The following is a 144,179-nucleotide window of genomic DNA, read 5'->3' on the forward strand; positions in this document are numbered from 1 at the left end:
AAATATTAACTTCGAAAATCTCTTTTAATATGGATCATAAGCAAACAAAATTAATTTTTATTAACACTGAGTTGGTGTTTTAAATTTGCGAGATTGATTCAGGGCTTTCAAACATAACTTTATTACTTTCCTCTCTCTCTTGCTCGACAAAGATTACAATATGTTTTGTTTGTTTACATTGAATTGAAAAAAAATAATAATTCAAAGTAATGCATTGCAATCAAGCATAGTGTTACTGAAATTATCATCACGAGCTAAGAGAATATATCCTTTTTAGTGTGATTAAGGTGTTATTTCATAACTCAATTCAACACTTAATTATAAACGGATTGAGCGTTTATCCCTTTTGAAAATACAACTTAACTATTGCTGAAAAAGATAAATGTCACTTAAAATAAAATAACATTTTAAGTGACACGAACTCAACACTGAAAATTAAAAAAATAATAATATTTTTTAATAATTTATTACAGTACTACTTCAAAACTTAAAATTTTCAGTAAATAATTTTCATTATTCTCAAACATCACCTCGTAGACTTTTATTTTTATTTTTTTTTGAAACTAAGAGGACATTTTATTAACAATTGCATAGCATTTATGTATGGGTTTAGTTTGGCCTTTACCCATACCAATCAACGCAATGAGATAGTGATACCTGGTTGGGCTTTGTGTCTGGTTTGAAATATTGGGTAAATCCAGATTAGTAGGTCTGAGTTGTTTTTAAGCCCGTGCTGGTTGAGATTGAAGTTGGGTTTACCCATCTTACCTACTGCTAGGCTTGTAACTGGATCGGGTCAAACATTGTCCAAATACAATATATATAAATATATATATATATTGAGAAGTATTTATTTTTTTATTGATTTTATAAATACGATGAGACTGCTTATTTGACTTTTTTTTTTAAATAAATTTATGAAATATAAAAAACAAAAGAAATAAACAGTTAAAATAATTTTAGAAATTAAAAATTTAGGGGACATGATATATAATTTTTCATATATACTAAAAAAAATTACAAATTAACTATATATATTCTATAAAGATCAGGGGCATGTAACCCCTAGCCTTTATTGGCTCTGCCGTGTGTGATTTGATAATTTATTAGGATAGTGATTTTTAGTTAAATGTTGACAAATGGCCACGGTAAACAATAATTACAAAAAATAGAAAAGATGACGGAGGAGATAATATATAGACCAAAAACAAAAACAAAATCAAAATTAGGTCCTTTATTATTTGTTAGTGAGATAAAATAATAAGGTGGTAAAGGGAAAATAGGGAGGGAATAAGAAAATAAAATAATGATAAAAATTGACAATATGTATATAATAGCATTTGAGAAATATATTTTGTAAATATCATATATTATATCACGTAGGATTAGATTGATTAGAATCAATATTTGATTTGTTTAGTTAACAATTATTAAATATAGATAGTTAATGAGTTATCAAATTAAATATATTTTATTTCAAATACAAGTTAACATGCCAAACTTGGGTCGAAATCCAATCATTCGCTAAAAAAATAAGAAAAAAATGCATACAAAGCAATAAGAAAAAGATCATAAATTGTATATTACAAAATACAGATTATTAAGTAAATATAATTATTATTTTGTTATCTTAATGCTAAAGATTTAATTGCCGATAGGAAAATGTTGTTTGGTCGATTGTTTCAACCAAATACTTAATTGAACAAACCCTAGTCGTGAAATATAATAGATGGATACATTCAAGATAGCTTTGACTTCTCAATTCGAAATAATCTTATATGATGTGATGAGTTTTATAAACTTTTTACATACATTCAACATAGACAAGGGCGGAGTCGGTATATGCCTATTTATATATATATATACCCAGACACACATAGACATTAGTATATTATGCCTTCCTAAATATCCAAAATTCCCTTAAATTTTTTTTTTCCCCCTCATTTACTCTTTTAAATTTCTTTAATTTCCTTTTTAAAAAAGCCAAATTTTCCTTATTCATTATTGCCCTAATTTGTTTATTTCAAAGTCCTATCATTTTTCTTTCCCTTTTTATTCATATTTGCGTTTTTCCTTTCATTTCTTAAAATTCTCTATTTTTTTTTTTGTTCACTATAAATTTAATTCCTAACTCCGTCCCTTAACATAAGTAATAACAAAATTATATTTTTTCATCCATTACCCCTAGTTTTTGCCTCATAGCCAACATCAATATTCCTGAAACCTCAACTATCGTTTTCTAAACCCCCACCCTTTTCTGCAAACGGAAGGCAAGGCTTTCATGAGTTCCTTGAAAATGGACACATGAAGCCAAGACTCATTATTACAGAAATGCCAATTTTTCATTTTCAAAATCATATACGCGACATCGAATAAAACTAAAATACAGTACATTTTAAATCTTATCCTATCTAAACTTATTTTTATTATTCCAATAGTAATTATTTTTTAATCAATACGAAATAATAACGTTTTGAGAATCAGAAATTGATATCAAATATCGAGTGAAATATGAAAATTTGGGCTTCCAACCCTCAAAAAATTAATTTTAAAATTGTAAAAAATAAATAAATATAGGGCGCTTTACTTTAATTGTTGTAATTAACCCCTTATAAACTGGAGAAAGTATTATTATATTTTAATGGTACGGACAATAGATAAATTAACCAAATAAATGATGATAAACCCAAAATGATATTGGTAAAACAGTATGCATTTCATCGTTATTATCATCCTGACTTACTTTAATATTGAGTTTACCACATAAATTAATAACAATGTTATTTATTATCATCATATAAATTTACTTAATTTTTCAGTTAGACATTTATTAATGACCTAATTTCTTTTGGTCACTCCAATCATCTCTACTTGTGACACGAGGAGCGTTAATTTTCATAGTCAACAATAACTCAGAACTGGAAGAAAACTAAGACAAACTGCAACAAAATCAAGGTTATGATTGGCTAGTTTTAAATGCATTAATTATCTAGCTTCTATTTTTATAGAATTCTACAAATATTACTTTTTTAGATAAAATACGTTTTTAAATTATGTAGCCTTTCTTCTTCTCTTCTCTTTTAATCGATCCACGAGAGATGTGTGCGCGTGTGTATATATAATAATCCATATATATACAAGATAGATTATGAGACTTTTAAAAAATACAAAATTAGTTATATATATATATATACACAAATATATTTCTTTTTACAACTATCCTTGGTGAATGAGTTATTATTATTATTTTTTTCCTTTTTTTTATAAAAAAAATCCATTTATACAAGGATAATTTAAAAATAAAAACAAAAAAGAAACATATATATAGGAAAAAACATAAAAAGGAAATAATTCATTCCCTCAAGGATAGTTGTAGGAAGAAATATATAATCGATCTTGTATTATTCTTTTCTTGCTCTTTTTTTAACCATTCTTTTGGGAAATTTTTTTTGGTTTTTTTTCGAAATCCATTCACATAACATTAGTTATTTTAGTATATATATATATATATATGCACATATCTCATATGGATCGAGTAAAAAAGGAGAGAAGAATAAAAGTTAAATAATTTAAAAAGACATTTTTGTCCAAAAAATTAATGTCAATAAAATATTATAAAAATAAAAATTCAAATAATTAATGCATTTAAAACTAAATAATTATAACAAATGTCCCCTTCACAGTGGTTTGCCGACTGCCATTAACACTACCCTAGGACATTTTAATTCATAAACCTTACAAAACCAAACAATCCACCCCAAATGAAAGAAAATGACAGTTTTGTCCTTCAAGATATCAGGGTGGCTAATCGTGCTTAATCACTGGTTAAACTGTTTATTGCCAAAGCCACTCCGTCCTTGCCCAAACAGCTCAGCCCTAAGTAGTAAAATTTATTTGACCAGATTACCCCTCCACCAATTAAAGTGACGAATTCATAGCGCATGACAGCTATAAACCTCATAAAACTACGCCTATACAAACAGCTAATACGCACACAAGCGAAATTTAAGAATTCTACATCTCAACAAAATACTCTATTATTCCTCTCTTTCTCTTTCTAAATACACTCTTCTTCTCTCTCTACTCTCTCTCTCTCAGTTTATTCGATTGTTCAAATGTGGCAAGAGTTCTTGAAGAGTTTCAGATAAATCAGGTTATATGTATAGATAGATGCACTGACATATATATACAAATATCGATGTCGTCGAGCTTTAGCCCCTCTCGGAGCCCCGTGAGTTCGAGGGTTCACTTGAGTGGTGCCTCGAGGTTGAGATCTTCGTCCCTGAAGAAGCCTCCGGAGCCTCTCCGCCGTGCTGTCGCCGATTGTCTCTCGTCGTCCTCGTCTTCATCTCTCCATGGAAACCCTTCTCATGCTGCTTCCGAAGCCTCACGGACTCTTCGGGTCAGCAATCTCACCATTATCGTACTCGATTCTTTTCGTCTTCAGATCTCGTTGCTATTGCTTGTTACATGTGTGATGATTTTGGAATTTAGGGTTTACTGTAGTTTGGCGGTTTGCATTAATTGTACATATCTCTTTATATCAATATACAAAGAAGAATCATACATGCACATAACACGCCTACTGTTTCTGAGGTGGGTTGGGTTTGGGAGTTATAGTGTGAGATTAGGATCTTTCTTTGAAAATTGTCTGGCAAATTTGTTGTTGGTTTGCACGTTCTTCTGGATTTTAGTTGGTTACTCTATGATTTAGTGGCTTTGTTTAGTTTGAGTGTAAATGTTGTTGTTTTGCTAATTTGGGCACTTTGGTTGATAGTGTGTGACCCATTTTCATGTTTGTTGCTTTTAGTCAGTTGGTTACTCTTCCATATGAGTTATGATTTTGTTATGGTAAGTTAGTATTATTATCCGTGCTATGAAATTGTTGCCAATATTGGCAATTCTTGAACAATTGAACTTGAATTTACAGCTTCATTTCACTTTTATATTTTGGTTTGGTTAAGTGTTGTAAACAGTGTTTTCATTTTGTTTTTGATATATGTTTAGAAAAGCAAACTCATTCAGAAACCAGATTGATTCGGTGAACCAAATAATGAATCAACCAAAGTTGAACGGCAGAGTCAATTGTGAAATAAATATAATAATTTACAAATTCAGTAATAACGGGAAAGATGGAAAAACAATTTGTTAAATTTTCTATGCAATATTTTTCTTTTCAAAGACATTTAGAATAACATAACATCAAAACAATAGGTAAAATCGATTTAACCATTCCAGTTAACATATAAAGGATGAATAAACAAGTTGTTATAGTCTAATCTACCTAAATTTAAAATAAATATTTTTGAACTATCTATGAAGCCAAGGTATCATCAATTCAAAACAACAAGTTCTATTAGAATGGTGAAATACTTGGAAGTGAAAGGGAAGAGCTGATGCAAATGTTTCTAATAGAAGCAGAACTTGTTCCTTACCGAAGATTGAAAGTCATGACGTCTTACAAGTCAATGAGAAGTGCTTTTTCCATTGCAAAGGCCATGTCACTACCAAAGCCTTTATCTATATCTATGGAAACTGCATCAAATTAGCAAGCCTATAAATAAGTTTTTGAAACTTGCAAAAGGCTAAGAAATATATATGGCTAAGAGATTGATACTTAAAAAACCCTCACGTTTAACTTAACCACCTCTTTCACAATAACAAATGTAAAAAAAAAAAAAAAAAATTACAAGATTGTCATATAAAATCACACAAATCAACTTCAGAACAACAAGAATCAAAGCATAACGAATTAAAATGTCACGATACTCCAACTTGAAAAGAGGATCCACAATCCATAATATTATATGACACGTTCCTCTAAATTGAAAAAAAGAAGGAAGAAGAAGACAAAAACAACAATCCAACAGTCGGTATCACAAGAACATTTTAATCTTCAATTCTGTCTAGGTAGGCCTTAAGTTGACCAATCATTCCCATTACTTTATTGTTTTCATTGCCATCTCTTCTATCATAATCATTGAAAACATAAGCCTCAATTGACATTGCAAAAAATCCTTCAACACCTTATCTTCGTAATCATCTTTAAAATCCATAACAAAAAGAGATGGTGATTCGATGTTTGGTCCATGTTCTTATGCCTCTCCAACTTCATTGGCGTTGATTTCCCATGGAAGACCATATGGCGCTCCAAGGCTCCACTTAAAGTGGCATTCGTTGTATGGACTGCCGTATGGGGCAAGATTTTGACGCTTGACAACTTGAGGAAGAGAGGCAATACTATTGTTAATTGGCATTGCCTTTGCAAACGAGATGGTGAGTCTGTGGATCATATCCTCCTGCATTGTCCCGTTGTGTACGACTGTTGGAACCTTATCTTTGGCTTATTTGGTATGTTTTGGGTAATGCCTCGATGTTCTAAGGGTTTGATTAACAGGTGAAGGGGATGCCGCGTGAGAAGCAGCGCACGCGACTATTGGAGGACAGCTCCACATTGCGTCTGGTGGTGCATTTGGAAGGAGAGGAATAACAAAATGCTCAAAGGAAATGAGTCGTCCATGGCGACGTTGAAACTTCATATTATTCGCTCTATTTTTAGTTAAGTGAAGAGGAGCTCTTGTTCCTCTTCCGATGACTTAGTTGATCTTTTGGACTCTTTGGGTCCTCAGGTCCCGGTTTTGCTTTTGTATAAGGGATGCGTGCCCGTTTTGAGTGCTTTTTTTAATCGATTATTACTTATAAAAAAAAAAAAAAAAAAAAAAAAAATTCCATAACAAAATAAGTAACTAGCATTCAAAACTGATATTCCATAATAAAGTAAGTTCTTGACCACCATCCGCGGATTTGATTCCCATCGAAAGAGGTTGACAACAAGTTCTTTCCAACTTGACTATTGTCTCTTTGTTACAACGTTATGTTTATGAATAATTAGAGAGTTAAGGCAAGCGAGATTTTGCACCACGCCTTTTTGCCACTCTTTTGAGTTTTACGATGGTAATTCTCCCACCTTTAATCACCTAATAAAGCAGAACTAAGATCCATTCACATAAATAAAAATAGGTAAATATTAATTATGGAATATCTGTAATGTCAACGTCAAATAATTGACACGATCCCATGGAAAGACATTATGATCACTTGTGGAAAACAATATCTCCTTAAATTGCTTATTGAAAAGTTTTTTTTGCAGCTTTTTGGTAAAAGACCTGCTAATGTGAGGGATCCTACCTAGCCATTAAGATCTTTATGTTTGGTTTTGTGGATCGAATTCGGTGTGCAAGTAGTGTTTTGTCAGAAGTGAATAGTTTCAAGTTATTTGGAACTAGTTCAACTTTTGTCAAAACCAGTTGGACATGATTGTAACCCCAATTGAACCAGTTTAAGTTTTTCTTGAACCAGCTAGACGGGGAAGTCAGAACATTGCTCTTTTAGAGTTGAAGACTGATATGGTAACTCCTTGTAGGCAAGTTGGGGAATACTTGTTCAACAAGGAATTGGTTTTGAAGACTCTAAGCTGGGTTGAGAGGTGTAGAGAGAGAGACAAGATGTAAGGGGTTTAAGGGTGAGTGTTGTGAGGAGAGAGGAGAGTATATCCTGAGTGTAGAGATGTAGTCTCAAAAGAGATGATGAGTGAGTGGGTGGGGTTTTGACCTATGATTGTATATATTTTTCCTTGATTCATTATAGTGATACCTTTATCTCCATGGACGTAGCCCTAGAATTGGGTGAACCATTTAAATATTGTGTTGTGCGTGGATGTGTAGGATTGTTATCTCCATATATGCTTGTGTGATTGACGTGATGATGATGCTTTCGCTGTATGTAATGAAGGAGGGATTTAACTCTCAACAACAGTCGATCATTGAGTGGGTTGGAGGAAATTAATATCCCCAACACTTTGTCCTTTATTTCTTTGTTGAACATTTGAACAAAATGATTATTGATTCATTTTCTTATAAGCAGAAAAATTGGGATGGTTATTGATTATTGGGATTCATAAGTTATAATCTCATCTGAACGAACTGTATAGGTGGCAAAAAGATATAGGAACACTGAACTTAAGATAAGGCCTTGTGTCACCGCTAGGACACCCTACCCACTATCCAAACACCTGAAAAGTACCGAATGGAAAGTATGTGTTGGTTGTGATGTGAGTCCAATGGACCAGTTGGAAAGCACACACACCTGTGATGTAAGATTCTTGTAAATAACACAATAAAAACAATAACTTGTGGGATCAAAGGAAGCTGATCATGAAGGATAAATATTTTTTATTTCTTTGCTTGAAAGAATTTTGTCCATGGAAAAAGATTGAATGGAGTTGGGTGGTAAAGTTGTGGAACTTAATGCTTTGTTTGGTAGGAAGGAAGGAAGAGGGGTGGAGGGAAGACGGGAAGGAACAAATTTCCTTCGTTCGGAATAAAAGAGGTAAGGAGAGAAACGATAATAGGATGGATTAGTCATCCTTCCTCCTTCACAAATTTTCATCCCTCCAAATATGGATGGAAGAGAGGAGGGAAGACATGTGGAGCTATTATAAAAGTTTTAAATTACAATACCATCCTTCATAAATATTAGATAAACCCTATAAACAAAGTAAGTGATGGGTATTATCGTAAAAACAATTTAAAACTCTCTCTTCTCCTCTCCTACCGAACAAACTAAAGTTGTAGCTTCGTCTCCTCTCTTCCACCCAACCAAACAAAAGAAGGGAAGAACACAATCTATTCCCTAGGATGTCTCATCCACCCCTTTTTCTCTCCCTTCAATCCAATTGTCTTCCTTCCTACCAAACGAAACAAAAGAGAGTTCTCTTTGAAGAAACAATAAAAGCTATATCCGAAGGGGATCTGCAAACTTTGTAAGAACATGAAAGATTGAGTGTTTCTTATCACATCCTCCCCTTCCTTAGAAGTATTTACGGGTTTTCAACGGAAAGCACTGGTCGGGCAGATTGATGATGCCACCTAAGCTGCATAGAAGCATAGGAAAGCTCCATGGGTATTTCCATCCAGATGCAGGTAGTCCACCAATTACGTTTATTCTAATCCTAAATCTGACAAAGATTTTCTTTCTAAAGATATCAAATTTAGATGCTTTGCCTGCGTGCCTCCATATCTTATGAGTCATGACATAAATTACACTGTGACGTATCCTTTTTTTTTTTTTTTGATAAGTAAAATGTATTAAAAGGCGTTCAAAAGGGGAACGCGTCCCAAGCTATACAAAAATAAAGCGGAACCTATGATCTCAAAGAGCCCAAAAGGTCCACAATATCCTCAATAGAGGAAAAATCTCTCCCCCAACCCCAACAAAAAAGAGTACAAATAATAGAAAATTTCAACACCCAATGGAGGACTCCTTCCCATAAAAAAATCTTCTATTCCGCTCTTTCCAAATGCTCCACCAAACACAAAAAGGGGTTACCCTCCAGAAGACTCTCGCCTGAGCCCCAACCCATTGGCCCCTCCAAATATCCAGCAGTTCCTGAGAAGTCCGAGGCATGACCCAATGAATACCAAACAGACCAAAAATGAGACTTCCACAATCATGAGCCACAGGACAATGCAGCAGCAGGTGATCTACTGACTCCCCATTCAACTTACAAAGACAGCACCGATTAACAATAACATGTCTTCGCTTCCTCAAGTTGTTCAAAGTCAAAATCTTACTCCAAGCTGCAGTCCACACAAAAAAGGCCACCCTAAGAGGCGCCTTGGACAACCACACCGTCTTCCACGGGAAGGTAACGCCATGAAAACCAGAGAGGCACACAAAAAAAGACCGGACCTGGAACATCCCCTTTGACGTATCCTTGATGCATTAATCCAATAGGCTTTCTGATAAATAACTGTTTGAAATAACTTTTTGAGCCTGAATGGCTTCATAGTATATTGGGTCCTGTAGAACTCATCCAATTTCTTATATTTGAATTATTAGTGTTTCGGAGGCCTATTCCATTCGAAATTTTACATCTGGAAGAATTGAATATCCCCATTCTTTCCAACAAGGTGTTGGTTCATCATGCTAATTCCCCCACCTTCAACAGAAATTGAACGGTTTAGAAGTTAAAAAATTTCTTTTTCATTTGGGGTGCATCAAGGTTTTCCTCTGTGGATCATCTGTTTCTTGTTGGATGAACACATTTTGAATAGCAATCCTACAACAATTGACAACGAACTGTGGAAACACATTATTACAATTTTGAACCCATAGAAGAAAATGAATTAAGGTGTGCAAATTCAAATCTTTAATGTAGACACATAAATGACGCAAGATTACGAAGCAAGTTAGTGACTTACTAATGACAGTAACTTTTTTTTCTTTTTTTTTTTTTTTTTTTTTTTGTTTAACATGCATAGCGCACGCCTATATGCAGAGAAGCCACTAAAGATCTGGAAAGTTCCCTTAATAGTGAAGCTCCCAATCAAGTTAATTCTACCCAAATCGAAACCTCATAGCAAATTTTTTCAACAAAATGAGAAACACAGAGAGGCCCAATACGAATATTAAACATGAAGGAACTTTCAACTGTTCCTGTGCTACTTTAATATTAGTTGGGTGCCCAAACTCCAAATAAAAACAAACAAGTCTTTTTCATTTTTTCCCCAGTAAAGATAAAGTAAAAATTCAATGTTCATTGAGATTGAAGGATTCAAACCCTTAAAATTTCAAGAATAAATTTAGAGTAAGTCATCAAATGAGTGAATAAGATTCCAAGACACCAAGACTGATACAAAGAAATGTAGGCGTAAGAGTAGTATAGCACAGGAGAGGAGCGACTGTTAGAGAAGCTAACCTGTAGTGCTGCTTGTCATGAGCAGTTTAGGGCCTGTTTGGTTCAGTTTTCTGGGGACAATTTTCTTATTTTCAGTTCTCTGAAAACAAGAAACTGTTTTCAGAAAGCTGAACTAAACAGGTCCTTAGTATTTTGGTGATTGGTTGTTGCTGAGTGAAAGACATAAAGAAAGAGTAGTATGAGAAATAGAAAGAAGAAAGAGTAAGGCTCCGTTTGTTTAGACGTAAAATATATTTTTATTTTTATTTTGTAGGTGTTTGGCAAAGGTCTATGTCGAGATTGAAGTCAAGTCCATAGGGCGGGGCATGTAAATAACTTGCCGAAAATTAATGGATAAGTTATTCTTGTTAAATTTTAATATATTTTTTTCTTCGTAAATACTTTACGACAACCAAACACCAAAAATAAAAAAATATTTTTTGAAAAATATTTTACGTCCAAACAAACGGAGCCTAAGAATCTGGGAAAGATTGGCAAACAGAGAACAGAAAGAAAGATAAAGTGCAAGTGAAATTAACCACTTCAGATCGTCCATGTAATACTGCCGTTCACTGTCAAAGTGTCAAGCAAATATAGAACACAACATGAAGGGAAGAGGCTTTGCTGTAGGAGATTTTGGGACTGGTAGCGGGACTCATGATTGTTGCCCTAGATTTTGTACTATAATACACACACATATATACTTGGTAAAACAGTCTCTTGTTTTTACGGGTTACTTGTTTAGCCGCTGGTGCAAACGATTTAAGAAAAGAATGGTTATTTTTGAGAGAGGAACAATGCAGTTGGTCAGCCCGGCCTGTATTTGAAATTGGTTCTCGATTCTAGAGGCTGAACAGCTTTGTCCACTCCTATTTTTAATTTGAGTTGGTGACTCAGCAGCATGCTTTTGACAATTGTGTTTATGCTTTCAATCTGAATACGTCTTGATTCGATGGTGTCTTATGCTTGATACTTCGAACTTTCATAGTCAGCATAAAAAAGACGCATTTATTGGTAATGAAGCTTGCTTGCCACGTATCCCTATTAAAGTCAAATGTCATGGCACTGTTGAGGTGGCTTCCTCATATTTATTTGATTGTAAGATATGCTTGTAGAATTTTGCATGCTCCAAACTACTATTGGTATGTTCAATTTGTGTATTAAATGTTATATAACTTTATATCTGAATTGCAGGACTATCTGGCAGGATATACAACAACTGACATGGCTTACAGTGTGATTTTAGAACACACACTTGCAGAGAGGGAGCGGAGGTATGTGAAGCTTATATTTGCTAATGATGTGTCCTCAATGGTTACTGTTTGAAGACCTTAATTTACTGGATACACTGCTGTAGCTACATCTCTCATTTCATTGATAAGCGTGCTTTGCTGTTGCCTTAATTATTCTTTTGTATATTGAAATCTTTATTATGAGTTATTAATTCTTTTCCCGTAGTTGTGTTATTTGTGTAGCTTATCTACTTATCTGGTATAAGGCTTAGTATGCCTGAGTTAAACTTGGATTTATGATACATGTGAGATGCTACGAGCCTACTCAGTTTAAATAAGAATAATATCATCCACAGAGACTACATGTAATACAACTTCAGTAAGAGTGTCCATAGAGAATCAAAATTACCAGATCCAAATTTCAGTGATCATACTAAATTATACCACAATTTAATATTATGTCCCCCAGCCCCTAGTGTCATTTACCAAAATTTTAAGGTTTTGATAGAAAAGATTTCTCTCATTGATTCATTGGTAAATTGAAGTAATTGTCATGAATAGAAACTTGAGTTGTTTATTTTCTTAGGATCGATATTTTTTCTTTGTTGGGAATGATAAGAAACATATCAACCATGACAGTTATACATAAAATATTCTCGTATCCTATCTTATAGAGGTCAATATTTTACAGCCGTGTCGACATAATGATTAATTCTCTCTGAATGTGAATAAATCTACCGGCTATAATGTACTAACGATTTATATCTCATGTACATGAGTTTCTATCATTGCACATAAATCATACAAAATGTAACCCATGTGTCCAATCCTTCTGATGAATTAATTAATACAAGATTAACACACATAGAATGTTATAATTGACAGCAATTCTAAATATTATTTATTAAAATGTCAAATAAAAAATGGCTTTAAGCTTGCAATTTCAACACACCCAATATAGAAGTGTACTTTTTACTTTTTCCCCCTGAAATGTGTTTGTATATATGCAATTATAGATGAATAAAATATATATTCAAATCGAGTTGGTTTCTGTTGAATTTCCATGATTAGAGCTATTTAGCTGTAGATATAAATAATAAAATGATGCATGTATATATATGAATTTAAAACAATATAAATATATATATGAATTGTCTGTCATGTTATTTATGTTATTACTAACATCTTTGTGACAAACAAGTCGAGAGTTATATTGTTTGGACATAAACTTTGGACTAAATTAATATAATATATTTTCATTCTATATCAAGTTATCAACCGATTGTTTGAATAAAGTCTAAATATTTGGAAATTGGAATCCTTGTTACGCTTTTCCTCACAATTATTATAATAAAAAAGTTGTCTTTTGATGTTCAAGGCTTGCTAGACATGTGTCCCTTAGTGTCTAAGAAGTATCAGATATGTGAGCAGGGTATTTGATAATTATTGGATGTGTTCCAAATAAAAAAATTGTGTTCAAACTATGGATATGTTTAAGGAGGTATTAGATCTGTGTTCCTGAGTATCCGAGGAGTATCGGTGTTCAATACAAATATGATACCGATACATCCGTTTTGTAGAAGTATCTATGCCTTATAGATTTAACCCTTTCGAGCCCACCCATTTTTAACCCGACTCAGTCCCACATAAAGCCACTTAATTGCCTGACTTACATCTACTATATTTAACTTTGTACCAAGTCTGTTAAGTATGATGCTATGAAGAGAGAAGGTTAAAAGCTACTCCAAAGATTATTAAATTAGTGAATTAATTCTTATTTTTGTCTTAGCAATAAATATATGTTATTTTCTTTTTGTGGATGTGAACTTTTTGTTGTTACTTACTAATTAATTTTCTATTTATCTTTTTATGTATACCAATATTTGTTGTGATACATGTATATATATATATATATATTTTGCAACTGATGCATATTTCTTTATATTTTGTTTTGCACCAGTCCAGCAGTAGTTGCAAGGTGTGTGGCACTTTTGAAACGGTACCTTCTGCGGTAGGTCTTCCTTGTTGGTTTGTCTTTTATCCTCGATGTATTTGAAATTGCAAAAACAGCTGAGTTCTTGCCCCAAATTTGATGAATCAGCCAACTATTATGTTTTAGGGTGCTCATTTTTATTAGTTTGCAGCTTGCGCTATCAATCATTTCTCGTTTGTCTAAAAGGACTTAACATTATTTCTAGAAGTCCAATTTCTTTCAATTGGTTTCAGTTGTTGATGCCCTAGTGTAAAGAGCCATTAGATGATAGAGATTATTCTTCTGTTATAGTTTGTGCTAGTTGGTTGGTGTTGAGCAGTACTGCACTGATCTTAGGTATATGATAACTTGATCAACTCTATTTTTTGCAAGAATTAATATAATTGAACATTTAATATTGTCAGGTTTTGCGTACTTGACATTTTTCCTCTTATTTGTTTGAATGACAGCTGTACATCCCGGGGAAATAAAATAGAATGACAATAATGCACTGACTATGAGTAAAAGCAGCTGGGTTTCTTGCATTATAATAGACTTCCGCATAGGGGTTTGATGATATTTATACACATAAGGTAGGTATATTAGGTTATAGATTCCATTTGAGACGGGGTTAGGGTGATAATGTCCTCTCTAGTTGTCGTCATGGGTGGCTTTTGGGGCATTTTTCTGTTGATTTCTTGAAAGACTGGAATATTTTCACTGTCTTCAAGTGACAGTGTCAATCATTGACTCGGGGGGCACAAGAAGACTGCTAGATTTCAGCATATTGGATCAATACGAGGCTTAGACAATGAATTGTTACTTGTAAGGCTCAAAATTTTGAAAAGTATGAAAAAATAAGAAAAAACTAAAAGGATCCATAGAATAAGTAGATTACATTATCAATATATATATATATATATATATATATATATATAATTGTCTAAAGAACGCATCAAGAAATTGCTCCTACAGCGCATGATGATTTGGAGAGGATATGGAGTTAGGAGAACAGTTACGGATGTGTGACAGACTGGCAGTTTTTTTCTCAGGCATTTGGGCAATTAGGGGGAAGAGCAGAATAAGTTGTTTGGAGGGCGAAGTCTGCCATTTAGGATCTCAAGAAGAAGAAGAATTATAGGGACATCTTATTATTTTGTAGAGTTTTGGGGGGAAACTAGAGTATAGTGTTTTATAATTTCTTGGTAAATGTTTCATTTATAAATTATTTCATCCTCTCTTTTGGATGGTGCATTTTAACTTGCATTTATACTACATGGACTCCTAAAAGGTAAGTGAAGTACCTTGTCGGTTTCACAATACTTTGGTATACAATATTCAGACATGCATATCAAATATGTTTTTCACCACTTTGTTACGGCATGCACCTGCAAAGCATATTGAATAATTTAATCTGATTATATTATTGCATCAAAACAAGTGTATTTTGGGATTTGACACATATGATACTTGGATATATACTTGCATCCCACCCAAGTACTCGTGTCCATGTAACATAGTTGGACACCGAATCAAGTAGACTTGGAGATATTGGCTTGCCATTTATCTAGAAAGTACCAGCACTTCACCTGGGGGTGCCGTGGCGGTTTCGGAAACTCGGACACATGTCTGACACGGCTAGAAGTGTCCTGAAATTTAAATATTTTATTTTTTTATTGGACATGACTAGGACACGTGATTGAGAACGAGTTATGATTTCATGGTCATGAGATTGACGCATTTTGAAGACTTTCAAGCACGGCAGGGTGGTTTTGTAATTATTTTTCTTTAGAAGAATGGGATTCAATGCAATTTAAAATATATAGTGGGTTGAAGAGAAAATTAATATAAATTTTAGGAAAAAAAAAAAAAAACATTTAATTCTTAGCTCCAAATTGGTGATTTCATTCATGGTTGTATGGATAAAATGAATAAAAATTATTATTATTATTTTATGTATAAAAATATGTTGTATTGTTGCTCTATCTGTTTCATATATTACACACGCACACAAACTTCACCAATCGAGTGTTCCTCTTATGAGTCCACACGCGCTTTTAATTGTTGCAGATATAAGCCCAGTGTGGAGACATTACAACAGATCGATCGTTTTTGTATGAACACAATTTCTGATTGTAATATTAGCCCAAACCGAAGATTGTCACCATGGTCACAATCTCCAAGTCCACAATCTGGAGCATCAACAACATCTACAACATCTACAAATAAAACATCTACAAATAAATCTCCTTTGCCTGTATCAAGTTTTGAATCTGGGGCACTTGTGAAGTCATTAAATTATGTTCGTTCTCTAGTTGCTCAGCATATGCCAAGACGGTTATTCCAACCAGCAGCGTTTGCCGCAGCTCCCCCTGCATCAAGGCAATCACTTCCGACGTTGTCATGTTTGTTGAGCAGATCCTTCAATTCCCAGTTGAGCCCTGCAAATGGTAAAGAATCTTCAGATAAGAAGGAGGCATCTGCTTTACCTGTTTCAAACTCACCAATTGCTGAAAAAGTTGATGGAATGGACGATCTTGATTTCATAGCACTTGATGTTCTGAAATGGCGCTGGTGTGGGGACCAATCATCATCATTGGCTTCGACTGAAGGGTATTGATTTTTTTATGTTCCTTAAACGTGTTTGGTAATTATTACAGTTTGAAATTTGATTTGGCTATTTACCCTCGTTTATTGTATTGCTTAAAAATTCAAACATGCAGTGATTGCGGTTTGAATCCCCAAAATGTGAGCACACATAATTTTCTCGAAGTGGGTGCAGCAGCTCTTCTTGTAGGGGACGTGGAAGCTAAAATAAAGGGCCAACCTTGGAGAAAATTTGGGACTGCTGATATGCCTTATCTTGATCAACTGTTGCAGCCTTCATTGCTTACAACTGTCACCAATTCTGCCTCTGCTCGTGCCCACTTGAGAGCAATTACAGCATCTAAGCGCACTAAGCCAGGCCCTCAGCATATTTGGCAAGTTCTTAGTTCTTACTCAATTAATTGCTTGAATATCATTTTGTTATTTCTTTCCAGTTACTACCGCTATTGTTCTCCTCGATTGAATATTCATTCACTTCTCATATGAAATATGTCCAAACAAACAAGAGAAATTCTACTTCTTCAATGAATATCTGTAACCCATAATTTTTGGGTTAAAAGTTGCAGTTTCTGTCTTGATTTAAAAGGGATTGGGCTGGGTAAAACAGTAAGTTGTATGGTCTCTCTAATATCGCTAGGGTCCATGTAGAGCCGCCCACACACAGATCTTCGCCGGTTGACTTAGCTTGAGCCTGCTGCCTTCGTGCACCTCCCAATGAACTACATTGCATGCTAATCAACAGAGTGATCTCTTTCCTTTAGGTCTGATCCTTTGTTTTCACACTCGCTCTCTTTCTCACGCTATTGCTCTGTACCATGTTGAGGCATTTCACTTTTTGGGATCGTTTGGCACCTCGATGTCAACTCATCACATCCTGGGATTGAATCTTTTAAAGCCGTGCTCTCCTCCCCGTTCTTGAGAAGGTCAAATGTGGGCAAAAAAAAAGGAGAAATAAGAAAATGTAGAAAATAAACCATAAAAGTCGCATTATAGTGGAAGTTTCAGCTGTAAGATCAATGGGGTCTTACCATTAAAGGTGTGCAAACTTTCTTTACTAGTTACAAAATGGTCAGATTTTGGAGACCGTCTTTTGTCATTCTCTCAAAACTGTTTTTGGTTTTCAAAGTACTTGAAATCTGTTTTAAGAGAACTGAATCAAGTAGGAGCTTAATGCGTGTTCGTTCATATAAGCAGATTTTAACTTTTTACTTGGATGACTAACTTGCATATTTGGATTCAATGCATTCCAAACAAGAATGAACTACTTGTTAGAACACAATGAATAATATTTGACAATACCGGTCACCAAACACCTAGTTCTATTTAAATCCCAAATTACCATTATGCTATCTCCTTTTTTTGATAAGTAAATTTTCAGTAAAAACGCTTAAAAGGGGAGCATTCCCAAAGAACAACTACAACAAAGAATACAAATCTGTATTCTCAAACTATCCACAAAATCTACAAAATTCTCTATCAATTCACAAACCCCCTTGTACCCCAGAAAAAGAAAACTCAGAATATATGCTTTATCACCCATATGGGAGCATCCACACCATCGAAGGACCTCCTATTTCTTTCACACCACAAGCCCCACCAAATACAAAAAGGAGCTGTTTTCCATGCATCTCAAACTCGTCTTCCCAGTATACATTCCTTTAAGACTTGACTCTCAAGCATGCCCATTAGAGAACCCGTCAAAACCCATTGTACCCCAAAGACAGAAAAAAGCATAGTCCAAACATTCTTAGCCACTGGGCATTGCAAAAGAAGGTGCCTCATTGACTCCTCAATCCTCTTGCACATGCAACACTAGTTGATCACAATTTACCGCCTCTTCCTCAAATTCTTGTGTTAAAACATAAAACCCTCCCCAAAGCTGCTGTATGTCCTAAAAAGGCCACCTTGAGAGAGTTTTGTTCTGTGGACCGCTTTCCACAAGAAAGTTGCCGATCGATAACCCTGCAACACCTTATAAAAAGTTCTGACCACAAAATCTCCATGCCCGGAGCTGACCCAGCTCCATTCAACATCACCCTCCCTATCCACATTCTGGTTATATAGTAACGAAAGAAGCTATAATATCCTCCATTTCCCAGTATCTGCCTCCCTAACTGCACATCCAGTGTCAACGGTTGACCACCATGTTTGCTTGCTTAGTGCAATCATGAATAGTCTCAGAAATAAGCATGCAAGGGGCCTAAATCCACACCAAACATCCACCCAAAATCAGATGTGTCTCCGACGTCTCACCTTGGACCGAACACGTTCAGAAAATTCATTCCAACCCTTACAATTATTTTTCCAAAAGCCCCCTCCTCCTGCTGGGGGTATTCACTTCCTTGGAGCACCACCCGCCTCTTTCCTCTCCAACTTTTCTCTGTACAAGTCTCGTTCACAATCTGTTACTCTTCACCCCATATCTCCAAAGACATTTCTACATCAAAGGCTTGGTCAAACAAGTAAAATTTCTTTACAGCCAATCCTTCAATTTGGAATTGAAGAGGTCTACAAAGCTCCTCCAAACTCGCCAAATGGAATTTGAATTCATCTCCTATTCCTCCCCACAGGAAGTTTCTTTGCAGTCTCTCAATCTTCTTTACTATATGGGAGGGAATGTGGAAGAGATAGACAGAAAGTATGTTGGAAGGTATGAGAGGGTACTCTTGATTAGGGTGAGGTGTCCTTCCTTAAAAAAGATATTGCTTTTTCCACCCAGGCCCCTGCTAGCTAATTTTTTTAACCTCTCCACCACTGGTTTGCAGTAGATAACACCCTGTCCGAACGGTAAAGCCAAATACGACATGTGGAAGGCTTCAATACCACAACCACAAATGCTGGCTAGAGTGTGGATATGTTGTCTACCTCTCCAACCGGAGCAATCTCACTCTTTCTAATATCCCGGACTTCCTTGAAGCTGTGTAACAAACTTTGAAGCATGCCTGGATCATGTTGGAATGATGCCATATTTCTAGAATAGAAGCTAATGGAATATCTAAATATAATATTCTTTTCTGCAGTGAAAAATATAAACGAGGCATTTTTAATTTTATTCTATGAAGAAAACATTTGCATTGTGGCTGATTGTGTTCCAGAAGGACATGCTGAATTTGAGCTGCTTACGGTTTGGACTAGAAAACTGTAAACTTAGATCCTACCCTGACTTGAAGCTTGGATGCAACTGGTTTGTGTGATCACTAGGTCTGGTATTTAGGTGCTACTCTACCGTCGTCTAATTGTTGTACATGGTCTATCGAACTCTAAACCTCTGATATATTTTCTTCTTTCCCATTTTTTCCTTCTTTTTTTTTTTTTTTTTTTTTTTGGGCTTTTAAGCATGAACTTCTACTTAATCTCTGTCTCTCTGGGTGGAGAGCTGATTGGTAGAGGGCTGATTAACTTATGGAAGTACAGATCATTATACTAATTCTTAAACAGGGCATGAAACCTTACTTCCATTGAAATTTCTGCACTGGGAAGCGGATAATGGCTGCTGCACCGAAGCAATGTTTTGGATGTTTTAGATTGGTGAAATGTTTGCTTAAAAGAATTGATCTGCGAATTTTGTTAATTACTGTGCTGATAATCACTGGTTTCTTATTTCAGGAAAGATTCTCCTGTGAGCACCTTCCGGCCACGCCCTCGACCACTTTTCCAGTATCGTCATTACAGGTACGACGCAATGAGAATTTCTCCAATTGCTATCTTCTTGATGTGAATAATATATAGTTTTCCCAAATGTTGGTATATTATTCATAGTTAAATAATGGAGTACCAAGAACCTTTTCATCATTAATTACATAACTATGTGGTTCTATTTGATGGTAATGTTCTGATGCTGTTTTGGCATTACTATTCCCTAGATTACAAAAATTTATTCTTCCAATTGGTTGGATTTCTTGGAGCGGCTATATTCTATTATTCTCCCCTTGTGGTATCTCTAATTTTATGTCAGGATTGTGAAATTGTTTTTAGACCTCATCATTATATTCCCAATGACTGCTTCAAAATGGTTATTTGGTTATTGACTTATTGCTGTGATTTTCCAACTCTGTTATCCTATATCCACACTCAGGTATCATGGGTTTTTGTTTGTTATACTTCTCTAAATAATTTTAGTTGTGGTTTTCTGTTTGCTTATGGCCCTAACTGCCTCGGCATGCATTTCTGTTCTAATTGATCAGCAGAGCGGGGCAGCTCAGTTGATTATGTTCATTTTATGAGTATCGTCTATTTTGTTTATATTCATGAAGAGAAAATTAAGATTTACAGTTTTTATGGCTCTCTCTCTCTCTCTCTCTCTATATATATATATATATACATATCTCACGGAATGTGTTAATCTGTGACAGTGAGCAACAACCTTTGCGATTGAATCCTGCTGAGGTACGTGAGGTTATTGCTGCAGTTTGCTCAGAAACTCCTCCTTCAAATGCTAATCTCATGACAGTCTCGTCTAAGTTAAGTAACAACAGTGGAAAACCTTCGATGGACGTTGCTGTGAGCGTTCTGATCAAACTTGTTATTGACATGTATGGTTCAATAAATTTGTTCCCCATTTTATTTCATTCCATTCTTTAATGGATTTATTTATTATTTTTTATTTTTAAAAAATTAAATCTCCTGTTTCGTCTGTGTGTGAGAGTGCGCATGTGCGTTTGTACATTTGTGCCTATCACTGCTTAGTAACGGAAAGACGTCTCCCATAAAACCTGTTTGTGCATATTTAAAATTCGGATCATGGATATAGTATCCAGAGGCTAGATGGTGTTTTCAATCTTGAAAAATGAGTTCTTGATGTTACTGAAATTCTGGCTTCCTGTGTTTTTAACCTAGATATTCTCCTAGGGAACGAAAAAGGAAAGCACTTGCTATTCTGTTTTCTCCGAATTTGTTATTGGTGCTGCACCAGTGGTGCATAGATCACATATCATGTCTCCCCAATCTATCAACACTGGTTGTTTGAGTGATAAGATAACTTCCTTCCATTTGTTTTAAATCCTACCATAATCTTTTAACAACCATTAGATGTGCTGTGAATGATATTCAACTTTTCTCTATTATATATATCAATCAACTTTCACTCTTATTGCTAACTTTCTAGACGTTAATTATCAAGCCAAAAAAAGAAGAAGAAAGATTGGTGTTTCTTTTGGGATATATCTAGAGTCAACATTGATGGCTATGATTTTTGAATTTTAACATAATGATTAAGACAACAAATTGACCTAACATTATGTTTAATGAGCTAATAGGTGCCGCTTTAGATTGAGCAATACTCAAACATGCAAAGGGGTACAGTCATTATTTTACTATCTTGTTGATTTAATTTGGTCATCCAACTTCGTCCTCTCTCTCTCTCTCTTTAATGTTTCCTTTTTTATTTTTATGTGTTAAAGGTTTCCTATTGATTATGGTAGGTCATTGCAAAATAATGTTTTGTAGGTATGTTTTGGATTCTGGGACCGCTGCTCCTCTCACACTGTCCATGCTTGAGGTGCTGCATCAATTACATATTTGATTCTTGTGATGATGATGTGGTTAAAACTTCTTATGTTAGATGCAACCTTTTACAGGAAATGCTTAGTTCTTCAAGTTCGGTTTCAAAGGCTCGTGCTTTTGACTTAATCTTAAATCTTGGGGTTCATGCTCATCTATTGGAGCCGGTTATACTTGATGATAGTTCTGCAATTGAAGAAGATTATTTTCCAGAATCTTACTTTGACAATGAAGCACAAGTTGCAAAACAAGGAAAGAGAAAGACAGATAATTTTAAGAAGATGGACAATTCCATGGCTATCAATAATTTTGAGGCCTGGATTATAGGCATTCTATATGAGATCCTTCTTCATCTTGTTCAGGTAAAATTGATCCGTCATTCTGTAGCATTATTGGATTTACAGAATCAATCCTATTTATATATATATATTCCTCCCTTAGAAAGGTTCAACTAAAGCAATATTTATAATGTTGTTTTGTTACGGAATGAAATGTATTTCCTAAATTAATTAAATAAAAAAGCAACATAATATGTACCATAAAGTGTATTTTTTAAAGTATAACATGAAGAAAAGTTTGTGTTATTTTATTAACGGAAAGCTTCAGAAGAAGGAAGCTCTATACTTCGAGGTTTTTAAGGAAGCAGTGGGTTGTGATTTGGGAACCGCGTTCCTGTGCTTCCTTTTTTTTTCTTTTTTCAACATTATAATGTTGCTTTTGGTATTTTGAAATAGAGCTTCAAAGATCGTTATAGGCTTCTTTTATTAAGGCTGACAATAATTGTCGAGATCAAATCATTGGACCTAACAAATAGTCAACGCCCCCCCCCCCCCCCCCCCCCCCCCCCCACATTTAGTATATTTTAATTCATGGTATTAGGCTTTCTAGGGGTTGGAGCCCATTAGTTGTAGATAGAATTCCAGGAGCAATTTCTTTTAAGAGTATACAAGGATGGAAATAACATTGACTAAAAAAAAAAAGATGCACAGAATGTATTTCTTGTTTGAGTTAAAACATTGATGATGCCTGTGGGAGCTTGTATATCTAAGCGTAGGTCTTTTTATTGATGTTGATTTCATTTCCCACAAGGTGTAAATGAGTTTGATGAACCTCTCTTGAAGGAAGAGTTCTTTTCAGTAACGGGAACTTTAACTGGACGAAATTTTTAGCCCTAAGCAGATTCACTAGTATGCTTTACTATTAATGTGCAGGCATTATTTAGAAGTTTGTAACTTATCATAAAATAATATATATATATATATAGAACTTTGTAATGGTTATGGAAGCAGAATTCTACTGTAAGGCGGATGTGGGGTCAAGGTTGAATACTGCTTTTCTTTGAACTTTAACTTGACCTGCTCATTGTGCTCGAATTATTATAGTTATCTTTTTATTTATTTTTGGGGTTCCCACCCTCCCCTATCCGTTCGTACTTTAAACGACTTTGTTTCAGTACCAAAATTACCATTGCGCATCCGTTCTTAAAATCTACTTCTACTACTATATATTTGAAAAGCAATATATATGTTACTGTCCAGCCAAACAAAAATGGGAAATCGGTGTTGTACTTGGTAATTTATTCTTAAGCAATTGTAAAGTTAAAGTGGTAAAAGCATGTTTTATCACTTTAATTGGCTTTATACAAGTTTGACAGCACGTTTTGTGATTACATATTATCCTTCCTTGATTTTCGCTTTTCTTTATTTTTTAGTATAAACAACCATTTACTCTAAAAGCTTAAGTTGTTAGGGAAGGTGTAACTTTAACATTTGAATCCTTCAACATGCCCCTCAAGTGCAGCCTTCTTTTGGTCCAAAACCTGTTTCAATTTTAAGTGACAGCGAGGTTTGAACACAGGATCTTGCCTGCTCAGATACCATGTTGAAATTGGAATTTAGGAATTAGGGCTTGAGAAGGAAACAAATGCAGAGAGAGAAATTGGGATCTTGCATATTATTTCTTCTCTATCTTGGCATGATGGTATAATGGGAGTGGCTACATAGCAACAGAATTATTACCTTGTGCTGTTGCTATGGTATAATGTTCAACAAATTTTTTAGTTGAAAACTCAAATGCTTTTGTGGATTAGGTTCCTCCAACAATACTATTATTATCATTTTGAATTAATGCTCCGTTTTCTACGAAGGAAGAAAATTGGATGGAAGGGAGAGAAGAAGGGGTGGATGAGACATCCCTAGGGAAGAGAGTGTCCTTCCCCCTTTTGTTTGGTTGGATAACTTGGATGGAAGGGAAGGAGATAACACTTTACTTTGTTTGTTAGGAGAGAAGGGAAGAGAGAGTTATAATTGGTTTTTACCATTATACCAATCATTATCTTTAGTTCTCCTTTGGACCTTTATTATGTAATATGTACGGTTCGTTTCACTGTAATTGGTTCATGCATGCTAACTTTAATTTTATTTTTCTTTATTTCAAAGAAAAAAAGTAGAATCATATTTCTTCATGAAAAAAAAAAAGTAAAAAAAATGTAGCTCGCTCACTAATTTGGATATCTAATAATTATGAGGGATAAAACATAGATTTATTTTATAATTATGAAGTTTGATTTATTTTATAATTATGAAATGTAGTATTGTAATCTGAAAATTTTAAAATAGGAGGGATTTACTCATCCATTTTCTTTTCTCTTCCGTCCTAGTCTCTTCTCTACCTTCCCATCTTTCCTCCATTCCTCTTCCTACCTTCCTACCAAACAAACCGTAAATGATGGATTCCGGTATAGGGTATATTAGAATTTGAGTTTTGGCCTGCGAATGCACTCACCATTTTATTGATTTTGACATTATTATTCTAAGGAATTGCCCGCTTGCTTGATTTGATTTTGAGTATTGGCTTGTGAATGTAGATACATGCTCATGCACATCACATATAAAGGATATAATCAATGGAAAATGGAGCTTTCATTGTTTCATTCTGAACTACTGTTTCTAAGAGTTGATCTGTCGGTTAATACTGATGGAAAGATTTTCTGATCTTGTACTAAAATGACATATTAAAGAAGTTGAAATCCTGGTTAGAATTTTGGACTACTTTTCCAACTTATTATTCTTTAAACCTGACCTTTTGCATTTTATGCGTTTGGTGGTTGCTTTTGGCCTGGAACCTGCATTCTTACACGTGATGGCTTAAGCTTTTCTCACCACAGCAAGTAATGGCTGTTGACCGGGCCCTATAACATTTGATAATAGGTTCCACTAAGTTCCTTTGGTATAATGTCAATCAATCTCTTTCTAGATTTTGTTCGTTCTCTAATTTTATTTTAGCCTTTAAATTGGTTGTGACTTGTCAGATATTACTCTTGTTCATTGATTAGCGTCCTCTATATACTTTATGCGTCGTGTTCTAATCCTTTACAATTGCATTGTACCTCAGATAGAAGAGAAGGAAGAATCCATCTGGGCTTCTGCCCTAAGCTGCTTACTTTATTTTGTCTCTGATAGAGGCAAAATTTCCAGGATCAGATTAAAAGGTCTTGACATAAGGGTAAATTCTTTTTTCATCTCTGCTGTTATATGGATGTAATTTTCTGTGCAGATACATGTTTGTATGCTCTTTGTTACTCGAGAGTTTAGGACTTTTATGAATCATTAAAAATGTTGTTTGGATGGGAAATTTATGGATACATTAGATTTTGCTCTTGATGTGTGTTCGAAACTGATCTGTATCGTGTAGAGAATCAAATGTGTCAGCATAGCTTTCATAATATTTAATGCCATTACTGGCCCACCTTTGTCCTAGTGGCTTTGGGTCTTAATTTCGAAGTCCTAGGTCAAGGTTTCAAGACTGGTAGAGAGGGAGGAAAATTTTCTTAGTATTAGAACTTGCTTGCATGGATTTTCCTCCTTGGTGTTACGAAATGTTTTTAGGTGAATCTGAGCTACATGAAATGGCTTGAGTTTCAATTTGAACTTTTTCAATTAACCTGATCCAAGCTTGCGCAGTGTTGGCTTGGTCATTTCGGTCAATTTATAGTATTTGGTTGACTTCACTTCATTGATGATTACTTTGCTAGTTTATTGTGTTTTGGTCCATTGATGAACTCCGCATAAAGGGTAGAAAGGAAAGAGAAACACTAAACCAAATGTACTTCTTTTGAGTCCTGGCATTTGCATCTCTATGAGATTTGGTAGCTAAAAGTATTATATCGTTGTAACTCATCTTTTTTTGTGAAAGTAATGAGAAACGAAAACGGTTTCCAATAAAATGATATGCACAGTTTTGTGTTCATATATCTTTCATGGTCATGTATTATCTTCTAATACTTATGCACTGTGCTTTAGTGTTTGCTTAGCCAATAATTTTTTTCTTTTTGTGGTTAAGTGCTCAATCATTAAATTTAAAGTGGATGTTTATAATAAAGTTCTTCATTCTCCTCTATTTCATTCAATATGCTCTATGTCATTTTTTCTTTTACTTTTGAGTAAATCTTATTTACTCTTCTTCCAAATGCAGGTTATTAAGGTGCTTATGGAGATCAGCAGGAGGAATTCTTGGGCAGAACTTGTTCACAGCAATCTTATTTGCATGTTAACAAACATGTTTTATCAAGTTCCTGATGAGGCTCTTCCAAGTGCCCCAAGTTTTCTTGCTGAGCAGGTTGATTTGCTTGGAGGAATCGAGTTTATTTTCATTGAGGTATATTCTATTCATTTCTCATGGAAGTCAAGAGTCTCTGGTTGATGGAGAATCAAATAACTTGGTTATAGGAATCTATATATTTATTTCCGCAGTAATAAGCAACACTATTTGCTATCCATGACGGAACGGTGCAATTAGCTATATATCTAATTTGTATGGTAGGGGGATTTGCTTAAACTTTATTATTCATGGCACATGCAATGAGAAATCGATCTCATTGTTTATATAAAAGTTTAATATAGATGCTTCTTATTAATGTATCATGTAACTGTCAAGTTTCTTATTTTGCATACTCATTTTTGTTTAGTTTGTTGGGTTAACTGTTGATAGTCTGATTACAGATTGGTAAAGTGTGTGTAATTTCCCCATTTATGGTGCTGCAACTGTTAAGTTCCAAATGTGTTCTGTTTCATTGCCATTTTGTTTCTGACGTGACATTGCCTTATTAAAGGACCATCCACGCAACTGAAAAAGTAGGAAGATTTTTCCTATTGATTCTTCTTTAATTTAATCTTTTTGCCTTTTTTTTCTTCTGTCATGTAATTTTAATGCTATACTATTGCATCTCCGGATGTTTAATATTGTCGCTTATACTATTTATCAAATTGAAAATTTCTAAAATGTTGACTTCCCTTTGTTGGATGAAATTAGTAAATGTTTTTTCCTGGCTGAAAGTTACATTGATTTCTCTATTATTGAAGTTCTGATGTCATATATATATTTTTCTTTTAAACTCGTCATTTTATATGCAAAAATCAATTTATTTTCTGTTGCTAGAATCTTCGAAGACAGTTCAAGTTTCCCAAATAATGATTTTGCAATGCAGTTAGTGCTCTCAAACTCAAGGGAGGAGAGGAGAAACCTATATCTGGTGCTTTTTGACTATGTTCTGCATCAAGTAAATGAGAGGTGCTTAGCTGCAGGTGTCTCTGAATATAGTGACGATGAGATTCAACCCATTGCTACCCTGCTTACTCTTGCAGATGCACCTGAAGCTTTTTATATTTCTGTTAAGCTTGGTGTGGAAGGAATTGGGGAGATTTTGAGAAGATCAATTTCTGATCAATTGTCTAAATATCCTAACAGTGATCGACTAAATATGGTAATGCTTTATTTTTTGTTCATGTGCTTGTTGGTGTATGTTATAATTCTTGTAGCTTGGGTTGATAGATTTGGGAGACTGAGAGAATAAATTTTGCCATCGACTACTGATTATCTAATCAAATAGTGAAAGATAAAGTATTATAACACATTTTATGTGATTGTGAGCTCAAGAAGAGTCTTGTTTCTATATTCACTGCAGATGAGTCTGTTCTGTTAGTTCGCTGGGAGAAAGTTAATTTTATGGGCTCTTTGAGAGTTTAGAGGCCCCATTTGGCCTTGTGTAGCTCTCTTGGGATGCGATTCCCTTTTGATCGCTTTCTAATACATTCTTATTTATCAAATAAAAAAAAGGAGAGTTCCAAGCTGTTATTCATAACTATTTAGTGTCCGGGATTGCAATTGAAGGGTGTATACTTCTTCCTATTTTTCTTGTCAATGAATTTAGTCAAGTCTGAAACAACCATCTTCAGGAATACTTAGTTTAATGAATTTAGATTTCAATTTCGAGAGAATAGATCAATGATATTGATTCTTGTGAATAGGGAAAACTGCAGAGCTGAAAATAATAGACGTTACACTTGTCTTCTTTGGATATATGATGCCCTGGTGTCCATTCTGGTTATTTTGTTGATCAAGTTTGTGTTGCTAAGTTTGACCTGGCTTAAAAACTTTCCTGTTCTACTCAGAAATGCTTAACAGATGACAGCATATTCTGGAAAAGGGTTAACAATTTAAAATATGGAATTATTTACATCTGAGAGCATATTTTTTTGTTGTTTAGTGTCTCTTCCCTATGAAGTAGAAACATAATGGTCCTTCACTGGTGCTTGATCTTTGAATTATGTATTACTAATATTCTTATATTATATATAGATTTGGTTTATTTCTGTTAAACTATTTTATTTATAGTTCCCTCCAAATAGGTGTGTGCCACTTTGAGCAGAGAGCACAAAGTAATAAAAGGAAAAATAATAGTTTGCTTTTCACCGGTTGTACATCTGCATCTTTGTGCTTGGAGCAATGTGGCCATGACAAACTGATCTTTTGCGTTTACTAAAGAATATCAAATGCTCATCATTCATAGTGGCAGACACCTGTTTTTTTTGTAAGTAATATTACTAGGATTTTATTGGTTTCATTTTTATAGGATAGGGGCCAATGCCTGGCTTGGTTTGTTTAATTTAGGCCTGAGCTAGGTCATTGTTGTGCCTCTTATCTTCAGTGCTTTGTCCAGTGCTCTCATGCCACTTGACCACCTTTACTATATCGATAAATGCATTTCTTGTTACATTAGTTTCCAAAAATTTCTATTATGTTATACAATTTTTCTTATCAAAAAAATATATATATATTCTATTATGTTATAGATATTTTTTATATTTTAGAAACCCATGAAGCTTTTGTTTGTGATAGATTCAATGAGATGCAGGCTATTTGGATTAATCTACCTTGTTTTGCACTCAGGGTGCTATTGAATGTCATTGTTCAAATCTGAATCCAATCCATTGGTTGTGTAATTGGATCAAATCTGACATAAGTTGGTTGAATTCAAGTCGGCGGCCCACTGGCCTATCTGTGGAAAACAACTATGGGATTTTAGTTTCATTATGTGATATTGCCATTTGTTTCCATTTTCATTTTGCTGATCTTTTGTGGTTTGTTTTCTCCACACATGAAAAGAGACTGGGAGAGAGAGTTGCTATTACATTTTACTTATTTATTCTGGCCTATTATGGAAAAAGAAAGAAAGAGAGGTTCTGTTCCATAGACTTGCATGCAATATATTTTGGAATTGAGTTGCATACAATTTTCTGTCTAAGTTGCTGAAGTCTGAAATTCATTTATGTTTGCAGCTCCTGGGGAAGATTACTGAGAAATTTGATAGAATTATAAGTTCGTTCACTCATTTAGACAAAGAGTTTGCGCATATGATACAGATAACAAAGTCGTACAAGTCCATGAAAAGCATTGAGGATGGAGTTATAGGAAACAGTGCTGGCCTGAAAGCAAAGCTCTCATGGGCTACTTTGCATTCTCTTCTTCATTCTGAAAGAACTGGGTGCCGTCAGAATGGATATGTATGGTTGGGTGATTTGCTTATAGCAGAAATTAGTGAGGAGAAGGATGCAAATATATGGTTAAATATCAGAAACTTATCGCAGAAAATTGCCCTTGCTGGTGTGAATGATTATTCAGTTGATTTAGATGTTCCTTTACCCATTTGGCTTATGTGTGGGCTTCTGAAGTCAAAAAATTGCACCATCAGATGGGGCTTCTTGTTTGTTTTAGAGAGGCTTCTTATGCGATGCAAATTTTTGTTAGACGAGAATGAACTTCAGGATTCAAGTGGCAGTGAAGCTGTTGGACATCTGCATGACCAGAGTCGTCTTGAGAAAGCAAATGCAGTGATAGACATTATGAGTAGTGCTTTGTCCTTAATGGCTCAGATAAATGAAACAGACCGTATTAATATTTTGAAGGTATTTCTTCTTCAAGACCTTGATGCCATTGGAATAAGGCCATGGTGTTTGCACTAGGGATTAACATGTCACTAGCAAGAAAACATGACTTCACATTGTTTTTGTTTGTTTTGATGACCTTGATGTTTATCTTTTGTATCTTTTTGATATTTAGGGAACATATATGGTGAATCATTTCCTTGGACTGACAAACAAATTGATGTTTAGGGAACATATATGGTGAACCATTTTCTTTGACTGACAAACAAATTGATGTTTAGGGAACATATCCTTGTTCTGTGTTAGTAGGTGATAGACCTAATCTTGTGATATATGTTCTCCAAGTTCTGCTTTTAAATTTTTTTTCCCCCACTTGTAGTGACCTCTTCAACGAATGACCGAGGCTATGGCCTTAAATAGAGCCGAATGGAAGCATAGGATTCATGTAGCCGACCCCAAGTAATTGAGAAAAGGCTTGGTTGATGTTGTAGTGACCTCTTCAACAAAATAGAGACACTGGTTAGGTTATTCAACCAATCCATGTGAAATGGGTGGTGGAAGTGAGACATGATCAAAGATTTTATGTATACACGTGTCTCCAAAATGGGCACTCTTTTATTTTCTGAATTTTAGTTTCAGGAAACTCAAATTAGTGGATGAGTTTTATAATTGTTTCTTTCCTAACACTAGCTTTAAAATTATTACAAGGTTCTCTTCAAGCACCCTAGTTCCATGGGAATGGCAAGCTTAAATGTAGAGTAGAGTCAGAACAAGGGGTGCATTAGTAGTTGAAAGAGAGCGTCTGAGCAGGTGAAAGACAAAGAAAAAGCAAGCGGTGTGCTTTATTATCTCTTCCCTCCCGGTGTCCCCATTAGTTGATAGAAGTCTTGCTGGTTAATTCCCCTCATTTTTATTTTTATTTATGTCTTATGTTGCCTTATGTACTCGGTCATCTGTTTTATCTAGTAGTGTGTATATTTATCAGCAGTTTTCACTGTGCTAATTCTCGAAGAACTGAGCGATCAATGTGTTGACTTTCTAGATGTAGCTGACAATAGGTTAACCATACTCCACACCGTCATGAATTTGACCCGCAGAAAATATTTATGAATGTTTGATTTGTATGAATTTACTGTGTTCTCCTTCCTCTTTTCCATTTCAATTAAAGATTTATTTAGAAAAACATAAAATGATTTTCATTGAAACCTTATTCGTCTGGGTAACATAATATATATATATATATATATATATATATATATATTTCCCTTAGTGACTAGTTTATTTATTTACGATTTTTTTTGGGGGAAGCGGGTGACTGGTCATTTCATATTGTAGAACTGTTCATATATTCTTCTCGATGAAGAAAGCTACTCTCATTGCATTTGTTAGGAAGCCTTTTCTGAACATTCCATATTTCTCTTACTCTTTTACCTTTTTTGCTATATCAAAACAGATGTGTGACATTCTATTTTCTCAATTATGCCTGAAAGTTCTCCCTGCAACTGCAATGCCATTCGGAGATGCAATACATGATGGTAAAGTTTTTAGGCACACAGATGGGATTAAAAAGTCTGATGCAGGAGATCATCTTGCTCTACAACACTATGGGGAGGAATCCATGGAAGATATTAAGAGTAAATTTGGCTACAGAAATGATAATCTATTCTCTGGGACAGCATCCATGGCAGCTTTACTTCTTCGTGGACAAGCCATTGTTCCCATGCAATTGGTTGGATGTGTTCCTGCTGCTTTGTTTTATTGGCCATTGATTCAACTTGCTGGTGCAGCAACAGACAATATTGCATTGGGTGTTTCTGTTGGGAGCAAAGGAAGGGGAAACCTACCTGGTGCCACCTCAGATATACGAGCTACCCTTCTCTTACTTTTAATTGGTAAATGCACTGCAGATCCTGCTGCTTTTCAAGAAGTTGGTGGAGAAGATTTCTTTAGGTAAATACTGCAATTTTATACTTTTTGAAGTCTTCCATTTATGCATAATTTGTCAAGCAACATAATACTTTTGGGTCTTTGTCAGAGAGTTGTTGGATGATACAGACTCAAGGGTGGCATATTACTCTTCGACTTTTCTTTTGAAGGCAAGAATGCTAAGTTTTCTACTACCAATGGTCAGAAATTATTTGCTTACTTAGATGCCAGCACATACTGATTTGGAGTTTGATTTTTCAGAGGATGATGACGGAAGAACCTGAAAGTTACCAGCGTATGCTTCAGAGTCTTGTATTCAGAGCTCAGCAGGTCTGATCCCGTTTGATGGTTTGAATGAAAACATATTTTGCATCTCGGATCATTGACAATTCTGAATAATTTTAATTTATAATATTTTTGTTATGATTAGTACACTGAAAAATAGTTTTCTAAGTTATATGAGTGAGGTGTCAAGACAAGAGGTGCATAAGTTACTGAATTCAACTTTCTGGGCAAAAGAGAAATAAACTTTCAGGGAATGGTGTCGAATTTCAATTTAGTTGTCTCATCTAAAGCATCAAGTGTTGTTTGATATACTTCCTCTGTCCTCAAATAAATATTCCTTTTGACTCCAACTTTGTAAGTTTTGAAATTCCAAAACCACCTTCTGAAATAAAGAATTTTGCTGCTAAGTTAGAAAAGATTTCATAACGTAATAATTTATAGAAGTTGAAATTTTGTACATTGACTTTTCAGAACATATTTTGGGATAGAGCTAGTATTTACCATTACAGGATAGTTAAACCTCATAATTTTCAATCCGGATTTTTCTTGTCAGTCGTCTAAGGTAGTGTCCATTCATATGGACATAGCATTCAGTTGCAAAGTTTCTGGTTCCTTGTAAACTAGGCTATGACTGGTGTTGTGATGTTGCTAGTGTCATCATGTCTGCCCTTTTGTGCCCATTATGAGCATTGCTATGATTGATTCATGCAGAAACTGGTGATTCTAATCTTTTTTTTTTCTCCCCCTGAATGTGATTCTAGGAATTAATCAACTGATTTGTTATTTATAAATCTTTATTATCTGATGGCCATGCCTGAAAGTTGAAATCTATTATTTGGAACCATTTTAAGGGATTTCCTTGTTCTAATTCAGTATGGCAGTTGCGCTCTAATTTTTGCTGGACTGTTTTCATTATCTGTGTAACCTATTAGAAGTTGGTACACAGATTGTTGGCCAACTTTTTACAGGCAAGGAGAGAATGGTACAGTGCCTCATTCCAGTTCTGGAAATTCAGCAATGGATTCTTTTTCACACATGTTGAGTTTTTTTTTTTTTTTAATTGTTATTATATCTCAAAATTTTGCTCTTATTGCTGTTTATTACTCCTGCTGTGCAGAGCAATAATGAAAAGCTATTGGAGAATCCATACCTTCAGATGCGAGGCATACTTCAACTGTTAAACGAATAATCTCGAAACTGGGCTGAATGTCTCAGTATTTTGGAAAGGTTTTTGTTTGAATGCAATATGGAGAAAATGATGTTCATCATTCTTGATTCTCACAATATTTCAGCACTGGCATTCCCTTACTGAAGTGTGAAACACGGTGGAAATGCTTGTTTTTGTAAGAATGCATCAAATGTTGCCTGATTTGCAGAAGTATTTCTACTGGCTAAAATTTCAAGCTCTGCGTAAGGTGAACTCAGATATTGGATTTTACTGGTTACTTGTTTGCGTAGCTCTATATATATTTAAAGAGCAGCCATTAAGAACTCCTGTGGAATTTTGCATTCAAAGCCGCATCAGTGTCCACTTCTCCTATCGTCACAAAATTGTACATTTACGTTAAAAAAAAAATCATCAAGGATTACTGTATGAATTTTGGTTCAGCTGAAGATATAACATTGGAGGCTTAATTAAAAATTCTCCAGAGCACAAGATGTTTGGGAATTCTATTGAGCAATTGATCAGAAATTGATTCGACTTCTATTTCGACATGATATTTCAGATCAGGGATTCGAACCATCTTCAGGTATCGTTATCCATTGCCTTTGTAATAGATTAGCTTTTGTGGGGGTGTGTGTGTGTATCGTGTTTTTTATTCAATTTCTAAATGTCTACTTCCTATTATTCTCCACATGTAATTTTAAAATGCACCAGGAGTTTATTTTGTTACCTTTTTTTTTTTTTTTTTTTTTTGTGCGCAATTAAGTACTCTTATACCTGAAGTGATATAATTTGAAAATTTTCACTCTAATTTTGTCATTTAATTTTGAAAATGTTGATTGCCTGTTAATGCTGTTATTTTGATGTTTGTAATTAAAGAATTTCCTTCTTTCATGTTGAAGCAGTTAATGGCGTACATTGATGGGGGGCAATAATATTGGAGGACTCTTTTGTACAGGATAAGATTTCCTCTTGGCCTCGGTCATTCCTGAGGGTTACTCCTTCCAGAGTTTGTTAATAAACAGAGGTTTGCCCCCTTGTCTGCAATGAAAGCAGATTCGGGATGCTGTATGTTTAGTGGATAGGTACCGAAGATGCTAATGGGTAGATTGGATCTACCAGTGTATTCAACTTCATTTTTTGGACATCGAAAGGTGGTGTCTGGTAATAGTGTCATTAGTGAAGTGTGCCCGGTATGTATTTTATCTTAGTTCGTTATTCATTTACTTTGTAAATGTTTGGCTTTTTGTCTAATTCTTCCCCATTTCAATGTATTGCGATTGTTGTAAAGTAGCTGTTGAGGAATTTTTCTGTGTCTAGTGTTCAGTCATTAATTTCTGAAAGCCAAAGTTTTGTATTTTTTTTTCCCCCGGAATAGAAGTTTTGTATCTTTAGCCTTTTCAATTGTTTCCGTTCCCCTTTTGACTGTGGAACATGATGAATATATATATATATATACTGGTTTTCAGCTCACTCTTTATACTCAAAAATTATTTTGGTTTTTGGCTCCATGGTTTAGAAACTGTACCCAGATGATTGGTTCATACCTCGTGTCAACAGGGATCACCTTTTGTCATACTCACCGATACGGATAAATATTTTCTTTTATATTCCATCCATATGCATTTCACACAATGTCACAATAATGTCTGTTGAAATCTTGGCTTCCAATCTTTTATTGGTTTAATTTTTTTTAACTATAACCAGGAAAACACTAGTTTAAATTCCTGAAAAGAATCCTACAGTTGGTTTTACCCCATGGCTTGAGCCCTGTTCTTTGATTCCACTGTATTCAGTAGTAGTGCTAAATAAACGGGATTCATGTTTAGAATTCTTGTTGGGGCCTCAAAACCATTTTATAAAAATGACAATCCTGTATATTTTACGATTTAAGGTTCCATTGAATGTATAAAAATCTGTGCAAGTCATTTTCCATAAAACTAACGTCCACAAGACAGGATAGGAGAATCTCGGGAAAATTTTGGTGTCTCTTGCTTTGGTTGATTTTGTCTTTGAGCGATCCATATGAGCTGCTGTTTTGTATTGTGTTTGCATGTATCATATTCGATTACATGTGTAAAAAAATTATATAAGAATTTTAGTTTGATTGCATAGCTATTTTTTTATGGTTGATGCCTATTGTCTCATTTGAGGGAACATCGTACTTAATAATAACATATTTTTTTAAAGTCCAAATTGGATACTTAAATTAACAGGAGGATTTTGAACCTAACCTAAAGAATCTTAGGTTCAATTTGCAAGCATTTTATATTCGATGGTTAAGGATGATTGCGGTATAGACAAGAAAAGTGAGTCCCATCCCACCAAAGAGGGTGAGCTGTGAACACCCTACATTACCCAAAATGAAAACAAGAATGACAATTCCTAAAAACAAAAGGATCTAAACTCCAATGAACTAACCAGCCAAATCAAATAAAAAACTGACATCCAAATAATTTCATTACCATGTTGGGATAAATATATAATATATATATACATATAGCGAGAGAGCCTCAACCTAAAGCACAAAAGCAGGTTAGCCCAGATGTGTAACTGACAGCACAATGTTAGCTGTAAATTCTGACCAATATCAGAAGCAAGGAACAACCAATTTTGATTCACTAGTATCCAACTCTTGCTAGAACATATAATAGTGTGTATAGTGAGTGACCAGCATACTCGCATATGAAACACAGAGCAAGCAAATTCCAGGTAACATCCTAAAAACTGTCCCAGAAATTCATAATTAGATAAGAATTTTAGTTTAATTGCATAGCTTCCAAATGATACTTCTCCAAATCAGCATCAAGATCTTTAGCAGATAGGTTCTCACCACGGCCTCCCCCTCGTCCACGACCCCTCCCAAATCCACGGCCGCCGCCACCACCACCACGATCCAATCCTCTACCTGAAACCCTTTCTTGTCTACTGTCCAATCACATTATTAAAACGAATGACAACAAAATGAATTCAAATGGATGCAAGGAAGTGGAAGTGGAAGAGGAAAAGGAAAAGGTAAATGAAAATAAAACAAGCAAACAATACCAAAGGACCTCTAACCCAATGGTATGATCTCTCCTCCCCAAAGGGGAAGGTTGAGAGTTGGAGTCCCACTAGGGACATATTGTAGAGAATTGGGGGTGCGTGTTTGCTTTAACTTCCAAAAAATATATTTAAAAAAAATTAAAGAAAATAAAACAAGCAAATAAGTGGTATTCCTTCACACAGTATACTAATTCATGCGTAAAATGTAAAGAGGGAATATATTTTATGCTATCTAAACACCTTCAAAGGGAAAAAGGCTGAAACCCTAGACATTTGCCTGGAAATTACACACATGATTCAGCGATTATTCAGCCCAAGCTTCATATTCAAAAAGTACACTCCATCTTCTAACAATCCAACTGCTCTACTCTTCCCTAATATTAGGCAATCTTACACTCAATTTGATGATTGGATAAACACGTGATAAATTGCTCCCAAGATTAACATTATATCAAAAAAATTTAAAAATCGATGGCCATTTAGTTTCCGCAAATAAATATGGAACTTATTGACATCATGTCAGCACGCAATGAAACAAGACAATTATTCTGGGAAGACTGAAAAGGTACATACCTTCTGAAAGTGACACCCGGATGATTTCCCAATATGCCATTTGTAGTCGGAGGCATAGCAGCAGGAGTAACAAGATTCACTCCGACCAACTCAATTTTCATTGGTTTCCCATCAAGCTGTACATTGTTGTATCTCTTGATAGCTGCTAAGGCATCTGACTGACGCAAAAAAACCACTTCCGCAGTTCCCTAACATAAACATTCTTTCTAAGCCACTAGTAGACACATATATTTCTTCAAAAAGACCTGAGTGTCTCAAAACCTGTCAAGATACCTTTGATCTTCCGCTCCTATCATAATGAATTGAGTGTCGTTTGAGGTCACCAACCTCTGAGAATAGCACCTGCAAATAGTTACATAAATGTTAATGTCTTGATTTGTGCAACATTCAATTCCTCCTATTAGATTTATGAATTATATAGATTAGCTGGTAGAATGCATGATAAAATACAAAATATCAGAGCTTACAACAGGAAAATAATTACAGATGTGAAAGTCATGTGAACGAGCAGCCATGGCAAAGTAAGAACATTTATAAATGATTGATAGAAATTTGTACCAATTAAATTAAGTATAAAAAGAGAACTTTTAAAGCCAGTTCGAAAACTTGTTTCCAGCAAAATCCAAGTAAAATCTTCATCATTTTTACTTATTGAATGTTTGACTAACAAGTTATGCTAACTTTGATTGATAATGCGACTAGCCTACCATTACCACTTATGCTGCCAGAACAACATGCAAACTACTATCAGTCTTTCACCACACTGACAACGGCCATTACACAACAACATTGCACCTCCAGAACCATGCATCACAATTATACCATCACCCACATTACGTGACTACCACCATTAGCCAATCTGCCATATCCACCTCTTCCACTAGAATTGCCACTGCCACCAACACCATGTTATATATATATATAGCATGTCTGCACTATCAGTGAGGCCTTCAATTGGTAAAAGAACAAATTCTGATTCTTTATTCTTTAACAATTACAATAACAAAAACAATACTAATAATCAGAGGATAAAAATAGGAACGGTTGTTATCAGGTTGAGCATCATCTTTGATTTTTAACATAACCACAACAACTGCTTATCAACAAACATGCGCATGCACACAAAGCAAAACCAGGCAACAAGTACTAAAACAACTGATGGGAATTTTTTTTGTATCCCATGGCTTAATAGGAAGTAGGAACATCGGCATAGATGCACAAATGCACAAATGATCTTTGTATCGCAAGCCACTATCCTACCATAAATACGTGAAGGATTTTTTATTTCCATCAAGAAATTTCCTCCAATTAGCGAGAACATACAAGTTCTTCATGCAATGGGCTACAAAACATGTCTTGCATCCCAAATAAACAATCATGGTTATTTCAACAATCAACAATCATCTATGGTTATATGTAACACCAAATAACAATCTATATCACAAAATTATATCAAAGAAGATAAATGATCATTCATGGTCAATTTCCATCAAAAATGATTTCGATGGAGTAAATGCACCTCAATTGAAACTAAAGTGGCATCTATAAATTTGTACTCCGTTTTATTTCCATGATGAACTCTTCGTAGATTGTGTAGAAGAACAAGCAAGAACGGGCCAATGCCCCCTTGATTTGAGAAGACCAAATCTTGAAGTTTGCTCTTCCAAGTTCCGACCCTCCAACTTCGGTTATATCTAGGATTTTAGACCCTCTCAAATAGGTCTATCATCATATTACTGGGGAAAAAATACTCCACGTACTGAGAGTTATTATCTCTCACCAACCATATTTGTGAAAAAAATTCATAATGGTGAATGTCATACAAGTTATAACCACTCAAATGTTAAGACACCCAATACGTATTGCAAATGCTAAGCACCCAATTTGGATTACTTCTTCTAGATCACACAGATTCCACCTCAACGATACTTCGTACACGCCAACTCCCATCCCACTAACTCTGATCATTCTTAATAAGCTAGCTAAAAATGTTATTTTTCTAAAAAATAAAACATTTCTAACTGCAGTATCAACAACCTTTACACGAGTCTATTAACCAAGCAAAGTGCATAACACAAGCAAAAAGGCAAGAAGGATGGTGGGAAATCGATTTTTGATAAGTAAAGCAAATCATAGTTCATATACTAAAAAGGTAAAAACAGTTAATTTTACACACACGCACACACAGAGGGGAACTAGATAAACAACTACAGCGTTCTAATTCCTCAACAAAATTTAACAATTTTAAAGTTTAAATTTTGTATTTTAATAATTTTTTTCATTAAAAATTACAAAAATTAATAATATATATAATACTTATAACAACGATATGATTACCTTAATATCCTCATTAGAAACCCCGTAATCTAAGTTGGATACATACAGCTTCGTCCCTGCCTCGGTGTTTGCCCCTCCAATCGTCAAGAATTCTTGCACTTGAGCCACCTACAATGCACATAAAATTGCCCCAAATGTCGATCAAATACACACACCATACACATAGTATATCCAAAGAATACACACACAAATATATATAGAGAGAGAAGGGTGAAGGGTAGTGGTAAAAAGAAATGATCAAGCTTGAAATGCACTAATTTCTACTAAAATCATAAGCCCTAACTCCATCTAGAAGTCCAGATCAAGAAGATGTGAAGATTAAAAGACTCAGTCACCTGTGGTGCGAAATACGGCGTCATTCTGGTCGAAGTACGGTTCGGGAGTCGACGAGCTGGACCTGGACCGGGACCGGAGCCTCTGACTCGGCCTCTTCCTCTGCCTCTACCCGTGAAATTACCAGAAGATTCTCCATTTTTCTTGTTGTTTCTGATGATATCATCGAGCGACATGTCCAGAGCTTCAGACATTTTTGGGCAAACACAGAGATTTGGAGATTAGGGTTTGTTTCTGAATTTGTGTGTGTGTTATGCGTTGAGATGAGAAGAGTAGAGGTTTTAGAAACCAGGAGTTTATTTTTCAACAAGGTCGGATGCGCTTATGGGATTTATGGGAGCACGTAAGTTTCGTCAAACTTGACTGGTGGCGTTCCACGTGGGACTGTGGGAGAATTTTGAAGTTGCCCCCATTAAAGCTTAAAATTACCAGACGACCAACCACTTTTAATAATGAGATAAATTACTCTCAGACCCCAAAAGTTTTCGAAATTACTCTCAGATTATAATTTTTGAAAAATCACCATCAGATTGCAATACTATATAACATGGAAACATCACCTTTGTTTGAGGATCTGTTGACAGTATACTATGCTGCATCTCATGCTGATTGCATGTCGGTGATCAACTTGAAAAGAAAAAAAATGCATGCCATATAAGTAAAAATATAATGTCTCTTATCACTACGTGTTGGTGTTCATTTAGTAAATTTTCCCATATCCTAAGCAATCCTCAAGCATTAAAGAATTTCTCGTGAAATCTATAGATTCTCTTTGTGTAATTATAAGTCACTTTGTTACACCATCCTAAAAATGGATTTGAAGTTCATTTGCACAGACATAATTCTCAAGATCAAACCCTAAATCCAATTTAGTTGCTTGATCTTTATATCAAAGATTGTTATGTAAACACACAATACGTAAATATTTACTAAAATTTCATTTAGGTTCGTTTGGATGCCCTGGTAAAATGCTAATAGCATATTTTCAATTTTTCCAATTTCTTCCCCTTTATATATTTTTTTAGTTGGTATTCACACATACATGTTTTCACTGAGACTCAAACCCCTCACCTCACTTTAGAAAGTAGAGGCTGAATACCGCTAGGCCACTGGCATGTGCCAATATCCATTCATACAATATATCTATGCTAATCGCACATATTTTGAACAGAGTGCACTGTAATAACAGAGTGCACTTTAACAGCTTACCAAGATAATACAAATTACATGCACAAATAGTTCAAACAAACCAGTACAAGAGAAGAGCAAATAAGAACTCCAGATTCTAGCAAATAAATTGATTCCAATCATTGAAGATCTGAAAGAAGTATGTCATAATTGTCATTTACAATATTTCCTTGCATGTCGCTGAACGTGATTTTCATTGTAATATATAAACTAAACAGAACTCGGAGGTTTAATTTTTCTCATTGTCAGATGAGATCATAAGGTTGACTATTGAGCATGAAAGAATAACAGAAGGAAAACAACATAGCCGAAATTCACCAAGGTTGATTAAATCTCCACTTTATGTAGAAGTTGGCTTGCTTGGTTTGTAATTATGGAAACAATTTTCTGTTATCGAAAAATTGAAAATAAAAAATTGAACAAAAAATTCTGTTTGATTCAGTTTTTCAAAAGTTGTTTTGCTCCGTTATAAAATGACTGTTTTTAAAGAATAGTCTTTTATAATTATCTGAAAATTATTCTCTGTTTTCTGAGTTTCTAAGAACTGTTTGCAGAGTTACAAACCAAGTTTGATTGGATTGGAGATGATTCATTCCTTAGCTGCAACAATTTCCAACGTTTCATCCATCTCGCTATAGTTGCTAAAAATACAAAATTTATAGATTTACATCACTAACTACATGTCAATCTCACTTATCAACAATAATATTTTTGTTAACTGCATTTTATCCCACTTATTAATGATTTTGAGAAGTTGTGCTTGAAAAATTAATGGTAAACCAACTAGGGGGGAAAAAAATGGTGAACTCAAAGTTTGGCTCGCGTGATGTTAAAGCCTTGTGCTTGTTTATTATAAAGAAAATGATATGATAAAAATAAATTATTTTTTTTAAAAAACGTGTTGCTTGAGTTTATGTCCAGCCGAAGAGCAACTAGATCAAAATTTTAATTTTGATAGAAATCTTAAGTTCATCGGATAACAATTTGTGTCAAAGCAAATTCGTTTATTTATTAATTATTATATTTATTATATAATTAAAGGAATAAGAAAATATAGTGCAACTATCATTTAGAGAGGAGATAATATTGGCAGCGACATAAAAATTTTAGAGAAAAAAGGAAAGAGTAATGATAAGCAATGCGAAAGAAAAATTCAAAAACTCCCCAATTTGATTTGGCTAAGCAACGTCAAAATTAAAACAAGAAATAGTCCTCTCTTTAAATGGTATAAATGAAAATGAAAAAAAGGAAAGGAAAAAAAATGGTGTTTCTCTTTTCCCTCACGTATAGGAAACTAAAAACTCTCCAAAATTAGAGGGAGAGAGCAAATGAAAATATTCACAAATTGGAAATTACATGTTCCCGTGTTCCATAAATTTAAATTTACAAATATACAAAATTACAAATACAAAATTATTTATACTCTATATAAACCAAATATTTAATGTTTTAAAATTTATATTAAGAAATTTTTAATCTATAATTTATTCATCCTATTAAAGTTCTACAAAATGTATTTGTCTTTTAGAGAAAAAGTGGGCCTAAAATAATTTTACAAAAGGTGACGTTTGAGGCGAAGTGTTGTTTATATATAATTTTAGAGAGTTTTTAGTTTTCAATTGTGGAAGAAAGAGAAAGCACCATGTTTTTTTTTTTTTTTAAATTCTAATGTGGCTTAGCCAAATCAGATTCGGGGAGTTTTTGTGCTTTCTCTTTTGTGTTGTAAATCATTACTCTAAATAAATAGAAAGAGTGATAAAAAGATATTTTAGAGAGAGAAACAAAAATTAGAGAGGGAATATCTGGCGAGATACTTTAGAGAGGATATATATATTTTTTGAGCCTTACTATTTAATTGACAAATAAAAATTTACTATTTTACTGAATCTGTGTGGCTGTCTATGTGTCAAATATAATGGACCTATTTTAAAATATAAAGTAATTAAGTATTTGGAAAGTTGCTTATCTTTCTATTTTTTTACAAATAAAAGTAAAAACTCCTATTAACACTCCTAGAATTTCATCTTAATATTCTTTGTTGTCAATTAAAATTTGAATCACCATGAAACTTTAATATATCTATTTACTCTATAAAAGTGTATTCTATTTGTATTTTTTATATACAATTTTTTTTAATAATAATATAAACGTGACTTTTCAAAAATGACTTCTTCTAAAAAAACGCCTTTTAATTACACTAACACCTCTTCAAAAAGTCACCTTTTAACTGCAAACACCTATGAATTCTAGTTGTATTTTTTATATACCACCTTTTTCTAATAATATTCTAAAAGTCACTAACTGCACTAACACATTTTCTAAAAGTCATCTTTTATTGCAAACACCTATGTAAATAGATATCTAATATTCATATTACCGTATATCTCACTCCTCTCTATTTCTTTCCATCTCTCTTTGAAAATAATTTATTCACAAAAAGTTTGTTAGCGGTTTCTTCTTCTACAAACAATTTCAACAGCTTTGAGAGGAAACTGTCTTTTGGTTCATTTACGTCAAATTACAACTCAAAACCCTATAATATATATATATATATTTTTTTAAAGGTATGTTTAAATTTGAATTGAAGAACAATTTATATATTTTATCTTTCTATTTAATCATATATATATATATAGGAGTTATTATATTTTATATGTTCTCCTAATAGTTCAGTTTTGGAATTTTTTTATTACGATGTGAAAGTAATATGCATGAATATTAAATTTGCTCTATTCAGATAAATTACATGGATAAAATATATGAAATAATGTATTTTATATGCAATATACGTCTGCAAGTGTATATATATAACTGACGTATATTTCTTTCTTTTTTTTTTTCCCAAAGAGTTCTTGTTTTAAACAATTTTAATTTACATCAGTCTTAAACTCTAGATTTTTAATTATATACCTTTTGAAAAAAAAAAAAAACACTTTCTGCAACGTAATTTCTAAAAGTCATCTACAGTTGAGACACCTATTGTGAAGAGTTTATGTTTTAAAAACTGTGTCATGTTATATAGTCTCAAGAAAAAAAAAAAAAAAAAAAAAAAAAAAAAACAAAACTTTCATGTTATGTTCTTCTCTGCAAAAACTTTTCATTGATATAATTAATTGATTAATTGTGTTTGGTATAGAATATAATATATAAAAAATTATTTTAACATAATGTTTTTTGAAGAGTTATCTCAAAGAGTTCTCATGACTGTTCTGAAAAGTTATCGTTTATTTTAATATTACATTTTTTTGTACAAATAGTTGTTTCTAAATTAAAATACATGTTCGGTGAGAATTCATTTTTTGTTTTCTTTCACAATAAACTATTTTCTTTAACATAATAAAATGTGTGTATGAATCCATCTCTATCTTATCATCTTTGTCAAAAAAAAAATTCTCTTTTTAATATTTAATAATTAGATAGAAAGATGATTAAAACCCTCATATAAATCATATTAATATTTTAATTTGAATTAACATCTATTCCGTAAATCTAAATTAATTTTTTGGTTTAAGAAAAAAATTAAAGTCAATTTTATTTTATTTTGAGATAAAATAATATATAAAATACCAATTATTTATCCAATATAGATTTTTCTTTATGTGTATTGCACGTGTTCATTTTCTAGTACATATATATATATATTAAATTACTTTTTATATATATACATAATCTAATAATAATATATAATATATATATACATATATTATTAGATTATGTATCTCTCATTATATATATAGAAGATTGTTATCTAACTCCTACAAATAAAAAGGAGGAGAGGAATTTAAAGAAAGAAAAATCCATGAAAACAAAGAAGGAAATGAGGAAATATGTAATGGCACCTATAGAAAATTGAAAAGATAAGGAAAAGGAAAGTGACATAATTTATGAAACCAAACAAGAGTAGTAATAATTTCTATTTAGGTCTGAAATTGTTCATTTTAGAATAATCATGTTATATTTTTATGTCAGTCGATTTTAAGTTGGAGTATTAAAATAAACAATTATATCATTTTCCTATATAATATATGTGGCGACACATAGAGAGTTTTCCTTGGTCCACATCCAAACAAACTCATTCAGTGTTTAAATATATACAAAATTAGTAGGATCATTGTTGTCACACAAAAAGGATACTTTTGATTTTTTTTTAAAAAACACCTGCTATTTGTCAACGAATCTATTTAATAAGGGACAAGTTGTTCAAAAGATAAATAATAGTTATATGCACTTTTTTTTTTTGGTTTGATAGCAAGTATTTCTTGCACATTTTTTATATTGTAAGAGAGTTATTTACTCTTAACCTTTAAAAAATTATATTAAGTGATTCATTTTGATTTTCAAAATCTCAGAAAAAACAATTTTAAGATTAAATATGAACTACTCATGAAAGACTGTATTGACAGCAGTGTATTGCAAAGACACTTGCTTTATGAAAAGCTAAAGAATTTGTTGCTTTGCTGCTGGAAAGGGTAAGTGGAAAAAAACTTTTATTTCTGCGTGATAAGTCACCGTCACAGCCCATGACGTGCCTATACGTGTTCTCCAGCTAGACAACGTGGCAGCACGTCATTGGTTTGTCACACTTTATCCTCGTGGTCACACTACGATCATCAACGCGTACGATTTAGAGAGAGAAAGTGACCAAATTCGAAAGGACTCGCAACAAAACACGCTCACCGAAAGTCTATCTTCACTTTACACATCTTCTGCATCGGAGCCCTAGATTTTCTCTCTCGCTCTCGTTACATCTCCTCCTGAAAACATGGTCAGTCTTCGCGCTTGCTTTTTCTCTCTCTCACTAGGATTAGGTTTTTATATCCGTTTATTTTGATTAATTTTGTTCCGTTTTCTGTCGATCTGTAGTTGATGCGGTTTTTTAGTTTTGATCCGTGAAATTTTGCGATTAATTCTTTCTTTTTGGTGGTGGAAATGGTTGTTTATGTGGATTTTGTCTGGTCGACGGATCTGATTCGGTTTTGGTGTGATCTTGGGGTTGTGGATGTTGATTTGATGTGTCTGATTGTATGTTGATACTTTGATCGTTTGATGTGGATTTAGGCGGATCTTTGTATTTTCAGTTCACATTTTGATATGGGTATTGACTTTGCCGTCTTAAACTAGATCACATATGGCCCGAATTAATTCGGGGCTTTAGATTTGAAATGGGATCATAGATTTTTTTAATGTTTGGACATATGGTTTTGGAATTTAGTTTTATGTAGAACTTAATTTTTGGAAACTAAAACTAGGATTTCTAAGTCAAATTCTAGATCAAACCTAATTGCCTTTTCTTTTATTGAATTTATCCTCAGCAGAATGAAATTCACTTGATTTACCTACACTTATTGATTCGACATAGATTCAAGATATTCCATTGAATTATTTAATTTTATTACCCACCGCCAAACAGGTTTAATTGTTCGTCTCTAAAAAAAATATATTTTCATTGGCAAAATTGAGCCTTGCTGTGCACGTTTTGTGAAAGTGGTATGGATATTGACCCATTTTGTTTTAATCACCCATCTCAAGCTGTGTTATGTTGCTTATCCTATTTTCCTTTCGCACCCGTGTTGGGCATGGGTGTGTGTATGGGTATGGGTACATGATATATCCGACACGAACTCAAATCAGACACCCATGATCCTTCCTGTGACATGGTATTGGTATGTGTACATGATATATCCGATATGATACGAACTCAAATCAGACACCCATGATCCTTCCTGTGACATGGTATTGGTATGTGTACATGATATATCCGATATGATACGAACTCAAATCAGACACCCATGATCCTTCCCATGATATCATTTTTTTATTTATTTTATTTATCCTTGACAAGAAACTCACACTTCCATTTGTCTCTAATGCGATTCGGACCTTCACCACTTTGGGAGATAGAAGAGATAGTATTAGGTTACAACCCTTGGTGGTTCACATGACATGACAACTACTCAAATTTAATATAGGAGATGAAGTTTCCTGTCTATGGAGATAGACAGAAACCCTTTTCTTTTACCACATCCCATCTAATTTGAATAATAATTTTGTGTATATATATTTATAAATAATGATTTAGTACATTTTTATAAAACAACATTTAGCATTGCACTAAAATAAAATATATACTGTAATTAAATGTGTAGTACATGTATACGTACCAGTATATGACTGTTGTTTACTTATCTTCGTATATTAAGATTGGGGATTCTAAGAGGTCCACACTTGGGGCCACACTAATTTATGATACACTTACCCGAGTTCGGGCAACAACCGTAACACAGATCTCAAGAGAGTTTGCCTTTTGCCGAAGCTGGGGGATCCAAGATTTTATAGCTCTAGAAATAGTTAATCATCATTGGCAGTGAAAGAGTTAGTAAAGTACAGTTCGGTTAAAAATAAAGAATGAATTGAGAGTGATTTGCTAATCCTTATCGGAAGAGGGTTTAGAAAAATGGCAAGTGTTATATGTTCAGTGAAGAATTATCTGGTGGAATTTGGAAATGTGTCGTTGTATAGTTGACGTTTTGTTATTTATTGGGTTTTCATTTTGGATAAATGGAGCTACATGTATATGAAAAAACTATTGGCGGTTCTAGTTGCATCTTATTATTAAGGTTGTGGTATCATATTATTTGGCTTTCCTACATGACACTTGTTGACATTTCATATAATATGTAGGTATCATATTATTTTACTTTTTCACATGACATTTGTTGACATTCTGTATAATATATAGGCAAACGCGGCATCAGGAATGGCTGTGCATGATGACTGTAAATTGAAGTTCTTGGAATTGAAGGCGAAAAGAACTTATCGGTTCATAATTTTCAAGATTGAAGAGAAGCAAAAGCAAGTTATTGTGGAAAAGCTTGGTGAACCTACTGAAAGTTATGAGGATTTTACTGCAAGTCTCCCCGCTGATGAGTGCCGATATGCTATCTATGACTTCGATTTCATGACACAGGAAAATGTCCCGAAGAGCAGGATTTTCTTTATTGCATGGTAATAGTCTTAAGTTACAAGGATACTGTGTTCAGTGAATATCTTTTTTGTCTTTTTGGTGATTCAATGCAATCATTTTTTATTTATTTGATTGTTATAAAGGTCCCCTGACACATCAAGAGTGAGAAGCAAGATGATTTATGCAAGCTCCAAGGACAGGTTCAAGAGAGAGCTAGATGGTATTCAGATAGAGTTGCAAGCAACTGATCCTACCGAGATGGGCATTGATGTCATTAAAAGCCGAGCTGCCTGAATTTGAATTACCGTTCGGCGTTCACGCAAAATGAAGTGTTCTCCCATCCAATCTGCATTGCTTATGATGAATGTTTATAGTTCATGGAACGTAGAAGTTGCTTAGATATGATATTGGCTTGTTGTTCAACTTTACTTTGTGTATTGTCTTCCTCAATATGTTTTTACCGATTTCAAGTATGCATTTTGCTGGTTGTTTATGGATTATGGGGTATTCCCTTTTGATGTTATATTGACAAACTTATATGCGATGGCTAGTGGGGATGGGTATTATTTTTCAGTTTGTTCCAATTTCTTGAATGGATGTTCCGCTGTTCCTATTTTCACATGTATTGCAGTATTACAAATTAATGTTCTTCGTTTTCTATGCTGACTTGCTGAAATTGTTGCATTGGTTACAGATTCCTGCATTATATGTTCTTGGTATTACAGTGTTGTCTATAGCTATTATTATAATTTCATTCACTAATATTATGTATTTTCTCGATGAATATTGTCTTAAACACAGCAGTGCAGAAAACTTTTGTCGTCCTAAGGAGCATTGCTATATAGTTTGAGGTTAGCCATCTGTTGTTGAACCTAAATTTACGAGTAGAACTCAAATTATTATTATTATTTATTGTTTTGGTGGATGGATATTCACACGCATTTCACAAATTGGGGCTCCACCTCCATTTTGAGGGAGGAGAGGTTATATCATTGGGTTAATGGTCTAGAACAGATTGGCACACTAAACATGATCAAAGTATGACTAATCACTGCATTTATATGTATCCAAATGTAGTTCTGGAAAACTTAGTAGTAATGGAAGTATACCTCTTTATATGTCCATAATTTGGAACGTCAGAAGTGGTCTGCAAAGAAATGCCAATTTAAATTGTTTCAAATGTGGTGTTTTGTATCTTCTGTAATGTATAATTTTTCCTTTATTGAGCATATAGAGAAAAAAATTGAATTTGGGTGGAAAATCTATTAACATGTGGTGATCTTGTTGTTTTACCAGACACCGCTGGGGACTTGTCAAGCAAAGAATTTTTAGTGTCTCTTATTGTTGCAATGTAGTGTTGGCATATTCGTAAGAGAAGGTTGTGTACCTGTATATTAGTAGGAAACATTTGGCAAACCTTTTGAAGTTAATTTGAACTTGACTATGAAGCACGCACCATTTATGACTGCAATGTTCAGAAGATTAAGGTATATCTGTTGAGGTAAATAGCATGATGGTAGCAAATAAAACTAATAGTGGAGAACAAAGCTTACTATGAACTAGATTGGAGGGATTTCCTTCCTTTCACATTTGATTTGGCTAGAGAGGATCTTTGTCCTTCTCAAATCTCAAAGAAATAAAATTTACAAGTTCACTACATATGTTGTACGGCATTGACTGATCAATCTAGACTCAGCCACATCATTATTATCTGAGAATTATTACAACTGAATTTGTTAGTGGTAGACTTTTACCGGATGATGACGTAGAATTATTACAACTAAATTTGCTAGTGGTAGACTTCTACCGGATGTTGACGTTATTGTGTTTAGACCACATGATTGAGGTTTGTGTTTGCGGAGTTCAAGAGAGAGATTTGGTTGACAAGGATCATCCCAGTCAAATCTCTCCTTGAACTTTTCAAACCTCAATCATGCAATCTAAATTGAGCTCCTAAGTTCGTATTAATTTTTCTTTAAGAAGAATGCGTTATCAATTTTGTTCTTACCTCAATTTCACATTTGAGGTACTACATTTAAAAAAAAAAAAAAAGGGAAATAGCTTGCCGGCGGGACTGGTTGCTCTGTCTACTTCAATTAGATAAAAACCAAAGCGACTACGTTCAGAGTTTGAGCCCAAAGAGATTAATGGTTGGTTGAATTTTTATTAAATATATAGAAAACAAAATAATATTAAAAACAAAAAAAGTTCATCCACAAAGAGAGAGAAACTTACCTCAAAAAAAGAAAAAAAGAAAAGGATATTGCTTCAGTCTTGCTTTATCAAGACAGGTTATGTTCCAATAAAAGGTTTACACCTCTTTTAAACTAAAAAAAAAAAAAACAAAACATAGCTTATACCTATTTTTTTTTTCCCTATCTGTGCTCCCATCTATGTATATCACTGGATCATCCACATCTTTCTTTTCTCCTAGCTCCAGCTGCCAATCATTCCAATATTTCCTATCTGACCTCTACTTTTTAGAATAATAAAAATTCTTTTAATTCAGAAATAGTTCTAGGCAGTTTTTTAGAATCATATATATATATAAAAAAAAGCAGAAATAGTTTTAAAATTACTCAACTTTGAATGTATCTTATTTTAATTCTAGTAACTATTTTAATTCTGTTACTAGAGAATAACTCATGAAAAATTGTCTTTTCCTACCTTTTTCTGTTATTTTTAATTTTCTTAAGATAGAAAACTATTCTTAAAAAATTGAACTAACCATTTTTATTTCTCCCTTTTTTACAATCTACCTCAACTGTTTTTTATGCATGCTATATATGAAAAATTACATGGCCCAACAAATATAATGTTATAACATGCATGTTTCAGGAAAATGAATCAATCTTTGGTAAGATCAAATTGAAATCGAAAGCCAATCTATTTTTTTTGGAATGATTGGCTATGAAGATACACAAATGGGAGCAAAAGAGGAAAAACATAGATTTATCGGGTTTAATTCTAAAAAAATAAATATAACCCATATTTTTATATTTTTTTTAAGTTTAAAAATGGTGTCAATCTCTTATTGGGACACGTGAGGGTGCGAGGCACAATCTGGCTCGGTAGGACTGAAGTTAAAAAAACAAAGAAAAAAAAAACATAAAAAAGGACGGACGGTCTAGAGATATAGAAATTAAACAGATATATATATATATATATATATATATATATATATATATATGCACACCTTAAAATGTTCCTTCAAGATATATGAGTGCAGACGAATTAACTTCAAATGCTAGCTCAATGGCATACGTTTTCAAATGCACTACTAAAAGTGTAGTGACTACGATCAACGTGTGACACGAACGAAGAGGTGCTGAACGATGATCAGCAGACATGCACTGCGCAGACCTTTCCATTCCATCTCAAGAACATGTCCTGAAACTCTTCCTTTGCCCTCCAACGGTCCAAAGAATTTTCCTCAACACTGCCTTCGTCTACTCACTTCGTGCAAGGACTTGCAATCTCTCCTTCGAATCCATGGCTGTTTAATAGTCTCAGGCCACAAACCAGACAGTTTTACAAGTACCCATCTCATAAATTTGTACTCTTCGTTTCAAAGATGCGACTTGGCTCGCTTTGTTTTCGATTCCACAACAAACCCAAGTGTGATTATATGGAACTCCATGATCAGAGCTTATACAAGGTCAAAAAAATTCAAAGAAGCTCTGGAAATGTACCATTACATGTTAGATAAATCTCTAGAACCAGACAAGTATACGTTCACTTTTGTACTGAAAGCTTGTACCGGGAATTTGGATTTGCAAAAGGGTGTTTCGATTCATCGTGAAATAGTTAATAAGGGACTGGAATGTGATGTGTTTATCGGGACTGGGCTTATTGATTTGTATTGTAAATTGGGTGACTTGGGTCGTGCAAGAGAGTTGTTTGATAGAATGCCTGAGAAGGATGTTGTGGCTTGGAATGCATTGATTGCGGGGTTGTCACAGAATTTGGATCCGCGGGAGGCATTTGGATTTTTTAGGAGTATGCAAATTGGTGGCGGCAATGTGGAGCCTAATTCGGTGAGCTTGTTGAATTTGTTCCCGGCAGTTTCTAAGTTATTAGATATCAAGTCTTGTAAATGCATTCACGGATATGTGTTCAGAAGGGATTTTCCGATTTCTGTTTCGAATGGGTTGATTGATATGTACTCTAAGTGTGGCCATGTTGATATTGCTCGCAGGATTTTTGAACGGATGGGGGCCCGAGATGATGTTTCATGGGGTACTATGATGGCGGGGTATGGCCACAATGGACATTTTTTTGAGGTTTTAGAATTATTTGATTACATGAAAAGAAAGAATCTGAATATGAATAAGGTATCGGTTGTAAGTGCTTTTCTGGCAGCTGCTGAGACGAGAGATTTGGAGAAGGGGAAGGAGATCCATGACTGTGCCATAAAACAAAGGATTGATTCAGATATTTTGGTGGCTACTCCTCTTATGACAATGTATGCCAAATGCGGAGAATTGGAGAAGGCTAAACAATTGTTTGAAAGACTAAATGGAAGAGATTTAGTTGCTTGGTCTGCCATAATTGCTGCTTTTGCCCAATCTGGGCATCCTGAAGAAGCACTCACTCTATTTCGACATATGCAGAATGAGAATTTGAAACCAAATGCTGTAACTCTAGTGAGTGTCCTTCCAGCCTGTGCAGAATTGTTGTCTGTGAAACTGGGAAAGAGCATTCACTGCTATGCTGTCAAAGCCAATATTGGTTTTGATGTTTCAACAGGAACTGCCCTAGTGTCAATGTATGCCAAATGTGAATTATTTACTCCGGCACTAAATATATTCAATAGGATGTCATGTAAAGATATTGTGACATGGAACGCTTTGATAACTGGATATGCTCAGATTGGTGACCCTTATCATGCAATGGAGATGTTTTGTCAACTAAAATTATATGGGGTACACCCAGACTCTGGAACAATGGTGGGTGTGGTGCCAGCTTGTACCCTCTTAAATGACCTAGACCTAGGAACCTGCATTCACGGGCAAATTATAAAGCATGGGTTTGAGTTGGACTGTCATGTGAATAATGCTCTAATTGACATGTACGCCAAATGTGGAAGCCTTCCCTCAGCCGAATTATTGTTCAACAAAACTCAGCTCCCTAAGGATGAGATATCCTGGAATGCAATGATTGCAGGGTACGTGCAGAATGGACATGCTAAAGAAGCTATTTCTGCATTCCACCAGATGAAATTAGAGACTTTTCATCCTAATTTAGTCACATTTGTGAACGTCCTTCCTGCGGTAGCATACTTGGCAGCCTTAAAAGAAGGTATGGCTATTCACGCCTACGTACTGCAAATGGGATTTCAGTCTAATACCCTTGTTGGAAACTGTCTCATCGACATGTATGCCAAATGTGGGCGCCTTGATTATTCAGTCAATATTTTTAATGAGATAGAAACTAAAGACACAGTTTCATGGAATGCTATGCTTACTGGTTATGCAGTTCATGGGCATGGGGATTGTGCTTTAGCACTTTTCTCACGTATGCAGGAGAGTCATGTTAAGGTTGATCTTGTGTCTTTTGTAAGTGTCTTGTCTGCTTGCAGACATTCAGGTTTGATAGAGGAAGGGAGGAAAATATTTAATTCCATGCGTGAAAAGCATTTTCTTGAACCAAACTTGGAACACTATGCTTGTATGGTGGATCTGTTAGGTCGAGCTGGTCTGTTTGACGAAACTTTGTTTTTAATTAAAACAATGCCTGTTGAACCTGATGCTGGAGTTTGGGGAGCCCTATTGGGTGCTTGTAGAATGCATTCTAATGTGGAGTTAGGAGAGGTAGCATTGAATCATCTTGCTAAACTGGAGCCTGGAAACCCAGCTCACTATGTGGTTTTATCGAACATATATGCTCAATCTGGTAGGTGGGGCGATGCAGGAAACACTAGACTGAAGATGAATGAGACTGGATTGACAAAAACTCCAGGATGTAGTTGGGTTGATTTAAAATCAAGGTTCGTGCATTTTGAGTAGGTGACCAGAGCCATCCACAATTCAAGAGCATGGGTTTACTGTGAAACAGTTTGCTTGAGAAGATGGAGAAAATGGGTTATGTTCCTGACAAGAGCTGCGCATCACAAAATGTGGAGGAAGAGGATTTAGAATTGTTTCTCTACAGTATAGTGAAATATTAGCCATAACTTATGCTCTTCTTAACAGAATCTGAGTCAACCATCCAGATAGTAAAGAATCTCCTTGTTTGTGTGGATTGCCACACTACTACAAAGTTTATTTTAAAAGATCACAGGCCGCAGGATCATTCTCAAGATGCCACTCATTTTCATCACTTTGAGGATGTTATCTGTTCATGCAAGGATTTCTGGTGACCTTTACGGCATTTCCGATGATGTCAATATATAACAATGACTGCAGCTTTTCCAATAATAATTTTCATGCATGGATATATTTTGCCCAACATTTACAGTCCTACTGGGTCAGATAAATGAACATAGTATTCAAACAGCCTGAATTAAGAACCAGAAGTAGGCTTGGAAGTATCCTACTAGTTTCCAACATTTTGGTGCTAGGGCACAGACAGCATGGACTGGACTCATGAAGCTACATGAGAAGTCAAGGCCCACATGGTTGCTGTAAAAGGCTGGATTATGTTCTCGAAGACCCGATAAGCTTTGTGCTGCCGCCAGCAATTAATCCAAAGAAATTCTGTATTGTCATCAAACCTGAAGGAATCTCATGGACTTGCAGTTCTGGTTGATAAGCTCTGATTATATTTTTTTCTAAAAAAATTCTGTTACTTCTTTTACTTTCTTTTTTGCCCCTTTCTTATATGTCCATATGTTGTGCTTGTAGGTTGGGAAGGGTTGCTCAAGAATGAGAAGGCTCAAATGGTAACACTTTAAGTTATGGTACTTGCTTGAAGCTGTAAGTACATGTAATCTAGTCAATCTTCTTATCTGACTTAAATTGTTGCCTTAAAAAAAAAAGTGGCTAAATCTGTTTTTGAATTGTTGAAAGATGATAAGTTTTGCAAATTCAACTTCACACACAGTCCACAATAAAAAATTTGTGACCTTTCTTCTCAACTTCCTAACATGCCAGTTCGTATAGAATAGATCTATAGCCACAAAGCATTTTTCATGCTCAGACTATTGTAGTTATTTCAAAGGGATCTTAGTAACACGTTCCTAAATGCCACTCCATGTATCTAGAAGGGGGGCCATTTAAGCATTATAGTCTATGTTCTAGGAATACATGGATTGACACCAATCTCCTTTTGTCATTGTTGTCATTTTTTGTAAGGGCTTTTTAACAGAATGGAGCAAGGGCCTGATACCGCTAGGCCATTGGCCCATTGGTATCAAGGTATCTCTTAAATGACATGTACGATGGATGTGTGATTATAATTAGGACAACTGTAGGCGTCTTTATGATTATTAAAAGATATGTATATAAAGAGAAAAAACAAAAGGAAAATTGAGTAAGGACAGCTGTCACCGCTGAGCCATAATTGCCTTCATCCTTGGATCTTGTTGTTTTACACACGTTGTTTTATAATTCAACACCAAGTTTACTGACCAAAAATATACAGATAAAAATAAATATCCTTGGTGATTGTTATGGACTTCTATTTTAAACAAGCACTTGCGCTGTATTTGCCGCTGGGAATAGGTTGTGAATTCTTTATGGTACTGTGTTTATTATTATTATTATTATTATTCCGTCTATTTGGTGTTTGATGCTTTTATAGCCTATTGTCAGCATCTCTTGCTTTGCAACAGGGCATATTTTATACCCCTTTATTGTTATTGTAAATGTTTTCGTTTGCAGCAAGTCTTCAACTCAAAATCATGCACCTAACAACAAGACATAATAATAAACCTTGGTGAATGTTATGTACTTTTGTTTGCCAATTGCTAAAAGCCTATACTGGCATTTCATTTGTTGTAAATGAAACATGAAAGGCTAGTTCAATTCGTATTGACTGAAGATGGAATACTGCATTTAGAATATTTTATTTGTTATTATCATATTAGTGAGTTACCATTTTGACTTGCCAACAAAAAAAAAAAAAAAAATAAATAAATAAAAAGAAGTTACCATTTTGAATAATTGCATTTTTATGGGAAGACCGAATATTTGGGTAATTTGCTTCCGTGTCGGCTAGTGATTGGTCGGGAGAGTGGCTTGTTACAAGTTAAAGAGGGAAGTACTCAAAGATAGCTTTGCTCAGCTCATAACCTATAATCCTGTGCAGCATGCAATAAATTATAATAGTCCTCTTTAGTAGTTTTTCTTCTATGTTATTCTCCTTTACACCAACAAGAACTGAAATATTTTACCTGATTGGTAATTAGATTTTTGTTTTCTTACTATTTTCCTAGATAAGGTAAATCTTTAATAAAAATCTAAAGACAAGAAATTCTAGAAATACCCTTTTGTAGATTTGATCACTACTCTTGTTTCAATTGTGGATTTCTTTTTTTTTCAACTTTTGGCAGATCTCAGCTGCATGAAAGAATTGTCAGGAACTACAGGAAAGGAAGCCTCTGCAGAGTCTTAAATGAATTGGAGATTAGATCAACCTCCTTTTGTGATCTTACAATATCTGAAGCTAGTTTGTATCTGTCAATATTGATCTTAGAAGAAATGGCAAATGATTTCTGATTCATTTTAGATACAAAAATGCAAGTAGTAATTTATATTTTAGTGTTCCTTAATCTTTTTAAAACCTGTCAAATAATAATTCCAACTTGTTAATTTCACTTCCATTTAAGAAATATAGTATTCTCATATAACAAAATGGTACGTAGTATATAATTAAAAACAATATTTTTATTATTATTACTTTTTGGTGACTAGGGAAGTGTTGTGCCTCCCTCCAGAATGGAGTGAAGGCCAAAATCTATTAATAATGTTCTCATTAAGATTCTCAACTTACCTGCCTCCATAACCTCGGTCTCTAATTATTAAGCTCCTAACTCTATGCCTTAGTGGACAAAGAATTGTTCTTGTAGGACTAGGAATAAAAACCTTTTTTGAGACAACATTGGCAACTGTATGTCCCTTACATGCCCTCGTTATTGTTAGGAACTCAAAACCTTGACCTTAATACAACATTGAATGTACACTCTATTAAGACTAATAACTGCTTCACAACATTCTTAAGTTGTGAATGCCAAGCAATGATAATCATCATATTAAATAGACTGAACAAAGAGTTCATCCATGTGCACGCTATGGGTGGACTGAAAAATGACAGCAACTACTGTCTCAAAATCATGGAGAGTCAAAGATACAGTGAAGTGAAAACCTTATTTAAGTGATCATTGTAGCATAAGATTTTTTGGCGTAGTGATTGTGACTTGTAACTCCTAAATTGAAAACGAGAAACAAATTCTGTGTATTGAGGTAAGATTCACTTTTCCTGTGGAAGCCTTGTGTATTGGGCTAGTCAGCACAAGATCCATAGACTTTTATTTATTTTTTTCAAAAATATTTATTTTAATTTTTTAATTTGGGTTTGGTTTGTTGATGCATATTATAGAAATAGTTATATTCTTATTCCAGAGGAGAGGAACTTTTTGCAAGTTACTGTGACTCCTGCTCTCTCATTAGTATTTGGCCTATTGGGCAATGTGAGAGGCGTGAGAGCGGGGATCGAAAGTGGGCTCATTGTGAAGGCATGTTGGTGGTTAATAAGGGCAACTTGGTAATTTCGGTCTCAAGCAGCCTGCCCACCAGAAATGGCACTCGAGTTTTTCATCTGTCACTTATCAAAGAACCTCATAAACCCTAACTCTTGTTTTCCGAGATCAGCTCTGTGGTATGCCATGAAATGATAAATATAATTTCCTTTTTATTTTTATTTTTATTTAATGCCATTCTGTTTAATTCGCTTTACAATTCGAAGCATTCTATACTTGTTATGAAAGAAAAAACTCTGTTTTTTGTGTTATTGTAGCTGAATGAATTCTTATAAATGTGTGTGTATATATATATATATATACATGTGCATGTGTATATGTTTCTTTATGTAGATATGTGTTTGTACACACACACACATATATATCAGTTATATGTCATTTCAGAATTTCTGACATTAAATTTTGACATCAAGTTTAATTGATATTTGTTACTTCGCCAGCATTGAGCGAATGTATGACACACTGAGACTTCTATAGATGGACAGTGGAAACATGACTGTTATCGGTTGAGCATTTGGGTACGATCCTTGACAGCTACTAACTGTGCAATCACTCTGCAATGCCATGAAATAAATACCACATTTGTGCAATACCACATTTGTGCTTTCTTTGAATGGTTTGCAAGCTTTTTATTTTTTATTTTTTATTATATATATATATATATATACATATACATATACATACACGTTTTTGGCATTGGTATGGATGTTAATTGGGGGAAAAAAACATATATTCAGCAATTGACGCAGTGGGTATGATACGGTATTTTACTTGAATGAAACATTCTTTTCATTTCAGTGATGCAAAATTTTAAAATTTGACAGTTTTTTATACCTTGCAATGTGATTGCTGCAGTGGTGGTGTTTTATGGTTTGAAAAGGCAATAGTTCTTAGTGATGAGCCTTTTCTACTTGTTGTGAATGATTGTTACAGAAATTGCTAGATCCCATATCTAATATAATTGGTACTTGTGGTTTTAGTAGTCTGGAGTGAGGAGGGATTTGCCTTTCTTCTGATACCCCAAGTGATTGCAATTTGGTTTCTTTTGGTTAATTGCTCAAGTGCTAAGAGTTATCTCATATTGTTGTCTGTTTAATATTTAAAAAATATGCAGTGTGTTTTTTTCTCTTGGATGTTTTATGACAAGGTGACTGAATTATATCTGCGAATACCAATTAAAAGCAACTTAAGATTTTAGATATTTATAATCTCTTATCTGACCTGAATGAAGTTCACCTTCATTTGTCTCTGTCTTCACATCTTCCTTTATTGTTAATGATTGCATGTCAAATTATGATGTTATATATCTGATACCTTTCTAAAATTTTGCTGCAGCCTTTTTAGTGAAGATGGTGAGGGTTAGTGTTTTGAATGATGCTCTTAAGAGCATGTACAATGCAGAGAAGCGGGGGAAGCATTAGGTTATGATTAGACCATCATCAAAAGTGATCATAAGTTTCTTTTAGTGATGCAGAAGCATGGTATGATCTCTTTAATCCTTACTTAAAATTATCCCACTTCTGCTTTTCTGTTGTTTTCCTTGTTTGCCCCTAAAAATTTCCATTCCTATTTATTTGTTTTATGTATCTTTGTGATTTTGCTCCATAGGATACATTGGAGAGTTTGAGTATGTTGAAGATCATAGGGCTGGGAAAGTCGTGGTTGAACTGAATGGAAGACTAAACAAATGTGGGCTAATCAGTTGTAGATTTGACGTGGGTGTCAAAAAGATCGAGGGATTGGCTGCAAGGTTGCTCCCTTCAAGACAGGTTAGCACATCAAACTCCTTGTTACTCTATTTCATGGAACCTGATTCAACAAGAAGAAGCCTTTTTCCCAACTACTTGGGGTTGGCTAACCTGCCAAGATAGTGATTATGAAGCGATATTAAGGATCATAGTTTTTAAAGACTCTAGGTGCACTAAGGCGCCATAGGTTTTCTAGAGTCTAAGCACAAGGCGTGAGCCTGAACAAGGTATAGCGTATGCATGATAATAATGCATATTATACACAAGTATATAAAAATAATTAAACTATGCAGAACAAGCTAATTATCAATCGAGTGTATTAGCTAAATAAACATACATATATCTTTCCAATTTGCATATAAGTTCAATTAAATCAATGTACAATAGGAGCAACTCAAGATATGCTACACAACTAACAAAACATTTCTTTAAAAGTGGGATTTTAAATATCAACTATGAGGATCTGGTAAATTAATGTGCATAAATCCCTTCATATGTTAACTAAATTAAATGTGATTACAAAAGTGAAACAATTAAAAACTATGATCATGTAGACATTAAGCATATATTATCATAAATATTTATAATCAAGCACTAAATGCAAGTAATCAACCATAAATTTACGAATTTTGTCAAATATTTCATTAGGTTGAACAAAATGATCCATTAAATATGATTGTGATAAATCATTAAATAAAAAGGAAATGATTTAACGGGTCATTAAATAAAAAAGAAAAGGATTTTGATAAATCGATAAAAAATAAAATGCGCACTTTTTAAAAAGTGCGAGATTAAGGGCTTTATGTGAGTCTTGACTGAATGGGCTTGGCTTATAATAGGTTGAGGCATTATACTTGAGCCTTGACGAGCCTGGGGCTTTTTTGGAGTTTAGGCACGCCTTTAACAACTATCGTTTTGATTTCTACAATATTAGTGACTAGAACCATTAGCTTAGTTTAAAGAATAACCTGATTTGTTCCTCAATGGGTTTCATTTTGTTGTATATTTTTGAATGTGTCTTTTGTGTTATTCTTCCTTTGTAGAGGATGAATGCGGCACCCTCTGATGAACTTGGTTGAAAACTTGCAGTTTGGATACATTGTGTTGACAACTTACGCTGGTATCATGGATCATGAAGAGGCTAGGAGAAAGAATGTTAGTGGTAAAGTGCTTGCTTTCTTTTACTAGACTGAGTTTGTCCAAGAATTTTTCTGATTTTTTTTTTTTTTTTCAGTGTACTTCAGAACTTTGTTTAGGCTGGGTTTGTCCAGAATGATTCTGATTATTTTTTTATATTTTATTTTTCTATGAGTTTGTTAACCCTGAGTTTGTCCAAGAATTATTCTTATTTATTTTTTTATTTTAATTTTTTTTATATGAGGAAGTTTACTCTGTTAACAATCGGGACTATTGATGTTTGATTTAATTTCTGGTTTGTTTTGAAAACGAGCAAAAGTTCTTTATTAATTTTGTCAAGCATTATCTATCAACTTTGTTTGCATTATTTGTTAGATCCATTTTTGATCCAACGCGTATTTTTCTCCTTTGACATTTATTGGTCATGATTTTGGGTTGTATATATCATCGATTGTCTAATGCATATTATGCATTACCATGCAATGCTACCATGGCTTTATAGAACTTTGCATCTAAATATCCTATATTTATATTCTACAAAATTTCATTCTATTATAGAATTCTCTACATTCTATAAATTTCTACAAACTCTACATTGTTTTAAATTCTCCATCCCTACTTATATTTCAACAAATATTATTTTAGAATATTAGAACTATATGTCTATGATGACTCCATAACAGAGCCTATAACATAGAGAATAAAGGGAAAACAAGTAGTACTGTAGTACTGAGAATGGGTGTAGATAAAAAATTAATTTGCTTGAAACAAACTTATATGGGAATTCAAATCTACTAGCTGGAAAATAATAAATAAATAAAATAAAATAAACTAAAATTGTCAGAATTAGTTGTTTAAATTGTTGCTCGTTTAATACAGACTTAAACGGTAAAGTTGCAAGTTGCCTTGACCTGGTTTGCCACCCAGTTTTAGACTCTTGATGGAGACACTGTGGACATCCCTGCACCACCACTCTTGTTGGTGACCAAAACCCAAGTATGAGTGATCATTGATGGTAATTTTATTTAATTTAATTTTTTCATTATATATATATTTTTTGGCGCAGCACTCAACCATACTAGTGAAATGAGTTTCCAAAACTGTAGTTATACTAGCAAACCTAAAAAAAATGTGACTAGAAACCAACCATTTAATTTTGACTTGATCTTGAGTTAGTGAATTTGAGAAACATCATTTTAAGGGATGATTTTACCAATGTTTAAATTGCTCAATTTGATTAGTACTCAAACAAATACATACAAGTTTTGATTCGAGTTCAACTCATATTGATCATTATTAGTGTCAAACAAACATATCCCAATTTGTTCATTTGTGTAATTTTATTACTCTATTGAGTTCGACTTGTATCTCAACTTGAGTTGGTCATGATTACTACTTAAAACAAACATGTCCCAAATTGTTCATTTGCTTAATTTTATTATTCTATTGAGTTTATATAATTTATTGAGCAAAGCAGCTTAGTGATTTAGTTAATTAAAATGCTCTTACTAATGAGAAATCAACTTAGAGATAAAATAATGTCACGAATTAACTCGGGAAGGTATGTTTCTAAATGGATAAATGTTCTTCACGATTTCAACGGATCACATCAATCTATAAACATTTTGATATTTAGAAAAATTGTAAAAATTTCCAATCTTTGGAAACTTTCCTTCTCCTATTGCTCGGAATACCTAGTAAAATTATACACTATTGTTCTTCCCCATTTTAGCGGATCACATCAATCTACAAATCCTAAATGAATATCCTAAATGAATTGGGGGTTTAGATGCTTTAGTTTGTTGGATGCAATTTATATATATATATGGTTGATTCACATCTTCTTACTTTATGTGTAATATATATATATATTTTGTGCACATACCAAAATATCTAATTTAAATCTTCTTTATAATATCTCAAGATTATATCTCTTAGGAATTTTCTAGAAAAATGCATCCCTCCTTAACACTCTTCTTTAATACACTTTTGAAACTCCCAGAATGTAGAGTATTTGAATTCTACTCTACACTTGTGTATTAATTTCTCGTATTTATATCTCATATATTTTTGTTCACATACTTTTCACATGCCAATTTTAAAAATATCTAGTTGGGCACCGATAATATCTCAATATTTTCTTTTAGGAATTTTCTAGAATAATGCATCACTCCTTAACACTCATGCAGGTCAATATCTGAAACTTGTAGGAATTTTCTTTTGTGTCTAGGCATTAGCGTGGATATGCTAGGGTGTGTTTAGTAACGTTTTTATTTTCTATTTTTGCAGTCTTAAGAAAGTAGAAACATGATTTTGCTTTCTTGAGTGAAAATGGAAAACAGAAATGATGTTTATTAACACTTGTTATTGTCACAAATTTAAAAACATAAAACAATAACTGTGTTTAGTAATATAATATATTTGTTACAAAATGTACATAATATTCTTTAAATTTTTTATTTTTTTCATGGCAAGAATTTTAGGAGTTATTGAGTAGAGAAGAGGGTGAGGGAGAGGGTAGATGACTTGAATACAAATTTTCGGACACAGGAAGCAGCCCAACTACTCAGGCATGACACTTGCTTCCATTAATATCAAAAAATCATAAATCTAAAAAATCTAAATATAAAATTAGATATACGAAGACAAAAACATTCCCACCAATTATGTATATAAATACATGTATATGCATGATATATACATTTCCAATTATGTATATAAATACATGTGTATGCATGATGTATACATTTATTATGTGATATATAATATATTTAGCATATGATAATTTATTATGAATAAAAAATATTAAATAATATATCTTATATGTAATAAAATATATATTGTGTTATAATATTGTAAATTAATTATAATTTAATATTTACATATAATATAATATAGATATGATATATAATAATATAAAATATCTACTGCTTAAAAATTTAATAACGTTATATTCTATATCAAAAATTATTTTGTCACAAAAAATAATTTACATTATTATTTAATATATTATATATTAAAATATATTTTTATCAAATAGAAAATAATATACAATATTTAATTTATTCTATATTAAAACATATATATTTTTATTAGCATTTAATGTGCAACTTAGTATATAACACAAATAATATGAATCTTATTTGAAATGAATAGTGCCTATGCAATAATATTAGTGAAAACGTTTCTGCGCTACAGTGCCGAAAATATAAAAAATATCATTTTGATGTTTTCTATTTTCTTCACAAAAATTGAAAACGTTTTCTGTTATAGCAAAACAAAAACATTTTATTGAACGCGATTTTTGTTTTCGTTTTACCTTTTTAGAGGTTGACTTATTGACAACAGAAAGCAAGAAACGTTTTTTGTTACTAAACGCAGCCTATTTTACATGTTTAGTTTAGGGGTATGTTAACATTGACAAAATAATTTTTTTTTTCAAATAGGCCGAAAATATAATAGTGTAATAATAGTGCATTAGAATAAGTGAATAAAAAATGAATAAGAAGAGAGAAGAAAAAAAAAAAGTTATTGCACATAAATTATGCATGAGTGCAAGAAAAATGAAATTTAAAGAAAAAATATGAGCGAATTTTGAAGGAAAAAATAGGTTTTAATTGCAGAAAGAGAATGCAAAAGTTTTTGAAGAAGACAAATTTTTTTTTTGAAGAATAAGAAGGAAAAAAAATAAAGAATTAAAGACGTTTTTAGAAATAAATAATTTTATGGGGGATAATTTATAAATTTTTTAGGAGTGTTTTATAAATATTTACAAATTATACGCATAAATTAAATTAAATTTAGTTGATTTAGGGGCAGAGGGGCCATTTTATTAATTTTAGGGGGGACATTTTATCAATTTTTACAAATTTATTTATGGAAAAAAAAAAAATCTAATGGGCCAGCATGGGGGAGGGAGCAGTTGCCCCCTCTAGGCACATGTTGGCTCCGCCCCTGCATGTGACAAATCTGTATTGACTTGTGGAGACCTATTCTCGATCCAAATTGATTCAATGATCAACACTAAGTGGTATTTTTATTTTTATTTTTTGACATTCACTTCAGCCAAATACAATCGTTTAGGACTTGTTTGGTATGCGTTTTGTTTTGTGTTTATGTTTTTGTTTTTATCGGTACTAACTGTAACAGTGAATAGTGAAAAAATGTGTTTGGTAAAAACTCTTTTGTTTTGTACAGTACCGAAACGTTTTGTGAATAGTGGCAAAAAATCGAAACACCAATTTGGTTTTTTATATACGTCCGTACTGTCACATTTTGTACTGTAGCAATGAACAATAATTATTTTTTTAACAAACATGCTTTAATGTTTTTGCTTCCAAAAATCTTTCAACAAATGAACGTTACTAAAGATGCTTCTGATTACAATTCAAAACACTCTACAAATATATATATATATATATATATATATATATATTTATTTATTTATTTATTTTGTTTCGGGTTAAAACAAAATGGCGTACCAAACAAGCTCTTATAATTCAATTTTTGCGCTTTTGAGTGTAGACAACAGAATTTTTCAAAATTAATATTTGTGGTTGTATTTTTTTTTTTTGTTCTGGTAACGTACATTGTTTTTCAGCCAAATTCTCGATTATAGCTCAATTTTGTGCTATAGAAAGAACACCGAATATTCCAAGATTATTATTAGTGGTTGTATTTTTTCTTTTGACAGAATTGCCACAATGCTCTTGAAGGGTTTATCCTCCACTTTTTTATGAATTTCAGAGATTATGTCAAATTAGAATGTTTTTTTTTTCGATTTCTTATATATATATATATATATATATATATATATATATATATATATATATTTTTTTTTTTTTGGTTACTGGTATAAACAGATATACTGCACAACAGATTTACAAAGACATTACAATAGTATTTCAATTTTCTTTGCAATTTGTGTTTGCCAATTGTTTTAGCATAATTTTCTATTTTAATGCTTTGGAGCAAATTGGAAGTGGTTATTGGGCAGTTCGTAACATGCACCGAGGCAACTTCAGCACCAAATTATGGGTGCCTCCTCTCTACAATTTTCTATATATAAGTTATTATATGGTATAATTTATTTAATTGTGCTTAAATTTATGTCCTTTAAATTCACAACATACTATATTCCATATAGCAAATGATGAAGACCATCAATTTTTTAATCTCTTAGGTAAGCATGGATATATAGAACGATACTACTGGATATTATATATGGTCGTCTTTGATTAATAAATACTTGATGAAATCTCATGTATGACGAAAACTATCAATTTTTTAATCTCTTGATGCTTAGGTAAGCATGGATATATAGTCGTCTTTGATTAATAAATACTTGATGAAATCTCATGTTCGGTTGCATGGAATTCACGACTATTTTAAATTATTATTTTTTCAATTACAATTATAAGACACCGGAACATCTATCTATATATATATATATATATATCTGGTGAGGACATATTATAGGAATTACTTTAAACCACTTTGTTACATTATATATAGATCACACCGTGCTTCTTCACATAAACCATGAGGAAACAAGCTTTGCAAAGAACAATCATCAGCAATATACAAAGTCATTAACCATCAATAACCAATTTTTGAGGATTTCCCTAATGAAATTATGAACAAGAATGAAAAAAAATGTTGTATTTAAACATAATGATCACAATTTCATGAAACACAAGACTCTAAATCTAATCATTAAAACAAAATATATGTATATATAAAGTATGAAAAAGTTGCAGCAATGCAGAGAACTGCAACAACTTTTTCTTCATACCCAAAACAATCATTAATATATATAAAGATACATTAATGCCAAAGGTTCTTGGTTGCCCTAATGGTGAAAGTGAAACACCATCATGACTTGACCCTCACGAGAAACCAAACTCTTCGACACCGATCCTTGTCGTCGTTGCCGCCACCATCGCCGCCGTTGGAGGCGTCGGAAGCCATCAGCTTCATTCAGGCCAAATCGAAGAATTATGTGTGTGAAAGTGTGTGATTGTAGTTAGAGATAGAGAGAGCACGGAATTGTTAGTGGCATTTTGTAGGATGGTGGGAGAGTATCTTCTCAGCATATGCTTTGGAACACAACTTTTTGATTTTCTCTTGCTTTCACTTTTATGTAAAATTGTATTATGTTAAAAGTGACACACTTGGCATTGGTGGAATCTACCTAAGACATGTCGTTGTAGTGCTCTCCTTGTTGTTTTATTGTACCAAAGATTCGGAATCGAATGTAAACTCAACAAATTACAATTCTTTAAAATATTATTGCTGAGCTCTCACTCGGTCATATTTGCACATTTATATAATCTCCTCTCTCAAAAGTGAGGTGAAGAGTTCCAACCTCATTGTGACCACATGTTACTATGTGAATGTGTGTGATTTTTTTTTATTTTATGTTGGTGATGTTGAGTATTTTTAGAGCACTCAATAATTCATTATTAGACACATGATGTATACTTCACTTAATTTGTGATGGTGATGTCGAATCTCTTAGAACACCTCCATTGGGCAAATGATGAATCTATTATACTTTATTTAGCTTGTGATTGATAACCTTGTCAAAATTAAGGACGACAAAATACTCGCCCCGTTTCAAATGGTTACGAGAGTAGTTAAATGGTTTTGGGGCAGGGATGGAAAAAAGGTCGTCTGTCCTGTTTCAAACGGTTACGAGAATAGTTAAATGGTTTTGGGGCAGGGATAGGAAAAGGTCGCCCGCCCCATTTATAATGATAAATTATAATTTTGTTTTTATACTTCATTTTATATTCAATAATATTAAGTATATATTCAAATAACTAAATATCATTTTGTATTATTTTTATTTGAGAACTTCCACAAACAATTTTCATTTTTTTGATATTGTTGTAATAATATTGAGTCTCAATTTTCAATTAAGAAGTTGAATCTTATTTTTATCCTGATAAGAGAAAGAGAATTATTATCATAGGGAAAATTTTGTTTAATTTTTTACTTTTGTTAGATTCGTAATACACTTATACAAAACCTGTCCCCGCCGCGCTCCCCTCCCATATTGTTTAATAAATGGTTTTGGACGAAAATAAAGGTAGCCATGCTAAATGGAAATGGGGATGGAGATGGCGTCCCTGTCCCAAATCGTCGTGTTGCCATCCTTGAATTGATGAGGAATGTAATCAAGTGATGAAAGTAAGTTTTTAATTGGTACCGTTTGTCACGTTATGTATCCTACAGCATTTGTTACAGAAAAATGATTTTTTACTTCTTCTTCTTCTTCATTTTTTTTTTTTTTTTTTGTAACTATAGTTGAATTGTAACAAGAATTATTTTATGAAAACCAATATAATGTAATAACGTATATATATTTTCAACAATCATGAAAGTCAAATAAATTTTGTTTCGAAATAAATTACACCACAATGAAAATATTATTTCCGCTTCATATGAAATAAAAAGTAAAAATAAAAATAATTGCTAAACGAAATATTATGCCTATTTTAAATAATATAAATTGAAATGTCAATTAAAATGTACCAATGAGGTGAGTGTTGTTCCTCATAGGTTTGGAAATACTCTAATTGTGTTTGGAGGAGTTTTAAAAAGAGTTTCTAAAACATGAATCTATCTTAAACAGTTAAACCTATCCCAAATATAAATAAAAAAATCTTTTTTATTTTTTATTTTAATGTTAAAATTTAATTTTCTTTTATGATGATGTGTCGAACTCATTCATGATCGTTATTTCATTACTTTATTTATAATTAATATTTCTTTTTTTTTTCAATATTACCTATGCATGTAAAGCCAAAGGACAATATGTGTCTCACAGTAAATTACAATGTTTTCTGAAGAGATCAGACTTAAGTTACATAAAACAAAAACGAGAGTGGGAGTGAATTCGAGAACAAGAGAGTGAAAAATGCAAAATTAAATCCCAAATAATGAAAACTTAAGTAAGAGTGCGCAAAGCATGAAAGCCAAAGTGCCTTCGAAATGTGAGAGCGACAGTTTTGACAAATGATTGTGTGACTTGTATCCAGATTCTATCATTGTGCAATAAAATAAAATAAAAAATTTATCAAGCATAAATAGCATTTTTTTCTTCTCCCAAGTCTCGACAATAAATAGATCGCTATTAAGACCTGCAATAAGTGCACCCCCACATCAGAGAAAAGAAGTAATCAATAGTGCGGCAATGTTATTGGGCATCGTCTGATCTCTCTCGTACCAACCATGTCGCCGATCACTCGCTAACCTGCGCAGGTGACACTCCCACTCTCTCGCTCTACATATGCATCTTTCTGGAACTAGTTGTCCATCTTCATCAATCTTATGTTTTGTATATATTTATGGATTTATGTAATGTTTATATTTTTTGCGCAGAGACCGATTGGTTTAGGTTTTTAGGGTTTACGTTTCTTCTATAATTGCGATGGCTGCTCCACCAGCGAGGGCTCGTGCGGATTACGATTACCTAATAAAGCTCCTCCTCATTGGCGACAGCGGTTAGATTACTGTTTTGTTCTGTTATTTCTCTTGTATTGAGTTTATATGTAGGTTTGAAATTGAAAAAATTCGCGATCTTTGAATCTTTTTTCCTTGATCCCTTTGATGTATGCATATGGTTATTTGGTCTGAAATAATTGGTTGTTGGAATCTGAGTTTGCAGTAAGTTTAGGGATTTTTTATTTTTATTTTTATTTTTTATGTCATAATGGGGTTCACATTATTGTTTTATACAACACGATTTAGCTCATATTTAATTTAAAGTTGTTGTTGTGATCGGCAATATGCATCAGTTTGCCACCTAATTCTTTTGTGTTGATTCAATTGTAGTCTAAATATACTCATTTAGATTCTAAAGAAATAGAGTGAAGGAACAAAGTTAGAAGAGAATGAAGAATAAGAAGAGAGATTGTGATAAAATAAGAAAAGGGGGAGAAAATAAAGGGAGGAAAGAAGAAGGGAGAAGAGCGAAGGGAGTAGAGAGCTAGAATAGAGATAGCAAATAGAGAAAAAGAGGGAGAGAGAAGGTGACAAAGAGAGAACAGACACTCAGAGCGTTAGGGATTGGAATTCGTGTTAATAATTGTGTTCGTCTCTTGTTGAGACAAGAACATTATGTTTTATGATCAATCGAGCGCAACCTGTTAATTGTTTGTGTTAAGAACCCTTGACATGAACACGTCCTGCTTATTAGACAGGTTACATGACACGACCAATAACTTATTTAATAAATGGGTCATTAATTAAACGGCTCAATTTAGGTTTAACAGGTTGAGTCCCCAAATTTGAAGACAACATGTTTATTTATGGATTAATCGTGTTGATGTGATTAATCGTCCTTCATCAAACTTTACCACCCCTAACATAGACAACAAAATAGAGATGGAAAAGAAGGGAGCAAGAAGACAATGGAGAAAGAAATAGGGAACAAAGATTTGAGAGAGAGAGAGAGAGTGGCCATGCCATGGAGGCCAAGGGGGAAAGAAAGAGCTACATAGTGGTCTTTCCCTCCTTTTGTTTGATTGTGTAGGAAGGAGTCATAGAAAGAAAGAAGGAAATGGTGTTTCATGATTTTATACTACTTTAAAAAATTAGGATAAAGTACACCAACACCACCTGAGTTTTGGCAAAAGGACACTCAGGTGAAAGTTACCTGTTTTTGGGACAATGACACCCCCTTGAAAAAATTCCATCCAAACAAGGTCTTAAATCATATGAAAAGACAAAATTGCCCCTTAATATTAAATTCAAATTTATTACAAAATATCATTACATGTCAAAATGGCACAATTGCCCCTCAAAATTTAGCACCACAAATTAGCGCCAAGTGGCGCTAGAGTAACAACCCGTAAATCTAATCTTCTAACCATTGAACCACACACCAGATACTGTCTGCCTCTCTCTCTCTCTCTGCGAATCTTTCATTTCTTCTCTTCTCTTCGTATCACCATCTCTGTTTGAAACCCTAGTCACCATGATCATTTTGAAACCCTAGTTCTGGAGGCTGATTTCGCGATCTCATCAAGACCAACCAGTATCTTTGTTCTGCTTTGGTCTCCACACATCTCGGGTTCTCTCTTAACACACTTTTCTCTTTATATATATATATATATAAATCTATATTAATCTATGCCTTTTTTCCTAAATTATATTAATCTATTCGTGTGTATATATATCTATATATCTTTATTCTGTTTTTGATTTTATTTGTAGGTTTGATGAAAAAATCTTCCATTGAAACCTTGATCTTTCTTGAAATCTTTTTGTTAATTTACAAAAAAAAATATGGGGTTTTTTTTTTTACAAAAATTTTGTTCTTGATTTCTTTACTAAAATGGTGTTTCCTTTACAAAAAAATATTGTAAAGAAAATATGGTGTTTTCTTTATGCGGTTTTTGGTTTTCTTTATTTTCTTTACTAAAATGGGGTTTTATAAATATGGGTTTTTTTTTTTTGGGTAACGAAATCTTTGTTCCTGTTTATTAAGTTGTTTCAGGGATGTATTTATATATAGTCTATACTCTTCATGTTTCAAGGGTCAAATGTTGGTACGCATAAATTTTATTCTCTAATTTATTAATCTGTTTTCCAATTTATTAATCTGTTTTAGGGATGTATATACCTTACCTTAAAATAAGTTGCGACAAACCCTTGATTGTGCAGATTATCAATAGTGGCTTCGCCTAATGTTTCATCATCTCTGCCCGTAACAAGGAATATACCTTGAATCCACTTTCAACTAGCTTGTTGAACAATTTTAGAACTGCAGGAATTGCTGTGCACCCTCCTCTCTATGCCCAAGCCTTATATATATATATATATATATATATATTTCATCTGTTTCAGAAGGGTAGTTTTGTCCAATTTATTAACTTGTAAAGTTAAAAAGGTCAACTAAATAGTCAAAGGGCAATTTGGTCAATTTTCCATGCTAGTTGGCTTCAAGGGGTGTATTTATCCACTTTTCAATCTTCAAGGGTGTCATTGTCCCAAAAACAGACAACTTCCATCTGAGTGTCCTTTTGGCAAACCTCAGGGGGTGTTAATGTACTTTACCCTAAAAATTAATGATGTTGTTTGAAGCTAATCCTTTCCTCCCATGTTTGAGAGGGAGGAATATGATGGTCCCAAAGTGAAGGGCCTTCCCTCATCTCTTCTACCCCCTTCCCCTTTTGCCCTTAGGAAACAATTGAAAGCCTATATATCTCCCTACCCTTTCTTTTCCCTCATTTCCTTTCTCCTATTTTCTTCCCTCCTATCAAGGAGACCATTAAAGTCTATTACTTATCAAGAAAACAAAAGGAGACCATTAAAGTCGGTTTTCTATTTCATGTAAAAGGTGGCTTCCTCTGGGGATTTTGTCATTATTACTTTATGTGAAACTTTTCTGAATCTCTGCCTCTTAAATTGTCATCGTAATGGTGCAGTGAATGATTTTACTTTATTTTCCGAGCATCATATTGGTAAATAGTTAATTATTTGTGCTGTTTAAATTAATGTTTGGTCAACGATTGTTTTGAAGGAAACCCAGTTCTTTTTCTTTATTTGTATTTTGCAAGAGCTATTTTTTATTTACTTATTATTATTATTATTTTTAAAGGTGGGGGGAATTGTTAGAAGTTGCCAGATTGTTTAGAATGAGCACCCAGGATAGCTGATGGTTTTACCTCCTTTGAGTTTCTAACCATTCTAATTGTGTGCCAATTGTCAAAGAAGTCCTTACAGTTCCTTTATTTACTATTTTCTCCAAGCTTTTCGTGCTGCTACCACTTCTCAGTGGTTCTTTTTATGACAGCTTCTATACTGTAATTATCAACATGTTACTTCTTACTGTACTTGAACTAGTGATTTTGATCTTTTGACATTCTTATTAGATATCTTTACAGGCGTGGGAAAGAGTTGCCTGCTTTTGCGGTTCTCAGATGGTTCCTTCACGACAAGTTTTATTACCACCATTGGGTTTGTATTCTTGGAAAACCCTGATTCTTTATATACTGGATCTTCTTGGCATAATTTTTTGAGGATCTGGATACCAAGAAGATTATCAAGATTAACCAATTACTGGGCCTGCCCAATGAAGTGCAAAAGTGAAGGATGATCAGATGATTATCAACTATTTGGTTTCATTTTATCTGTCCGCTGGTGAAAAACTTTATTTGGAGTGATGGATAAGTTTTTTAAAAAACAATGGTAATAGTCTCATCCATCCTGGTAATGCATTGATAGGCATTTAGAAGATCTTGTAGGTGAGGCCTGGTTGGTGGGTTCAAGAATTTGCCCTCTTATGCATAGACTCATGGACATGAAGTTTAAAGACATTGGAAGCTCATTTTAACATTTCTACCTTTTTCTTATCTTTTTATGATTTTACAGTAATTCTATTTTCCTGGCAGCATTGATTTCAAGATAAGAACCATTGAGCTTGACGGCAAACGGATTAAATTGCAAATTTGGGATACAGCTGGTCAGGAGCGGTTTCGGACTATCACAACAGGTATGTGGTTGGGCTTCTGCAAGTTGGCTCCTCATTTTGAAATACGAAGATAGCATGATGGATGATGCCCTGCTTAACTGCACTTGCAATTTTTGGCACAACACAGTGTGGTTCTGCATATTTCATTGTCCACCTAGGAGCTTTTACGAATTGTATTATTTGACCCTACCCTTTCACATATGAATCTCAAAATATAATACCAGTGAAAATTGTAATTCCCTCAAATGTTGAAGCAATGATACATTGTCTTATGTAATTTGGATCATATCACCAGGTTGATATTCAGCTGTGGAGTTGTTATCATCATTTGGTTCGTAGAGATATTTACTTGCTGGCTTATGGACTTATAGGTGTCTCATTTTTAGTTATTTGATCGCTATATTTTCCCTAAGCTGCATCTTGTATCGTCCTAGTTTTGGTCAGAAGCTTGCTATAAGTAGCTTATCTTTTTGCAGCATACTACCGAGGCGCCATGGGTATCTTGCTGGTATATGATGTGACAGACGAGTCATCTTTCAACAGTAACTGCTCATTTATCTTACCTTTGTCTTGAACTTTGGACTGCAATGCCTGTGTTTGATGGATTATAAAATTGTCAAATTCCATCCACTTTATCCCTCCTTTTGTATTTTTAGTGTACTTCTTGCATTCTTATATTGGCTATGGTCAATCAGTGGAACTGGTTTTTTATGATTCAGATCCTTAGTTCCATTGAGAAAGATTGCACAAGACCTTTCTTTGTTGGGTCAGAGCTTCACCCATCTCTACAGGACTTGCTTGCTACTATATATTTTACATTTCCTTCACTTCTTTCATTAAGCTTAGTTTATCTTTGTGTTCAGACATTAAGAATTGGATTCGCAACATTGAACAACATGCCTCCGATAATGTCAACAAGATACTGGTGGGTAACAAGGCTGACATGGATGAAAGTAAAAGGGTAAGTTGTTGACCAGGGATTCTTTTCATATTGCTTTATATCTTTTTGAATTGGGTTGTTTAGATTGCAGAGCATACGGTTGTGTTTTGTTGGATGACTTTCATAAATAAAATAAAAAATCATTTAATATTCCCCCCAAAAATAAATAAACAAATAAATTAATTAATTAAAATTTGAGAAAAAGGAAGAATCATGCTGAACTTTTTACATCCTCATTATCAATCTTCTGCCTCTGTGGGCGCATGTGGATGCATGTGTGCATAATTAGCTTGCATTTGCCATCTCCATAACCGGAAAAGATGATTTTTTTTTTCTTTCCTATTTCTAGGCTGTTCCTACCTCCAAGGGTCAAGCTTTGGCTGATGAGTATGGTATTAAGTTCTTTGAAACAGTGAGTAGAGATTTTTTTCCAATATTTGATCTCCTTCAAAATCTTGTCTCTCTATGTTCACTTTGGAAAATTATGTACCACAGAGTGCAAAGACAAATATGAACGTGGAGGAGGTCTTCTTTTCAATAGCGAGAGATATAAAGAAAAGGCTTGCAGAAACTGATTCCAAGGCTGAGGTGCGAGCTACAAATTTTATATCATCCCTTCTTTTTCTTTTTCAGAAAGGTGTAGGTCAACTAATGTGCGTTACACAAGAGAATCCTGCTTTACATTTCTCTTTTCAAATTTCAACGTATTCCTTTGGTTGGTGGTTGCAGCCTCAGACGATTACGATCAACAAACTAGATCAGGCGGCTAGCAGTAGTCAAGCACCCGCAAAATCTGCTTGCTGTGGTTAAGTAATGGGCATCAAAATATAAGGAGAGGGGAGGGTTCTGCAAGTGGCACTCTTGAGGGTGCAAAACTAATTGGTGGCGACAAAAAGGTCGTCCATGTATTTATTGCCTACATTTTTATTTTATATGACAGACTTCTAACTTTGATCTTTTGAGAGGTTGTTCTTTTGCTTGGTTTGTGGAATTTATTAGATGAGTATTCTTTCTATGATGTTTTTTGTTATTATTATTTATTTATTTTCTTTTCTTTTTGTAAAGTAAATTTGTATTGATCAATGTGTGTATATATAAGTGTAACCAGGGCATACCCTGGGGCCAAAGGCCACCCAAACAACCCATCTAATCTAGCACTGGGAGGATGGAGAAGCAAAGTCCAGCCGAACTCGGGAGCACGAAAAACACACACAATTGACGGCAGATGGAGAGCCAAATCACGAAGCAGCCACCGGAGAATCAAAACATGATGATACTTCCAGAGCAGAGCCAACCAAAACAAAGAAGACGCTAGAGGCATTGATCCCTTGTAGCTGTTTTAATGTAGAAAGATGAGTAGAAGTGTTGTTCTCATCTTGGAAGCAAACAGGTAAGGCCTCGTTTAAGCTTGAATCTGGGGTTGGGATTATTATATAGGAGTAATTCAGTTATGCATGATTTAATGAGGATTATAGAATCGTAGTATTATTCTGTGTGGGTAATTAAGGGTTGTAGTGTGATATCTAATTTACTGTTCAAAGCGGGAAGAAGCTGGGGTTAATGTCCCGTCAGGGGCAAAATGAATTGTTTTTTGCTAGGGTTAGAAGGAACAAATTGTATAGTTGATGCCTAATGGATATATTGAGCTAATGAGTTATAGAAATGCAACAACAATGAATAATGCAGTACTCGTCATAATGAGTTGGCATCTTGGCAAGTTTCAGCAGAACATCAGAAGTTCTAAACGACTCACTAAAATAAAAGGTAAAACCTAGCAAAACCATAGCTATTATCCAGCAACCACATCAATCATCTTGACCTTGCTTGAGTCCATCGTTTTCCTTTTTGTTTAAGTTTATTTCTTTTAATTTTATATTTTCATTTTTGTAAGATGTTTAAAATTTACCTCCATTTAGATGATAGATTTATAATTTTGCTGACTAAACTCTCAGCCCCTTTTATCCTTCTCATCTCTCTTGCACGTAAAGGGAGCCTGTATCATGTTAGAACTCTAAAAAAATCTCTCTCTAATCTCCACATCCGTTCTTGTTACCCCCACCTCCTTTTCAAAACCCTGATCTCCATCATCTTTATCCTTCATTCCAACTGCAAAATTTCTTGGACTAAATCCTAGGCGGGTCGAGCCATCGAATCTCATTCAGCCGTGAGTTTTCCGACGAAGAGACCTTGAAGATTGTCGATTCAAAGCATCGCCTCATTCTAAAATGGCAAAATATCCGACAGTGACCCAAACAACCCAACAAATCTAGGACGATATGTATATGTAAATTTTTTGTAAAGTAAATTTGTATCGGTCAAATATATATATATATATATATATATATATATATATTCACGTGTAACCAGGGGCCAAAGGCGGGATGGGAAAGCAAAGTCCAGCCAACTTAGGAGCACAAAAAACACACAATTGAGAAGCCATTAACATTGGAATGCTAGCAGAAAACAGTAAATACAACACCAATGATGTATAATGACACTCCTTTTCAAGGTTCAATTTTGTCATCACAGACAAAAACTCTACACGTAATATATGCAAGTAGTTAAAAAAGTACAAAGAAACACGGATTCTTTAAATCCTTACTTAAAAGTACAAAGAAACACGGATTCTTTAGATCTCTGCCTATGTAATAACTTCACATCTTTTAGATCGTTTGTAACGATCGTAGAAGTACGTTCCACTAACAATCTACACCGGACCAAAACACATAATCCCCTCCACAAGAAGGGATCCGGATTCCAATGCCTAGCACGTTCTGTTTGGGACATAGTCTTAAAGATGCATTATCTCACATAATTTCCAATGTGTGTAATCCCCGAGTGAAATTATCGTAGAATGAAGGTTCACAGTGGGAGAATGGAACAAGTCTAGGCTTTTAAGCATGCAAATGAGTTTTTGATGTTAGCTCCAGTCCCTCAGTTTTTGGATTGAATAAGAAGTTCCATATTCATACTGATTGATGCGCAGGAACAACTGCTTGACCACTCCATCTGCTTTGCAAGTAGACAGCCGACTTTCCGCTTGGGAATTATACAACCATGGAACCTTCTTTATCATAATTCAACCCACAACAAAGACCGAAGATCAAAGAGAGTTGTGCTGGTAGCAACATACCAAAAACAAGATGCGATAAGTTGATTCGACTATAAACAAGGTAGTGAGGATGAAATAATTGAACTGAAAGCACAGTCGGAGATTCTTCAAACTTGCTTAACCACTTTACATCGGTTAAGCAACAGCTTCGGATCGCTTATGCAACTTACTTAACATCGCATGTTTCGTCGCTGGTGAATTGCATTTCATAAACAATGTATTGTATTGCGTATGCAGCACAGGATGTCCTGCGCCACAAGAGTGATCTTAATTCCATCAAAATGGGACACACTGATGCTTTAGAGATAGGTCCAGAGAGAGTGTCACAAGGCTGGACAGAGCAGATTTTATCTCAGAAATACTAGACAGAAAAGGAAGAAAAAAAAAAAGGTTCAAATAGCAGGTCTAAGTCAAATTCATAGATGTATTTGAACAACGGAAACTCACAATTGACAATAATGAAGCAAGAAAACCATACTCACAATTACCCATTCTCACAATTGAACTATCCACAACAATCCAACCCATATGACATCTACATTTTGCAAAATCAAAAGGCAAACAATGGAGAAAGCATTCATATTCATAAACTAATAGCTTAAAATAATGAAGCAAGAAAACCTAGATTCTCAAGCACAACTCTGCCATAATAAAGAAAAAAGTTTGTAAGAACGGAAATATTCAATCCCATACATTAGAAAACAACGCGGCCTCTTCTAAACACCAAAGGCTCTCCACTTTGCGACATTGGTACAGTGACAATCACAACTTCAATACACTTTCTTCCTTTTTCTACACCCTTAAAACTAGTACACTTTCTCCTGGTGTATTCACCATCTGAGCCTCAGCTAGCCTGAAGGCAATGCACAATTTTTAAGTACAACCAGGTATATCAGGTAGGGAGGATGAAGTTACTGCATTGAAAGCACAATTGGAGATTCTTCAAACTAAGATCGCAATAAAAGAACAAACTCTGATGGACAAGATAAACACAGTCTGTTCAATTATAAACACAAAACACGTAAAGCAATATGCATCAAAACGGCATCGTCTTGATACACATGCAATAGCAGCAATACCTTACATCAAGGTGCAACACTAATCACATTGAGAGGCAACACATGCAACAACATTACTTTTGAACTCGACAAAGACAACACCATTATATCAAAAATACAATTTAATAGTATTGCATTTTCGATGTAATGGTATTGTGTATGTCGTGTTCTCAATGTAATGGTGTCATATCTCAATGTAAAGTGTTGCCTATGCATCAAGAGGGTGTCGTTTTAATGCAACGAAACAAGATGTTGTCAACGAGCCAAACTGCAACAAGCACCAAACGAACCTGGAGAGGGTCCATGTTCCAAACACAAAAGAGTCCATAATGCACCAAGAGCGAGCAAACCCTGATATACTGCAATTTTTCCTTCTTTTCCCAACAGAAGGCAAACTTTTCTTCACACATGATGCACTAATTTTTTTATTTTTACTTTTTTTTTTAATAGGTAATATTTTAAATGAAAAATATGGGGCGCATCCAAAGGAATACACAAGCAAATATAACATATTCACAAAGTCCACTTTATCCCCCATTGATTTACCACATAGTACACTAAAATAGAAGCAAAAAGTGGCAAAACCAGCTATTATCTACATCTTAATAGCAGCAACTTTCTACCCGACTCCGGCTCCAGCTCAGTCTTTACCTAATAAAGATACAAAGGTACTTATTAAGCTCACAATCAACAACTTCTAAGTGACCCGTTAATCATCTTGATTTACAGTCAATTATCCTAAATTTTGTAACAAAATTTGCTTCCATCTAACCTAACCACTCTCTCCATAATTTATTCCATCTTCTTCACACAAGCTTCTCCACATACAAAAACAATAATTTGAAAATTCAAATATTTTTTTAATTATGTTTTAATAACTCAACAAATATCATATATATGTATATATATATATTCCAAGTAATTCGATTGGATCATCAACTCGGCTTAAAGTTGATTTCTTTATAGGAGGTATTATCATTTAAAAGAAAGTCACCATTTTCTGAAGAAGGATGATTCATGAATGTTGGGACTCGAGCTCGCACCAGTCCTTCAAGGAGACGCTGTTACTTTCGATGAGGGTATCAAGAACATGAGCTTTGTATAACTTTTTGACACCTTTGTTGGATGCCTCCAGAGTAATATAGTAGAATCGGCCATTTTTGACCAGTTGAACCTTGGCGCTGACCACCCTTTCAAACACAAGTTTCAGATGCTGCACGCCACCGATGGTGAACGCTGCGAATTGGCCCAGGGCTTTGACGCGAGGATTTGTCTCAGCGTCTCCTAAATTCCCCAAACCGCTCCCTAGGGTTTCCACACAATGCTCTGGCAGAGTCGTCGCCGTCGTCTTTGTCGAGTCAACTGCTGAACACCCATTTATGATTGAAGTGTGTATGCTTCTTCTACGATGCTCGTCAGGACTTCCCTCCGCCGGAAGAGTGGTGGCGGTGGTGGAGGAAAAAGGCCAAGAAGGAATTCCATGATGCCTCATATGTGAGCCCAAAAAACCAAATTTCTTCGTATTGCATTGATTTCTGCCCAGACGACAACGGAGAGCCATGAGTAAGAAGAGGCTAAGTCCCTGCTTGCTAGGGTTTTGAAATCTGTTCAATCGGTTGAACAAATGATTTAATGATTTATAAACACTAAATAGCACAGTGGGACCCTGTTGCTTGGGCCCAATCTAGTGTAGACCCTACCACGCTGTGCTGACCAGGGTTTTATTTGATCTGGTCAATTCGTAAATCCGATTCAGACTGATTGAATTGGACTCTTACAAATCGATTCGATCCATCCGTTAACTACAGTTGATGATTTCGCACTTCATCTAAGTTAGCAAACAGGGCCTCGATACAGTCTGTCTTTATTACCGTCTCCGTCCAATACTAATTGCCTAATTTGAAAATTTTGACTCACAATTACATTTTATTTTTGAATCATTTGAAATCATTTTTAACCATATATATATATATTTTTTATATACTTATATATCACTTATATCTCATATTAAAAGTCTACTTTAATAACTTTGACTCACAAAAATTGTAAGTTAAATTTTTTTAAGAGGATAATAATTATGGGACGGAGTTAGGCCATCTGCACCAGTCTATCCGGATTTTAGCTTTTTAAAAACGCCACATCAGCAATTCCAAGAGCCACGTCAGTAATTTTCGCTCTCCAAAAACATGCACTTCATTAGGCTCTCCGAATTTTCGCTCTAAAAAAATAATAATAAATTAAAATTAAATTTTTTTTTTTTTTTTTTTTTGTTTAAACTTTACTTAAATGGTTATATTCGTAACGGTTATATTTTTAACGGCTATATTTTTCATCTTATATAATGAAACTCATTTGCTCATTTAAAAATCATCACTATATTCATCTCTCTCTATTGTAGCAAAATATCATTATCCATCTTTTTCAATTTCGAAATTCGAATGGCTTTGTCATCATAAGTTTTTCCTTTGGCAGACTCTAATTCTTCATCTTCCTCGTCATCCTCTTCGGAAGATGATTTTTTTGGGGCGTTGATTCAACAGGATCAAGACAAATTCTATGAGATTATGAATTCAGTGAGGCCAGAGATAGTTGAGCAAGTATTTCAAGTCCGTAAAAAGAAGCGGTACATTCATCGTGACCAAGAGGGAAGCCACTATCAACTAATGAAAGACTACTTCGACGAGAATTGCACATATCCAACGGAGTATTTTCACAGGCGATTCAGGATACAACGAGAACTTTTTTTTCGTATCCTTAATGATGTCAAAGCTTATGATGACTACTTTGTTCAAAAAAAGGATGCGACTGGTCGTCTGGGTTTGCCTTCTATACAAAAGATGACAACTGCTATTCGTATACTCGCATATGGTTGTGCAGCAGATCATTATGATGAGTATATTAAAATCAGCGAGAGCACTGCCATTAAATGCTTGAAGGCATTTTGTAATGCTATTGTTACTGTGTATGCAGAGGAGTATATGTGCCCACCCAACGAAGCCGACATAGCACGGCTGCTTGAAGAAGGGGAGCAGAGAGGATTTTTGGGTATGCTTGGTTTTATCGACTGTATGCACTGAAAGTGGAAGAATTGCCTAGTGGAGTGGTAAAGCACACATAGGGGACGATCTGACAAGAATACTCTCATATTGGAAGTAGTTGCCTCACAAGATTTGTGAATCTGGCATGCATTCTTCGGAATGCCGGGTTCACACAATGATATAAATGCGTTCGATCATTTCTCGGTATTCAACGACATCGTCAATGGCCAATTACCTCCGGTTAATTATGTAGTGAATGGACATCAGTACTATAGAATGTGGTATTACCTGTCTGATGGTATATACCTTAAGTGGACAACTTTGATGCAGACCATCCCGCACCCAACCACTACAAAAGAAAAATTATTTGCTCAGCAACAAGAGGCAGCAAGGAAAGATGTGGAACGGGCTTTTGGGGTATTGCAGATCAAGTGGGCAATAACATAAGGACCAGTGCTTTACTGGGAGAAAGATGACTTGTGCCTCATAATGAAAACGTGCATCATTTTTCACAATATGATCATTGAAGATGAGCGTCATGCAAATGTTGGAAGATGGACTCCGCCACCAGAGGATGCAATCCCGATTCCCACTTTAAGTTGATGCCCATCAGTTTTAGCGGCACACATATCCTCTCGCCAACTTCAGATTCGCAACAGAGAAACAAATACGCGGTTGAGGAATGATTTGATGGAAAATTTGTGGAACCGCTATGCTGATGAAGATGTTTAATTTATATTGCATTTTGTTTGTTTTTAAGATGTTATGACATTTTGTGTAGTAGAATTTTTATTATGTAATGGTTTTTTAAGATTAAAAATAATGAATTAGAATAAGAAAATAAGTATTAGAAAATTCTATGTGAATAAGTAGATGAATTTGTAATTTTAATTATTTCTTTTACAAAAAGTGTTAAAAAAAAGCTTTATTTATTTATTTTTGGCCCAAATAAATAAGGATTACAAAATAAGGATTAAAAATAATGAATTGGAATAAGAAAATAAGGATTATAATTTAAAGCAAAAAATAAATAAATAAATAAAGCAACAACAAATTTTAAGGAAAAAAAACAAAAGCTTTTTGAATTTATTTTTGGCCAAATAATTTTTTTTTTTTTTCGATAAATAGTGCCTAAACAATATATTTTTTATTTAATGAATTTTATTTAAATTTTTTTTTTTTTTTTTTCTAAAAGGAGTTAAAAATAACATATTTTTAGGTTTTTTTAAAAAAAATTCTGCCAAACAGTGCCTTAAGACAAAATAGTGACAGCCTAAAATAACTTATTTTTTTTAAGGCACTGTTTGGCGCACTCTACATAGGCTGGAGAATAAGACAAAATAGCGACAGCCCAAAATGGCGTTGTTTTGAAGCAAGAAAAAACAAAAAAAAAAAAATTCCAGCAATCGCGGGCCGGCTCGCTAAATATTGCGAGTCGGCCCACGATCACTAATGGGCCCTACCGCTTATAGCTAACCCGCTACAGCATCCACAGTCTATTCGCTCGCCCAAATTGGGCTTTGTAGAGCCCACTGCGGATAGCCTTAGTATTTGGTAAAATTAAAAGTGGTAAATTTGTATCTTCGATTGATATTATTAATGATACGAGATTATGCAATATTAAAAATACCATAAGGTGTATTCCCCACCCACTTATTATTACTTGTGCATGGAGTAATCCTTTTATCATCGGAGAAGAAAACGAAACCCTAGTAAATCCGCCTTTACATATCTTCTCATGGCTCTGCGGCTTCTACTTTGCAGGAATCAGTGGAAGACGAAGAATCCAGGCATTCTGTTGGGGTCAATCAACCAACGTCTCTGCCATTCTCCGCCCTCTTCTACTACCACCTCCACCACCGGAACCACATCAGGGCTTGAGAGAATTTTGACAGATATTTTTGGCCATGCTTCCTACAAACCACCAAAGAAACTCATGTACTTTAACGATCATCTAGGTCGTCCCGTGTCCATCCCGAACGCCCACAAAGATGATCATATGAAATTCCTCTCCCAATTCGCAGTGTTCATGATCAATGACACCAGAATAAGAGACAATTCAAAAAGACTCGAGTTTGTGCGAGTGGTTAGCGCCAAGCGTGGTGCCACTTACCAAATTAATCTAGAGGCAGCCTCAATTGATGATGGTGATGGGAGGGTCACAAAGTTCTACGAGGCAATGTCTGTCATCACAAATGTTTGCCTCAAGTTGCAGAGTTGGAGCGAGCTCCAGTCTCCTCCTACCACCACTCAATCCTCTTTGGACTAGCCAGTAGGTATTTCTTCTCCTTCTTATACTTCAATGTTTTTTTTTTTTTTGTTAGATGGGTGAGCTTTTATAAATAAATAGAGAAAAAAACTGAACAACAAAGACCACAAAGCAACACGATCTATTACAAGATCAAAATCAAAAAAGGGAAGAAGCCAAAGCCAACTGTCAAAACAATCAGACAAAATCAACTTGGTAACCTTAGGAACTTGAACTCAAAGCCAGGAATCAGCAGAGCCACTGACAGCACCCATAGACAATAAAAGGACGATACACAAAGTATCCACATTCAGTTGGGAGCTGGACTGTAAAAGAGCAAATGAATATGCTGCCAAAGAGTAACAACACAACCTTACTGAAGTAGTTGATGTAGATCCTCCATTGTGTCAATTCTTTAAAGTCTTCACTCCAACATAGCTTGATTGGGGCACCTCCTCAAGGTAAATGAAAATGCTGTCCTAGGGAAATCGCACAACCTTGCTGAAATAACTGTTGAAGATCCTCCATTGTGCCAATTCTCCTTAAGTCTTCACTCCTTAACTTGATTGAGGCAAGTCTTGTCTTAACACAATTTCTGATTGCTCTGATGAGGATGTGAGGAGGGGATGACTTGTTCCTGAATGCCCTTGAGTTCCTTTCCTGCCAAATGAAATAAATTGCAGCTGACAGAAGTAACTTGTGAGTGGTAAAGTCACCATGTTTCCAGAACTTTGAGCACCAATCAATCAGATCAGTCTAGCATCTTGGCAATATATAGAAACCTGCAACATTTTGAATGAAGTTCCAAATGGCACTGCTATATCTACATTTAAAGAAGAGATGGTCCAATGATTCCCAATCAGCCAAACACAGAAAGCATGCATTTGTTCTATGTTTATTTCTCATGGATTTTGAGTCCAATGTGTAGAGCCTATTCTTAATGGCCATCCAAACTATATGACCATGCTTTGGGATATGTTGCTTAAACCAAATAATGTGGTGCCATGCAAACAAGAAAGAAGGTGGAGTGAAGTATCCCATGGTGAGCTTGTGAGAGTAGTCTTGCTTATACTTCTATGTTGCTCTAAACTATATTCAAATTTTGAAGCACTCTTTCCCTTATTATCTATTTTTTTTTTCTTTCCAATTTTTAAATCCCTTTGTATTATTGATGCTAAATATAAAGAATGATTAGTTTGGCTAAATCTTTTGTTTTGAATTAATATCATTAAAAATGAAAAATGCACAATTAAGATCGATAATCGGAGTGATTAGAAAGAGATATGGTTAATTTTCAAATTGTGAGAGAGACTTTAGAAAGTGGGGGCAATTCATAATAATAAAATAAGGAAAATAGACTTTGATAGTATGAACATATACGATGCACACCTATAGATGCAGCAAGATTAACATGGGATGAATTTGTTAGAAATGATTGTAAGAAATAAAAGTGTAATAATGGAAATAGCTAGTAGGAGAAAAGAATAGCAAATAAAAATTGTCTGGCTGATTCTGTTATAAGGGATAAAGGTAAGGATAGTGAAGATGATGACCTTGACAAGTTTTCTTGGTTATGTGTTGTTATTTATTTTTTCTAAGTTCGCCCTAGTAATATTTAGGATCAATTTGGTCAATGAATGGATTTGATATTAATGGAGTTTAGTTTAAACAAAGATTGTTTATTGAAGTTGGATTTCGAAATTCAAAGGATAATTAGACTAGAGATGGAATATGCATATTTTATTGCAATCATTGCATGGATATAATCATTACTTGCTTGGATTTCAAATATAATTTTTTATTGCAATCAATTATTTTATTCCATATTGTCATTTGAAATTTGTACATCTAAGGCTCTTCAATAACTTGAACCTAAATAACCTATGCTATAATTAACTCAACTCAACAAAACAAAACCTTTTTCCCAACTATGTAGAGTCTACTACATGTATCTTATTTTTTCATCTCGTCTATTCAATCTTTATTGTGTCAATGTATCCTTTTGTTACTCTATCATACGCTCCATATTAGATCTCTAAGTACTCTAATATATGCTTTTTCTAAATCAATAAAAATGGTATGAGGATCTTTTTTCTTCTTTTTATATCTTTCCATTATTCTCCTCTACAAGTAAATGCCTTCCATGGTTGACCTCCCCAGCATGAATCCAAAATAACGTTCAATCACTCTCTAACAAAGTTTCGTATTATGATTAATTTATTTAATACCAACGATAATATTTCAACTTGGTATGTCTCCTTTATTTTTATATATTTGGTATTAAAATACTTGTACTCCACTCATCCGACACTTTTTGTTTTGGATAAATAATCCACTCGTTGGACATTCTCTTAATTATTATCTTATTAAAAACAATTTTGTTAGCCAAGACATGCCTACATTCCCTAAGCACTTCCAAACCTTTGGAATGAGATCTGATCCTAATGGTCTGCTTGGTAAGAAGGAAGGAAGTTGCGTGGAAGGAAGATTTTAATGAAGGAATAAACTTCCATCCATTTTTCTTTCTTCGTGCCTTCATTTTTCTTAATACATATTTAATCTCAAAACTTCCCAAATGATTTTCTTAAAATAATTTCTCGAGGTAACTTCTCCATCTTTCTAGGGTTTGGGGGCTGAAACTTTTAATCTCCTGTTTTTTGCATATTGAAATCTTTCGCTGGATCCTCACTGTGGACGTAGGCACAACTTGTGTCAAACTACGCTAAATCTTTACGTTCTTTGTGTGTGGCGCATCTACTTTTTCCTGTCATGTTTCGTGATTTGATCTTGGTTCGCTGTGTTTGTCATAACACTAGTTGCTAGGTTGTTTTGGAATACATAAACTGCAGTTGAGAACATTATTGCAATGCTTGTAGATGTGACTGTACCGAAGGCAGAGACACTGTCTCTTGCTTTAAGCCCTAGAGTGCCGGTGTATACAACCAGAAAGTTTAGAATTAAGTGCTACGGGATAGACTCTGGAATCCATGGAGACTGACGGCGATAATAATTGACGAGCCAAGGAGACTGATGGTGGTAAATTGTAGAGGGTAAAGGTAAGAGGTCGCAGAGACTACTTGGAAGTAAGCAGTGGAGGCTAACGTCCATAAGCCAGCGAGGTTGATGACGGGAAGCCATACTGGTTAACATTGGGATATAATGCTGATGTAAGTGGTGGGATAGATGTGTCATTATACAATAAAGATCAAACTGTTAAGTTACAGTGGGATAGGTGCGCATATAGGTGTTGGTGATAATCAATTGTGTATACAGAGATCTGGTTATATAAGTTGATGGGGAACTGTCCAACCCGTGCTGCATAACGAGTATAGGAGAACCTCGATAATACTCCTCATGCCTAGGTCCAAGACGAAGGCACTGTGTGCTTGAATTTCTTATCATTTCTAACTATTTAGATGTCGCTGTATTTTCTGCTTAAAGGTGGTTGTAACTTTATTGGGGTACTTGTGTTTTTTATGGCTGTTTTGCCTTTTCTATTGCTTTCAGCTGGTGTTTAGTTTATTATTGTTATACAATTTTTATTAATTGAACGCAAGTTGACTCACCAAAGAAAAAAATAAAGGAATAAAAATTAAAATCAATAACTTGGTGACCTTTTTGTGCTCTTGTTGCCAGTTGCTAAAGCCTAGTCTGTGCGATAATTATTTGCATTCATTTATTTAATAGAGAGATGAAGACTAGTTTTGTTTGTAATAATTATTTGCAATTATTTATCGTAATTGAGAGATGAATGCTAGTTCTGTTTGGATTGACAGAAAATTGAACCTTGAAAAGGAGTGAATCTATACAGCTCTACTATCTGCTGATTACAATAGGTTGGATATTTTTTAGGGTACCTTTTTTTTTTTTTTTTTTTGACAGGTAAAAAACTTAGAATTTATTGTTGCTTTGTATTCCAGCTGTTGAACCTTTATGATTTTTGTTGCCTTTAGCCTATCGAAAGCAACTCTCTTTTGTAGCAAGGCAGTATACCCCCTAATTGTTGTGCACGTTTTCATTTATATTTCAAGAAAAAGTTTACTCACCTTAAATACTATTACTTCTACTACTACTGAATCATTAAATAATAGTAGTAGTAGTAACAAAGATGATGATAATGGTGGTGTTGTCTTTTGTGCTATTATTTGCCAAATACCTTGCAATACATTTTTTTTGGTGACTAATTGTGCAATAATTCGTTGCATTCATTAGTTGTAATTGAAACATCACAAGGCTAGTGTTTGTATTGACAAATGATGGAATATTAAAAAGCACTGTATTTGTAAATATTTTATGATGCTTGAATTCATTGTTATTATAATATCAGTGAATTACAATTAATTTGAAGTAGTTGCATTTTATGGGAAGACTCGGTATGTTTTGGGTCTCACATAGAGTGGCTTTTTATAGGTTGGAGAGGAAGCTATTCAAAGATTTAGGCTTGCCGCTTGCTTAAAATATGCTCGAGTTATATATTAATGTGTTTTTTTAGTACATTTTATTTTCTGTACTTTCTTCACGCCTCTAATTGGTAATTAGAGTTTTGATATCTTCTATTTTCCTGAAGTGGGTCAGTTTTAAATGAAGTAATTTGCCGATGAAAAACTCCAGTAATATCCATTTTGGGAAATTTTTATGACTCATATTTCAGTTTTGGATTTTCTTCAACTATATGTTACGCGCTGATGAAAGAATTTTTTTGGAAATTAGAGCTAAGAAATCATAGCCAATTTAAGCTTACAGTGGAGATTTAATCGAACCTGGTGGATTTCGATTTCGGCTATGTTGTTTTCTTTCTGCTCAGGAGTCAAAACTTATGTTGTCATTTTGGCTTTTTGTATAATTTATTTATTACAATGAAAAGCAATACTGTAAATGACAGTAATGACCTACTTCTTCAAATCTTCAAGAATTGGAATCAATTCAACTGCTATAATCTGACTGCTTATTTGTTACTCTCAATTGGAGGTAGACTTGTGCTGCTTATTTGTTACTCTCAATGGAATAAAACTTGGCATAGAAGAAGGATTAGAAAAGTTTCTATCTTTTACTAATTTGTGCTTTCTGATCAAAGTGGCATACACCTACTTGGAGGAAACTGTAAATTAAATAGTTTAAGAGAAATAAACCACATCAAATTCGTGCCCTACACAAGCCTATTGAAAACCTGGTTCATTCACATCCACTTACAGAATGCATGCAAGTAATCACGGGTTTACTTGGTTTGTTAAACATAAAACAGTTCTCATATATATATATATATATATATATATATATATATATATATATATAACTCTTCTTTCATAGAATAGTTCTTAAAAATTGCCAACCAAACATATTTTTGTAAAGTTTTTTAATTTTCTGTTCTTAGAAAACAGAAAACTGAACAATGAGTAGACTCTACATTTTTACTCCATAGAGAGGAGACACTAAACAACTAAAAATTATGCTCCCACATGTAAATAATTTCATATTTTAAATCTTTTCAAGTATATGCAGTTATCCGTTGAGCCCATTTCTGAGTATCAAACTTGGCAACACAAACTTGATCAACAAAACAATCACACTAGACACACCGACCAAGTGCAACACCTATAAATTTGCAGCTCTGCAGTTTTTCCTATTCACAAAAATCAATGTCATTGATCTATTTCTATTCTCTCAAAGTGGACTTCTAAATTCATTAAACAAGAAAAATGGGGAAAAAGAAATTATACACCCTTCTATTGCAATCCTCAACACTAAATAGTTAGCTTGGAACTCTCTTCCCAATGAATATTTAGAACAGATTCGTGTGCAGTGAATATATATACAAAAAACGAGTTCTTGTGCTCACAAAGTCACATTCACATAAAAGGCGATACAATATTTGATTACATACTCAACGCAGCAGAATTTATTCTCTCAAAAGTCTCCCAAAATCTTTCAACCCAAGCTACAAGAATTATAGCATACACCAACAAGGCAACGAGCACATGAAGAACATTAATTAAAGAATTACCACATTTAAGTCGATCCCTGTTAGGATATTTAGACAATTGATTAGGAATTGATCTTCTCAAAATCTCCCCAATTCCTTCCACACCAAGCTTAACAGAAACATAAACAGCTTCAGGTGCATCGGCAAGAGTCAGCAAGGTGGTAATGGATTGAATCTCATCATCACTATATTCAGAGACACCTGCAGCTATGCACCTCTCGTTTACTTGGTAATGGATTGAATCTCACCATCACTATATTCAGACACCCGCAGCTATGCACCTCTCCTCATTGCATGAAATAGTCAAAAAGCACCAGATATAGGTTTCTCCTCCCCTCCCTCGAGTTTGAGAGCACTAACTGTATTGTAAAATCATTATTTGTGAAAATATAATGGTCTTGGAATAGTTCTAGCAACAGATAATAAATTGTTATTTGCATATAAAATGGCTATATTAAAAATGACATCAGAACTTCAAGAATACAGAAATCACAGAAACTTTCAGCCAGGAACAACATTTACTAATTTCATCCAACAAGGGAAAGTCAACATTTAGAAAATTTCAATATGATAAAGAGTATAAGTGACAATGTCAACAACAAGAGGTTTAATAGTATAGCATTAAAATTACATGACAGAAGAAAAGAAAAAAGATAACATTAAGGAAGAATAATTGGAAAAATCTTGTTACTTTTTCAGTTGGGTAGACGGTCCTTTAACATGGAAATTCCACCTTAGCATCATAAGGGCAATAAAACAGAACACATTTGGAACTCTTAACAACCATCTACTCCCCTCGCGTGTGCTCTTCTTTTGGTCCAACACGTGCTTTTCAATTTATTTAGATTTTCATTTTGTATATGTCGAATTTTGATATTCCAAACTTACCCCCAAAATTCTAAATCTTTAGCCCCCAATGTAATCTCTCTAGCCACTTGACACTCCATAATTCATCTTTAATCCTCTCTTTTCCTAAACTATACGATTCTCTTTCAGCTACTCTCTTTAATGAAGAATCACAATCTCTATCAAGATACAAAAAAAAATTCTTAAAAATAAAGCATCCTTGTCTACTGCTCTTTTATTGTATATGATACTTGAAAATCTTAAATATACACCTGTTAGGAAAAAGTGAAGACTCATATTGTAAAACATGCAATTTCCTTGTTTATTTGGTTCTATCTAATTATCAATTGTTTTTTTTATTTTTTATTTTGAGAGAACCTAACTGAAAATAGTTCAAGTTCCCAAAACAAAGACAAATTTCATTCATTAAGTTTTTAATTATTTCAAGCGAGAACTATCTAGGTTTGTAGAGTCCTAACTATTTTGACTTACTGAAAAATTCGTAATATTATTCACTAGAAGAGGGAATGAAGGATACAAAAGAAACACACTTGAATGTGTTTTATGTTGGAGTAGATGGTGGTCAATATATAGCTAATTGAACCTTTCCGTCATGGATATCAATAGCATTGCTTATTATTATGGTAAAAAATATATAGATTCCTAGAACCAAGTTATTCATTCTCCATCTGCCTTCCATTAATCAGGAATTTGATAAAAACATAACTTCACAAGAAATGAATATAATATACCTCACGAGAAATGAATATAATATACCTCGATGAAAATAATATCGATTCCTCCAATCAAATCAACCTGCGCTCAGCAAGAAAAATTGGGGCACTTGAAAGAGCCTCATCAGGAATTTGATAAAAACATATTTGTTAGCATGCAAATAAGTTTGTTGTGAACAAGTTCTGCCCAAGAATTCCTCCTGCTAATCTCTATAAGCTCCTTAATAACCTGCGCTTGGAAGAAGTGTAAATGGATCAACTCAAAAAAATAAATGACAGAATATTAAATGAAATACAGGACAATGAAGAACTTTGTTCTCAACATCCTCTCTAAAATTAATGATTGAACACTTAACCGCAAAAAAGAAAAAATTATTGGCTAAGCAGAAACTATGGCACTGTGCATAACTACTAGCAACGCGACATGACCATGAAAGATATATGAACAAAAAACTATGCATATCATTTTATTGGAAAATGTTCCCATCTCTCATTACTATCACAAAATATGAGTTACAGTAATATGATTTTAGCTACCATATCTTAAAGAGATGCAAATGCCAAGACTCAAAAGAAGTTGATTTGGTTTATTGTTTCTCTTTCCTTTCTACCCTTTATTGGGAGTTCATCAATGGAAACAGCCCAGCAAACTAGCAAAAGATATCATCACTGAAGTAAAAGTCAACCAAATACCATAAATTGACCGAGATGACCAAGCCAATACTGCGCAAGCTTGGGTTAATTGAAAAGGTTTGAATTGAAACTTAAGCCACTTCATGTAGCTCAGATTCATCTAAATTTTTTTTTGTAAGACCAAGCAAAAAAGCCATGCAAGCAATTTTCATTATTAAGAAACGGCATTTTTTAAAATGACGAAAGCTATGCTGATATCTATTTGGTTCTCTAAGTGATACCAATCAGTTTCCAATATACATCAAAAGCAAAAAAACAATATATCCATAAACTTCCCATCCAGACAACATTTTCAAGTATTCTCAAAAGTCCAAAACAAAAAGTTACAAAGAATATACAAAACTTGCATTTGCACAGAAAGTGACATACATATATAACAGCAAAAAAGAAAGAATTACTTACCTTTTACCGCCATTGCGGGTTCAAAACAAGAAAACAACCTCTCCACATGCGGAGTTAAGGTTGCGTTCATCTGACAAGGGCAGGAGCTTCGTGCACTGGGTTTTTGCCCTTTTTATCAAGACCTTTTAATCTGATCCTGGAAAATTTGCCTCTATCTGATCCTGATGGACTCTTCCTTCTCTTCTATCTGAGGTACAATACAATTATAAAAGGACTAGAACATGATGCATAAGGTATAAAAACAGGACACTAATCAATAAAGAAGAGTAATATCTTGTCCATGGAGAAACCACCCCAAAGATAAGCCACACCCAATTCACAGGCTAAAATAAAATTAAAGAAAGAAAAAAATCTAGAAATCAAGCACGGACACGGATACAATACGACACAGACACGGCGACACGGCAAATCTAAAAAAATTAGGACACGGATACGGCGAATAGTGTATATATATATATATATATATATATATATATATATATATATATCAGCATTAATAATTTTTAAAAAAAAACACTGATATGTTTAGGTTGGAATATATATATATATATATCACTGATATGTTAGTATATATATATATCAGCATCTTTAGGACACGGACACGGCGAATTGTGGCATCTTTAGGTTAGTATATATATATATTAGCATCTTTAGGGTAGTACAAAACAAAAAATAGAACATATCAGCATTAAATTTTTTTTTTTTTTTTTAAAAATTAACATATCAGCATTAAAAATTAAAAAAAAAAAAAAAAAATTCCAGAAAAGTGTGTCCGAGCCGTGTCCGAGCTGTCCGAGCCGTGTCTGAGCTGTCAGAGCCGTGTCCGTGCCGTGTCCGAACCGTGTCCGAAAATTTAAAAAAATAAAAAAATTCCAGACACGTTTTTTTGCGTGTCCGACACGTGTCCGTGTCCGACACGTGTCGGACATGGATTCTTCGCCCATTTTGAAGTGTCTGTGCTTCCTAGCTAGAAATAGATGGTCTTACGTTATTCCAAAGGAATTTAGTGCAACCTATTAACAATTGCTATAGTGCCCAGTCAAGGGCCTTTACCTCGTGCACCGAAAAAATCTTTAGGCTGTCAAGTGCAAGAACGCAGGTTCCAGGCCAAAAGCAGCCACCAAACACAAATAATGCCAAAGGTTAGGTCTAAAGAATAATAAGTTGGAAAAGTAGCTCGAAAAATTCTAACCACCAGGATTTCAACTTCTTTAACATGTCATTTTGGTACAGAATCAGAAAATATTTCATTAGTATTAACCAACAGGTGAACTCTCAGAAACAATAGTTCAGAATGAATGAAAGTTCCATTTTCCATTGATTTTTTTTTTTTTTTTTTTGGATAAGAAAAGTACCATTTTCCATTAATTATCATCCTTTATACATGATGTGTGAGCGTGTATCTACATTCACAAGCCAGCACACTCTCAAACAGTGGAATTTTTTAAAAATAATAAGAGGTCAAAATCAATGAAAAATCAAAATTGCCTACACCTGAATCCAACATTTAATTCAAAATGATCTACATGGTTAGCATAATAGTACTGTTGTAGGAACTCAATCCACAAAAGTATTCGAGTTTTCAAGTAAAAGAATTGCTGAGCATAATATATACCATAGCAACAGCACCAGATCATCAATTCTGTTGCTATGTAGGCACTCCCATTATATCTTTATGCCACAATCTTGACTACTGCTACCAGCAACGCAATGTACTTGCTATTATTATGTGCCATAACTATATTTGACAAATTCTAGAAAAACTAGAAATAAAGAAGTGGGAAAATTATGAAAGGACAATATTTAACTCACATAATGTGCTGTCAAATTTGTATAAAGCCATTGGATGTTGTGCTTTAAAAATGTATAATTTAACTTTATAAATGCTTAAAATTAAATTTCTGAGGCAAACGACATTGAATTTCTTTATTTTTTGTTCGGCTGAACAATAACATAGATATTGTTTCAAATATGTAGTAGTCAGAAGTAGACTTTGAAGAATGGGTGTATAATGGTAATTTGGTGCTGAAACAAAGTTATTCAAAGAACAAAGGATTTCATTCTCATTCTTAGAAATGATGGACAAAATTTACCATAAAAGGAGCTTTGGGAAAGCATCTCTCTAATCTATGTTACATCATATGTGAAAATTGACAGATTCAGGTGCTGTAGGCCTGTAATTACTTTATACCAAAACTCGTACATTTTGCCTTTTCCCACCCCCGCCCCCAAAACCCCAAAAACAAACAAATAAATAAATAGAGAACTTTAATAAATTGAGCACAATGAGCAGGTCAAGACATTGGATCTATGGAAAGGAATCAAGAAGAAATTTTTTTTTTTCAAAGAAACGCAGTATTGAAGCTTGACCCCACATCCACCATACAGTAGAATTCTGATTCCATATCCATTGTGGACTTCTAAATAATGCCTGTGCATAATAATGTGCATTACTTGTAAAGCATAATGGTGAATCTTTTTAGTACATAAAATCTTTGCCATGTTAAAATTCCCATTGCTGAAAAAAAAAAAACACAGAACTCTTCCTTCAAGAGAGGTCCATCAAACTCATCATTTACCCCTTTTGGGATATGAAATCAAGATGAATAAAAAGAGCTATGCTTAGATACACAAGCTCCCATAGGCATCAATCTATTAACTCAGATAAGAAACCTTTTAGTCACTGTTTCCTCTTTAAAGAAATTGCTCTGGACTTCTATCTACCACTAATCTTCTCAATTCTCCTTGCAGTCCAAACCCTAGAAAGCTTAAAATTATGAATTACAATCATTTTTTAAGATTGAAAACACTATATATCTAGCCATCGGAAAATATATCCATGATAGTCACCAAAATTTTGATATACACAAAACATGTTTTATATGAGACACTTACGAAGCAGTGATAGCCACAGGAAATTTAATTTAAAAAAAAAAATCCATTAAAGAATGGAATGAAATAATACGACAAACAAATTTATCGAAACATACATGTCAATAACAAGTTTAATCAGAACACTCACAGCCACGTCCATGGATGGTTTTCCACTATTGTTTCTTGACTTAGATGGGGCTTGCTCACTGAAACAAATTACGACATTAAGTAAGAGAAAGAGAGACACCATACAATGAAAGGCCAAAACCACAACTGACCAACAACTAAAATTATACGGAAGTATAACACTCAAAAAATACCAGAGGTGGAAAATCGCAGTAAACATTAAAATCCATTTCTACCAACAGCAATAAGTCAATAACCAAATCACCATTTCAACAATTTCATAATCCTGAGATAAAATTAAAGATACCACAAGGGGGAGAATAAAAGAATCTTTTCTCAAATAAATTTTCCAATCACCAATGCTCGTCTCTAGAAAGCATTGGAGCGCTTGATGAACAGAACAAATGGTACGATCACGAGCAGCAATAATCAATTGAACCCATAGAGAGAAGCTTAATTAATTAATTACCCAATATATATATATATATATATGGGTCATGATACTCAGGCCGATGCAGAATCATAGGCAGAATCCTAAGTGGCAGTCCACGCTGGCGATAGACGAACAAACCCTGTAACCAAACACACTCTTCGTCTTCGCATTCTCATATCTCAGACAACAAAACGCGGCTCACCAACTGGGAGGCCACGACAACAACGGCGACAACGAAGCTAGCTATCACAACAAGGCGAAGCTAGCACAGACAAATCGCGGCCGCAACAGCAAATCCAACTCACAACTCGGCGACGAGATTCTATTCCGGTGACAATGGTACACTGACAAGGCAGCGATCGTCGATTCTCTTTTCCGACAGTGATCGGGGACCGAGTGCAAAGAGGCTCAAAAGAGGGTGAAGCAGAACCACCCCAACAATACAAGAGGGTGAAATTAGTGCTCTGAACCCCTTCAGACTTGCTCGCCGCCGATCATGTCGCTTCCCGATCCGGCATCCTTTAGCTACTTTGATTGATAGCCCCCAAGTCCTTCTATGTTCTACGTCTCTATTGCTTCGGTCGTTGCTTTCAACTTCATCGTAAGCGCTTCCCCCATTCCTTGTCTTTCTTTCAGACTTGCTTGCCGCCGATCATGTTGTTTCCCGATTTGGTCATGGATGGAGTCACCGATAAACTTGCGTTTACTAACCTCGCCTAATTTGTCTCCTCTGCTCTTGGGGAAAACGAGACTTGCAAGCATCAATTACAACTAAACCGGCGACTCGCTACGAACACAGTCTCAACTCATCACTACAGACCACAGCAACAACACCGACCTGAAAGAAAAAAAAAAAAAAAAAAAATTCTAAGGATGAAGAAGCCAACACGACACCCTTTTCGTCACGGCGAAGTCAACAAACAATTTTTACAGGACCGATCGGTGCCGAAGATGAAGCTTATGTTCGCCGCCTTCGTCACTTCACCCGAATCGTCTGGCCGGATTTGTGTGGTGGTTAGTGAGATGTTAGATAGAGATAGAGAAAGAGATGGAGAGAGACAGGAGAAAGGAACGAAAGTACTAAATTGTCACGTGGACAACCACGTAGACTCTGCCTAACTAAAATTTTTTTGGGAAAATTACATATAAATGGAGTTAAAGTTTCATATTTACTTAGAAACTGAGTCAAAGTTCCATATTTCTCTAAAATAGATTGCTGAGGTGGCACATGGTTTTTTACTGTTTAGAAAATTGTGGTGCCTAAAATACCCTTCCATAACAAAAAAGTAGTACCTTCAGTTCAAAAAAGTAGTACCTTCAGTTCAAAAAAGTAGTACCTTCGAAGAAAAAGTAGTACCTTCGCGGGTGTTTAAAAAACATGGTACCTGGACACAAAAAAGTAGTACTTTCAGTTCAAAAAAGTAGTACCTTCGAAGAAAAAGTAGTACCTTCGCGGAAGGGTATTTTAGGCACCACAATTTCTAAACAGTAAAAAACCATGTGCCACCTCAGCAATCCATTTTAGAGAAATATGAAACTTTGACTCAGCCTCTAAGTAAATATGGAACTTTGACTCCATTTATATGTAATTTTTCCAATTTTTTTTTACTCAGGCAAATAAACAACAACAGCCTAATCAAAGACACAATCTTTGCCTGCAATAGCAAGAATATGAGCAGGAATAAAAATGAAAGCAGTATCCTTGATAATGTGCTAACGCAAAAGCTGGACAAGAGCACGGGCGACCTTATTACCATGCCTAAGTACATAGCTAAGTCAAGAATAAGAGAATCGCTGAAGTGCCACTCGAATATCAAATGATACTGACTGAATTTCAACCGGACCACAATCAGCGCCATCAACTGCTTGGACCACCAACAAAGAATCGTACTCGAACCAAAACTTATCAGAAGACAAATTTGAGGCCCAAAGCACCGCTTTACGCAAACGCAGAGCTTCAGCCATAGTAGCATTTGAAGCCGAAAAAGGAGAAAAAACCAACGCATCTAAAATACGTCCCCTAGAATTCCTGAAAATAGCACCACCACCCCCAATCTGAGAAACCGAATAAATGAAGTATCCACATTATATTTAATAATACCCTCTAGTGGAGGCAACCAATGAGAAAGGGAGGGATGGGGACACAAAATCGATCTAGGGCCGACCGGATAAGAAGTCAAATCAATGCCTATAGAACTGAAAGTCTCCTTAAACTCCTAGAAGGAGGAACAAGCAAACAAAACCACCCTTAGCGAATTAAAAAGCCTTCCATATAAAACAAAAGCATTCCGAGCCTTCCAGATACCCCAACAACAAAAAACCACCAAACCTAAAACATCCTGAACCTCATCCTTCGACCCCGACCTCTCTACTAATGTCATTCACCAAGTCATAAACAATTTAGGTTGGTCCACTGAAAAATCAAAACTTAAAGGCAATAATTTCCAAATCTGGATAGAATGAGGACAAAGGAAAAACATGTGTTCCAAGGATTCCTCCTCATCACCACACCGTGGGTACATAACATCGACAAACATTCCATGTAATCGAAGAAAGTGACGAACCGGTAGAGCAAGATGACAACATTTCCATAAAAAATGTTGTATCTTTGGTCGTAGTTTGCATTTCCATATGCTACGCCACATCAAGTGTTGTCGAGAAGTAAAAGATTCAGGAGCCTGAAATCTGGCTTCCGCCCCATGGTGCCCCAATCTAAAAGCCAGAAAATAAGCGGACTTTACCGAAAACTTACCATTAGGCTTGCCATCCCACCCCAATCTATCTTCTCTAGAAAAGAAACTGAAAAGGCAACTAAGAATAGTTTGAACAATAGGGGGCGGAAATAAAGATTGAATCAAATTGACATTCCAACGAGTCTGCTGAGAATCAAATAAATCCCCCACGAATTCAGGAAGCACCAACTGAGTAAGTCATATCAGCCTACCAGTCAAACCAGGTACCCATCGATCATTTCAAATATTAATAGAGAGACCATTTCCCATAATCCATTTAGATCCAGCAGTAATGAGAGATTACGTAGACCAAATACTGCGCCAAGCCCAAGAAGGATTTGATCCCAATTGCGCTTCTAAAAAGGAACAATTGTAGAAATATTTGGCTTTAAAGATCTTAAAAGCCATCCCATTTTGGTGGACCAAAAAATGCCAACCCTGCTTAGCTAACAAAGCATCATTATAGGCCTCAAAATTTAGAAACCCTAATCCCCCTTCTTCTTTAGCAGTACACAAAAGCTCCCATTTAACCCAATTGATAGAAGCAGAGGCACATTCTTTACCCCTCCAAAAATTACGAACATACTTCAGAATGAAATTGCAAAGGTTACGGGGCAGCTTAAAACAAGATATAACATATGTGGGCAAAACACTGAAAACTGATTTAATTAAAATTTCTTTACCTGCGGGAGATAAGAGCAGAGATTTTCAAGATGCTGAGTGAGTAACGACACGTTGGGAGATATAGTGAAATATATCCCACTTGGACCGACCAATAAGCGTAGGCATGCCCAAATATTTTGTACGCAAACCTTGGTCTTGAATGCCGAGCAACTGACACAAAGCAACACGATTCTCCAAACAAGTATTACGTGAAAAGAAAATAGAGGATTTAGAAAAGTTTATCTGTTGCCCAGATGCCCTTTCATACCTCTGCAATAGGTTCTTAAGAAAAACAATCTCAGTAGTAGAAGTTTGACAGAATACAATGGAATCATCCGCAAAGAATAATTGAGAAATTGATGGAGCTTGGGGACACACACGAATCCCAGATAAAACTCGATGCTGAAGGGCCACCTGCAACGAATGAGACAGAGCTTCTGCACACAGAATAAATAAATAGGGAAATAACGGATCCCCTTGGCGGGGATCGCGCGTGGGACGAAACAACCCCGCTGGTTTACCATTAATCATCACAGTATACGAAACTATTGAAATGCATGCCTTAATTAAAGTAATCCAATGAGCATGGAAACCCAATTTCTCAAGCATGCCTAACAGAAAAGGCCATTCAATTCGATCATAAGCCTTACTCATATCCAATTTCAATGCAAGGAACGATTGTTTACCTTTACGTTTATTTTTTAGGTAGTGGATAATCTCATGAGATATCAGAATATTATTTGTAATGTGATGGCCCGGAACGAATGCATTCTGAGATTCATTAGCAACAGAGGGAATAATTTCACGAAGCCTATTAGTAAGCACCTTAGCGATAATCCGATAAGCAACAGAACATAATGATATTGGTCTATAATGGGAAACATGGGTGGGGGATTCAATTTTAGGAATTAAAACGATATTAGTATGATTTAGACTAGATAAAAGATGACCCAAATGCATAAAACTACATATCGCAGCAATGAAATCCGCCTTAATAATGTGCCAATATCGTTGATAAAATAACGGAGTCATATCATCAGGACCCGGAGCTCTGCATGGCTGCATATCAAAAATAGCTCCACGAATTTCCTCCTCAAATGGCGGCAGAATTAAGCGATTATTCATATCAGGAGTAACTCGTGGTGGAATGGGCCGTAAGAAATGATCAATACCAATCTGCCTAACTAATTGGCCAAATGCTTCAGTTGAAATATCATTTTCCTATATATATATATATATATATATATATGAGAGAGGTTTTTATTTCTGCTCACACAAAATGGCACCACTTCACGCACTACTTTCAGCTCTCCAGACCTTTCTTTGTGTATATATTATATAACACAATATCCAACGGATTTGTAGGGACCACAACCATTATACATAATCGGGACCACCACTGTTATACCTACACAATTTTCTCATTCCTCATACAGGTATAAGCTTGCTCGCTCGCTCTCTATATGCACGCACAAGATACGCTTATAGCCTCTTATACACATGACGTACAACATTAGCTCCATTTATTCTCTATATAGTATGAACTTTTAAGCTTTTTCTCTTTACACGCAGTGAGGTAAGAGTTTACTTACTGTATATCTCTCACTCCTGGTGCTTTGTCTTGGCACATTTGCTCCCATGGCAACTGTAAGGAAGGTAAAATTTAATACCTAATACTCCTATTAGGCTTTGCTTTTTGCATGAAGAAAGATTCTCTAAACGATGTTTACTGTATATAATGCAGATGTTTACTCTTTGCAAGTCGACTTCAAAGACTTTAATAAGGGATCAACTTCTCTGCGACGTAATGGTTAATATTGTTCACACACATATATATACACACACACACACACACATACATTTCTTCTATATATATATATATATATATATATATATATATATAGACACACACATACTGACATACATCGCTTTTATATATAATATACGCATACATGATACATCCATGACATTTCTTAACCTACCTCGTTTCTATCTTTCAGAGTATATCCAATTGCGGATTGCATAGTACAATCAAGGTAAACTAGACAAATAGTCATTTTGATCTTATTTTTGTGTATATGCGTAGATTTGTATGTTTCGAGTTTACTGTAACATGATCTTGGTTTTTGATGTAATAATTATGTAAATATAGATCTAATTTTGTTTAAGTAGAGGTTTGGAAGTGTTCACCCAAATCCTCTAACATAAATTGCCTTTTTAATTATTTAATAAGGTCTGAGAAAGCTAACGTATGAGTACATTTTCCAATTGTGTGTGTGTTTTGATTTTAGCGTGCATATAGATATATGTACGAGTTTGTTTAAGCCCAAAGATTCATTGTCTTGGGCTCGGGCTAAACTATAGATTTGGGGAAATTAGGCAAGCGAAAAGGCCCAAGATGGTCGAACCAACAAAAACGGGGCTAGAATTAGCAATATTATAGAGTTGGGATATCAAAGACACAGAGATCTTCAACTATTTAGAAACTCAGGTGGAGAGGAAAGTGAAGAGTTGGATTAGAAACACTAGTGGAGAGGAAAGTGAAAAGTTGGAAAGGAAAGTAGAGGGGTTGTGCGATTTTGAGATTTAAATTCATTTAACATGCAACTTCGTTTTTATTTTTATTTTTTTTTATTTTTATTTTTTTAATTTTTATTTTTTTTTAAGGGAAGGTGGGTAATAACCCATCTTGGGCTTGGAGGAGTTCCATGGGGGCTAAATACTTATTGGAGGAAGGTTTGAAGGTGTGGTTGCATCAGGATATGGGATCAGGACATGTGGATCAGTGGTTTGAAGGTTAATTTAGTAGACATATCGGGGAGGCATTTTAGGTGGGTGAATCAATTGCTACACTTTGAATCTGGTTTTTGGAAAGATTCCATTGTAATGTTTCCAATTTTTTTTATTTTTTAGTTTTCCGGAATTTTGTTGATGCAAGGGTATTTTTTGTCTTTTCACATCTTGCGTACCGGATACCGTGGAGTGTGCCGGATGTGTTAAATAGTTGTTTGGGGGCATTTCATTGAGTTCAGGGCTCTTTGAAATGTAAGGGTTGCCATTTAAGCATTTTTTGATTTTTCGGACCGGAAGGTCCCGTGTGGGACCCGCTACCGGTATTGTTGTGTACGGGGATTTTAGTTGGGTTCATTTGCATCTCATGTATTTTATTTTATGTGTTTTATGTGGTATTTTACATGGTTGTGTACATATATATTTGTGTGGTGCATAAGAAAAGTCAAAAATTGAAAATGTTGGTGGTGGGATCCACCACTCACATACTTAGTGGCCTAGAGACCACACTTGGTCTCTCACTATCTCTTTCCCCATCTAGCTTTCTCCCACCCTTATATTTGCAATTTTTCTTTTATTTTGTCAAACAAACTTCAAGTCTTAATTCCTCCTTCATTGCATGGAATTTTTGGAAGCTGTTTGTGGCAATTCAAAGAACACGGCGAGATCTTCACTTCCATATAAGCAATTTCAGTTTTAGTGCACTCTAGGGATTCCGGTTTTAGGACCCATTTTGGGGGTTTTTCATTCTCCTTGAGGTTAGGGTTTCTAATCCATGCATTATTGTGCTTATATGAGTTATATTCTTATTACTTGTTGTTTGATATGCTAGATTGTGTTGATTTTGTTTTAAAATGGCTTAAATGAGTATATGAAGCATGTAACTATGTGTATTACTTGATTTGGATGGAAAGCATATTTAAGTGTTAGTTTTCTATGCTCATTATGTTGTTAACTTGCTAGAAATGTTATATATAGAGCATGTGAAATTTTCTTGTGTAGTTTAAGTTGAAATTGTTGAAGAGTGATGAATACATATGTATGACATGACACATTCATGCATAAGCATTGGGAAGAAAATGGGAATGATTTGTTTGAAATGAAAAGGGGAATCTTGGGAAGAAGTTTTGATTAAAGTATTTTTATGAAAACCTAGTCGCCGCGGAGTCACCAAAGGGCCGTGGTGTTAATAAAGCCTAGAGGGAATTAGGGAAATCACCTTAGCGTGGTTGAACTATCTGGGCCCCAAATGATGCCGCGGAGGTACCAAGGGTCAGGGACAGTAGCCAATCTTTCTCTCGTGTCGCTGCGGAGTCACCAACAGACGGGTTATATTAACAGTTTGAAAAGTGATGGATGGTTTTGAAAATGAGGAGCGACATAGCACGCATTGCATTCCATAGCACCATATTGTCCATTTTGAGCTTGAAAGAAATGTTACATTTTTCCGACGTAGTATGATCCCATTCCCTATTGTCCTATTTCTTGTTCTGATTCATGGGGTTACAAGAGGTGTGTCTTAGGCACCACCTACTGAGCAAATTGCTCACCCCTTTTATATTTAACATTTTTCAGGTTATGAGAAGAAAGTGGCGGATGACAATCCATCGCAAGTTTGAGGGTTACTAAAAGCCTATTTTTGTTATCTCTTGTAACTTAGAGCCATTCTTTTGTAATGCATATTTTGGAATGTGATTAAACTTACTATCATGGCTTTGTAATCCAACTATAAGCCTTAGCTCTATTTTGATGCAAAATTGGATAAATGTAAAGACTATACTTAAATTCTTATTTGAGTGGACTCGTTGATGTTGTATTAAATTAAAATGCCAATGATCATGATTATAGTATGTTGTTTCATCATTTGAAGAGTTTTTAGATCAAATTTGAAGTTAATTTGCAAAGTTTTCCATAGACCATTGCTCATTTCTGAATTTCAGCATTCCAATAGCAATTCCAGGGGTCGCAGAGCCATTTCGGCCTGCCGAAGCACCTACTTCGGCCGACCGAACCATCCAGAGACTTCAGTAGCAGTAGAAGTCCCATTTCGGTTGACCGAAATGCCTGTTTCGGTCAACCGGTTCAAGGGAGTTGCTTCGGCCGACCGATGTTCCACTTCGGTCGACCGAAGCGCACCTGTTTTGCTCATTTTGTTCTCCTCTTCAGTGTAATAAATCCTAAGCCTTGAAAATTTGTTCTAAGCCGCTGTAAAGTCCAATGATGACCTTCAAAGTGACGTTTTGACATTAGAAATGACGAGAACGACTTAGGTGACCTCGAGTTCGAACAAGGACCCGGTTAAGGGTTCGGACCCACGGGTTCGGGTCATTACAGATTTTGGTATCAGAGCCATGGTTCGAAAACCATTAGGACGACGGATAGAGGCCTACATAGAGATGCGTGGGAGGTTGTTTGTATTCCGTATGTGATTATTTGCTACGTGTTTTGTTATTTGAAGAAGTATGCTTAACTGTTTAATTGTTTATGTGCTTACGTGTTTATATTAGAGTATTTCTTGCATAGTTTTGCATGCTAAGTGTTGGTATGGCATCATTTCATGTTGAGTTGTCCACGGTGGACCTTAGTGTCATGTCATTGAACTATTTTCTCGTTTTATAGCACAATGCCACCGAGTACGGAACCAAGGGAGGTTGGCCCTAGGCCGACAAGAGGTGATGTTGGTGAAAGCTTTAGCTCCAACCCAGCAGAGCAGGTTGAAGAGGATACACTTCTTAGGGATCGACTTGGTTCCCCCTAGAGGTGTTTTCACGAGGAGGGGTAATGTTGAAGCACCCGTTGAGGAGGGTGAAGGTTCAGCGGAACTAGCATTGAACCGCTAGTTGTAGAGTGCCTTGAGGGCTACAATTGCTACCTTTCCGCAATCAGTACCACAACCGGTAGTTCAGGTAGAGGAGACGCCAGCACAGAAACGTCTCAAGTTGATTTCAGGGTTCTCTAAGTTGATGCCAGTGATGTTTGAGGGTGATGCAAATCCAATGGTAGCGGACGACTACATGGAGGAATAGTGAGTCCAGTCAGAAACCAAGGCCAATATAGTAAGTGTTAATTAATAAAAAATTGTCTTTGGTTCATGTTATTTATATTTTATAACTTAATACTTCTGTTTTCAGATCATTGCTGGGCATTTCAGATTGATGCTGCCCTGAGCTCATTGTATACATTGGCCACCAATCAAACATTAGTCTTCACACCCCAAGAACTGATAGACTTTGATGCCGGATCAAAACCTGGGACTAGCTCTAATAGAAACGAAGGAGGGACTCTTCTGGATGGTTTTAATTGGGTTAAAAAAACGGATTGTCTTTGGAGGCAGATTATCCCTACTTTGGAAAGCCTTCATCTCCCAAGGTTTTTGGCCGGGTACGTTTGACCCTTAATAAGTCATGGTTATGTTACGATTTGTGCCTCATTGTTAAATTTAACCAGGGAGAGATGGCATTTTAGTAGTGTGCCAGTCATGAGCTTGGGGTGTGATAATTCCCACTAAAGGAGACTTTTCTTCCACACCACTTGAGGCGGCTTTTTTTTCTACATTGTTACAATTTATTATGATGATGTAATTTGGTCTAGAAAATGCCTTATGTGATACTTTACTTCATTTAGTATGTTAGTGTAAACATTGCCATTGTTTACCTAAAATTTTAGATCTTTTTTTCTGCAGCATTCAAGACCAGTGTTCTACATCAATGGAATAGGATTTGTACCTGAATTTAAAGAAAGCCTTCTGCGTGTTGCAGTAACATTTCATCCTATTTCATCATCACTACAGATAAAAGATGTATCTGTCCTGTCTGACTATTCTAAGGGTATCTTGAGGCCTTCTCCAGCAGAACTTGATGGAGAGGTAGAAGGACTCGCAGTACAGATTGTAGGGTTCGACGTGATTGATGGAGAAAGAGTCTGGAAATTGAAGAACTCTCATGGTGAGAAGTGGGGCATGCGTGGTTTCTTTTACGTTAGGAGAGACGTGGAAGATCCTAGTGAGAACTTTTATTTGGCACAGAAGCCAGTATACCCAATTCTCGATGGGGTGAATGAAGATCTCTTTGCTTGTGTAAGTACTCTTTTATTACCTCATGTTAGAAAAATAATACAATACATATAAGGTTTCAATATTGATCATTTGCTTTCACATCTTGTAGTTTTATAGAAGTACTCGATTGGGATGGTAGTGCTTTACCTAAGGTACATTTGGAAACGTTGAATTTCATACTTTTACCTGTGGAACATTCATTTCATTGCCTTTTTCCTTCCTGCATATACACAAGTATATTCATACATATGCGTAAGTTTACTTGTGTTTCTCAATGCTTAAATAATATATATAAATGTCCTTTATGCTTATAATTATTGCTTTATATTACTAAACATACTCCTAATAAGTATATTGCTTACCTAGCTCACGGAGTACTGTTAAAGTAGTAAATTTAAGAGTGTAAAAGCACAAAGTATATATGAATGGTTTATACTTACATATATTGATTATGCTTATCTTTATTAGATTATAGGAAGAGATTTCAGCATCTCAGCTTAAAGAGACATTTTTGTTTTTTCTAACCTATGTCAAATGAAAATTAAGAAGGATATACTATGTACTTAGATTTTAGCTGATGAATGGGTTCAAAAATAATTATGTATGTCAGGTGTTAGCACTTGAGAGGAAAGAGCAATGAAAATTTAGAAGTTGGGAGTGAAGAAAGGAGAGGAGAGTGTTGTGAAATAGTGTATAGAAATATGAGAAAATGAAGATACAGTATTGTAGAAATGCATGTTAATGCATGGCCTTCATAAAGTTAACATTATATGAAAAATTAAAATTATTTTGATTCACTAAATAGTAGGTGATTTCTACCATGTCTACCATTTGTCCAAATCAAACACAGACATATGTTAACTACGCCATCTTTCGGTTCAAAGATCCGAATACAATCAATGAACCAGACCATATATATATATATATATATATATATATATATATATATAATGTTTCTCAAGACATATATTAGGCTTCTTATATTTCAACTTCTAGTTGAGGGAAGCAATGAGCCTTTCAGGGCCTATAGCTTGTCATAGCGCTGTCAAGAAATCTGAATCCCATTCAGCAAACTTTGAAGTAGCAAAGCTATTGTTGACAATATGAACTACCTAGGTTTCTGAACTTGATCTTAATATCTGATTTTTGTTTTTTTAATGACTTGATTTCTTGGATTTGCATTAGATAGTTTTCTGTTCTCTAAAATAGTGGTTCAATGATTGAACTATTTCAAGAGTTTTACATGTAGGTCATGCTCTGACCCAATTCATTTGCTAATGTTTTGTTTGTTGCCTGGTCTGTTTATTCTGTTATTTGCTACTGCTTTGTTTGTTGCCTGGTCTGTTTAATCTTGCTAATGCTTTGTTTGTTGCCTGGTATGTTTATTCTGTCATTTGTTAATGCTTTGTTTGTTGCCTGATCTGTTTAATTTTTCTAATGCTTTGTTTGTTGCCTGGTATATTTATTATTGTCATTTGTTAATGCTTTGTTTGTTGTCTGGTCTGTTATAATCTTGCTAATGCTTTGTTTATTCTGTCATTTGCTAATGCTTTGTTTGTTGCTTGCTATGTTATAATCTTACTAATGCTTTGTTTGTTGCCTGCTCTGTTTATTCTGTCATTTGCTAATGTTTTGTTTGTTGCCTGGTCTGTAAATTCTGTCATTTGCTAATGCTTTGTTTGTTGCCTGGTCTGTTTTTTCTTCTGTCATTTGCTAATGCTGTGTTTGTTGCCTGGTCTGTTTTAATCTTATTGCAGTGAGGTGACAATGAAAGATCAGTTTGCAAACTACGTTGTATTGAAAGAAATATGCTGTGTAGAAAACCATTAGTTCTTTGTATCGAGAGAATTATTGTGTGTAAAAAAACTGACCTCACAACAAAGACTAATGTGCTTGACATAAATCTGAATTTGTGGCATGTCAATGTTCCCTGAAATTAGGCCATGAATCACGGTGCTGACCTCTCTCACTAAGTAAAGCTCAAGTACTGTTTAGTTTACTGCAAGTTGAGTGGTTATGTTGTTATAAAGTGCCTTTATTGTTGTTCTTTTCAATGTATTTCTGGCACAAGGATGTTCAATGCAGGGTGGTGGAGTGCCCTCTATAATTGGCACCAAAAGTGTGGTCCTATAAAATTAAAGGAAATTGCTAATAGCAGCACCGAAATGGCTGGCTGGCTGGCTGAAAAGGCCAGCAGAGGGGCATGCAGCAAGCTCTTGATTTATTCAAGTGGAACCCACCATAATACCTTCCACTTGAATTATTCAATGCCTTTTAGGCTTAATTAGCATTTTCCAAATTATAAGTAGCACTTATTTGTATGTAATATTCCCTATTTAGAAGCATCGTTATGAGCCAATGTATTTAGTCTTCTGGTGTTATAATAGGTGTTTCAAAAGATGAAAAGGTTGTTGCCTGTGTATTGGTAGGATACCAGACACGAGAGGAAGAATTCCCTAGCCTATCTTCTTGTCATGCCCCTCCCCTTTCGAGCTAGAAGGTAGATATTGTCCATTTTACACACTTTTTTTCAAAAAATCGTTTACACCACCTTGTACAAGTTATCGGCTTTGCACCCTCTCCTCCTCAATGCGTCTACATGGTGTTTAGTTCCAGATGTAACCCAGGATTCCATGACACTAATTTCATGACATAAAATAATTAAAGGATGCAATATTATGACTAATGCAATAGGAAGAAAACACAGGAAACTTTGCCCCAATATGAGGTACAGGGACTGTCTATTAAAACTAAAATAATTTATATCTCCCACAATACGTTCAGCAGAAATATTAGTCAGTCCACCAGCAGCATCTCTGTTTTGTATTGTTTAACAGACTCTTGCTCCATCTCAAAAAAAAAAAAAAAAAATTAACGCAATGAAATTATGATGATTCATGAATGTTGTTGAGTTCGCACCATTCCTTCAAGGTGACGGTGTTGCATTCGAGGAGGGAATCAAGAAGATGGACTTGGTAAAACTTTTTGACGAAACCGACCAATAACACCGCAGACTCTATGGTAATGGAGTACAATCGCCCATTATTGAGCAGTTGGACCTTGGCGCTCACCACCCTTTTGAACTCAACATTCAGATTCTGAGCGTCACCGATGGCGAACGACGCGAATTTGGCCAGGGCTATCACGCGAGGACTCATCTCAAACCCTTGCTTCTCCCTAAAACCGCCTCCTCCTAGGGTTTCCACACAATGCTCCTCCTCCGTCGTCGTCGTCGTCGTTGAGTCAATTGCTGGATGCCTATTTGTGATTGAAGTGTGTATGCCTCTCCGATGATGCTCGTCGAAACTTCTCTCCGTCGGAAGGGTGGTGGTGGTGAAAAAAGACGAAGAAGGAATAGGATGATGGCTAATCAGATGTGAACTCAGGAAACCTAATTTCTTCGTATTGCATTAATTTCTGGCAAGAAGACAACGGAGGAGAGCCATGGGTGAGATGCAAAGGCGCCAACTTGCTAGGGTTTTGTTGATCTCTCTGTTCGATCGGTTGAACAAACAAAAACACACCCACCCACAGTTACTTTTGTTTGGTCTTTGGGCCTAGTCTTGGACTAGAATTTGTATGGGCTAGACTATGGTCTTGATTGTAGTGTATTATAGCCCAATCTGGGCTTGCTTGGGCTGCTTTTGTTTTCTAGCTGTTGTATATAAGAAATTCTCCACCAAACAAAAAAACAAAGAAATTCATCATCATCGCCTTCAAATTTTGGAGTCCTTCAAGGCATGTACTTTTGTTCTCTTTTCTATCATTCTTTTTTTTCTTTTTTCTTTTTTCTTTTTATTTTTTTTTCTTGGTAAAGACAAACACACAAGAATCAAAACAAAAACAATCTGACTAAGAAACAACATCAGCCACAGCCAATGGGACGACAGAAGGACGTAAAGAAGACAAAAACTGATCCGACCCAAGCCCAGGCCTCGATAGAGTTGCCAACGCATGAGCCACCCGATTACCCTAGCGACGAACATGAGTCAAAGTAGCCGATGAAAATAGCCGCAGGTCCCGAGAAATCTCAAAACAGATGGAAGCAATATCCAAAGGACAAGTCTCCTTATGCCACACCCCATTCATAACCACCAAAGCATCTGACTCAAACCAAAAGCAAGAAAATCCCAAATGCATAGCGCAAAAAACAGCACGCTTACACACCAACGCCTCTGCCTCGAAAGCTGAAGAAGTGGAAAAGGGACGAAAAATAATTGCTTGAAGCACCTCCCCTCTACAATCACGGAAAACGGTTCCACCACTCCCTGCATAGATTGCCTACAAAAAGAAGCATCAAAATTGCACTTAACGATTCCAAAAGGAGAAGGAGTCCACACATCCACCAAACTGATAGCCGGATTAGGCTGCAAAAAAGAAAAGAGGGACCTAGCATCATGGAACTCCCAAAAACCGGCAACAGCCTTCTGCACCACAACCTCAGGCCTCCATAAAAACTCCTCAAATATCAACCGATTCCTGGCTTTCCAAATACCCAAAGCACAAAAAGAAATCAAACTAAGCACATCCGCAAAATCCGAAGAGAGAATAGCCTTCTGTAACAAGAACTTCCAGCCAATCCAAAAAGAAGGAAAAGAAGAAGCTGAAAAATCAAGACGCAGTGGGGATAACTTCCACACTTGAAGAGAGTGAGGGCAAGAAAAAAGAAGAAGATGCACAACAGATTCCTCTTGTAAACCACAACGAGGGCATAGAGGCGATACCACACACCCTCGGTCTAACAAAGCTACCTGAACCGGCAAAGCATGCATACAATATCTCCAAAGAAAGTGTTGCACCTTAGATAGAGTATGACACCACCAAATCGAAGACCAAGGACAAGTAGGAAGAAAATTACCTGCAAAATTAGACATGGAAATGGCCAATTTATAAGCAGACCACACTGAAAATTTACCCGACCGCTCTGGAGTCCAAATGACCTCATCCTGTTTATCCCACATACTGATATGAATTTTGAGAATTTCTTGCACTATAAGAGGAGGAAAAAACTGAGACAAAACATCCACCTTCCACGAATACGTAGCAGTATCAATCAACTCCGATACAGAAGAAAAATGAGGAGGATCCGGGGTTAGTGGCAGTTTATCCGAAAGCGTAAGGACCCAATGATCTTTCCAAACATGCATAGATGTGCCATTGCCAATCAACAAGTGGACTCCCTGGCATAACGAAGCCTGAGTAGACCATATACTCTGCCATCTCGAGGAAGGATTGGATCCCAAAGAAACATCCAAAAACGATGAAGAAGGAAAATATTTGGCTTTATAAAGTTGATAAACCATCCCTTACTTCTGCACCTGAAAATGCCAAGCATACTTTGCTAAAAGAGCTAAATTAAAAGCTTCCAGATCCCGAAAGCCAAGACCACTCGAATTCTTACTCTGGCAGAGAAGATCACAGTGGATCCAATGAATTGCCTTAGGTTTATCCTTATTACACCACCAAAAAGAACAAATATGCTTCATCAAATCATGACACAGTGTAGTAGGAAGCTTAAAAGATGATATAACATACGTAGGCAAGGCACTCAACACCGCTTTAATCATCACTTCCTTGCCACCCGTGGATAGAGATTTCGCCTTCCAAAAAGCTAACCGGTCTTGTATTTTATTCAGAATAAACTGGAAAACATCACGTTTAGACCGACCTAAAATAGCCGGCAACCCAAGATACCGACTATGAAAACCCTACAGCTGCAATCCCGGATAGTGACTCAGAGAGCGGCGCATATATCCCAAAGTATTATGAGAGAAAAAAATAGATGATTTACTAAAATTCACTTATTGCCCAGAAGCCTATTCATACTCTACCAAAATGTTTTTAAGAACAACCACTTCCTCTGGATTTGCGGCACAAAACACAATATAATCATCAGCAAAAAAAAGATGAGAAATAGACGGCGTTCATCTACAAATACGAATACCAGATAACGACCGAGCTTGCTGAGCACGCATAATAGCAATTGAGAGAGCTTCGGCACAAATAATAAATAAATATGGGGAGAGAGGATCGCCTTGACGCAAACCCCTAGACGGTTTGAAAAAACCTACAGAACTCCCATTGATTTTTAAAGAGTAAGAAACTGTGGAAAGACATGCCGTGATCATTTGAATCCAGTGGGCGTTCAAACCCAGCAGGGCCAGCATATGAAATAAAAAATCCCACTTAATCCGATCATAAGTTTTACTCATATCAAGTTTCAAAACCAACCACGCCTTACTTCCCTTGCGCTTATTTTTTAAATAGTGTAAAATTTCGTGAGTAATTAAAATATTATTAGTGATATGGCGACTTGCAACAAATGCACTTTGAGAGTCATTGATAAAGGAGCCAATGATCCCTTTCAGGCGGTTAGTCATAATTTACACAATAATACGATAAGACACATTACACAAAGAAATTGGACGGTAATGACTAACTTGCGCCGGGGAAGAAGTCTTAGGAATTAAAACAATATTGGTATGATTAAAACTAGATAACAAATTCCCTGTAGCAAAAAAAACCGGAGATAGCCCCAACAACATCCCGTTTGATTACCTCCCAATATTTCTGATAAAGCAGCGGTGTCATCCCATCCGACCCAAGAGCTTTCATTGGTTGCATAGAAAAAACCGCCTGCTTCACTTCCAACTTCGATGAAGCCAACAAAAGATTGGCATTCATTTCAGCAGTAATCCGAACAGGAACAAATCGCAAAAACTGAGCAAAATTCGAAGGATGGGACGTTTAAAACAAGTTCTAAAAATAACTTTAAAAGACCGATTGCACTGCAGACTCATCAACCACCCACTGATTTACAGCATAAAAAATCCCTGAAATAGTATTACGGATGCGCCTTCTTTTAGCAGTAACATGAAAAAAATTTGTATTCCTATCCCCCTCTTACAACCAAAGGAGATGAGACTTCAGTTTCTAAAACAATTCTTCGTCCAACCAACATGACGTTAAATAATTTTCTAATTGAAGCACTTCAGCATGGCACTAATTAGAAGTTCTAGCCCGCAACTCACGAATCCTGGCTACCGTACGATCGATGTGGGCTCGGGAATTAAGATTGCGAAGCTTAGCCCAACGAATGAGATCAGCTTTACAATGACGTAATTTCTGAGCCCACTGAAATTGGGCAGAACCACTAATCGGAGCAGCCCAGACCAAGTCAATTATATGCTTACACTCGTCCGAAAATGTCCATCGAGCATCAAAGTAAAATTGCCGCTTTCGAGGCCGGCTTTTAGGCAAAAGGGCAAGAAGCAAAGCATAATGATCAGAGCCTATTACAGAGAGATGAGACAATTGAGCCATAGGAAAAATAGTAATCCAATCCTTAGTCCCCAACGCTCTATCCAACCATTCCTGAATATTGGCGGGCCCGTCTATCTGATTAGATCAAGTAAAAGGAAAACCTACAAAACCAATATCCACCAGAGTACAACGATCAATCAGGGTGCGAAAGGATCGAAGCTGCCACCCCTGCTTAACTCGACCCCCATGCTTCTCAGAAGTATGTAAAATATCATTAAAATCACTGATGAGAAGCCACTGGCCAGACCAATAACGGGCATTATGAACAAAATACTCCCATTGTAAAGCCCGTTTCCTATCAACAGTACTAGCATATAAAAGAGAAAAATACTAAGGGAGCTGGTTAGGGGATAAAACAACCGCAGTAATAAAAAGATAATTTTTATCCACCACCCTTAGCTGAACATTATCAGTCCACCAGAGGGCCAAACCACCCGCTATCCCATCAGGCACAACCAAACATCCATTAGAAAATCTCAACACTTTTTGAACAAACATAGACCGCCGCAAGTTTTTAGTTTCAAGAACACCAATTATATCCGAAGAATATTGATATTTCAAATGTTTAAGTTGCTGAACTGTTGACATAGAGCCCAGCCCTTGGCAATTCCAAACAATAATATTGGGACAAACATTATGTGAGTTAGAAAAACAGACAGGTGACACATTAGAAAGCGAAGCAAAAGAAGAAGAAAAGGGCGATACCCAACCAGATGCCATAGCAGACTTGCACTGAGAAGAGTAACCCTAAAGAAAAGGCAAATCCCGTGAGCTAATTCCTTAAAAAGACCCACAAAGCAGTAGGGCCAAAACCAAGAAGGCCCAGACCCAACAGTATTACCCCTAATTTTCAAAAGGATAAGATTGGAATTAAAATTTTGTTCTATGTGCAATTTTAATTTGATTTTATGGCTATGTGCTTATGTGTCAAATTGTTTAATTTGAGTAGTGGTTTATTGTAATTATTTGTTTAATTAAATGAATTGTTTTCTTTAATTATGGTTATGTGAATTAAGTAATTGTTTAATTTTATTTTTATTTTCATTAATTGAATTAATTTTCGTTAATTGAATTAAATTAGTTTTCAATTGTTTAAGTGCTTTATTAGTTTAGTTAAATAAGTTAATTAGGTTTAAATTATTAGTGTTTTAATTGTAATATTAAACTAGGATTCTAGTCTTATATCTCATGCCGACTAGAATTAGGTTTTATCGTGGAATAGGATTTGGTTTAGGGTTTCTTGGTGTGTATATATATATATATATATATATTGTTATACTCTCAAAAGGGTTTAGAACCCTATACATGTATAGTAGATATAGAGAAAAGACGGAGAGTTTAAGGGAGGCACTGAGAGAAGGGGATGAAGGTTTTGGCACAAGGGATTTGGGCTAGACCAAGGATGATGGTTGAGGGCTGTTCGAGGGCTAGAACCGGAGCAGGAGAGTCCTTGACGACAGTCGAGATCGCCGAAAAAACTTAAAAAGACGGCGACATAGTTTTGATCCAAAACTGTAGAGGCAAGTTCTATTCTATCTCTATCTCTTTGTCCTGTGTTTTGTGCATCCTTAGATGGTCTCTAGGATCTTAATCATATTTTAACTGAATATTAAATGCTTATTGAGTGCTATATTAATTGTCTGTATGTTTTTACATTCATGAGTATTGTTTCTGCAAGTTGAAAATTATAGTCCGTTACTGAAACGTAGTTTAATCGGCAAGGGTTTTTATGGTTTTCTTTGATGCAAACTGGAGGGATTTAATAACTGGGATATCACTGGATGTATATTAGAGTCTTAGGGTCAGTATACTCAAGGAACAGAGGAGGTGGAAGCAGCCGGAGACGAAGCAGAAGGCTGTGAAAGTCGTAGGTTGCAGAAGGATTTTAAAGGAGGAGAGCCGGCTCTCCTTAGGAGAGAGTCAGCTCTAGAGCATGGAGAGCCGGCTCCCTTTGTGGGAGGGCCGGCTCTCCCTTAGCCGGAGATGGCTCAATGGTTAACAAGAGCCTGCTCTTGGTTTTTTTAAAGCAGGATCACTTGTGTGTGTGCATTCTGAAATTCTTTGTGCACTGTTTGGAGAAGTTTCATTTTTCAGAAGGGTTTGGAAGTTTACAAGGGTTTCTAAATATGGTTTTCATGAAGCTTTAAATCCTCATATGGCATAAATTAAATTTTCAGACGTAATGGATGCAATGGTAGGAAAGTAAATAATGGAGCAGGCTCTGTGGTTTTGGATGTTACAGCGTGTGTTACAGAAGCTTAAGAAAAGTTAGAGAAGGCTCTTGAAAACTTAGAGAAGGCTCAATCCACTTAGAGAAGGCTCTTGAAAACTTAGAGAAGGCTTTCCCTTAGTTGGAGACGTCTCTAGGTAGCTTAGAGCCTTCTCCAGTTTTTTTTAGAGAAGGCTCTCTTCAATAGTACACTTGTTTTGAAATTTTTCTACGAACTGTTGGTACTTTGGAGCATGGGATTACTTCTGTTGATTATGGGGTTTCACAGAAGGATTAGAAGATTGGTTTTGGATGTTGTTAAATCTTTATATTGAGTAAGGTTGACCTTTAAGTGAATGGAATTAACAGTGCGCTATTTTAACAACAGTGCGTACGGTTAACAGCTAGAAAGAGATTTATTGTCTAGTTTTAATTTGACAATTTAAGGTGCTATATCATGATTCCAAATTAAGTTTTAAATACTTGGTGAAGTCTTTTAATTAACAAATTGGACTTAGGACATAGTGTATGGCTCCATGTTAAAGGATAAAACAGAATATGAGTATAGAACTTAGTACGCTGTTACCGGATGAAAAGAACTAAATTGCTTAAATTAATTTAGCAATTGTTTGGACTATAACATGATTATAAAACTTATTTAAATGCATGATAGAGTTGTTGATTTATTAAAACTGATCTATGCATGTTTTGAATGCTGGTTGTTGAACTATTAAACCATTTCCTGCAATTACATGGTTTGGATCTTAGATTTAAATTGCTGAAACTTTAATCACTTTTCTGCAATGATATGGATATTTGGTTTTGGACTATAAATTACTTGCTTATTATTTATATATTGTAATTTACATGGATATGGAGGATTGTAGGCACTGGTATGGGACGGTGACATACTAGGTATGGTTTAGCTCAAAACGCTAATTCCTACCTTATGGATTTTAATTGGTGAACAGCTTTACCTGTTCTATCAATTATATGGATTTTGTGAATTGTATGCACCGGTATAGGACGGTGGCATACTAGGGACAGACTGATTCAAAATACTCAGTCCTACCTTATTGCCCAAGTATAGACTCTAGAGGGGGGGTGAATAGAGTCTAAGCAAACTAAGGTCAATTTTTCAATATTGATTTACCAACTAGTGTTAAACTTAACTTCTTTGACAAATATTGAATGGTGCAAACTGAATTTAAGCTTTAATTGTTAATATTTATGAAGAGGTATATCAAGACATACATGAAGCAATAAATATAAGAGATAAAAATAGAAGTTGCAAACATGTACTCAGCGATTTTAGCGAGGTTCGAAAACTCCTACTCCTCGGCTCAAGACCCCTCTCGAGACTTCCCAATTCACTATGGCTTCTCCTTGCGAGTGGAGAGCAAACCTTTTACAAGAAACTCTTCCTTACTTTTAAATGCTAAGAGAAACACCTTTTCTTAGACTTTCTTGGGCCACACCAGCCCTTACAAGATTTGAACAAGATTGATGAAGTACAAGGTGATCTCTTTTAGATCTAAAGTACAAGATTCAGCTCACTCTAGAGTGTATATGAATAACTTGAAGCTCAACTCTCTTTTATGATATATGATGTGTGTAAATGATGATGAAAAGCCTTTTGATTGCTAGTAGATCTTTCTCAATAAATGCTACAACATTTAATGAAGACTATCAGTCATTATATAGACTTTCAGAACTGTCTGATAAGAGTTATAGCTGTTGGACACGCACTTCAACAAAAAAATGGCTGTTTGATTTTTGAAAACGCAGCTTCGATCGACCGAAATGAAACACCCTTGTGTTTCGGTCGTCCGAAATGGTTTGAAGCTTGGACAACATCCTCTCAGTACTCTTGGTTCGGTAGACCGAAGTAAAGCCCCTTTTTGTTTCGGTCGACCGAAATGATTTCAACATTCTCAGTACTTTTATTTCCGTAGATCGAACTGAAAATCTCAATTGTTTTGGTCGTCTGAAATGATTTTAAAAATTAAGCATTAGTCTCAGTACTTTTATTTTGGTAGACCGAAATGAAGTGAAGTTCTATTTCAGTAGACCGAAATAGCTAGAGGTTTTGGAACAAACTTTTTGTTCATTTCGGTAGACTGATACAATAGTCCCTTGCATTTCGGTAGACCGAAATGGACTTTCTTTTTCATGAACTTGTTCAGATGAAGATTTACTTAAGTCCTCTGATCCTTAGTCATTGTGAATGAGATGATGTGCATGATGTTGGAGAGTTTGAGCTTCAAGATGTTCATATATACTTTAACAAGATTTCCTAAGAAACTCACCAACCTAGCTAACCCCATTTTGATGAGTTATGATAACTTGTCTTTGACTCTTGGTTGCTTAGACCTTTGCTCATGCCTTGGTGATGCTATTTCAGTTTTGCTCTTGTCTTGTAATGACTTGTTTTAATGAGAGCTTTGATCTGTAATTTCACTCAAGAAGACATTAGTGAACATAAAACATCATTAATGAATTATGATCATCAAAAGCCTTAGATTCAAGGTCAACAATCTCCCCCTTTTTGATGATGACAATTCATTAATGTGTTCGTCAAATGAGAATAAGAATGTAAATAGTTCTCCCCCTTTCAATGTGCACAGATTTGAGATTTAGGGTTTACAAATAAGAGATTTACAAATCTCCCCCTTTCCTTGTGCAATCATTTAATCATTGTTAGAATTGAAGGCATAACATATTTAAGGCATACATAACATAAAAATAATTGAAAGCATGCAAATTATAAATGCCAAAAACATGTATCTCAATTGACTTAAGAATTCAAGGTCAAGGTACATCATCATTCTTACTAATCAGTCAACTACAACCATTGTTTCATAGTTTCAACAACAACTACCATCAAAACATTGTCATTCACAACCTACATCAGCATTTACACCAATAACAACCTACATCATCAACATCACTACATCAACATCAATTATCCCCCTTTGTCATGCATCAAAAAGGTAGGAGGGGGTATGAGAGCATCAAAAGTGAGGAAGTCCCGTAGCCCGGAGTTCAGAAAGATCACGCTTGACAAGATCAACTTCGTTGGCTACCTCTTCAACTCTTACGCGCAAAGCGAGAATGTGATCCCGATTGTCTTTCTTAAGAGATATTTGCTCTTTCGAAAGAGCAAGATTTTCAAGTAGAAGCTTCCGTAGCGATCTTTCTTCGGAAGAAGGAATATGTGCTTGTTCTTCCTCTTCTTCTCTTCTCTATCACCACCACTACCACCTTCAACATCTCCCACTTATTGCTCATCCATGGCCATATCTTGGCCTTCATTTTGAGGATTACCAAACTTAGGATCATACCAAATGTTGGCTTTAGATTTTTTGAGACCCATTCGACCTAGCAAATCTCGATCAAACCTGTAGAGATTAGTAAGCTCTTTTTTATCCTCGCCCTCTATTCGGATTTTGTATGCTCTGAAGATTAGAGTAAGCGGCATGGCATAGAAGAGGTGAGTTTTTTCTTTCTTAGCACAATCTATCATATGATGAAAAATGAGGAAGGCCAGATCAAATTTCTTCCCGTTCAGGACGCACCAAATAAGAAAGGCTTCCATGAATGAGACATCCGAGTGACCGCCGGATTTTGGAAGGATGTTATGAATAATGACATGGTAAATGAGACGATCTTGTACTGTTAATTGACTTGCATAGATTTTATCAATATTGTTGGTGGGGAATTGACTCATTTGTTGAACGGCTTGGTGAGGGTTAAACCCTTCCCCATCATACGAGTCATAGGCAGTGTAATAGGTGATATCGCCGTAGGGAATGTTGAGAATACGACGAATACTTGACAGAGAGAGAGTAATATGCGTACCTATAACGAAGGAGAGGAAAGTGTTCTGCCCTACTATCCTTTCAAGATGAGAATAGAATAACCTAACTACCTTAGGGTAGATAGGAACCTTAATAGACAAGAATTCACCCAAGCCAATTGCTTCAAAGAGAGAGAAAGTATGTGTGATGAGTTCCTCAGTTTCAGCTCTATCAAAGAACTTGCCTTTTTCAACAATTTTATGAAGGAATTTTGTTTCATAAATCTCTTTGTGCTCAGGTGATTGAAATAGATGCATAGCTAGGGCAGGACATGGGTTGGAAGTGTCAGGATTTGGGAGATTTGACCTTCCTGCTTCAGTATCATGAATATGCTTAGTTCATTTTTCTAGATCCCTTTTAGATCTAGAAGGATTCTTATGGGATGCCATGGGTTCTTTTTAAGAGATGAAGGTTTCAGTATGACAAGATATAATGTAACAAAATCTAACCTAGGTATATGACAGATTATATAGCACTAGAGATGAACAAGATCCAACTTAGAATGATACAACAAGGTTAGATAATAGCAAGGGATGAACCTGACTAAGAGATAATGAGATCAAAGTGTAACTTACCTTGAAGAGAAACAAGAGAGAGAAAGATTGAGTGGGAGATTCGCAAGGGTTTCGCACATACACACAGTTGCCTGAAGAGAACGAGAGAGATAGGGTTTTGAGATTTGAAGTTTAAAACAAGATTCGTGGTTCTTAAAAGCCAGATATGGGCCTTACGTGATGGGGCCTCGAAGATTCGGTCAATCGAAATAGCTTCATCGGTCGACCGAAATGACTTTTAAAGAGAATCATCAATCCTTATTTCGGTCGACCGAACCATTGTTTTGATCTACCGAAATGCTGATCCTGAGGGCTTGATTCTTATGATTCTGAAGGTTCAGTAGATGTGATGAATATCTCTCTCTATTGCCATTCTGATTTCTCGACGGAGTGAACAAAACCTATCTTCTTGAAGTGGCTTCGTGAGAATATCAGCTAATTGATTCTCGGTGTTAATGAACATTAATTCAATATCGCCTTTAGATACACGATCCCTTAAGAAATGATATCGAATTTCTATGTGTTTTGTTTTAGAGTGCTGAATGGGATTTTTTGATATACAAATGGCGCTGGTGTTATCACACTTGATAGGGATTTTGTCGAAGAATAAACTAAAGTATTCTAGCTGTTGTTTGATATAAAGAATTTGTGCACAACAACTACCAGCAGCAACATATTCTGCTTCAGCGGTGGATAATGCGACTGAGTTTTGTTTCTTGTATGACCAAGAGACAAGTGATTGACCTATAAAGTGACACGCTCCGCTTGTACTTTTTCTTTCAACTTTACAACCAGCAAAATCAGCATCCGTAAATCCTACAAGTTCAAAGGATGTGTGCCCGGGGTACCATAAACCTAAGTCAATAGTACCATTCAAGTATTTAAAGATGCGTTTGACAGCATTCAAGTAAGATTCCTTGGGACAAGATTGAAACTTAGCACATAAGTACACACTAAACATTATGTCTGACCTACTAGCCGTTAAATATAGAAGACTTCTGATCATTCCTCTATATTTCTTAATATCATCTTCCTTGCCTTTCTCATCCTTATCAAGTTTTAATGAAGGACTCATGGGAGTTTTAGCATGTTTGGCGTCTTCCGAGCCAAATTTCTTTAGCAAATCTTTAGTATACTTTGATTGGGAAATGAAAATTCCATCAAGAGTTTGTTTGATTTGCAGCCCTAAGAAGAAGTTGAGTTCACCCATCATGCTCATTTCAAACTCGTTTTGCATGGAGGTGGCAAACTCTTTACTTAGAGTGTCATTTGTTGATCCAAAAATAATATCATCAACGTAAATTTGAATGATCGACAAATTGCCATTAATGATTTTAGTAAAGAGTGTGTTATCAATCTTACCTCTACAAAACCCATTTGAAAGTAGGAACCCGCTAAGTCTTTCATACCAAGCTCTAGGAGCTTGCTTTAAACCGTATAAAGCTTTAGTTAGTTTAAAAATATGGTTTGGATAATCATAGATTTCAAAGCCTGGTGGTTGTTCTACGTATACTTCTTCATCAATAAAACCATTTAAGAAAGCACTCTTTACATCCATTTGAAATAATTTGAAAATTTTGTGAGATGCAAATGCAAGTAACATTCTTATGGCCTCAAGCCTAGCAACAGGAGCAAAAGTCTCTTCATAATCTATACCTTCTTCTTGGTCATATCCCTTTGCAATAAGTCTAGCCTTGTTCCTAATAATGGTTCCTAACTCATCCTTTTTGCTTCTAAAAACCCATTTTGTGCCGATGATTGTTTTATTTTAAGGTCTAGGGACAAGATTCCAAACTTTGTTCCTTTTGAATTGAATGAGGTCTTTTTGCATTGCCAAAAGCCAAGATTTATCATTTTCAGCCTTATGTATATTCTTAGGTTCGAATTGAGAAACAAATGCCACAAAATTGCATACATTTCTTAATTGTGACCTTGTACTAACACCTTTGGATGGATCACCAATAACTTGGTCAATGGGATGATTATGAACTAACTTCCATTCATTTGGAGTAGTTTTATTTTGAGAGGTATCATTACTTGAATTAGAACTTTGATAGATATCAATAGGAGACTCATTTATGTTGAGATCATTGATACTCCTCTCAAGCTCTATAGGGGACCTATTTGTATCAAGTTCATTGGTACCCCTTTCAAGTTCAACTTCTTCATCATTGTCCATCACACTTTTTGTGGGAGAGGTTGAGGATTCATCAAACACAACATGTATGGATTCAACCACAACTATGGTCCTCTTGTTATAAACTTTATATGCTTTACTTCTATAGGAATATCCAAGAAAAATGCCTTCATCGGATTTGGCATCAAACTTTCCTAGATTATCTTTGTCATTGAGGACAAAGCATTTACACCAAAAAACTTTGAAATAACCTATATTAGGTTTTCTTTTGTTCCATAACTCATAGGGTGTTTTGTTGAGAATCTTTGTAATAACAAATCTATTTATAACATAGCATGAAGTATTTACGGCTTCGGCCCATAGAGATCTAGGAGATTTGTGCTCATTTAGCATGGTTCTAGCCATTTCTTGAAGATATCTATTTTTTCTTTCAACCACATCGTTTTGTTGGGGAGTTCTAGGTGTCGAAAGATTATGATTGTAGCCATTTTCATCGTAAAATCTTTCAACGTCTTGATTATCAAACTCTCTACCCCTATCACTTTTAATGGTTTTAATTTTATATTCCTTTTCATTTTCGACCCTTTTGCAAAATTTTAAAAGAATTGAATGAGCCTCATTTTTGCGTGCAATAAAGAATACCCAAGTGAATCTAGAGTAGTCATCTACGATCACAAAGACATAGAGTTTACTACCAAGATTAGCAATTTTCTCCGGTCTAAAAAGATCCATGTGGATCAATTCAAGTGGTTTTGAAGTGGTTATATCCTTTTTCCTTTTGAAGGAGAACTTGATATGTTTACCGATTTGGCAAGCACTACACGGTTTGTCTTTTGAAAAATTTATCTTGGGGAGACCTTTGACTAGATCATTTTTAGACAATCTTGAGATTAAATCCATGCTAGCATGACCTAACATCCTATGCCACAACCATCTATGTTCATTGGATGACATGAAACATTTAATATCTTGTTTTTGAAGTTCACCTAAGAGCAAAATATATACATTACCACTTCTAGGAGCACAAAATATTTGAGATTCATTTATTTTAACAATACATTTATCCGATTTAAAAGTCACATCAAATCCATTATCACAAAGTTGACTAATACTAAATAGATTATGCTTTAAACCCTCAACAAGTAAGACATGTTCAATTGATAAAGAAGGAGAAATACCAATGATCCCAATGCCAATTACCTTGCCTTTAGAATTATCTCCAAATGTTGCGCTTCCTCCGTTGTATGCTTCTAGAGAGGAGAATTTTGCGCGGTCACCCGTCATATGTCTTGAGCATCCACTATCAAGAAACCATTTGTCTTTGGAAAACGTGGAGATTTTGAAACCATCCTACAAAAGAGATTTTAAATATTTTCACTTGGTACCCAAATCTTGTTGGGTCCATGGGAGTTAGCTAAGAGCATATATGTTCCTTTAAGAACCCACTTCTTTATGAATTTAGGCTTTCTCTTTGAGCACTCTTGAATAAGATGACCTATCCTTTTACAATAATTGCATTTAGAATTTTTGTTCTTGCTCTTAACAAAGTAATTAGCCAAAGACTCTCTTTTATTCAATAGACATGCTCTCTTTTAATCTAATTTATTAAAGACACCTCTTTGAGCACCTAGCATAAGTTCTAGATTTTTGGTACCTTAAGTGAACTTAGCTAGATTATCAATTTGGTCTTCAATGATTAACTTCAAGGATTCATTTTCAGGTATGAGTTCAGGTGGTCATGTTTCTCTAAGTGAAATACATTCCTGTTTCAAGCACTCATTTTCATTTAGAAGAGTTTGAAGTTTGTTTTTAAGGATAAGTTTTTCTCTTCTTTGAGAAGCACATTTTTTTATTTATCATTTTACCTAGTTCATCATGTAATTCTTTGAAGCCATCAAGTAAACCATTATATGCATCAACTAAATCATCATAAGCAATTTCATTTTCGGAAGAAGAGTTAGAATTAGAATTTACCTCATCCCTACTTGCCATGAGACAAAGAATGGCTTTTTCCTCATCACTTTCGGATCCATTTGAGTCGTCATCTTCCCAAGTGGCTTGCATTGCTCTTTTCTTTTTCTTTTCCTCCTTGTAGGCATGGCAATCAGCTTTAAAGTGTCCCGGTTTTCCACAATGAAAGCAGGTAGGGGAGTCACGTTTGCCTTACTCATTAGATGATTCTCCCTTTTTGAACCTTTCCTTATTGAATTTCTTCCTATGAAGAAATCTTTTGAAGGATTGAGTGATAAGAGCTAGATCATCATTTTCACTTTCGTTGCCGGAAACTTCCTTTTTCCATTTGAGAGACTTTTAGAGCAATTTCCTTCTTTTGATGATGATCTCCTTCTCTATCTTTTAGAGTGATCTCCCATGTGAGAAGAGAACCGAGAAGTTCATCCAACTCAAGTGTATTGAGGTTATGAGCTTCCTTGATTGCAGTTGCCTTAGCATCCTATTTTTCAGGTAAGCTTCTAAAAATTTTCCTTGCAAGATCAGAACTAGTCATAGTTCTGCCAAGGTGCTTTAAGCCATTAATAATGTCAGTAAATCTCACAAACATTGTACTAATAGACTCATTTTCATTCATGCGAAATAGTTCATATTGATGCATAAGGATATCAATTTTGGATTCCTTAACTTGTGATGTCCCTTCATAGGTAATCTGGAGTTTATCCCAGATTTCTTTAGCTGTGGTACAGGTAGAGACTCTATTATATTCACTAGGACTTATAGCACAATTGAGATTGACTTTGGTTTTGGCATTCAAGGAGATAAGTTTATAATCTTCGGTGTTCCATTCAACTTTAGTCTTAGGGACTCTTTCAGCACCAAATCCTTTCATTGGAACAAAAGGTCCATTAACAATAACCAACCAGATTTGGTAGTCTATGGATTGGAGGAAATATATCATTCTATTTTTTCAATAACCATAATTTGTTCCATTGAACCAAGGAGGTCTAGTATTGGACTGACGTTCTTAAAGAAGGTGACCATTTGAGTTTGCCATGATTGATCTCTAAAACACTTAAGCTATTTCAATAGAGACCTATCTCTGATACCAATTGTTGCCCAAGTATAGACTTTAGGGGGGGTGAATAGAGTCTAAGCAAACTAAGTCAATTTTTCAATATTGATTTACCAACTAGTGTTAAACTTAACTTTTTTGACAAATATTGAATGGTGCAAACTGAATTTAAGCTTTAATTGTCAATATTTATGAAGAGGTATATCAAGACATACATGAAGCAATAAATATGAGAGATAATGATAGAAGTTGCAAACATGTACTCAACGATTTTAGTGAGGTTCGGAAACTCCTACTCCTCGGCTCAAGACCCCTCTTGAGACTTCCCAATTCACTATAGCTTCTCCTTGCGGGTGGAGAGCAATCCTTTTACAAGAAGCTCTTCCTTGCTTCTAAATGCTAAGAGAAACACCTTCTCTTAGACTTTCTTGGGCCACACCAGCCCTTACAAGATTTGAACAAGATTGATGAAGTACAAGATCTCTTTTAGATCTAAAGTACAAGATTCAGCTCACTCTAGAGTGTATATGAATAACTTGAAGCTCAACTCTCTTTTATGATATATGATGCGTGTAAATGATGATGAAAAGCCTTTTGATTACTAGTAGATCTTTCTCAATAAATGCTCCAACCTTTAATGAAGACTAACAGTCATTATATAGACTTTCAAAACTATCTGATAAGAGTTATTGCTGTTGGACACGCACTTCAAGAAAAAAATGCCCGTTTGAATTTTGAAAACGCAGCTTTGGTCGATCGAAATGAAACACTCTTGTGTTTCGATCATCCGAAATGGTTTGAAACTTGGACATCATCCTCTCAGTACTTTTGGTTCGGTAGAGAAGTAAAACCCCTTTTTGTTTCGGTTGACCGAAATGATTTCAGCATTCTCAGTACTTTTATTTCCGTAGACCGAATTGAAACTCTCAGTTGTTTCGGTCGTTCGAAATGATTTTAAAAATTGAGCATCAGTCTCAGTACTTTTATTTCAGTAGACCGAAATGAAGTGAAGTTCTATTTCGGTAGACCGAAATAGCTAGAGGTTTTGGGACAAACTCTTTGTTCATTTCGGTAGACTGATATAATAGACCCTTGCATTTCGGTAGACCGAAATGGATTTTCATTTTCATGAACTTGTTCAGATGAAGATTTACTGAAGTCCTTTGATCCTTAGTCATTGTGAATGAGATGATGTGCATGATGTTGGAGAGTTTGAGCTTCAAGATTTTCATATATACTTTAACAAGATTTCCTAAGAAACTCACCAACCTAGCTAACCCCATTTTGATGAGTTGTGATGACTTGTCTTTGACTCTTGGTTGCTTCGACCTTTGCTCATGCCTTGGTGATGCTACTTCAGTTTTGCTCTTGTATTGTAGTAACTTGTTTTGATGAGAGCTTTGATCTATAATTTCACTCAAGAACACATTAGTGAACATAGAACATCATTAATGAATTATGATCATCAAAAGCTTTAGATTCAAGGTCAACATACCTATTTTGGAATAAGGGTACGAATTATAAAAACATAATTCTCCTTATATTTAAGTTTGTGCGGTTGAATAAGCTGAACGACTTATTGGATCTCTTAAATAAGTCTGTGCGGTTGAATAAGCTGAACGATTTATTGGATTTCCTATGGATGGATATGAATGGATTTTAAATATATTTTTATGGTACCGCGATTTGAGCTTGAGTCTCATAGTCGATGGTTAGGGTGCGTATATGCAGTAGGATGCGTAGCTAGTTATGTTGGTTGAGGTATACCCTGTTAGGCTTAGGTAGTCATGCCCACTCAGGTGCGTATTGCATGTTGCCTTCTATTCAGGTTGAGACCCTCAGCATAGTTTAGTGAGAGTCCTGTAGTGTGGATATATATTTATCTATTACGGACTATATAGATATGGTTGAGACATCTAGGGTGTATCTGCGTATCACGTCTCTGTTTGGATTGTAGTTAAGATAGAATTTGTTCGTGGGCCTGGCCCACTATTATTTTTCAGGTAATGGACAGTTCCAGGTCTTAGATCTTGTTCGTGCTAAGCAGAGACGGCTTCTCATTCTTTCGACGACGTAGGAGCTTCTTCATGATTTAGCAGTGGAGTTTTTCAGTTGATGATTTCAGTGTTGGAATTTTTAGGGGTCCACTAGATGGATTCCCGAGTTGTATTAGAAATGAAGAATTTGGATGTATCAGAATAATTCTTTATTAATTTAATTTTATTCTGAGGTTTCAGTATTTGGATTATCATTCTAGTTTCTTTTCAGCGAATTTTTATTTATTCCTGTTTCCTTAATTGTATTATGTGTTTGTTTATTGCTAATTTTTTTGATATCCTCGGGTAGTCGGGCGTGGGTTTGGCCAACCCAAATTCGGAAATCCGGGGGTATCACACCAACGAACTGGGACAGACCAACTACAGAATCTAAGATAACACCCCCACAGCCCAACAAGCCGAAGCCCAATCACAAAACTTGCAAACCGCAGATAACACAAGTCAAACCAAAATGAAAGAACCACGATACACCACGTAGCACACCAGACAGCCAGAAAAGCAACCCCGCCAAACCACTTGTAATAGAACCACCGCTAATACCACAGCACCCACACCGTCCGGTTTCCACCAACGAATTCATAGGACAACAAAACCTTAGGAGAACACCACGGAGTAATAACCCAAAGAGCGATACAAAAGCAAACCCACAACAAACGAACAACAACCCCAATGACACCCAGCACCTTGGAGCAGCACCAGAATCTCCACTCTGACAACCCAAAATCAGAACCACACAGGCAATCGCCTTAGCCAAAAAACCACTGAATCTCAACCCAGATAGACGCAGCAACACCCACTTGAAAAACACAGATCTACACACAACCACACCGGGACAGTGATACAACACACACAACGCACAATCGAACAATCAACAGCAAAACGCACAAGCTCTAATAGAACAAGAGCACAGAGCTGAACACAACCACACTGGAACAACAACACAACACACACAACTGACAATCGAATAAGCAACAACAAAACTCACAAGCTCGCACTTAATGAGAGACTCTGAAACCAGAGTACCTTGACTGCATAAGGAATTTGTCTATCATTCTTTAGTTGATTAATTCCCGGAATTGGAATTATTAGAGGAAAATAACTTAAATGTTCTGGTAACATTATAACATGACTAATTAAATATAGACATATTGAATACGTTACGAATGATTTAATGAAGAAGATATTCATATTAAAAATGATATACAAAGTATTTTTTTACTTAAGGAAAACTTTAGCGACATTATTGGAGCAAATAAGTGTTTTTAGAATAAGAAAAAGAAAAAGAAAATAATTAGGGTTACTACATATTACTAGTAAGGGCGAGTTGCAAAAAATTTCTCTCCATTTTTAACCAGTTGCGAAAAAACCCTTATAAATATTTGTGGCAAAAAACTCCCTTCAACTATTCCAAGGCAAAAAACTCCCCTCAAATATTCCAATGGGTGTTTGTTTTTAACTTCTGTCCATTTGAATGATTGTTTGAGAGAATTTTTTGGACGAAAGTACCCCTTAACAAATTATTCTTCATATAATTTATTTATTTTTCTCTGTTCTCTTTCAAGCAAGGTCTGTGAACCAGAATAAAATCATATTTAAGCGATGTATAATTAATAATATAAAATTGAGTACAACAGCACAGGAGAGAGAAAATCCACCACGGCATTGGAATAGAAGATGAAAATTGATCTTTAACAGCCATTGTAACAATTAATTATTTTAAAAATAATTAATAATTTGTCATTTTTCTTTAATCCAAATATTTTTTTTCCTTAATTGAATTATGCTACTGCAAGGTAAGTGGACTAAAATTGGTGATTAAAAAGCAACATAATTTTTTTTTTATTTTTCAAATCTGATTTTTGTTTAAAAAATAAATAAAATATCTTACTTCGAAAACACGAAATACCCCAAAATAAATAACTTTTTGAGATGAAATTATTGTAGTTGATGTACTCAAGTTAAAGACCTAAAAATATGAACGCTTTTAATATGAAAAGACATCATTACCCTCTATTCAATTCACAAGAATCTAATTATAAGGGACATTTAAGTCATTTAGTTTAAGAGAAATGCATTTATCATCTCATCATATATATTGTTTTAATTCCACCACCTACTAATTGATAATTGTTTTGATTCCACCACCTACTATAGGGGTTAATTTATAGGAAGTTTACTCACTCTTATTATTAAGATGGATTTTTTTTTTTAAATTCTTATTATTAAGGAACTAGGATCCTTTAAATTAAAATCTCTTTACATTATAAAAACCTGAAAAAGTGCGTGCACCAGATTTTCCAGATCTACTAGCTGTTTTCGACATCAAAACGATTTTTTTTGTAAAAACACAAAGAAGAAACGCCCCTTAAAATCACATTTTATATCTAATGGTATGCTCAGTTGCATCCATTTTTGTTTAAAAAGACCATTTTACCCCTGGTCAAGTACCTTTCCCATTTTATAATCTTAGTTTCAGCATTTGATTCTTTTGAGTCTTGTGGCTTCTCAAGAAGTCACTTTTGCGTCTTAGAGATGATATTCATCTCTAGGGACCACTTTACTTTTATTCGATTTCGCATTCGGGATCCGTTATCAGATCAAACTTCTGGTCATCACAAGACGCACTGGCTTGAAAAACCAGGGGTTGAATTGTTATGATTTTAACATATGTCATTTCATCTAAATCTAGGGCTGATAATGCTCCACATAATTTAGTGATTAAAATAGCTTGGAACGACAATGTTTTGAGGAAGAAAAACAGCTTTAGGTTTCCAACCACCTACCTCTCTCTACCAGTTTTCTTGGTTTGATTTTTTTTTTTTTTTTTTTTTTTTTCACCTCACGCAACTAGATTCTCTGATTTCTTCACCTTATATTGTCTTTCCTCTATTCTAATTCTTTTTTTATGTTTAAACCTGGACTCCGCTCCTTCCAATTTCTTCCTATGGACATAAAGCTAGGTTGTTCAATTTTTCTTTTATTATTATTTATTTATTATCTAAATCAATAAGATAATTGTGTTTTTTTGAATATATGATTTGTTGATTACAGTAAGTTGGTAACTGCATTTGATTCTGTCTAAGTGCAAGTTATTCAATCTAAACTAAAAATTAGGGTTTAAACTTACCAATGATCACCACAAATTTGCAAACTTCACCTCCAATTCTGTGTCAATCCATGAAGAACCCACTAGTTTCAGGCATAAGAGACCCGAAAAAATGGGGAGTTGAAGAAGTTTTAGCATTCGTTCTATTCATCGGTTAAACAACTTTAGTTTTTATTTTTATTTTTAATTTTAATTTGTTGATGTGGTGCATATGAGTCATAGATCTATGATAAATGCCACATGTCAAAGTTTCTAAGATTCAACTTAGGATATGTGGAGAAGTTTTAACTTAAAGGATCCTAGTCCATTATTAAGATGGTAAGAAATGAAAGGAAATATAACACTTTTTACATGCAAATGATTTGTTCAATTACTTGGTTGAAATCAAGACAAAAATAAAAATAAAAAAATAATAAGAAAAAAGTAAATAAATAATAATAATTTTAAGTGAATATACCGGAGTATTCTTGGGGCCTCAACTATTGTTTACATGTGCTATATCATGTTGTCCAAGCACTGTTGAAAGATAAATTTTCAATAATTGGGTTTCTCGATCTGCTGTTAGCTTTGTGTTTGAAGGAATGAGAAGGCTTGCTTGATGCGGAGAGAGAAAAGAGAAAAAATAAATAAATTGTCTGAAGAATAACCTGTTAAGGAGTAATTTCGTCCTTAAACAGACATCAGTTAAAAAAATTTCTTGGATAGCTGAGGGAGATTTTTTTGTCAAAAATATTAATAAGAAGGGTTTTTTTGCAACCTAATATTTATAATGAAGACAATAATGATTTCACTTCATTTTTTCTAAGCAGTAATTAAAAATATCTATACCCAAAATGTGAAAATTGAAAACAAACAAATAATACCCTACAAGGCCCCATGCACCGTTAGTACTAGACAAAAACACCGTCCAAGGACACTAGGAATCCCAGCCTAATTAAAATGAAAGCTCAATAAGGAAGCCATACAGAATTTTTTTTTATTTATTTTTTATTTTTTTATTTTTTTCCCGAAAATTGAAGCTATACAAAAAGTTCTTGTTTAGGAGTATACAATATGTCGGATATTTACTACGGGGTACTTCGGACTAGGGTGGCAATCGGGTGGGTTGGGTTAGGTTTGGGCAGGGTTAAATATAGACGGGTCAAATATGATTGTGATCCAAATTCAACCCACCTACACCGAGTTAAATATGAGTTGGGTAAAAAATGCATCGGGTAAAACCGTCATGACCAACCCATTTTAGAAAAACAAAAGAAAAAGTTACGGAGTATTATTTTGGATAATCTCATTATTGTTATATAAATATTAATTAACATAAACAAAAATATCCAAACAAATATAAACTTTTAGAAAGATGACAGAATGTAGAGAGAGAGTTTTCTTTATTTCCTTTATGGTCCGTTTGGTTAGCGTCAAGTAATTAGAAAAGAAAAGAAAAAGAAAATATTTAAATTTTTTGGAAGTTTGGTTAGAAGGAAAATGAAAGTTTTGGGGAAAGTAGGATTCCCGCATCTGAAAATTTTCTTCAAAATTTTTCGTGCAAAAAACACAAGGAACAAGTGAATATATATAGAGAGAGGAGAAAGCAAATATATATAAAGGAGAAAACAAAAAAATTGTATTATGATATCACACATTATTTTATTCCATATTTCACTATTTCCTTACTAAAATAAATAATTAAGTATAAATAATATATATCAAACATAAATTTATTTATTTTTTTACTATTTAAAATTATAAGGGTATTTTCGGTAAGTAGAATCATTTTCTTTTCTAATAAAATAATATTTTCTTACAACTTTCTTCAAAATATTCCCTGCTAACCAAATGTATGATAGAAATTTGATTTTCCTTTCTTTCACTTTCACTTTCCATAAAAATTTCTGTCTAACCAAACGAAGCCTTAGGGAGAAAGCTTTCTGTATTTCCTTTTATTTTTTCTATACATCTCGGATACATACCAATACTCATATATATATATATATATATATATATATATATATATATATATAACCATAAGTCAAGCTTACAAAGCAAGCTAAGAAAACAATTTGCTTATATATATTTAATGTGTTTACACCTACATCATTATATATACCATGAACCTATAAAAATAATTCAAATCTGCGTACCAAATTCTCTCAATAGTAAGCCACACTACTAATTCCATTTCTTCCAAAATTTCATAAATAATGAACCCCACACCATGTATATATAAATATAACAATTATTATAATATATATATATATATATATATTTTAGATGGATAAAAGCTTGTGAAAATATGTATAAATAATTATAAATCTTTTAATTTATTTTGAAAATTATTTAAATTTAAATTATTTTATTTTGTATTGGTGTGTTTTAAACATGATTCTTGATTGGTCCAAAGTTTCTTTGAAAAAAAGTAGGTTTGTACAGATATAAGTGGCACGGTTGTATATAATGTAGACTCGAAGATGCATGTGAAAATTTTGTTTAGTCTATGAAATAGGAACAAAGAAGTTGTTAACTGATGAACGCTGAAAAGTGCGTATTTAAACCCTTTAAGCTTAGGCATTCTAGCACCTTTATCTATCTTACTTTACCGTTTTAGATTGATTTCATATTATTTCCATTTTCAGGCACTTATCCCGAAAATAAGCTAACTCTGCCAAATAAGAGCTTAATTGAAGCAATTTTGGGATAAAACAAAGAAAGGAGCAAAGTGGAGAAAGAAGAAAGCAAATGAAGCCAAAGGTGGGAAGCAGCAAAGTTCGATCGATCCAACTTCAAGGTTCGATCGATCCAACAATGATCGATCTCAGCACTTCAAGATAGATCCAAGCCTTGGCCCAAAAACATAAAGTCCAAAAGTTTGATTGATCCAACACCACCCTTCGATCTATCGAACACTTTTGTCCTTATTCAAATGATTGATCCTATGCACAGCTGTACCACCCACTAACCACTTTTGTCCTCTTCCCATAAATATCTCCCAAAATATCTCGGATTTGTCTTTTCCCAAAAAGCTCAACCAGTTGGATCGATCCAGCCTAAGTTCGATGGATCTCAGTCAGTTCGATTGATCTAAGTCCAAGGTTCGATCGATCGAACTTCCTCAAGTGCGAAAAAGTTAAATTTCCATCTCATTGAAAGTTGTCCTTTATCCAATCATTAGGGAATATTGTGTGCACGACCCCAGCTCATTTTGGGTGTCATTTGACCTACCTATATAAGGATAAGGATTGCTTTTTACAAAAGGAGGCTAATATCATTTTCATATCATCTCTTGGAGAGCAAGCTTAGAGGAGGAGGTGGCTAGAGACACCATTGGAGTTCTTCATAAATAAGGAGCAGATTTCTTTCATGGAGTTAGCCCTTGAGGGTTGGAGCAACATCACTATGAGTGGTTAAACATCCTCTTGGGGCTAGAGTTAGCCCCAAGCATACTTTCTATATCTTAATCTTGTGTGTTATTGAGGGATTAGTGTTGTAATTGATGTTTTGACACTTTGATATATATAGATCTTGTTTATTCAATGATTTATGTGGTTTAATACTTCCAATTGATCATTTCATTCTATCCATATATCTATGTATGCTAGAATAGATGCTCATGTGCTTGTCTCTAGATTTTGTGTTATTGATGCATGTCTATGTGTATTGATGCTATACATTTAGAGATTGTCAAAACATAGTGCTTAAATGAATACTCTTGTAATTCTCTTGATGGTTCATACTTATTCCTTAATGGATTGTGCCTCTCCCCCAGTTTATTTTCATGCTAGTAATGTAGATGTAGTGTAGTGTTAAATGGGAGGACAATCCATGCTTATTGTTTGATGATCCAAGCTTTTGAATGCAAGTAGCATATGTCTCTAACCTTGTGTTGTATTTGGATTGTGAGCTTAATGAAAGGATTAATGACTTGTGTTGATCTATTATGCCTTTCACATGTTGTTTAGACAATATATGCTTTATTGCTTAGATATATTGTGCTTTTCACATGATGTTTAGACAATACATGCTTAACTAGTCATCCTTACTTGTTGAATCAACCAAACACACACACACCAATATTGCAACACACCACTTGCCCTCATTAGTCATTTGTCAATGGTATAGAAATGCATTGCTTGGTGGTGATCTCTAAACCCCAAGACTCTTCTCTATCTTACTTACTCTTAATTGCATTATTTTGTTATCACTTAGTTTAATCTAGTTGCTCTCTAATCAACCAACCAACTAATTGTTTGATCACTCGACCTACTAACCCTAATAGCGATTCCACGACCTTGTTCGATCCTCACAATCCCTTGGGACGATCCCTACTCGCCCTAGCTATATTTATAGTGAAGGTAGTAGTGGCTTCTATAAATGTAAAACTATTGACCCTCGCCTTATAATGCACACTCCTCAAGCTTGACGGTGGTGCGGTACGCCGGCCATTAACTTATTACTATATATGTATTATATTTGACTTTCTATGTAAGATTTATTTTAGACATAATTATTTCATTTCTTGTTGAATTCGTGTAGAGTAAGAATTCTTATTGAACTATAATATGTGTAAATCAAGTTTCGTGATTCTTCCCATATTGTAATATATATGTCTGTGTAGAAAGAAAATAAATATTAATTTTCTCCTCACTTGAGGAAGAAATAATTAAAATTATTCGTGTTCATCACATGGTATCGGAGCCTAATTTCTCAAAACCTCTTTCTTAATTCGTTTCTCTTTTATTCTTTATTTTCCTACTTACTTTTTCAATGGTTGAAAGGTTGAAACACAAACCCTTCGTTTGAAAATGAGTGAATTGCAAGGATTAATGCCAAAAACAAGCTATTTTATTTTATTTTATTATTATTATTATTATTTTTTTTTGTGAATGGCATATTGAAAAAACCGACTACACCCAATGAACTCTCTCAATGGAAGATATGTAAATATCTTGTATGCACACTGCGAGGGAGATTTGGTTGGATCTTTTTCTCAAACCAATGCTTCACAAATTTATCAGTTAAAATAGTCAATTTCCTTTCTTAAGCAAGAGGACTTGTCCGTTTAGCTTATTTCACAAAGCTCAAATCATTACGGAATGAGCTTAATTCCCTTGTCATCATCCAACTATGTACTTGTGGGAATGGAAAAGCTCTTGCGGAACGACTCCAGCAAGATAAGACGATCGGGCTGGAGTTTTTACCCTTCGTATGCCAAATCTCTCTAGAGATCACGATCATACTTAGGAATGGCAAATTCCCCATCCCCGCCGGGTCCCCACCTCGTTTATAGCGGGAATGGGGACCCTTTTATGTAAACGGGGATAGGGATGGGGGCAAATTTTGAAAACCCGCCAGGGGCGGGGGCGGGGGATGGGGTAAACCCGCCTCGCCCTACCCCGTTTAAATGTTAAATTACTAATATACCCTTACATTTAATAATTTGTTACTAAATTAATTTTAGTATATATATGAAAATTAGAAAATTACGTTTTTTTTTAAAAAATAATATATGTTAATCGGGGTCGGAGTCGGGGCCGGGGATGGGGCGGGGGCGAGGATGGGGATAAGGGGTGGGAACGGGTATGGGGGTGGTGGTGAAATTTTAAGCGGGAATGGAGGTGGGGATAGGGAATGAAAAACTCAGCGAGGATGGGGATGGGGAATGAGATCCCCACCCCACCCCACCTTATTGCCATCCCTAGTCATACTATCCAAAACTTCAACGACGGTGATTCTGCCAGAAACAATACTCAGATCAACGAAAAGGAGGGGGCTATACTATTTTCAAGCCGCGTAAGCAATGTTAGTCATTCACACTTTTTTTCACAGAAGTAGATTATAAGAGATGAAGTATTTAAAAATAATTTACAAGAATTAAACATGATAAGAGACATAACTTATATATATATATATATATAAAGAATGGAAGAAAAGAAAGATAGTGATGAATAAAAAATTAGAAAAAATTGTAAAATGGAATTGAATGTAACTGATGGCCGTTCCTAATATTTGAAAAATCTCATCCTTTGTTAATGATCAAGTGGACTAAGTCAAAAATAAAATAAAATAAAAGCTTCAAAATTCTAATTTCACCCTTATAATATTAATTTTTTCTTAATTTTTTATAAAAAAGTATTAGATATAACTTAAAAAGCAAAATAGAAAAATAAAAAACAAATTTCTTCCTAGAGAAATTTGAGATGACTATAATTTATCAAAATAGAAATTATTATGAACTTAGGGCTCAGCTCGTTTTTTCAATTTCTCAAAAAAAGAAAAAGACAAAAGAAAAAGAAAACAAAGGTGTAAAAAATAAAATTATGGAGAAATAAATTAAAGTCAAAAGTACGACCAACTGTAGCGTAATGAGATTTCGTCTCCAAAAGGTCAGAAAAGCCTCCTCTCGGAGAGAATTGCCCATCTCTGCTTCAGGTTTAAGGTGTTTCATCTTAACTTTCCTATCTAATTTACGTTTCCTTTTTTGTATATAAATATATACACACTCATATATACACCCATACACACACAAGCACACGTTTATGTATTTGTTGCATTATTGTGATGCAATTTTTTTGCATTATTATCAGTTAGATCTGCAAATTCTGATTCCTTCTCTTTTAATTTTTTTCTTTTCGTCTGGTTTTCATTTTCGACTCTATTGCATGAATTTTTGTTATCTTAGCTGATAGGTTTTTATGATCTTCAGTTGATTAATTGGATACCCAATAAAGTTGTAATGATTGTAGATTTCACTCCGTTTCAACTTTTCGGAAATGGGTAAAAAATCTCGTTCCTAATTTCGATTATAATTATTAATTTGTTATAATCGAGTTCTATACAATGAGGTACAATGCATAAAAGTTTTGAATATGTCTGACAATTTTTATTATTGAAATTGATCCTTTTTTTTTAATTATTTTTTATTTTTTAGGTTAGGGTTTGGTATAACAGTGAGATGATGGAACTGTTATAAGGATTTGAAATTGTCTATTGGGGAATTATAATTTGGCAAATTTGTATTCATTTTGAAGATTGTAGTAAGTAGCAATGGCATGGTTTAGAGCTGGTTCTAGCATCGCGAAGCTTGCAATTAGGAGAACTCTATCACAGGGTAGGTCATACACAGCAAGAACAGGGGTCACTCCTTTGCAAAATCGTTATTTTCATACAACAGTTTTCAAATCAAAGGCACAGGCTGCCCCCGTCCCTCGCCCTGTGCCGCTTTCTAGGTTAACTGATAGCTTCTTAGATGGAACAAGTAGTGTGTACATTGAGGAGCTTCAGAGGGCTTGGGAGGCAGACCCCGAGAGTGTAGATGAGTCATGGGATAATTTCTTCAGAAACTTTGTTGGCCAGGCATCCTCTTCGCCTGGAATTTCTGGCCAAACGATTCAAGAGAGCATGCGGTTATTGTTGCTTGTGAGAGCTTACCAGGTTAATGGTCACATGAAAGCCAAGTTAGACCCATTGGGTTTGGAAGAGCGGGAAATTCCTGATGATTTAGACCCTGCTCTTCATGGTTTTACTGATGCTGATCTTGATCGGGAATTTTTCCTTGGTGTGTGGAGGATGTCTGGATTTTTATCTGAGAATCGTCCTGTACAAACCCTTAGAGCAATATTGACCCGGCTTGAGCAGGCTTATTGTGGGAGCATTGGTTATGAGTACATGCACATTGCTGATCGTGAAAAATGTAACTGGCTGAGAGATAAAATTGAGACCCCAATACCACTGCAATATAATCGCCAGCGACGCGAGGTTATCCTTGACAGGCTCATTTGGAGCACACAGTTTGAGAACTTCTTGGCTACTAAGTGGACAGCGGCAAAGAGGTTTGGTCTTGAAGGTGGTGAGACACTGATTCCTGGCATGAAGGAGATGTTTGACAGGGCAGCAGATCTTGGGGTTGAGAGCATAGTAATTGGAATGTCTCACAGAGGAAGATTGAACGTTCTAGGTAATGTGGTTCGAAAGCCGCTACGCCAGATTTTTAGTGAGTTTAGTGGTGGTACAAAGCCTGTGGATGAAGTTGGGCTTTACACTGGAACTGGTGATGTCAAGTACCACTTGGGAACTTCTTATGATCGTCCAACTAGGGGAGGGAAGAGAATTCATTTGTCTTTGGTTGCAAATCCCAGTCACTTGGAAGCTGTGGATCCAGTAGTGGTTGGGAAAACTAGAGCAAAACAATATTACTCCAACGATGAGAATAGGACAAAGAATATGGGTATTTTGATTCACGGCGATGGTAGCTTTGCGGGACAAGGTGTAGTCTACGAGACCCTTCATCTTAGTGCTCTTCCGAATTACACTACTGGTGGGACCATACACATTGTGGTGAACAACCAAGTGGCTTTTACTACTGACCCAAGGGCAGGAAGATCCTCGCAGTACTGTACAGATGTTGCCAAAGCCTTGGATGCACCAATTTTTCATGTTAATGGTGATGATATGGAAGCAGTTGTTCATGTCTGTGAACTGGCAGCAGAGTGGCGCCAGACTTTCCATTCAGATGTTGTGGTTGATATAGTGTGTTATCGTCGATTTGGGCACAATGAAATTGATGAGCCATCTTTTACTCAGCCCAAAATGTATAAGGTTAGTTCTGTTTTATTGTTTAACTCTCTTGAATTCATGGCTGCTGTAGACTTGAGGCACATGCTCAAACTATTTAGATCCTTTCATATATATATATATATATATATATATATATATATATATATATATTTCTGGTTAACATTATTCTCTCTATGGTTACCTTGGTTTATTTGGTTTGTATATTTCATTTGACTATAGTTATAAAATTTTCAAATCTTTTGACTTGAAATGGATGCTAATAGATCATTCGGAATCATCCCTCAGCACTTGAGATATACCAAAAGAAACTTTTAGAACTTGGTCAGGTGACAAAAGAAGACACTGATAAGATACACAACAAAGTCAGTTCAATCCTTAACGAAGAATTCCTGGCCAGCAAAGATTATCTCCCAAAAAGAAGGGACTGGCTTTCAGCTTATTGGTCAGGATTCAAGTCCCCTGAACAGATTTCACGTGTCCGAAACACTGGGTATGTCATGTGTGTTTGTTATTTTCGTTTTCTCTAAAACAATTGTACTTGAATTTCTTTGCTCAAAATTACATGCTACTCTACAGCGTTAAACCAGAGATTTTGAAGAATGTTGGAAAAGCAATCACAACTCTTCCGGATAATTTTAAGCCTCACAGAGCAGTAAAGAAAATTTTTGGAGACCGTGCACAGATGATCGAAACAGGAGAGGGCATTGATTGGGCGGTTGGGGAAGCTCTTGCTTTTGCAACATTACTCATAGAAGGAAATCATGTAAGGTTGAGCGGTCAGGATGTCGAGAGAGGAACTTTTAGTCATCGGCACTCTGTCCTTCATGATCAGGAAACTGGAGAGCAGTACTGTCCTTTGGACCATGTCATGATGAACCAAAATGAGGAGATGTTTACTGTAAGCAACAGGTAAGTTCTGGATCCTGTTTTTAACATTTCTTCTGTCACAACTTTATCCTTTGATAGTTGTTTGTTTTTATTTTAATTATCGTTCTCTCTCTTTGATGTCAACATATCAAGTTCTACTGTAGTCAATAACACTATTATAACTGCTGACTGTTGATTTTTTAAATTTAATATTTCTTTTCATCAAAAAAATAATTTGATGGTTTATTTATCCTCTTGTTTTGCGCACCCTCTCTGTATCAGTGCTAGAGAATTAGGTTGCTTAATAGGTGCAATTGCTAAAGTATCCCTAATTTATAATTTTTTTCCCCTATGCATACAGTTTCTTTTGCGATTTTCATAAAACCTTAAAGATATTTATGTTTATATATATATATATTTGTGTATGCTTGTATAATTGTGTGATAGTCCAAGGTATGGATGTATGTCAGCTTTGCCTATCTTTTTTATACTTTTCCAAAGCAGGTGATAGAATAGATTTTTAGGTTTCAAAGATACGGGTGTTTTAACACTGATCCTGCACCCTTCTTAGATTCCAAGTGCAGATATGTACTGTTTTGATATTTTTCTTACAATTTATATGAATTAAAAAGCGCAGTGATCCATGTTAAATATAACATCTGAGGCACTACACATTTCTTGTGAATTTGGTGCTTTGTTGACAGTTGCTTTTAACTAATTAAGAGACCATATTATTTTCCATCCAGCTCTCTTTCTGAGTTTGGTGTTCTGGGCTTCGAATTGGGTTATTCAATGGAAAATCCAAATGCTTTGGTAATGTGGGAGGCACAATTTGGTGATTTTTCTAATGGAGCTCAAGTGATGTTCGATCAGTTTTTGAGCAGTGGGGAGGCAAAGTGGTTGCGTCAAACGGGGCTTGTTGTGATGCTACCTCATGGTTATGATGGTCAGGGCCCTGAACATTCAAGTGCTCGCTTGGAGCGTTTCCTTCAGGTACTGCCTTATCATAAAATAGTATTCATAGTTCATTCAATTAGTATTCACAATCTTATTGGGAAAACAGATGCATTTGTAAGTTTGTTCTGTTATTTTCTGCCATGTCCTGTTCCCTCTTCTCTCTTGATCTATCTATTTACACACAAATAAAAACATGTTTCTGCAACTAGGAAAAAAAAATGCATGTATCTGCACGTGATTTGTGTTTGTTGGCAGAATGTCCCATTCTGCTTCAACGAATGGAGCCTTAAATTTCATCTTGAATATCGGAAGAGAATTATACTTGAACTGCAATAGTTCCACTGATCTTGAAATTGAAATGACTTCTAATAGTGTATAATGATATATACATATGTCTTGCATAATTCAGCTCATCATTTTAGACCAATTAGGGTAATTTTGAAAAGGAGACAAGTACAAGTGGAATTGATATTTTTGAAGTATCTATTGGACAGTTGGTACTAAGGATTTAGCTAATACCAACTAATATTAAATTTAAGTCACTGAGATGACTGGATGTCCTTGTTATGTGGTGCGGGCATCATAAATGGGTCAAACATATATATACCGATATTGGTGAATCCAAATATTTATGTAATGGGAGCATGATATTGGTTATTTGGCAAGATCTGAATTTGAATATGATTATATGTATTGATATCCGTGTTCGAATTTGAATATGACTGGTCCCTACATAATATCAGTCAAGATTGAAGTTGATAAAAGTTCCAAAAATTTGAATCCTCTAGACAAATGCAATAATGAGGGCACTCTCAGGGTGACCTCACGCTATTGGATTGAGAGGCTGACCTCATAGCCTTTTGATCAAGTGGTTGAGGATGCAAGCTCACCATGACAGCACCCTCGTGATAGAATTATTCTATAAGAAAATAGCATTTTATCACTAAAATGAATTTATTTTAATATGATATTTTAAGAATTATAATTCATCCTTGTAGAATATTGAATCCACACACACTTATATATACTTTAAGATAATATATATTACTTGTCAATATAAGAATATTTCTAAAATACATTATAGTTAAGTTAAATTTCACTACAATTTTTATCGAATTTAGTCTACATGGTTTCAAGTTTGATCTGATCATAATCTAATTCCTTGGATTGCATCTGAACCAATGAATCTGAATACCAGTATTGCTATAATTGGGTCAAATTTGGGTTTGAATTGGGTTCTGATTTGAGCTGTTGACAACACAGTATTAGTTACCCACTTTACAAGATAACTTGTGTATGTATTTTTGCGTTGCCAAGGACACCATTGAAAAGCTCAATTTGGCCTTTTTGTCACAGCCCTTTGGGCCCGTGACACTTTGCTTTGAATCCTTTTGCAGTTTGAATCTCTTGATTTGGATGGGATTAGTATTTTGTTTTATTTTAATTCTGAATCATCTTTCTTCAAGTAGATATCACTATTCACTGACTCTTAGTTATAAAATTTGATTGCAGATGAGTGATGATAATCCCTTCGTCATACCAGTGATGGATTCAACACTTCGGAAGCAGATCCAGGAATGCAATTGGCAGGTTGTGAATGTAACAACTCCTGCAAATTATTTCCATGTTCTACGCCGTCAAGTGAGTGTAGCAAATTAGTTTTTAAATTCCTGAAGCTTTTAGACAATTTTCTTCACTTTTCATCTATTATGTCTTCATTCTCCAGATACACAGGGAATTCCGTAAGCCTCTCATTGTGATGTCTCCAAAGAATTTACTTCGTCACAAGGAATGCAAATCAAATCTATCCGAGTTTGACGATGTCCAAGGGCACCCAGGGTTCGACAAACAAGGGACCAGATTTAAGCGCCTTATAAAGGACCGGAATGACCACTCAGATCTTGAGGAGGGTATCAGACGCCTGGTTCTTTGCTCCGGAAAGGTTGGAATATTCTCTCTGTTGCTCCCCCCTCCCCCCTTGCATGCACAAGAGAATTAGAGTTTCATATAAAATCTGGTATAGAAAGTTTCCTGTAAACCTTGAAGGTACTTTTCAAACTTCACCTGACAGGAACGTTTCATGCACGTGAATATGTGCATGTGTTCATGTGTGCAAAACACATAGAGAGAAGTGATGTCAACATGATACATCGCTTTTTGTGGGCTGTAAAATAGGTGAATCAAGCCAAGCAGTGGATTGCTGAAGCTCAACTTTAAAAATTAGCATGCTCCAGAATGAAGTTCAAGCTAGGCTAATCTATCTAACAAGTGAATTTGAGTGAGTTTATGCTTGAGTGATCTTGGGTTGAGCTTGAGTAGTTTGATATTTTGTGTCTTAGGAGTTGGGACAAGTTTGAGCTGAGCTCAATAATTAACGAACTTCAAATTGTGATCATGCTTGGCTCGTTTATCTCACAATAGAAGTGGGTATCTTGAGCCCACCTGAGTAATGTGCATGTTTATATTTTATACTTAAATTTTTATTATACCAATAACTTGTACTTATAAGTAACTTAATAACTTGTACTTAAGTACTAATAAATATATTGCTTATTGGCTTACTAATTACTAACAATATTAGTGAATAAATATGCAAAAGTGTACATTTATAGTATATACAACTAAGTATAAGTATATTTAATTACGTTTATGTTGATCATCATCATCTTTGCCTTAATCCCATATGAATGGGGTCGGCCACATGAATTCTCTTTCTCCTATCCTTTCTATTACGTGCCATTTCACCTACTATATTTAATTTTGTAAAATCATTTTTAATAACCTCATCCCATGATATTTGTGCTCACCCTCTCCATCTCTTAAGTCTTACCTTCTATGACAACTAGTCTTCCTTGTTTGATCCTATCTATCCTAGTGACTCCACTCACCCATCTTAACATTCTCATTTATGCTACATGAAGATGTTGCTATTTAAATTAAGCATTATGTTGATTTTTATTTATATTAATTATGCTTAATAGACTAATACTCCTATTTACAATATGACCTCGGTGAGTTGATCTAAAAATTGAGGTGGTCTTGAAAAAAATATGATATCTTAACCATACAGCTCATAGAAGTGCAAATCACATATCTTTTTTTTAGAAGTGCAAATAACATATCATCAAGGCCGCATTATTGATTATTCTATGAGATTAATGAAAAGGGAGTTGAGTAAATTTTTTTTTTCCCCTAACCTGTCATCTGTTAAAATTAAAAGTACAAATTTTAGCTATTGACTTGGGTTCACAAAGATTATAATTTCAAGATTTAACACTTAAGAGACAACAATGAGAACTTGAGGGTTAAAGGAAACAGAGGAGAGTGTCGTGAGTTTCTGGTTAGGATAATTGAGCAATTTGGATCCCTATTTATAAATTTTGAATGAGGAAATTTTTGTAGTATTATTGGTTTAGAAGAAGTAGAGGGGAGGGAGCTGTTTGTCCATTGGCCAAAGTTCATATAAGTTCTGATTTATTATTATTATTATTTTCCGGGACTTTCGGCCATTGGCCTTGGGTCTTTGGTCACTCCTATCTCATGAGCAAGCTAGCTATCATGAGCCAAATTGAATTTGATTGGTTTGTCTCAGTGCCTTGTTTATTTTATTGAATTGTGGTGCACTAAGTTAATGCATGTTA

The 144,179-nt window shown here is 34.9% G+C and overlaps 9 protein-coding genes, 1 long non-coding RNA gene and 1 pseudogene across 21 annotated transcripts in view; 8 read left to right on the forward strand and 3 right to left on the reverse strand.

The window, feature by feature from the left end:
* Positions 1–3,976: 3,976 nt before the first annotated feature.
* LOC132270969 (uncharacterized) lies at positions 3,977–35,119 on the forward strand. The gene is made up of 18 exons (XM_059772182.1): positions 3,977–4,402; positions 11,933–12,012; positions 13,931–13,981; positions 16,013–16,555; positions 16,666–16,923; positions 20,156–20,221; positions 20,902–21,081; positions 21,995–22,046; positions 22,126–22,410; positions 25,442–25,552; positions 26,522–26,704; positions 27,534–27,809; positions 29,665–30,291; positions 31,724–32,220; positions 32,306–32,366; positions 32,458–32,526; positions 33,599–34,232; positions 34,552–35,119. The coding sequence occupies exons 1-17, from the start codon at positions 4,199–4,201 to the stop codon at positions 33,668–33,670; spliced, it is 3,615 nt and encodes a 1,204-aa protein (XP_059628165.1). The 5' UTR covers positions 3,977–4,198; the 3' UTR covers positions 33,671–34,232; positions 34,552–35,119.
* A 961-nt stretch (positions 35,120–36,080) lies between these two features.
* Positions 36,081–40,242, reverse strand: LOC132270970 (THO complex subunit 4B-like). Of its 2 annotated transcripts, none has more exons than XM_059772184.1 (5): positions 39,937–40,242; positions 39,602–39,709; positions 37,538–37,606; positions 37,265–37,452; positions 36,081–36,571 (listed from the first exon to the last, which is right to left on the reverse strand). In XM_059772184.1, exons 1-5 carry the CDS (start codon positions 40,126–40,128, stop codon positions 36,406–36,408), a joined length of 723 nt encoding a protein of 240 aa, XP_059628167.1. In that variant the 5' UTR covers positions 40,129–40,242; the 3' UTR covers positions 36,081–36,405. The 2 variants fall into 2 exon arrangements, with proteins under 2 accessions (XP_059628167.1, XP_059628166.1); XM_059772183.1 differs by having other exon boundaries at positions 36,081–36,574.
* A 5,484-nt stretch (positions 40,243–45,726) lies between these two features.
* On the forward strand, positions 45,727–48,659 carry LOC132270971 (actin-depolymerizing factor 2). Its single transcript, XM_059772185.1, has 3 exons — positions 45,727–45,887; positions 47,862–48,127; positions 48,230–48,659. Exons 1-3 carry the CDS (start codon positions 45,885–45,887, stop codon positions 48,378–48,380), a joined length of 420 nt encoding a protein of 139 aa, XP_059628168.1. The 5' UTR covers positions 45,727–45,884; the 3' UTR covers positions 48,381–48,659.
* A 2,236-nt stretch (positions 48,660–50,895) lies between these two features.
* On the forward strand, positions 50,896–60,854 carry LOC132270972 (pentatricopeptide repeat-containing protein At2g39620). 2 transcript variants are annotated; one of them, XM_059772186.1, is made up of 6 exons: positions 50,896–54,831; positions 54,932–55,003; positions 56,581–57,905; positions 59,122–59,267; positions 59,395–59,555; positions 60,624–60,854. In XM_059772186.1, exon 1 carries the CDS (start codon positions 51,422–51,424, stop codon positions 54,092–54,094), a length of 2,673 nt encoding a protein of 890 aa, XP_059628169.1. In that variant the 5' UTR covers positions 50,896–51,421; the 3' UTR covers positions 54,095–54,831; positions 54,932–55,003; positions 56,581–57,905; positions 59,122–59,267; positions 59,395–59,555; positions 60,624–60,854. The 2 variants fall into 2 exon arrangements, with proteins under 2 accessions (XP_059628169.1, XP_059628170.1); XM_059772187.1 differs by lacking the exon at positions 56,581–57,905.
* LOC132270973 (small ribosomal subunit protein uS8z/uS8w-like) lies at positions 59,136–60,854 on the forward strand (annotated as a pseudogene).
* A 7,938-nt stretch (positions 60,855–68,792) lies between these two features.
* On the forward strand, positions 68,793–75,164 carry LOC132270974 (ras-related protein RABE1a-like). 2 transcript variants are annotated; one of them, XM_059772188.1, is made up of 9 exons: positions 68,793–68,939; positions 69,060–69,181; positions 72,569–72,641; positions 73,076–73,176; positions 73,632–73,697; positions 74,019–74,116; positions 74,445–74,507; positions 74,591–74,683; positions 74,825–75,164. In XM_059772188.1, the coding sequence occupies exons 2-9, from the start codon at positions 69,109–69,111 to the stop codon at positions 74,903–74,905; spliced, it is 648 nt and encodes a 215-aa protein (XP_059628171.1). In that variant the 5' UTR covers positions 68,793–68,939; positions 69,060–69,108; the 3' UTR covers positions 74,906–75,164. The 2 variants fall into 2 exon arrangements, with proteins under 2 accessions (XP_059628171.1, XP_059628173.1); XM_059772190.1 differs by lacking the exon at positions 73,632–73,697.
* Positions 75,165–76,553: 1,389 nt separating this feature from the next.
* On the reverse strand, positions 76,554–79,867 carry LOC132270976 (cystatin-1-like). 2 transcript variants are annotated; one of them, XR_009469614.1, is made up of 2 exons: positions 79,260–79,867; positions 76,554–78,624 (listed from the first exon to the last, which is right to left on the reverse strand). XR_009469614.1 is itself a non-coding variant. In XM_059772191.1 (2 exons), the coding sequence occupies exon 1, from the start codon at positions 79,824–79,826 to the stop codon at positions 79,281–79,283; it is 546 nt and encodes a 181-aa protein (XP_059628174.1). In that variant the 5' UTR covers positions 79,827–79,867; the 3' UTR covers positions 78,776–78,916; positions 79,260–79,280. The 2 variants fall into 2 exon arrangements, 1 of the variants encoding a protein (XP_059628174.1); XM_059772191.1 differs by lacking the exon at positions 76,554–78,624 and adding an exon at positions 78,776–78,916.
* Positions 79,868–80,829: 962 nt separating this feature from the next.
* On the forward strand, positions 80,830–81,342 carry LOC132269940 (uncharacterized). The gene has a single exon (XM_059771159.1). It carries the CDS (start codon positions 80,830–80,832, stop codon positions 81,340–81,342), a length of 513 nt encoding a protein of 170 aa, XP_059627142.1.
* An 8,019-nt stretch (positions 81,343–89,361) lies between these two features.
* On the reverse strand, positions 89,362–96,765 carry LOC132270977 (uncharacterized). 6 transcript variants are annotated; one of them, XR_009469619.1, is made up of 6 exons: positions 95,229–96,765; positions 93,822–93,899; positions 93,260–93,284; positions 92,207–92,393; positions 91,155–91,340; positions 89,362–89,890 (listed from the first exon to the last, which is right to left on the reverse strand). It is a non-coding gene; the product is annotated as an uncharacterized LOC132270977 (long non-coding RNA). The 6 variants fall into 6 exon arrangements; XR_009469617.1 differs by lacking the exon at positions 93,260–93,284; XR_009469620.1 differs by lacking the exons at positions 93,260–93,284; positions 93,822–93,899 and having other exon boundaries at positions 95,229–95,286; positions 95,676–96,764.
* A 7,734-nt stretch (positions 96,766–104,499) lies between these two features.
* LOC132269941 (ervatamin-B-like) lies at positions 104,500–107,708 on the forward strand. The gene is made up of 5 exons (XM_059771160.1): positions 104,500–104,635; positions 104,956–105,128; positions 105,507–105,899; positions 105,988–106,013; positions 107,636–107,708. The coding sequence occupies exons 1-5, from the start codon at positions 104,500–104,502 to the stop codon at positions 107,706–107,708; spliced, it is 801 nt and encodes a 266-aa protein (XP_059627143.1).
* A 28,769-nt stretch (positions 107,709–136,477) lies between these two features.
* LOC132270978 (uncharacterized) overlaps positions 136,478–144,179 on the forward strand; it is a 9,170-nt gene continuing 1,468 nt past the window's right edge. The window contains exons 1-7 of one of the 3 annotated variants that reach the window (XM_059772193.1): positions 136,478–136,576; positions 137,069–138,735; positions 138,978–139,204; positions 139,291–139,623; positions 140,328–140,574; positions 142,051–142,179; positions 142,265–142,480. In XM_059772193.1, the coding sequence (XP_059628176.1) occupies positions 137,185–138,735; positions 138,978–139,204; positions 139,291–139,623; positions 140,328–140,574; positions 142,051–142,179; positions 142,265–142,480 (2,703 nt within the window). In that variant the 5' untranslated portion in view covers positions 136,478–136,576; positions 137,069–137,184. Of the gene's footprint in view, positions 136,577–136,843; positions 136,915–137,068; positions 138,736–138,977; positions 139,205–139,290; positions 139,624–140,327; positions 140,575–142,050; positions 142,180–142,264; positions 142,481–144,179 lie in introns of those variants that run through there. The other 2 variants (XM_059772195.1, XM_059772194.1) reach the window with 2 other exon arrangements.

Source organism: Cornus florida, unplaced genomic scaffold (genome assembly GCF_030987335.1).
Source record: "Cornus florida cultivar Cherokee Brave unplaced genomic scaffold, ASM3098733v1 CherokeeBrave_3.0.0_Hap2_Chr08, whole genome shotgun sequence".
Classification (NCBI taxonomy): domain Eukaryota; kingdom Viridiplantae; phylum Streptophyta; class Magnoliopsida; order Cornales; family Cornaceae; genus Cornus; species Cornus florida.

Coding starts and splice junctions, on each gene's coding strand:
- LOC132270969 (XM_059772182.1), top strand. CDS start 4,199: ATGTCGTCGAGCTTTAGCCCCTCTCGGAGCCCCGTGAGTTCGAGGGTT. Junction 21,082..21,994: donor ATCAAACTTGTTATTGACAT/GTATGGTTCAAT, acceptor AATGTTTTGTAG/GTATGTTTTGGATTCTGGGA. Junction 32,367..32,457: donor CTTCGACTTTTCTTTTGAAG/GCAAGAATGCTA, acceptor TTGATTTTTCAG/AGGATGATGACGGAAGAACC.
- LOC132270970 (XM_059772183.1), bottom strand. CDS start 40,128: ATGTCTGAAGCTCTGGACATGTCGCTCGATGATATCATCAGAAACAAC. Junction 37,607..39,601: donor TTTCTAATGAGGATATTAAG/GTAATCATATCG, acceptor AACTATTTGCAG/GTGCTATTCTCAGAGGTTGG. Junction 36,575..37,264: donor CCGGGTGTCACTTTCAGAAG/GTATGTACCTTT, acceptor GTGATTGGACAG/TAGACAAGAAAGGGTTTCAG.
- LOC132270974 (XM_059772188.1), top strand. CDS start 69,109: ATGGCTGCTCCACCAGCGAGGGCTCGTGCGGATTACGATTACCTAATA. Junction 73,698..74,018: donor AGACGAGTCATCTTTCAACA/GTAACTGCTCAT, acceptor CTTTGTGTTCAG/ACATTAAGAATTGGATTCGC. Junction 74,117..74,444: donor ACATGGATGAAAGTAAAAGG/GTAAGTTGTTGA, acceptor TCCTATTTCTAG/GCTGTTCCTACCTCCAAGGG.
- LOC132270972 (XM_059772186.1), top strand. CDS start 51,422: ATGATCAGCAGACATGCACTGCGCAGACCTTTCCATTCCATCTCAAGA.
- LOC132270971 (XM_059772185.1), top strand. Junction 48,128..48,229: donor AGGATTTTCTTTATTGCATG/GTAATAGTCTTA, acceptor ATTGTTATAAAG/GTCCCCTGACACATCAAGAG.
- LOC132270976 (XM_059772191.1), bottom strand. CDS start 79,826: ATGGCTCTCCGTTGTCGTCTGGGCAGAAATCAATGCAATACGAAGAAA.
- LOC132269940 (XM_059771159.1), top strand. CDS start 80,830: ATGAATTCAGTGAGGCCAGAGATAGTTGAGCAAGTATTTCAAGTCCGT.
- LOC132269941 (XM_059771160.1), top strand. CDS start 104,500: ATGTTGGTGAAAGCTTTAGCTCCAACCCAGCAGAGCAGGTTGAAGAGG. Junction 104,636..104,955: donor ACCCGTTGAGGAGGGTGAAG/GTTCAGCGGAAC, acceptor TTCTGTTTTCAG/ATCATTGCTGGGCATTTCAG. Junction 105,900..105,987: donor ATGAAGATCTCTTTGCTTGT/GTAAGTACTCTT, acceptor CACATCTTGTAG/TTTTATAGAAGTACTCGATT.